The sequence below is a fragment of the Cryptomeria japonica genome, chromosome 8, assembly GCF_030272615.1.
Source record: "Cryptomeria japonica chromosome 8, Sugi_1.0, whole genome shotgun sequence".
In the NCBI taxonomy this organism is placed as follows: domain Eukaryota; kingdom Viridiplantae; phylum Streptophyta; class Pinopsida; order Cupressales; family Cupressaceae; genus Cryptomeria; species Cryptomeria japonica.
In genome coordinates, this window is record NC_081412.1 from 59930651 (window position 1) to 60074829 (window position 144179).

The window sequence follows — 144179 nt, forward strand, 5'->3', positions numbered from 1 at the left end:
CAATAAGGTAGAAAATGCCTTAAGTAGAATAATTCTTACCATCCATGAAGTGTAACTCCAAAGTGTGGGGTTAAGTGATCTCAAAGATCTATACCAAGGTGACAAGGATTTTGGTGGAGCATATGATGTTTGCACCAAGTTTACTAATGTTTGTCATATTGCATATTCAGATTTCATGTTGCAGGAAGGCCTTTTGTTTAAAGGAAACTTACTTTACATACCTTAGTGTTCTATGAGGGACAATATCATCAAGGAATAGCATCAATGCAACTTAGGAGGATATTTTGGTCTTGACAAGACCTTAGAGCAGGCTAGACAGTTTTACCATTGGCCTAAACTTCAGGCAGATGTTAGATTATTTGTGGAGAAATGTCCCATATGTCAGAGAGCTAACAGAACATCCACCAATGTAGCTTTATATCAGCCATTGGTCATACCAACCAGACCATGGGAATGTTTGAGCATGAACTTTGTTCTTGGCTTGCCTAGGACTCCAAGAGGGTATGATAGTGTATTTGCCATAGTGGATAGATACAACAAGATGGCATACTTTGTGCCTTTCAAATGCACTAATGATTCCTCTTATATAGTAGGGCTATTCTTCAAGGAATTTGTGAGGATTCGTGGCTTACTGGTTAGCATTGTGAGTGATAGAGACACTGAATTTGTAATTCACTTTTGGAGAACCTTATGAAAGAACCTAGGCATTAAAATTTCCTTTTCATCAGCATACCATCCACACTCAGATGGTCAAATGGAAGTGGTTAACAGATCCTTAGGTAACTTGTTGAGATGTCTCATCAAACATCATGGACAAGCTTGGGATCTAGTATTGGGTCAAGAAGAGTATGACTATAATTACCTAGTTAATAGAAGCACAGGCCAGAGTCCCTTTGAAATTGTTTACGGATGTCATCCTAGTGGCATCTTGGAACTTAGAGACCTCAGTCCTATGGACCATAGTCAAGGGGAAAATCTTGCAGAAAATATAAAAGAGATACATGCAGGTCAAGAAGACATTGCAGGAACACAATGAGAAGTACAAGGCACAAGCAGATAAAAAAAGAAGAGAAGTACACTTTCAGGTTGGTGATCTAGTGTTGTCCTACTTGAGGAAGGAGAGGCTACCCAAGGGACAACCTAGTAAGCTATGCATGAAGAAGATCAGACCTCTTTAGGTGTTGCATAAATTTGGCAAAAATGCCTATGAGTTTTAGTTACCACAAAACTTGGGCATATCCCAAATATTTAATGTATGTGATTTGTATCCATACAAGGGGTCTTAGACAACTACAAATCAAGAAGAACCTACTACTATAGAATATGTAAACTGGTTACAAGGTTTACCTCCAAGCCAACCGGTCACATTGGAATGCATTTTGGATTCTAAAGTTGTGAAAAAGAGTAGGAGAGGATTCTATAGAGACTATTTCATCAAATGGATAGGGTTACCTGAGTTAGAGGCTACATGGATGTCAGACAGAAATATCATACAACATAGTACCACTGTCCAAGCTTTATCCACTCAAGAGACTTGAGTTCTTCTTACCCTTAGAGCATTCTGCAGGAGCACAAGAGAAATTTTGTTGTGTAGGTTCCAGGAGTTAGGAATCATGAGATTTTGGTTTTTTATAAGGTCAATAGGTTAGTTAACAAGTACTTAGATGTATGTAAGAACCCTAGGAGTCACTAATTGGCCAACGTTGGCCTATGGGCTCTTAAGGGTGCCAGGTAGAGTACTTGGTAGAATAAGTTGGTTTTGTGTTAGAATAGGTTGTTTGATGTGGTTTAAGGGTTTTTAAGGTCATTTGGACCTTTATAAGTGATCTTAGGTTTGATTTGGGCCAAAGTTGCAAAAGTTGCTCATAGCAACTTTGCAACTTTTGCATTTTCAAAGCACCAACGGCTAGTTGGTTGTCTTTTTCAGCTAGAAGACACTTGTAACCAACCAAAGGCTGATATAAGGCTTGGGACAACTGATGAGAAGGTTGGTTGAAGATTTAGAATAAGGAGAGCAAGATTTAGCCTTCAATTTGTTGTATTTTTAGTGATTTGCATTGAGTTTTCTTGGTATTGTATAGTCTGTACAAACTTCCAAGACCTGACCAAGGCATGGATTATTATAACAAAGACATGCCTTTCATTTCATGGTGATTTGAGGTTTTCAAGTGTTATAGTTTGTAAGTTTTGTTATTTTTGTTACAGGTCATACTTAAAGACCTTAAAACAAGGGTTTTTAAGACCTCTTGGCTCAAACCTAGCATTCCATGGTGGAACCACATAATTAAACCTTGTGGAATTCTAAGAGGCCTTGTAAAGTACATTTTCATTTTTTTTTTAACACAAGGGAGGCGAAACTCAAGATTTGCCACCATACCCTAAGCTTGGCACATTGAGTTGGCAAGCAATGGGGAACATGGACAACAGGCCCTACATGGGTAAATCCGTTCGATGGATTTGGTTCCAAGTTGGATTGGACATCCTCATGGGTGTAAAGACCTAAAACAATCATCAAAATCCTTGAGCGATCAGATTGGTGAATGCATTTGAGCAAGACCCTATTTTGTAGGCTTAAAAGGAGGAATTAGGCCTAAAAAAGGGTTAGGATAGCTAGCAACCACACCTAGATATAATTCTAATATATTGTATGAAAATTCCAAAAGGGTATCCAAAAAGATAAAGAGTTCATACTGGTGTTTAGGAATTCAGGCAAAAAAGTGCAAAGTACCTCACCGATAGGGCTAATTGGACTAAGTCTCCTAGTAGGCCTAATAGTGCAAATTGGTCTTTAAGCTTGGAACCGGTAATCTCCAAGGTCTTAGTTGAAGAGATAGGATTAGGAAATAATAACAATTCAACCCTATGAGAGTTAGGAATGTGTGAGAGAAGATCCAAGGAGACGAGGTTGGTACTTGGTGGAAGTGTGAGAAGATGTGTAGTAGGAAAGTCTCAAATAGGGAGTGTTGGACATTCACTAAACAAGAGGAGGTCACATTAGTTTAAGGACCTTAGGAAGGTCATTAAGGGTGGGCCCTGCAACATTTGGAAGGTTGGAAAGAGTTTAACCATCAGATGGTTCAAGAGACTACCTAGAGAGACATCAAGAATTAGCTAAACCAATAGGATTTAGAAACCCCCCTACATCAGGAGATGAAGGACATGACTCCAGAGGAAGGAAGAAGGTTATGATAGAAAGTAGGAGTTATGGTCTTACCTTCATGGGACATCAACTAAATTGTAGTCTTTGAGAATTTAAGAGTCAATGAATACATGAAGGTCAACTTAAGTGTGGATGTTGTTGATAATATTTAGACTAGATTAGGATTCAATCCTAATAATAAATATTTATGTATTTGGGCATTGTATCCACTAGGAAAAAGACTACTTACCATTGAAAAAGAAACATTTATTGATAGCTCCCTAGGATTAAGGATATCAACTTGGCTAAAGTAGTAGATTTAGGAATTCAATAATGAGAATGAAAACATACAATTGAGAGATAGAGCAAGTTCTTCTTCAAGCTTAGCTTCTATATCAATTATGAAATCTACATCAAATATCAAGAAGAAGCTCATTGAAGTTTCCATTCAAGGGAAACAATGAGGAAGAGAAGCTAAAAATTTGAGAGAAACTAAAAAACAACTTATTATGGAATTGAAAGCTTCCAAAGCTATTATTGCCACTAGATTAGTGAATCACAGATTTGACAAGATGTTTTTACATGTTTATAGGCTTTGGACAGCATTCATTGGGATTAACAAAGACATAGAAGTGCACAAAAGGTTAAAAGTTAGGTTGAATTAAAAAAGATTTAAACTTGTGATTAATTCTATTCAATGAGAGTTGGAACAAGAAAAAGCATCTTCAAATGAAATTGTGAAGCTAGTTGATGACTGGATAAATGTGCATGATAAGTTCCATAAAACGTTGAGTAAGGAAAGGTATGCTGAAATGAAAGACAATCATCTCCCTTGATTTTTCAAGGATATTGGTGTTAGTTCAAAGAGTCAAGAGGAATAGAAAATGGAAGCCATATAGATGCTACCATAGGCCACCAATATTGTTATAAATGATGAGGAGAAAGTTATTGAAAATACCAGTTCTCAATTGAACATGATAATCTCAGTAGAATTTGGGATGAAGCACCTTAACAAAATCAATGATACATATGCCAACCAAGAATATATTTAACACTTGTCACAACCAAACTTGTTTATATCCTATATAGGATGAAGGAAAAGGCACTTAGAAATTATATCCCACTTAAATAGACCCTTGAAAGGCCTAATAGACATAGTTATCTATCAAGGTATAAATGAAATGGGGTGTCTTATATTTGAACTAATCATGTCAATAATTTCAATGTCCTATGCACAACCTATCATTTATTTATTTCATTATCATTTTAGTTGAAGGATATCCAAATCAACAAATCAATTGGAGAAGATCCGCGCCATCAAGCACTGAAGTTTCGTTTAAAAATTCCCTCAAATAGTAATCAAATATTTTTGTTCCATGCAACTAGAGATGCCTTTGGCATATTTTTGGTTGTAAATGTTTTTCTAAAATAAACAAATAGAATATTGCCAAGCATGAAAATTGATCTAAAGCTTATTGCTCTCTTATTTTTATATTTTTTTTCATTGGCAAAGGGTTTTGAAATAGTTTATTTGGTCAGCTAGTTATTTAGTTTAGTCTATTTTTTATGAAGCAATGTAATGAATTTTGTAGAGGAATTTGTACATCCATGAAATTGTATCAATCATTACAAACAATTAATGAAAAATTACTTCAAGATTGTCCCCAATTAATATCTTTTTGTTTATATGAATCAATGTGTTAAGTATATTAGTTTCTCTTCGTTATTTTTGTTTGAACATGTGATGTGTTTCATAGGTTTATTGGAAGGAGAGAATTAAATTCCACATGAGCATGTTGCAATGAATTTGAGGATATAAGTTGTGATCAATATGTAGAATCCTAGATGTATAATGAGTTAACATTGTGTAATAAATAAAAATTTGGATTTAATAGCTAGATGTAAACCAATTTTGAATATGAATATATCTATTGTTTGAATCAATTGCCTTGAGAATTAGGCTCTGATTTGTCCTAGTTCCAAATTTATTTCAAAAACATCTCATTCATATAAATCCTTTTTAATTTTTTTTGTAGGATAGGTTTAAATTAGAATCCTCATTATCAATTGCACAATAATGATAAATAACCATGAATAGAGATAACTCAAGGGAGGATTATCAATCATCTGGTTAAATCGTATTGAGAATCATCTTCTTTGATGCAATATTGGTTCACATTTATATATGATCATTGAAAATTACAAAGGTTCACCTTCCTAGGTCTAGCAGAGCTTGAAGTGTAGAGGATTAAAACTTTCATGGTTAAGTTTTATTCATTGGTGAGTGATCCAGAAATATGTTGATCAAACCTAGCTAATTATTAAGTATTTTTGGGAAACCAGTTAGAAACACTGACATTTTCCATTCTTCTACAAAATAAATATCATCCTCATACAAATGATTAATTTCTTCAAAACCAATTACTACCACTCTCATCTTTGTCGATAGGTTCCTCCTCTAGCTCAATGCATTTATAAATTTATTTGAATTTTCACTCTTAAGCTTCAACACAAATATGTAACTCAAAAAGAGTGAACCCATCTAACATGTTTCTGATTTAACTTGCTTTGACTATTCAAAAATTACAAACCTTGATGATCTATGTGGGTATGTGCAGGATCATGAGGGGCCAAAAAGCAGTGATATTCTGACTAAAGTCTTGATTGATATGTTGATTGAACAAAAAAAATAGAAGGAAGTTGGGGTCGAGAAAGGAAGGTCTTGTTGGAAGGAAGTTTTGAATATAAAACATGCATCACATTATATGCTTTGTATACTATAGGATTCAAAAAAGTGAATTTCTTAAAGTTTTGAGCAAGTTATGGTAGTTAGACATACAAGTTTTTATATTTTTAAGAAGTTGTAGTAAAAAAATCATAATTAATTGTCTATTTAAAAAAAATTTAAAAAAATTGTTTCACATTTGGACATGAGTTTTCTACTTATATCTAAAATCTTATAAAAAATATTATGATTTCATTATGGTTAGGGTGGTCAGACATACATCTGCTCCTTGTCTTTTTGCTGAAATTTTATTAAGTTACTGCATTGAAATTTCAAATTTTCATCAAATAGATTTTTTTTTTTTTCAGAAAACAACTAGTAGCTTAGAAACTACATTCAATTTGCTATAGAATATATCTTTACATATTTTTGAAATAATGTTGGTAACTTATTAAAACTTTTACATATTTCTCTGACTCTATTTTTCTTATTTTAATTGCCAATTAAGGGCCTGTTTTGGCCTACCATGATCCTCCACATACCCATGTACAACGCAAATTCCTTAGCAAAAAAGTAATTTCTCCACTTATTTAGGGCTTGTATTATGGCATAAAATTCTTGATCATATTATGAATATCTTTTCTTCGTAACATTTAATTTCTTATTGAGATAAGCTATAGGTCTCCCTTCTTGACTCAATGCTGCTCCTATTGCATTTCTACTAGTGTCACAATCAACTTGGAAATACTTTGTTGAAATATGGTAATGCTCACTACTTGTTATGTCACCTTTTCTTCAATAGTTCAAAACTCCTTTGTTCTTTGGATGTCCACTTCATGTCTTTCTTATAGCCCCTCATTGTCGTGGTCATCAGTGTACAAATGCTACTAAACTTTCTTATACAATTCCTATTGAAAGTGGCCAATTCATGGAAATATTTTACCTCCCCAATGTTTACAGGTGTAGGTCATTCATTAATTGACCTATCCTTCTTTGGATCCATCTTTAATCCTTCTATAAAAATGACAAATCCCAAATTTATCAATTATGTCTTCATTGAACTACACTTCTTGATGTTTATTGGTAAATTATCTTCCATCAACCTCTAAAAATCTTTCCTAATGTGTGCAAATGCTCCTCTCCTATCTTACTCGATATTAAAATATCATGAAAGCAGACAATAAACAACTTACAAAAGAATTTCTTAAATACCTTGTTCATCAACCTCATGAAAGTGCTCAGTGCATTAGCCAAAAAAGACATTACCATCCATTCATAAAATCCCTCATTTGTCTTAAATATAGTCTTCCATTCATTTCCTTCTTTGATTCCAATTTGATGGTATCCACTCTTCAGGTCAATTTTTGTGAAATACTTAATGACACTTAAGCAGTCCATTGTCATCTATCATTGGCAATGTAAATCTATACCTCATAGTTATATTATTGATTTATCTTGAGTTAGTACACATCCTCCACTCTTCATCATTCTTTGGTGTAAGTACAACATGTACAACACACCGTCTTAAGCTTTCTCTAAGAAATCCATTTCTCATCAACTCATATATTTGTCTATTTAGCTCTACATTTTTAGCTAGTGTCATTATATGTACCACTTTATTTGATAAATTTTTTCTAGGTATCAAAATTGATATGATGATGGATGCTTTGTATTGGTGGTAGTATATCCAACATATTCTCTAATATGATGTCTTGATACTCTACCAACAATTCTTCTACTTCTCTCTTTGTTGGTTCTTTCTTCTTTGCAATAGGATTATCTGCTTTCAGATTGCTGCACTTCTTTAAAATCAATTCAACACTTAGGTTTTCATTCCCCAAGCCCTTTAGCAACTTTTGACCATCTACCAAAAAGATTCTAGTGTTATTGCATACTTCACTCTTCTTCCCTCCTTCTTCCAAAGTTTGTAATGTATGCCTCTTTCCATTTGATGTCATAGTGTAGGTGTCCCTTATTCTATCATGAATTGTGTTCCTATCATATTTCCATAGTGTTCCCAACAATATATGCGTTGGTTCCAAAATCAATAGATTCTCAAACTTTAAGAATATGTCAGGTTCTATAATCAAGCCCAATATCTGACCAATGAATGGAATGAACCAGTATACTTGCAATTCCCTGCTCTTTAGACTCTATGGGACCTTGAGGAGTGAACCAAATTTACCATCATTTGATTATCTTTCATCAATAAACAATGATTATATGTAGATAAACTCCATGCATAATTTCAAATGATTATTATATTCAACATGCTTATTCAATTATCCTTCATTTCTATTCATCACTAGCATAAAGTAATAAAAAAAGACAAACAAATTATAACTTACTCCTACAACTAAAAATGAAAATATGTTTTGATGTATTTGGTTTGATCAGTGTTTTATCTTGGTCTATGAAGTCAAATTCATAACAAATCTCTACTCACCTAAGTGCTTGTAAATCTAGCTGTTTAGCACCCTTATTATTTATGCATTACATAAACATGCAAGAAAATTAATCATCAAACCCTTCTTAATCCAAACTGATTTCTCAATACCACATTAATTTATTTAACAAAATTGAACTTTTACTTGAAAAGACCCATTAAATGAACTACACAAGAGCATTAAAATGTAATGAAAAATCAAATGTACCTTTGGTATGCTAATTCATATGATCAGGAAAACACAAGTTTGAAGATAGTTAAATGATATTCTATCATTAAAATTGATAAACAATTAATACAAATGTTATAGTAAGGCTTTTCTGCACATTTCTTCTTTGGAAATTTCAAAAAATTACAATACAATTTCTTATCCGAGAGTCCCTAACCTTTTCTACATAGTCTTAATTTCCTTATAGAAAATTAAAAAACTGTTTGAACTCTTCCCATCCAAATATGAAAAGACAACTATTTATCTATTTATCATTACAACTTTTTATTTTTGATTCGCATTTTTGTAAATAAACATTTAATGATGAAAAAACACTTTGTATGTAACACCTTAATGATTAAAATTAAATCCGTTTTGTGAAAATATCTCACTTGAAAAATGCTACATACTATAACCATTATTTGCTCACTATTAATCAAATTTCCACATGCCCTTTACTGGATATTCACCCAGCATCTGATTACTTAACATTTCCTTTCCCACTGAAAATGTCTTGACTTTGTTTGCATTACACCCCTCCATGATAGAATTTTTCACTGAAATGAAAAGTTTAACCCTCTTATTTTGTTCGTGTGATATCTTTTACCATAATCTTTTGTGTTTTCGTCAAATGCTTTTACCTACTTGTAAAAACGAAACATCTACACTTGTATTTTGCTATTGAAATATTCACCCATCTTACCTCCATTTCACCTTGCATGAAAATATTTCACCGTGCAAAAATAAATTCCCCCTTAAATGAGCCAAATACTTTATTACTTCTCATCCCACTTTGTATCCTAAACAATATTCAATCTTTTGTATTAATGATCCCTGTTCATCATTCTTGACAATATGTCAAATTTTGTGACACACGTTTACCGTTGGTAATTATTTGATTTCCACCCTTCTTTATGCATCTATCGTGGAAGTCATTACAATGACACCCTTAAGGTGTTGTAAAATATTTTCAAAATCTCAAAAGGAAATTAGTATCAAGCGCATGATTTTAGTCATACAATTAGGGTTTACAACAAGATCACATTCATTACCCATAGCATGAACAAATTCCACATTCGGTGAACTTGGCAACCACAAATTGTTTCAAACTGTGTTTTCTACTTCACAGACCTCAAGAGTTTAACATATGATGTTTTAGAGTCAAATGGGCCACCCTCTGCTATGCTAGTAAATATGAGTTCACTGTATATTCTATAAACATTTAGCATGTCCAAGAAGATTAATGTTATCTGACTAAATAAAAATGTTTTAAGTGAGCTAGCCACTCTTGTATTTGTCTGGAGTATGTTCAACACTGTTTTAATAACTTCCCAATTTTTTAGGAACTCAACACTTTGCCTTGCTTTACTAATGATTTCTGCCCATTTCTGGTTTCGAATTTCCATTAGCCTCTTAAGATACTCATCTTGTTTTTGTGGATCTGATTCAACTTGAATCATCTAACCTACATATTCATAAAATGTATATATTTGGTGAGATTTAAGGTCAGCAATTATTGTTGTAGGACTGGTTAGAAGTTCATAAACAAATGGCTCGGCTTCTCCAACCCGGACAACTACAAACTTTCTCTTGCACTTTTGAACTATCTTTAGGAATGTATCACATGCCATGCCCTATACTCCATGATGAGTCTCGTGCATGAATTAAAAAGGTTTATTAACAATAGTTTTCAAATGTTTCCAATGGGCTCTTAAAAACCTCGGATATTGTCCCACCATATACATGATGTTACTTGCGATCACAACCTTATTATCTTTCCCTTCATGATTTCAAATTGGTTCAGTTAATCTTCTATAGCTATCATCAAAAACCAATTTTCTTGGTCCTTCATCATGTAACCTGAAATAGATCCAATTGCCCAGCATAACATGCTCAAGTTGTTCCACTTCCAGTCCTCACCATTAAGTTTTTTACTAAGCTTTTTCATTAGATCTACATGATCCATATGCTTCATCTGTGCTTGTACACTTTGCCTAATCCTATCATTCCATTGCATTTCCAATTATAATACCTGCAAGGGATCTTCAAATTTAATACATTTTATGCATAATAATGACTGCCCCAAGTCTCTCATCATGACCACATTTGTAAATCCTCTATAATTCTATATTGTACTCGATAGATAATCATCCTATGTCATGTCATAAACTCACAGAAGGAAAATAATAGGATTGGTTTTACAACTGCAAATTGCATTTGGTTGGAAGTTCACAAAGTAACTTAAACAAATCCATCTTCTGTAAATCTTATAGTTCACTGCATTCCATAAGAAATCCGATCTGTGACCATTTGATTTTCATTCCTTGAGATGACACTTTTCGGGGTAATGTTAAACAGTTTGCATGCCCTATTATGCTTCCACATTTCACATACATGTTAACTAGGGCACTTGCAAGTTTTGAGGCACCGCGTCAAACAATTCAAGTGTAATATCTATGCTTCCATAGCATCATGCGACCCCCTCTGGGAATCCACCGTTGTTGAGACTGTGATTGATTAGGGTGCCCGTAAAGCTAGTCATTGCATAAATTGTGTAATTTAGAAATAATAAGTATATAAAAAGTAGATTGTGGAAATATCATAACTCTAAACTACCACACAATGAATAGAATACTTCTCATGTCCACCCAATAAAGAAAATTGCGATAGTAATAAACATATCTAGTTTAGTTGAACATATTTAAAACCAGCAAGCCTCTTGTTACCAATGTGATTCAACTGCTGCTCACTAGGAGAGAAATGAGTCAGATTCTTTATGGTTTACAATAGCGGCCCATAATGGTTGCTCCAAAAGACTATATCACTATCAAAATAATGCCCTTAAGTTACAAATCTACATTCCATGCTCAAGTCTACGTTTACATCATCATAGAGCCTAGATCAATCAATGAAGTTATTCAATCTCATACTCATCAATGCAATCTGATGCAGCCATAACTGCTAAAAACCCTCAAAAGAGTCAACTAGCTTATGCAGCAAGAGAGACACAATGAAAGCAGCAAGAAAACATAATAAATTCATATAAAAATATCAAATTAAAGCCTTAGAACTTCTGACAATCATCCAGAAATCATTAGATTATCATCAAAGAACATCCAATAATTAACTAGTTAAATGCAAGCTTCAAGCCAGACGCAATCCAACCGAGACTCTAAGAACCAACCAAATCACAACATGTAAATCTCAATCCTTATTCTCGGTTCTACTTCCTCTACCCCCTACAAGTGAATACATGATAACATATTTATACCCGTCGGAACACTTTCGGGTTCGCCTCATAAGATTGCATCCACCAATGGAGGAAAATGAAACATGTAATTAGGTTGGCCCTAAGAATTAAGAAATCATTCCAGAAAATAACAACTAAGTGATGTAGTTCAAGGGGGAGGTCGGCCACATGCCAAAGAACATTAGACGAAGACCCAATATGGATCCACACACTAAGAATCACGCTAGTAAAGAAGGAAAACCAATCGGTAGGCATAAGAACTGTCCCAGAACCCAGAAATAGTCAACTGGAAGCGATGATTGATTGGTAAAGGACCCAAATGAATTGGAAATGTGGAATCAAGCACATAAAACCGTCTCGAAATAAAAAATAAGATCTACCACGAGGAACAAGAAATCTACCGGTACATACCAGTAAGAATACAGAAAATTGCACAAAGAACTAAATAAGAACAAAACTAAAAGAAAATATTTTTGGTTGATACAAGATTGCTCATCGACTGGGGATGCTCCTGCATCAAACAACCTAGGTAGATAAAGATGTTCCATGAGAGGATATTCATGAAAATCTAAAAGGATTCGGAATGAGGATTCCATGCTCATTTCCGATCCAAACATATTCTTTATCTACCAACTTTTGTTTTAACTCTTCTGAGGCCTCAACTGGTTTGTCTAACCTCTGACCCTCTTTGTTTCCCTTTCTTTGCTTAATATCTATGCATTGTCTCTATTTTTACAACTCTGATTTGGTTCTACCATAAAACTTCATCTGATTTGTCACCATCATCTCTCTGTCAACCAGTTCCATCTATCCGTCGGGCTCAACTATCAGATCATTCTGCAAGTTCCTGTCACCCTCTAGTATAACATCTGCAACTGGTTCTATCAGATCTTTCTTCAAACCCTCTGATATAACGTCTGCCATCTATTTCTCAGTATTGCAACTTCTCCCAAGACTCAGATTCTTCATCTCCTCTTTCTCCTTCAAAGAAATCAATGTGAACTTTTGTCCATCCTTTTCAATAGTAACTAGGTTTCTTCTATAGTCATAAATAGCTCCTCTATCATACTGTGAAGTTTTCCAAACAAGACATGACAAACACCCATAGACACAACATCACATAAAACTTCATCTCTGAAAGGCCCAATATTGAAACTCACCAAACACTGCTCCTTTATCTCTATCTTTTGATCATCTTGTAAGCAACATACCTCATAAGGAAAAGGATGCTTAAGCCTCTTCAACCCAAGCTTCACAACCATCTCTTCAGATACTAAATTATCAATACTTCCACTATCTACAATGACCTTGCAACACTTACCACCTAATTTACACACAATCCAAACAAGACTCTTCCTCTGAGTAGATCCGGTATCCTTTCTTCTGAACATATGGGATTCTCCTTGCTCCAATGCACAATCACATCTGGTACCATCAACTTTTGGTTCCTTACTTGCCACACAACTTCTTGCCATTCCTTGCTTACATTCATAGAATCTATGTCCGGTTTCTCCACACTTGAAACATTTGCCAGGAAATTCTCTACCGGTACTACTGCTACCTTTCCTCTGTGTCTTATGTTTTGGTTCTTTAAGCCACTTAGGTTTTGACTCCTCTTCTTCAAGCAGTTTCTTCATAATATCACTCATCTTGAATTTCTCCTTTCTCTTATTTGGTTGTCTTCTCCTCTGTTGGTATTTTGGTATGGTTTTGTCATTGATGTCAGCACCTACTAAAACACTAGCACTTTGGAGATCTAGCAGCATTCATCAGCAAGCAAGTAACTATTGCACAGTTACTGGTATATGGTTCACCGGCAGGACATAATGATCACTGGCACTTGGAATGATATGGAGGACACTTGGTAATGTCGAGGACATTGTGTGGACACTTTGTTTTGAAGAATTAACCATTGGTATATTCATATTTGCATATTTGCTTTTACCAGCAAATAGGTCCAGGGTTACATAGGGTTACAACGACAGGATTATCTTTTTCAGATCAGCATGGCACGCTATGGAGATGATTTATTATTGTTGTAAATGAATTAAGCTGACATGTTTAATCAGTTATTGCATCGGATATTATATTGCTTGTAAAATGTTTTTATTGTAATATCTTGTAGAGTCGACCTACTAAAATTGGTCTTAGGTTATGGTATAAATGTAAGATCTTATTTGTAAGATCGAATGTGGAATGCGAAAAAGAATTAAGAAACGATATATGCGAGATTAAGCAGAGATATACACGAAGACATCATTTGAAGGTGAAGCTAGGTTTTTGTAGAAGCATATCAACATTACGCTGGTACTGAATCCAGCATATGAAGATGCTATTGTGTGCTGTACATTCTTATTAGATTTAACCATCCAACTGTAGTCAGTGTGACTCCCTTTTTGTGTTTGAGTAGTGAGCTCTAGGTTGTTGGCCTTTCTGCATGTGCAGACCCCATTTATGTATACTTACTATCTGCAGCAGTATCATTTGATTGTGGGTAAGGTTTCCCACCATGGATTTTCCCCTTATAGGGTTTCCACGTACAAATATTAGTGTTATGTGTTGTGGATGACTTTATGTTTATGTTTCATGCATTAATCTTTACCGGTATAGCAATTAATTGTTAACACTGTGTACCGGCATACTTAACTGGTTTACCGATATTAAGAATTAAGTTGGTTAAGTTGTTTGTGGTTTGAATTTATTAGACAACTGATTCACCCCCCCCCCCTCTCAGTTGGCTCCGGGACCTAACAATTGGTATCAAAGCCTAGTCCTCTTTTGCAAAAGTTTAACAACTTGAGGAGATCCAATGACTACTAATTATTTTAGGAAGGACAATCCTAAACTTGATGGAACCAACTATGGAATATGGAAGATCAGAATGGAAACACATCTGAATTGCATTGGTAAAGACATGTGGGAAGTTACAAAGAATGGTTATACTACTGTTGTAGCTAGTTAGACTGCTCCAACTACCTTAGCTAAAGATGAGGAGAATGATTGCAAAGCAAGAGAAGCACTTTTGGAGTGCATTATCAGATCAACAAATCATGGGATTATCAGATAGGTCTACTGCTAAAGCTATTTGGGATGATTTGGAAACACTGAATGAAGGAGATTCCACAGTCAAGATTGCAAAACTTGAAAGCTTCTGAGTCAGGTATGAACATCTGAAAATGGAAGAAGATGAAAGGATTTCTGCTTTTATGGAAATAGTAAATGAAATTATTTTGGGTATTAAATGTTGTGGAGGAACCTTGGTGAGGATGAAATTGTTTCAAAAATCTTAAGAGGATTGCCACCGGCATATAAAATGAAGGTTACTACTATAAATGAGTTGAGAACAATGCCTAATACATCAATAACTAGGGATACATTGATTGGAAAACTTTCATCTTTTGAAATTGAGGAATTTGGTCTTGTTGCTACTATAAAGATAGATTTGGCCTTTAAAGCATCAACATCATCTACTCCATCATTTGACAAATCAGATTGGAAAGCCTTTTATGCAAAAGAACTTGAAGAAACTAGGAAGGCGAATGAAGAACTTGAAGAACTTAAAGCACTATTTGCAAGGAAAATGCCAAAAGGTTCCCGTTGGAAGTAAGTATGAAGGTAAAGCACCCTTTAAATGTTTTAACTGCAATAAGATTGGTCATATGGCTTCAAGATGCCCTGATAGACATGCTAGACTAAGAGAAGAAGCTAGAAGAACATACAAGCCTAATCTTGAATATCAGAGATATAGATTTAAGAAGAACAAAGACAAATCTTGTTACATTGCTGATGAAGGTGTGACTGATGATTTTGATGAGTGTCCAGCAAACAGTGGATGGGTTTTTGTTGCTATAATAGAAGATCAACCGACACCTATTGCTCAACTGGTAGAACAAGTCCTAGTAGCTAAAGTTGAAGTAAAGGATGAATGGATCATTGACTCGGGATGCTCACATCATATGATAGGAGATAAAAGTAAATTCTTGAACTTTCAAGAATACAATAGAGGTTTAGAAAGATTTGGAGATGACAAAGCCTGTTCAATCAAAGGTAAGGGTACAATATCTCTTGATGATAAGCATAACACTGACAATGTCTACTATGTTGAAGGATTAAAGCATAATCTTTTAAGTGTTGGTCAATTAGTTGAGAAAGGATTTCAGTTACAATTTAAAAATGGAAAATGCAAAATCATGAATAGAACTAGTTTAGAATTTGCAACTGGTAATCAGACTAGAGGTAATATATTTCATTTGAATAACAGTAAAAGGCATGCTTGATTGCACATATAGATGAAAGTTGGTTATGGCATAAGAGACTCTATCATGTAAACTTTGATTGCATGGTGAAAATCAGTACTTCTAAGTCAGATAGAGATCTACCTAAAATTGTGAAAACTTAGAATACAATATGTAAGGAATGTCAATTTGGAAAACAAGTTAGAGCTAGTTTCAAAAGTATTCCAGAAAAAACCAATAATGCTCTTGATTTGATTCACACTGATTTATGTGGTCTAGCTATAACTAAAAGCTTACAAGGTGATAGATATTTCATGCTAATTATTGATGATTATTCTAGAATGTGTTTAGTTACTTTTCTCAGAGAAAAATCAGAAGCACTGGAAAAGTTCAAACTATTCAAAGCAATGGTTGAAAATGAAACCGGTAAGAAAATCAAATGTTTAAGATCAGATCAAGGAGGAGAATTCACATCTAAGGAGTTTAATACATTATGTGAAGTGAATGGAATCAGAAGACAGATATCAGCACCTCGGACACCACAGAAGAATGGAGTTGTTGAAAGGAAAAACATAACTATCTTGGATGCAGCAAGAAGTATGTTATTTGAAGAAAATTTACCACATGTATATTGGAGAGAAGCAGTTAGCACAATCGTCTATACATTCAACAAAGTTCACATCAAAGGTGAAACTGGTAAGACCCCTCCTGAACTATGGTTTGGTAATACTCCCACTCTTAAGTATTTCAGAATTTTTGGAAATAGATGTTATATTAGAAGAGATGAGTATATTGGCAAATTTGATCCTAGAAGTGATGAAGGAATATTTCTTGGTTATTCATCTAAGAGCAAGGCATATAGATGTTTTAACAAGAGATTGCAAAAAATTGTTGAGAGCACAAATGTAAAGATTGATGAAAAATTCAAAGGAACTTCAATGTATATAGACTCTAAACCAACAACATAAATTGTGACAAATGAACCTACACTAAATCCACCGGTACAGAATGAAGATCTAGTTACCCCGGTACCATCAGAGGATTCCATAGTAATTGAAGAACAACAGCAAACTAAGACACCCCGGTATGTAAAATTGAATCATTCTGAAGATTAGATAATTGGAAACAAATTTAAAGGAGTTATGACAAGAGGAAGAATGGAAAATGAAGAGGTATGTCTTATTTCTCAAATTGAACCATCATCTATTAATGAGGCATGTGAACATAAATTTTGGATTAAAGATATGGAAGAAGAACTAGAACAAATTGAGAAAAATAATACTTGGACATTAGTTCCCCGACCTAAAGATAAAAATGTAATTGGAACCAAATGGGTATTTAGAAACAAACTTAATGAAGATGGTAAGGTTGTCAAAAATAAAACAAGACTAGTGTGTAAGGGATATTCTCAGAAAGAAGGAGTTGATTACAATGAAACCTTTGCACCAGTAGCTAGAATTGAGGCAGTCAGATTATTCTTGGCTTTTGCAGCTCACAAGAACTACAAAGTTTATCAAATGGATATTAAATGTGCATTCTTGAATGGAGATCTTGAAGAGGAAGTCTATATTGAACAACCTGATGGATTTTCTTTGACAGATGACAATAATATGGTTTCTAGGTTAAGAAAAGCTCTGTATGGATTGAAACAAGCCCCAAGAGCTTGGTATGCAAGGTTGGATAAGTATCTTTTAAAGATTAGTTTTACTAAAGGAAATGCATAGAACAATTTATATTACAAAATAACTAATGATGATATCTTGATTATAGAAGTATTTGTTGATGATATAACCTTTGGAGGAGAAGATGGATTATGTAAAGAATTTTCTATTAAAATGCAACAAGAATTTGAAATGTCTATGATTGGAGAAATAAAATACTTTTTAGGATTGCAGATTTCACAGACTGACAAAGGTATATTATTGAGTCAATCCAAGTACTTGAAAGAGTTACCAAAGAAATTTGGGATGGAGAACTCTAAACTGGTAAGCACACCTATGACTACAAATCACAAATTATCTCAAAGGGATGAATCTACACTTGTTAATCCAACTAGATACAAATCTATGATAGGAGGTTTACTATTTTTGACACAAACCAGACCTGATATTATGAATGCAGTATGTATTGTTTCTAGATTTCAAAGTAATCCTAGAGAAAATCATGAATCAGCAGTAAAAAGGATTTTCGAGTACTTACAAGGTGTGATGCTAAAAAAAGGTTGTTAGTAAGAGGCATACACATATAATGAAACAATAAGATGTAATTGAAAAGCTTAATTGAAAACTAAATCAAAGATGCAAACCATAAGCCTTCCTTGAAATGTCCCATTTTCCTCTATTCTTGAGGACCTTGAAAGTGTTGGATTGATGGGCTCTCAGCAAAGCAATGACCTCCAAAGTGACAACTCAAGAGTTGAGTAGCTATTTGATCATGATTGACTATGAAAATGATATGAAATGTATGATTCAAGAACCTAGATTAACATGCTATGATTAATCCAAATGCTAATTACTAGCTAATTGAAATGCAAATGTCTATAGTAACAATGCCTAAATTGATATGAGATGGGATCTTTATTGCTCCAAAATGAGGGGTATTTATAGGATTTCCAAGGCCAAAGCTGAGGTGGCAGGAATCGATGGTCCAGATTTGATCTGAAGATATCAAGGGCCAAGATTGAGGAAGTTGGAGAAGAGGTTGGAGGAAGGGACACTTGTCATCTCTATGGTGACAAGTGTCAAGGAGCCTTTCTCATGAGAGGGCTAGTGTCCAAGGGAGGAGACATGTGGCAAAAGTGCCATGTGTCTCAAGGAGAGAATATCTGCACCATGAGAGGTTAGGATAAGGAGGCTAGATTGTGCAAGATAGGATGGGGTTAGTTAAACGCAGGATTAAGTGGAATGGGTTAGGTTAGGGGATGGTTAGGCTGGGTGGTTAAAGTTAGGAGCCATGTGCTCATTTGAATTTATAAATTCAAATAATTGGAAAATGGTAATTAATCTCAACAAACTTGAGTTTGTTAATCTTAATTAGTAATTAGAAGAATTGATTAATATGGAGAGACATTAACTAATTTAGAATTAATTAATCAAAGGGGGATAAGAGATGAACTATATAAATAAATCATTTAGATTTATTTACTAGTAGATGAATAGAGAAATTAATTAAATTGCTTGTGGATTCAATTAATTGGGAAAGGAAATTAATCAAATAACTGTGTATTTAATTAACTATCTTCAGACCATTTTTAGGTGTATACATTTTGCCCCTTTTTGAAGCGATGTATGACGACGCATTGGTTCAAAGAAAGCTCGACTGAGGATGTTGTTGATATTGATTTTGGTAGGATGCAGATTCGATCTTGATTTGATGCGGATTTGGTTTCGATATTATACTGATTCGATTTGGAGATGATAAATCTCGTTATGATGTTTTTTCGATCTTGGAGATGATAAATCTCGATATGGTGCCCCAGATGCTAATTGATAGATATGCGGTACGATGATGCCCCAGACATTGATTGATAGATATGCGATATGAGGATGCCCCCTCAGGAGATCAATTGAGATAACTGACCTTTGGAGTTTTTTTGGATCTTTGCGAAATTGATTTCCCAATAGACTATTGGATGATTCCTGCAACTGTGGTTGATGAAAGTGCGAGTTCTTTGATCACTTTGATGTGGTCCTTGATGTGATGATTGATAGAGCTTGATTGAATTGATAAGATTGATTATATTGATGAGATCGAGATCAAGTCTGGTTTTAGAAATGGCACCTCCTGTATAGGACAAAGATGATCAAAGTGTCTGGTTTTAGGAACGATATATCCTGTATAAGACTTGATCAAAACGTCTGGTTCTAGGAAGGATTCATCTTGAATAAGACATGATAGAATGGATCGGATGAGATCGGTTGATAGATTTGATAAAATTGATTGGATAAAGAACTAATAGTTTGTTGATATCATATTGCAGGAAGATTCAAATAAGCTAATGTTAGCATATTTGGGGGAGTAGCATAAGATTCGCGTTGGGTTTTTCCAGATTTAGGAAAAAAAATTCCATACGCCTCCCCAAAAAAATTTTATGCAATGAAAAGTTTTTGTTTTTTAAAATTGTGTTATTTTTATTTTTAAAATTTAGAATTTTTTTTCAATTTTTTCAATTTTTGAAAATTTTCAAAAATGTAGGCGGGAGAGGGAAAAGGCAGGGCGATGGAGGCCCGGTGGCGGCCGCCACAAGTGCCACCACCGGTGCCTCCGGCACCACCGCGGGTGCCACTGGCGCCACCGTGGGCGCTGCGAGTGGCGCCGCCTACGCCACCGTAAGGGTTAAAAAAAAAATTATTTTTTATTTTTTATTTTTTCAGTTTTTCCGATTTTTTTTTTGGGGGGGTTTTTCAATTTTTGATTTTTGATTTTTGATGTTTTTGGTGATTTTTGATGATTTATCAATTTTTTATTTGATTTGATTATTTGATGATTTTTTTATTTTTTGGTTTTTCAATTTTGATGATTTTTTTATTTTTGCTGTGATTTTTCACGATTTTTTGGTTTTTCGATTTTGATGATTGCTAATGATTTGATTATTTTTGATTTTTGATGATTTTTCATTTTTGATGATTGCTGATGATTTGATTTTTATTTTTCTTTTGATGATTTTTCATTTTTGATTTGATTTGATTTTTTTTAATTTTTGATGATTTGATTATTCTGATTTTTTCGATGATTTGATTATTCTGATTTTTTGATGATTTGATTATTCTAATTTTTCGCTCCGCATCTTAGTGGTCACATTGATATGAGATAGTGATGTATTCATGTACACACCCTTTTGTGATGAGATATTGATGATTCCTGTGATGTATATTTGTGATGTATCTCATATATTTTGTGATATCATTGTACCCTGGATATTGATTTTGTTTTGATGATATGATATGTAGTCGATCCTATTCGCTCTACATGACCTATGAGATGATGGATGCATTCTATTTGGTATATGATTATGATGTGTAGTTACTTTCATGATGTATGCTTGATGTATGCAATAATTTCTATATGCTTATGAATTCTATATGATGAATATATGATGATGCAGTATTTACATGATGTATGCAAATGCAAATGTGTATGGTGATGCTTATAATTTCTATGTGATGTTTGTGCGATTGCAATGCTTTCTATGTTTATGATATTTTTTTATGATTTTCTTATGCATGTTAATATGAGATGGATGCAATGCAATGCAATGCAGTGGTGTTATTTTATATGATTTGAGATTTGATGAATGCCATGCAATAATCTTACTAAATGAATGAATGATTTGATGCTTTATATGAATGATGTCTTAGTATGCAATGGTTATTTGAGATGAACTAAGTTATCATGCAAGATGAATGAATTGATTATTTTTGTTATTGTCCAATGTACTCAATCACATAATAGGAGAGATAGCACCATGTTAGCTTTGGCCTTGGAAAACATGAGCATTGGGATCCCATGCAAAAATTAAATGCAAATATACTTTAAAATGCAAATGCAGATGCGAATGAAATGCAGTGATCGGATGGTCATGGAGTCATTGCTATGTTTCATCATTGAGCCTTTAATATGTGGGAAGTGAGTGCAAACATCAATGGTATAATTGAACCATGATGATCTAAGCACTACTTTCTTGAGTTTTGATATTGCAAGTTAGCACAAGCATCGAGGTATAATTGAACCAAGATGACCAGAGTGTTGCTTGCATAAAACAGGCAGTATTAACCATTTCTATATGCAAGTCCGAAATGTCTTCCATGATACTCTGATGATCATTTCCTTAGACAACTTTGCACATATTAATGACTAATTTACAGATAGTAGACAAGAAAAATATCATGTTACTTTATCATTCCTCTAGTCAAAGACATCCTGGAGTTACTCAGAAATCATGATAGTGAAAATCCAAATAAAATAGTTGAACCATTATTGCCAAAGTGTTAAGATCATGAGTCAAGATATATCATCCATTGATATGTGTTTTATCATGTTTAGATTGATATGTGATAGTTAATGGTTGAAAATGTGATCTTAGGTTCAATGTTGGATGTGTCTTAGTTTTTCGCTTGACAAGCGTTGTCTGACTGTTGTTCTACCTGCTTTGATTAAGCTCAAAATGATCAAACCATTTTTTTTGCCCCCAGCCAGGTTTAGGATTTTGCCCCCAGCCTAGAAACAAACCTTATTATGATATAGTCAATGATCCAAACCATGACGAGAAATCACCTGGGATGCCTACATATGTACAAAAGGCTTTATGATGAATATGAACAATGCTGATGGAAATGAATGCAAGCAGAAGAAAGCATGAACCAATAGATGGCAGAGATAGCTGACAGATAGCTCTTGTTTGCCAGGTTTTCACCATCTATTTTTATTGCACTTTTTCCCATTTTTGATTTTTTTTTTTGTTTTTACTTTTTCACTGTTTTTGGATTTTTTTTTCTTTTTCCAATGTTTTTTGGATTTTTATGCTTTTTCCAATGTTTTTGGGTTTTTTAGACATAAAACTTCTTTAGATGCATGCTATTGATGGGTTCCTTGAGATGATCTCCATCTTGTGTTGATAGCTGATATGCCCCTAACCCAAATACTATTGTGACCACAAATGGACCTAACCAGTTTGGTTCAAATTTTCCTTTCTTTTCTCAATCTGACTGATTTCGTGGATTTTCCTTTAGTACTAGGTCAAGTCCCCATTGGCAAAAAGGCCAAGATGTTGCTAAAGCATGAAGTTCTTATGTTGGTGCATGGACCAAGTTCCCATGGATCTGGCATTGTTTGCACGTTCTAGTTATCTGAAAAGAATCTCGTTCCATAGTCGACCAATAATAGCCCAAGCGTATGAGTTTTTTTGAAAGGGTAAGACCACTTGAATGAGTGCCACAAATACCATTATGGACTTCCTTTAAGGCCTTCTCAGATTCTTCTTGTTCGAGACATCTTAAGAGAGTACCATCTAGATCTTGTTTAAATAGGGTATCCATGACGAGAGTATAATGGGAGGATTGGCGAATAAAGTTTCTCTTTTGGTTCTTTGATAGGTCAAGAGGTAAGGTTTTATCTTTTAGGTATGTGTAAGTTTGGCCATAGCAGGAGGAATCCTATCCAATAAGTTGACCGATGGTTTGGGAATCGGGACAATTATGGGAAGGGTAAAACAACTCTTCAACCAGGAATTCATAACGCTCTTGATTTTCCTGTGTTTGTAATTAAAAAGAAAGTGTTTCCATGGCATCTACTGCTTTGTTATTATTTCTTGAAATTTTCTCAAAAGTGATTTCGACAAAATATTTCTTGATATCAGCCACCATCTTTTTGTAAGGCATCAACTTTTCATCTTTTGTTTGATAGTCATCATTGATTTGATTAATGACAAGCTGAGAGTCTCCAAAGACTTGAAGTTGTTTAATGTTCCATTCTGTAGCCATTTTGATAAATAGAATGCCTACTCCTGATTTATGTTGTGCTACTCTATTGATGTCTTCTCTTGATCCATGTTGTGTTCCATTATTGATGTTTGCTCCTGGACTGATATTTGGGTGATGTATTATAAGATTTGGATCAAACCCTGGAATATCTACATATGACCAGGTAAAATTGATTTTCCATCCTTTGAAGGACTTCAAATATCTTTTCCTTGTTGGTTCTGATAAAGAGATTGTTGCTGGATGTAGATCGATTGTGTAAATGATAACTGTTGGTTCTATTAGGATAGATGACTTCTCTTGATAGTACACATGTAAGGTGTCAAATCTCCCATCTTTCAGTGCCTCGAGGAGGTTTTCACTGATAGATGTGTCCTTTATTTTTACTTTTTCATGGTCTAATGTTGCCAATAAATGGTTTTCAACATTATACCTGATATTATTTTCTTTATTTTCATTTTTGTGACTAGGAGATTTGGCACCTATTTGACTTGAAGTTACGTTAGCAGAATCCCTAGTGAAAGTTGTTGTAGGTTTGATTTCATTAAGATATAAGGATATGGCATGATCATTAGGTAAGGTATCAATGTCAGTATGTCCTTCATTTTCCCAGTCCATAGGTTCAGGATAGCTTAAGGATAAAGGATCTTCAGGTTGATATGTTTTAGAGATATTGGAAGTCATGATAGAGATGTCAAAGCTTCCAGTAGATATTTCCATGTCTAGGATGATACTCTCATCAGAATGACCCCGTACAAGAAAATCCTGATCATCCTCAGTTAAGTCCATGTCAGTCGTATGTGATTCTGATTCAAGTAGGCTATTTCCTAATGTTGGTTCTGCATATGTGTGAACTATATCAACACCTCCATCTGCTTCTTCCCTTTCAATTTCAAGTTGCTCTTGTTTGTTGTTCCATGATAATGAATATTCTTTGTTCCCTTGATCTTTTAGCTACAGTTGTTCTTCCATGTTTGATAAAATTGATGAAAATGATTGTTCCTTGGATTGTGTGCTTGAATATGCTTCCTCTCTATTATGTGAAACAATGATCTCTTGAGCTGATTTCAGTTTATTACCACACTACAGTGGATTTAAGTCTGTTGATATTGTGATTTCCTATTCATTGTATGGAAATTTTAAGCACTGATGACATGTTGATGGAATAGCTTGTATGTCCTGAATCCATGGTCTCCCCAAGAGTATATTGTATGGTAGGTCCAAATCTAGGACTTGGCATGCTGTGTTTTTCTGCAAAGGTCCCACTCTGATGGGTAATACCACAACTCCTTTAAAGGAATTATCTTCTTCATTATGCGCTTTGATTTTGATCTTCTTTAGGGGATCAACTGCATCTTCTGAATAACCTAGAGCATAGACAAGACTCAATGACCAAATATTTAAGCTAGCTCCCCCATCTATTAGGACACGTTTAACGAGCATTTTATGAATGAGGACTTCAATTTGCAAGGAATCAATGCTTGGATATGAAGTAGATGGGTTTTGAATAGGATCCTCTGACATAGGTTTGATGGCCATTATGGACATCCCTTGGGGAACATCATCTTTGGGTATATTGTCTGGTGAGGATGTTATGGAAGGTTTTTGCACTTTTTTAAGAAGTGTAAGAATAGATGCCTTTGGAGAGTTAATTTGCTTATGGGGGGATGAACCATTGCTAGATATAGGTGCATGATTGTGATCTTTCTCATCCAAATCTTTTAGGGATCTATTTAAGAGGTGCATAAAAGAGCCACCTTTCTTTGGATATGCATTTGAATCTTTGTTGAGTTTTGACATGGTTGGATTTTTATTCTAGACTTGTTTGATTTCTCCATTATGTTGGCTTGTTATGTGTTCTTGTCTTTTTCTTTGGTATGCCATGTTTATATGATCTTTAGGTATTTCCAATGTTTCATTGATCTTATGTCTCTGTGCTTCAATTAAAATGGGCATTGTGTTTTGAATGTTATTGTGATTAAATCTTGCTTAATGTGCCGCAATAAGTGATCAATTGTTGAGGAAATTATTTTTTTAAGTATTTGCTTGTTTGCAAGTTTTTCGATCTTAGTTTTTGGAGTGCAAATTTTGTGATTTTTGATATGACCAAGTTCAAATAGGAACGATATATCCTATGATAAAGAACAAGGTTATTCTGATCAAACGTTATAGTTTCATGATTAAAGGATGATAGATCTTGATGAGAAACTATGTTTGAATGATCAATTTATCAAAGACAATGTGATGTTGCACTTTAAGGTGTTTGATCTTTAACTTGTTTGAGGTGAATACTTCATACCTTTGCGTGTCTTGTTATTGAATCTATTTTTGACATAAGATAACCTGATTGAATGACCCAACAAGATAACCTACTCTCTATGTTTGACTATTTGAGAAATGGGTTGCTTTTGTTTTCTGATTTTGATGTATTTTACCAAAAACGCTGATAAAATGACTAGAAACTCTGCTATTTAGACTAGAAACATTGTTGTTTAGATCAGGAGCTCTATTGTTTAGACCAGAAACACTGCTATTTAGACCAGAACCGCTGTTGTTTGGACCAAAAACTCTGACGGACTTACCAAAAATACTACTATACTGACCAAAAATGCTGACATATAGAACAGAAACATTGACTGACAAACCAGGAACTCTGTTTTGCTATGCAGTAACTCTAAAGTTTAAATAATGATATGTAGGTTTATCAAATTAAGTGTTTGAACTTAGGAGATTACAATTTTGACCCAACTCTGTAATATGCTCAACCTTTGAGAGTTAATGTTGAAATATGAGAAATTTGACATTAACACCAAGAGAGTTGACCTTTGGATTGAAAATGCGACTGTTTGGACCGAAGGTGCGACCATTTGGACTAAAAGAGCTAATGTTTGAATTGTAAACACTAATGTTTGGACTGAAAGAGCAACTATTTGGACTGAAAAAGATAATGTTTGGACTGTTAATGCAACTATTTGGGTTGTAGATTCGACTATTTGGACTATAGATGCGACTGTTTGGATTGTAGGTGTGACTGTTTGGATTGAAAGAGCTAATCTGCTGCAAAACTTGTGAATTTAACAGTTAGAAGTTTGAGTTTTCAATGTTTGTTGTATTTTAATGGATGATATCTTGACTTGACTTATAAACACAGAAATCAGATTATATTTTTGTTTCAAAGGTTTTTAATTGTTAAAAACACATCAATCAGTCTATCCTAAGGAGATTGGCTGAGAATGAAAATCTTTGCTTGATGACTTAGGTACACACCCAATAGCTAATCAGAATACGGGCGCTGAGTCTCATGCAATAGATTCTCAACGCCGTATTATCCGACTCCAAACGCTAATGGGGGCACGATATGACAATTGTCTTGGGAGAGTTACTATCTCTCTTGCACAAAGATTATCACCCTTTCAAAGGTGAATCGGGTAGCTTCTATTTTTATGGTTCTTAATCAGGAATTCCATTTGAAATTACCCCTTGAAGTCACGCAAGCATGATTGAGGCCTATAGCCCGACAAGGTACCGAAACAAGCTATACTCATGTAGACGTGATTGAGACTGTGATGCCCTACACAATGCCCGATATGAGAGATCTCAAAGAGAAAACTCAAATAATCCCATTCTCTGAGACTTTAATCATTAGAGACCTATTTATTATAGTGAGTTGGAATGCTTGGGTCCAGCTGTACTCACTTGGGTCATTCTCACAGGGTGATTACTTTTTCCCACTGTGACAAGCCCGCTAAAGATATGCACTATTGAAAGAAAAGGATGAGTCTAGCTTTCTGATCACCTAAGAAAGGTAGAGCATACATGCCTATCATCAAGACACATAAGACATGTTTGTTCATTTCCATTGTAATGAGTCTATGTGCCTAATTTAACAAATATAAGTGCAAAATCCCATGGCTGCAAACAAAGTTAGTAGTTTATATTGTATTCTTTGGCAGTGAAATAGTTTATAACTTTGGTCTTTCATAGCGAAATAAGTACCTGCAAAACCAACAATCTGCAAATTAGGTTTGGGAAAATGACAGTCCAGAAGCAGAAATGAGGAATGCAACATACAATATTTGTAAAATTAATCAAAAACTAAAAATTCCATCAAATTGACCAAGAACGCCATCATATGTGCCAAGAACGCTTCTCTGCACACCAGAAACGCTACTCTACACACCAGAAACATTGTTCTACACACCAAAAATGTTGTTCTGCAAACCAAAAACATTGTTAAATAGACTGAAAATGCTGATAAATTTGCCAAAAATGCCACCATACATACCAAAAATGCTAAAGTACAGACTGAAAGCACTAAACTACAGAAAAACTTAAAAACAGAGTTGAGGAATCTCCCATAAATGTCATTTGAGGTTCCAGAACACCACAAAAGATGCCAAAAACGCGATTCGGGAGCCCAAGAGAGTTAATCTGGACTCTGAAAGAGATAATCAATCTATCAATAAAATTTCCTGCAAGCAAACTTGTTAAAGATCAAAGGGGCTAGACCCCACAATGGGCGCCAATTAATGTGATGCTAAAAAAGGTTGTTAGTAAGAGGCATACACATATAATGAGACAATAAGATGTAATTGAAAAGCTTAATTGAAAACTAAATGAAAGATGCAAACCATAAGCCTTCCTTGAAATGTCCCATTTTCCTCTATTCTTGAGGACCTTGAAAGTGTTGGATTGATGGGCTCTCAGTGGAGCAATGACCTCCAAAGTGACAACTCATGAGTTGAGTAGCTATTTGATCATGATTGACTATGAAAATGATATGAAATGCATGATTCAAGAACCTAGATTAACATGCTATGATTAATCCAAATGCTAATTACTAGCTAATTGAAATGCAAATGTCTATAGTAACAATACCTAAATTGATATGAGATGGGATCCTTATTGCTCCAAAATGAGGGGTATTTATAGGATTTCCAAGGCCAAAGCTGAGGTGGCAGGAATCGACGGTCCAAATCTGATCTGAAGATATCAAGGGCCAAGATTGAGGAAGTTGGAGAAGAGGTTGGAGGAAAGGACACTTGTCATCTCTATGGTGACAAGTATCAAGGAGCCTTGCTCATGAGAGGGAAAGTGTCCAAGGGAGGAGACATGTGGCAAAAGTGCCATGTGTCTCAAGGAGAGAATATCCACACCATGAGAGGTTAGGATAAGGAGGTTAGAATGTGCAAGATAGGATGGGGTTAGTTAAACCCAAGATTAAGTGGAATGGGTTAGGTTAGGGGATGGTTAGGTTGGGTGGTTAAAGTTAGGAGCCATGTGCTCATTTGAATTTATAAATTCAAATAATTGGAAAATGGTAATTAATCTCAACAAACTTGAGTTTGTTAATCTTAATTAGGGATTAGAAGAATTGATTAATATGGAGAGACGTTAATTAGTTTAGAATTAATTGATCAAAGGGGGATATGAGATGAACTATATAAATAAATCATTTAGATTTATTTACTAGTAGATGAATAGAGAAATTAATTAAATTGCTTGTGAATTCAATTAATTGGGAAGGGAAATTAATCAAATAATTGCGTATTTAATTAACTATCTTTAGACCATTTTTAGGTGTATACACAAGGCACTGCAAATCTTGGATTATGGTATCCCAGAGATGAAAATTTTGATCTATGTGCATACACAGATGCAAATTGGGAAGGAGATGTGGATGATAGAAAAAGCAGCACTAGCGAAGCATTCTTTCTTGGAAAGAGATTAGTTTCTTGGTTGAGTAAGAAACCGAGTTGTACATCTTTATCAACAGTAGAATCAGAATATGTTGCAGCAGCAACTAACTGTACATAGGTACTATGGCTTAAGCAAATGATGAAAGACATAAAGGTAAAATGCAAGGAACCTATTACTATATATTGTGATAACACTGCAACAATTGATATATCTAAGAATCCGGTATTACATTCTAAAACAAAACATGTTTCTATCAAATTGAATTTTCTAAGGGGAAAAGTTGAAGAAAAAGAGATAAAACTGGTTTATGTGAATACTAAAGAATAGCTTGTAGATATTTTCACAAAACCTTTGCCTAAGGAGACTTTTGAATATCTAAGAGATCAGCTTGGAGTCATACCACCACTGGTAGAGACTTATATAGTTGATGATTGTCATCAACTGACAGAATTTATAGAGAAATCTTTTACTCTAGTCTTTGACGAGGAAGCTACTTCTTAGGGGGAGTAGTTGGTATATTGAATTGATTGGTATTTTGTATATGAACTTGGTTTTATTACTTTGGCATTTGATGTCAAAGGGGGAGAGATATCTATGGAAAAACACATTATTTGTTAAGAGAACTTTTGGATGACACATGTTGCTCCAAGGGGGAGAGATTGTTGTTTGAGAGAGACTATTACTCTCTGTATTCTGGTTATGATCTTTTTGGAGAGATTGTTGATTTTTGGTTTTTGGCATTTCTATTTTGGCACTTTGATGGTTTTTCTATCTTGTGTTGCCATCAATGCCAAAGGGGGAGATTGTTGGTATTTTAGTATGGTTTTTCCATTGATGTCAACACCTACTAAGACACGATCACTTTGGAGATCCAACAGCATTCACTGGCAAGCAAGTGACTATTGCACAGTTACTGGTATATGGTTCACTGGCAGGACATAATGATCACCAGCACTTGGAATGATATGGAAGACATTTGGTAATGTCAAAGACATCATGTGGACACTTTGTTTTGAATAATTAATCATTGGTATATTCATATTTACATATTTGCTTTTACTGGCAAATAGGTCCAGGGTTACACCGATAGGATTATCTTTTCCAGATCAACATCGCACGCTATGGAGATGATTTATTATTGTTGTAAATACATTAAGCTGACATGTTTAATTAGTTATTGCATCGAATATTATATTGCTTGTAAAATATTTTTATTGTAATATCTTATAGAGCCAACCTACTAAAATTGGTCTTAGGTTATGGTATAAATGTAAGATCTTATTTGTAAGATCGAATGTGGAATGCAAAAAAGAATTAAGAAAAGGTATATGCGAGATTAAGCAGAGCTATACATGAAGACATCATTTGAAGGTGAAGCTAGGTTTTTGTAGAAGCATATCAACATTACACCGGTACTGAATCCAGCATATGAAGATGCTATTTTGTGCAGTACATTCTTATTGGATGTAACCATCCAACTGTAGTCAGTGTGACTCCCTTTTTGTGTTTGAGCAGTGACCTCTAGGCTATTGGCCTTTCTGCATGTGCAGACCCCATTTATGTACACTTACTATCTGTAGTAGTATCATCTGATTGTGGGTAAGGTTTCCCACCATTGTTTTTCCCCTTATAGGTTTTCCATGTACAAATATTGGTGTTATGTGTTGTGGATGACTTTATGTCTATGTTTCATGCATTAATCTTTACCGGTATAGAAATTAACTATTAACACTATCTACCGACATACTTAACTAGTTTACCAGTATTAAGCATTAAGTTGGTTAAGTTGTTTTTGGTTTGAATTTATTAGACAACTGATTCACCCCCCCCCGTCTGAGTTGTCTCTGGGACCTAATATCCTCACCTTCTCCTCAGTCCTTAAAGCATATTGGTAAGCTTATTCAACTGTGGAAACCTTCAACATACTCATCTCATCTTGAATGTTAAAAGCAAGTCCATTGATGTACCTTTCCACCTTTTCTCTGTCCATCTCTCTATGTCACTAGTACATTTGGGCCTAATATCCGATGGCTAATTCTCATAATTTTGATGACACCATGTCGGAATTCCAACCAATTTTACCATCAAAAACTCATCGTCAATCTTCCCGATGATGCCATTTGCGTTGGTCATCTGGCAACGTTATGAACTCCTCTGACAGTGGCTATATTTGCTCCCCTGACCACAAATTTTGGCAGATTACCATCGGAATTCCGACGGATTCTATGTTTTCTCCTAGATGACTTTCCGACATGGAAGTGACATCGAATATACAACATCCTTGTCATATGTTTCTTTAGTTCTTGTCAGAATTCTAACGGTGAGAGATTATGTGGGTCAAACAGATTTTTTGTTGGTGCATGAAAGTATTGAACGAGTTCTACTTATAAAATTGCATAAAACATTTGTTATTTATTTGATTCAATTTTATTTGGAAAAAAGGATTATCAATGATGTTTCCATTCTCCAAGAAATCTCTAGGATCTTTCTGTCAGATAATATGTAACATCCAATGACTAAATTTTTTCTTTACAAATGCTTATTTTATTTAATTATCATTTGAGCGTGAATTAAAATTTATATATGTACGGAAGCAAAACATACAAGCTGAAGACTCATGTGCAAGTAAATTTTGTAAAAGAAAGCAAGTAGGCATTATCTTGAATGACATGGAAACAAGCTCATCAACTTCCTAGAAGAGAGCAATTGGGGAAAAACAGAGGAAAGTGTAAAAGGGGATAAATACATAGAGAGTATGCAATACAAACAAAAAATTTCTAGAGTGTGTGATGTGACATCTCTAATTTATGTCTAGAGGGACTAACTGGTTTTGGAGTTCCTGCAAAACCTATTGGGCCACGCTTGGAGGAAATAAATGTGTTCATGCAAGGAGCACCTTTTTCTATTATGAGAATGATTCTTTTCCACCAAAGGATATTTGGAAGGCAATATCCAAAAATTTCTATATTGTGGAACCAGAGTTGGCGGACTCAAAGTAATTTTCAGCTTTCAAAAGACCAAGAGGTTATGTACATAATCTCCCAATAGAAGGGTGATTTCAAGCATTACCTCTCCCCCCCATGACTATTCAGGAAGCACTTCCTCAGATAAAGGACTATTGGCCTCCATGGGATCAAAGAAAAAAATTGAAGCATAGACTTTATATGATTTGGTGGTGTCCTTTGTGAAGAACTGTGCACTATAATTGAAAATTCATGAGGGAAACTACAAGATATTGAACAAAAATACATTCTTGAAAAGTGCAAAGAATGGAACTTGGTTTGGGTGGGGCCAGGTCAGGTGGATCCTCTAGAGGTTGACGACATAGAAATAATATTAGGATTTGAAAAAAATCACACTCATGGAACTTCGTGTGTGACTGATTGATTGCGTTTTTTGGGTAATGTATTCCAAATAGATGCAGTTGCATACCATTTATTTGTCTCAATTAAAGCCTTTTATCCTAATGGCATTAAATTAAAGTACTTTCTCTTCTTTTCGTTATTGGTTGAGAAGAGGGTACATTGCATCAACCTGGGATACATTTACCTTGTGTTTTATCTATGGAAATATGTATTGGTGGAGAAGAGGTTGCATTGCATCGACCTAGTATATATATTTTTCTGCAAATACAACACAAGTTAAATTTATCCCAGGTCGATGCAAAGCAACCTCTTCTCCACCAATACTAGATAGAAGAGAAAGAACTTTAATTTAATGCCATTAGGATAAAAGGCTTTAATCAAGACAGATAAATGGTATGCAACTGTATCTATTTGGAATGCATTACCCAAAGAGCACAATCAATCAGTCACACACGAAGTTCCCTAAGTGTGATCCTTTTCAAATCCTAATATGATTTCTATCTCGTCAACCTCTAGAGGAGCCACCTGACCTGGCTCCACCCAAACCATGATCCATTCTTCCCACTTTTCAGGAATGTATTTCTCTTCACTATTTTCAGTTTCCCTCATGAATTTTCAATTATAGTGCAGAGATCTTTACGAAGGACACCACCACATCATCTAGAGTGTATGCTTCAATGTTTTTCTTTGATCCCATGGAGGCCAAATGTCCTTTGTCTGAGGAAGTGCTTCCTGAATAGTCATGGGGAGGAGAGGTAATGCTTGAAATTGCCCTTCTATTGGGAGATTGTGTACATAACCTCCTTTTCTTCTGAAAGCTGAAAACTACTTCGAGTCCGCCAACTCTAGTTCCACACTATAGAAATTTTTGGATATTGCCTTCCAAATATCCTTCGGTGCAAAACATCATTCTCATAATAGAAAAAAGGTGCTCCTTGCATGAACACATTGATTTCCTGCAAGTGTGGCCCAATAGGTCTTCCAGGAACTCCAAAACCAGTTAGTCTCTCCGAACATAAATTAGAGACATAACATCACACACTCCAGACATTGTTTGTTTGTATTGAATAATATCTATGTATTTATCACCATTTTTTCCTCTGCTTTTCTCCAATTGCTCTCTTCTAGGTAGCTGATGAGCTTGTTTCCATGTCATTCAAGGTAATGTCTGCTTGCTTTCTTTTATGAAATTTACTTGCACATGAGTCTTTAGCTTGTATGTTCTGCTTCCATACAGATATAAATTCTAATTCACACTCGGATGATAATTAAATAAAATAAGCATTTGTAAAGAAAATATTTAGTCATTGGATGTTACATATTATCTGCAAGAAAGATCCTAGACAATTCTTGGAGAAAGGAAACATCATTGATAAACTTTTTTTCAAATAACACCGAATCAAATAAATAAAAAATGTTTCATGTAATTTTTAAAAGTAGAACTCCTGCAATCCTTTCATGCACCAATGGCAAAGTCATTTGACTCACACCATTTTCCATAATAGAACAAATAAATATAATAGGCTATTATAAAGAATATATACAAAAATATGAAAGAACATTAAATTACCATTACAAACCCATAAACCATTAAATAGTGAAAATAGATATAATTTTGTAAATGTCTCCCTACAAACACCACAACCATAACCAAAACAAAAAAAATTCTTACTCGCAAAAACTAAGTAGTTGGTGAGTTGCAAGTCTACAACATCTCTAAGATGATTGAACCGTTTCTTAATTTTGTTCTTCTGATTAGTCAATGGATTCAATTGCATGTACAAGTTTTCTATTTCAAGCCTTCCGTTTCCCTATATTTGAGACTTAACAAAATTCTTGTGAGTAGAATGGTGAAGTTTATCACCCAAACAAAACATATGCAAGGGAGACAATTGCTTAAGCTCCATTTGATCTTGAAACATTGATGCCCACTTTAGCATTTCACATCCTAAATTGACAAGACTCATGATCTGGACCCAAAATATCACCCCTCATTTCTTGCCTCATGTGTGAGAAAAAATTTAAACACTTTATGTATGATTAGGTATAAAAGGAATCCTACCCTATCATTTGAAGGGGTCTACCTACAATTCAAGTGATCTATTAATTATAAAATCAATTAAATTCCAAGTGAACAAGCAATCAAGCACTCATCAAGCATTGAAGGAGAATTCAAGTTAAAGCACAACATTCATGATCAACAGTCTACATGACATCCTAAAACCTTGTGTGAAGATTCAAGAAAGATTCATCAAGGTATCATGTTCAATTTTAAGCATTTTTAGATTAGATCTAAAGGGATCATTTTAAAGAGGGAGGAAGAGATTTTTCCTAAAGATGTCTACCTCCAAAAATAGAGGAGATATTTAATAAAGATATCATATTTTAAATTAAGAAATGGGAAGGAGATTAAGAATACAAACCTTCCATATTTCACACTTCAAGGTATATTCAAACCTATTTGACCTAGGAAAGCCCCATCAACAAACCTATTTTCATCATTTTGTGTGTAGGAAATTCATTAAGGAGTTATGTGTAAAGAATTTGGCAAAGTAAATGATGACAATCAAACTCAAATTTTATCTATCTTGAAAGCCTTTTATCCTAATGGCATTAAATTAAAGTTATTTCTCTATTTTCTGGTGATCTCTGGAGTAGAGGTTTCTTTGCATCGACCTGGGATACATTTAACTTGTTTTGTATCTGTGAAAATATGTATCATAGGACAATGGAATGCAACCTCTGCTCCACCAATACCAGATAGAAGAGAAAGTACTTTAATTTAATTCCATCGGGATAAAATGCTTTCAAGACACTATTAGGTATAAAAGGAAGCCTACCATGTCATTTGAAGGGGTCTACCTACAAGTCAAGTGATCTCTTAATTATAAAATCAATTCAATTCTAAGTGAACAAGCAATCAAGCATTGAAGGAGAATTCAAGTTGGTGCAGGTGCATTTGGAAGACGAATGGACTCAATGAAGCCATTAAAGAATTTTGAAGGTCTTAGAAGTGAAGAGCCAATCAATTATGATGTCTTAAGGTCCATTATGGCCTTTAATGATGAAAATTGTATCAAGTTTGTAATTTGTTCTAAAGGGCCTTGTAAGGACCTTAGGACCAACAAAAAAGATGTAATAGGAATTTATGGCTTAGGGAGTCTAGAAGAGTTTAGGAAAGTTCAATAAATCATTTCATGAGCTTGTCTATTAGTAATTAATATTTTTTTATCAAATGATTTATGTAATGCTTTGTACGGCAAAGAATGTTGGTGTATGGACTGGGACAAGCAATAACAACAAATTTTTGTTTTCTTGAATTTTTTTTTGTGTTTTGGTTTATGGTAACTTTTTCCTGAGTGTGTATTCAAATTCCTAATGAATTGAAGAGACCTTCAACATCTTATTTGCAGGGAAGATGCATTGATAATCCATTTGTCTTAGACTTTAGACTAGTTGCATTGACTATTCTAACGGATTTGTGCAATTTGGCATTTGATTTGGTTGATTTACAATGAGAATGGTCATTCCATGAATTTAAAAGGCCTAATATTCATGGTATGCTACTCCTCTAACATGTACAATAAATTACTAATAGGCTGATATGTAGATTGGGTGGAGAATCGGGGTGATCACCAAAACAACAAATGTAAGAGTGGAGAAATTGCTTGCTTAGGAGAAGAAGTAGAAAATATACCTTAAGGAGGGGCACATTTTGTGATTAAATTTATTTATAAATTTAAAATGAAAGGTTAATCCATCATCATTTGGATGGTATAGTGTTTGGAAGAGGGTTATATGAGAAACCCTACTTTTAAGGGTTTGTGAGAGGCTAAATAAGGGATTTTGCATATAAGAAGGTCAAACCTTGTAAATAATTGCATTTTACTTAGTTTTGAATCATATTGGATGACTGTTGAGAGTTTGGGAGTCAGGGAGTTAAAACATAATATACTTCCTTTGTAAAACTGTCATACTTGGAGTCCAAAAAAAATGCATAGTTACAGGACAGCATATACTTTCCAAAGAAACCATATGCAATATTTTGGTATGTTGAAGAGAAGATAAATGGGTGTTTTAATACCCAAATTATTTGTTTAGTTGTTTGGGAAAGTTGAGATAAAACAATTCATTTTCCTCACTAGAGGGCTAATTGGGCAACTATGCCTAGAAGGCTAAAAAGAGGGCTTTGCACTTAAACAAGTTCTTGGAACCACAAAACCAATTAAAAAAACTTATTTGGAGGTTTTAAAAACATTCCATACCTTTGGAATCATTTGGAAAAGTGTTGGTTTGCATTTGACCTATTTGAGCCATTTGGGTGCTAGTAGGCCTAGGGGTTTGGACCTTGTATTTCCCTTATAAATATTAAAGGTTCATTCATCACACCCTTCCTCGGCATCACAAGTTAAAGAAAAAAATTCATGATCAACATTTTGCATGACATCCTAAAACCTTGTGTGAGGATTCAAGAAAGATTAATCAAGGTATCATGTTCAATTTTAAGCATTTTTAGATTAGATCTATGCTTTCCCTCAAAAGGAAAACATTATACTTCAAGGTTAATTCAGAACCCAAGGTTTGAACTAGGAAATCCCCCATCAAAAAACCTATTTTTCATCATTTTTTGTGTAGGAAATTGATTCAGGAGTCACATGTGAAGAATTTGGCAAAGTAAATGATGACAATCAAACTCAAATTTTAATGGCATGAAAAGCATAAGACTACGCCATTTCACAGCTCCTAGTCCCAAGAATTTTTGACCACCTTTTGATATTAGATTTTGTGTACCATCCTAATCCTAAAAGCATTCATTTTTTCTACATCCGATAGTCATTGCTAAATCAGTTTAAAGTGTATTCATTTAGGGACCTTTCATAAAATATTCTCAACTTCCACATCATAAAAGGATCTTAAAATATTCTTTGTTTATAATGATAAGATTTTGGTTGTTCCATACACCTTCCTTTACTATTTTAAAAATATCATCAACCAAAATATTGTGCAGTAGTAGTATGGAGTGCATTTCACCTATTTTATGCCCAAAGATTTCATCATACCACTTTCTTTTCAAAGGCGACTAATTGATTGCATTGTTTGGGTAATGCATTCCAAATAGATACAGTTACATACCATTTATCTGTCTTGAAATAATTTTATCTTGATGGCATTAAATTAAAATTCTTTCTCTATTTTCTGGTGATCTTTGGAGCAAAGGTTGCTTTGCATTGACTTGGGATACATTTAACTTGTGTTGTATCTGCGGAAATATGTATCCTAGGTTGATGCAATGCAACCTCTACTCCACCAATACCAGATAGAAGAGAAAGTACATTAATTTAATGCCATCAAGATAAAATTCTTTCAAGACATATACTAGGTATAAAAGGAAGCCTACCCTGTCATTTGAACGGGTCTACCTACAATTCAAGTGATCTCTTAATTGCAAAAGAAAGGAAGAGATAGTTTTAAAAGAGATATTATGGAAATATTACATAATTTAAATGAAGGAAACTAAAACAATGCAAAGAGATTAAAAAAATCTATACAGCAACTATTTTACATACCTCAAATACAAAATTATAGGGTGGAACAATAAAAAATGGCAAATCAAGGAAAGAATGAAATATCCACACCAAATTCTTATACAATGCAATCCAGTTGAAGGATTTTCATTCAACACAAGATAGTGAAGTGGTCGTTATGATGATTTATTTGAAGGTTCATAAGTTAAAGGTAGTCACTAACATATAAAGAGTGAATAAATTGAAGAGCCCGATGAATTGCCAACATAGAATGAGGATGTATGATGTTAACAGTAGCAATATGATATTATGATGGTGGTGAAACTACAAAAAGTTTTGATCATATTTTTATTGAGCATGAAAGAAACTGCCTTGAGCTCATGAATGATAGGCATCATGTTGTAGAGTATCAACCCTTGTTGAACAAGGGTGTCACATTTTTTAGGCTCGATCAGTGTAAGGAGACATTTTGTGTATATGAAGTGGTTTCAATTAGCCATTTTGTGTATAAGTAGAGAGGAGAGGTCGGTGTCTTTATTTATTTGCCTACAAAACAATGAAAGAGGTCCTAATCAAGGAACACACACGTCCAAGCAAGGAGAGAATTTGGATTCAGGACAATTCTATGCAAGAAAGGATATCAAGTTATAAAAGATAAAAATCAACAAAGGTAAATTGGATCCTTAAAAAAGAGGAATAATTGACAACTATTATTCTTGCTCCACAATGTAGAGACAAGAAGAACTAGGCTATTATGTTGCCTCCCAAGTATGATTGCACATGAAATCGTAGTAGCATGAATGACAATGAGCCCCTAATAGGTAATTAAGCTATCAATGTCATATAGCAAGATAAAAACATAATAGGTTATAAATGTCATTTAGAAGGGACATGATGAGTGTATAACTCATTGTCACCCATTATTTAAATGTTACTAGAACTACAATAAGTTGTTGAATTTTAATCTCCAAATCACAACATTCATTAGTGGAATAGTTGATGATGTTGAAAAAAGGATTGTCCTAATTTTTTTTATGGTTTTTTCTTTAATTTTTCAAGGAAAGAGTAATAAAGTTGGCTTTAAGAAACTCATACAAAATTATCTTTTGTTGTGATATTAAAAGTTGTTGGAAAAGTCATATATATATAGGACAATGGGGGAGGGGATGTCAAAAAAGGAGGAGGATAGAAACCTAAATCAGCATATATCAGTTAACAAACCACATGATACTTAATCGACGTGTCTATCATATGCAAGAAAACTGATACTAATCGGTATGTACTATTTAAGCTTGATAACAATAAATGTTCACAATTAATATATTGTTAGTGAACAGATTTGTCCTTTCTTAAAATGATCAATTTTAAACTCTTTCGCCTTCTTTTAAAGACAAGTGTTCAACTAAACAGTTGGGTAAGTGTTATATAAACCACTTCCCTCTAAATTTTCCATAGGTACAGCTCCCTATTTTAGTTATTCAAGGAATAATCTAATTAATTTTATTTTGAGTAGTAGCTTTTAACCTAAAAGCATGTAAGGCTACCTACTTCATTCTTAGATGAGAGGCCAATATTTCACACATATTTCTGAGAAAAACTATCTTTCCAATCTTTTCAATAAAAGAGATGGAAGTAACTGAAACAAAGTTCAGATCTCCCTTTCCACAATTCCAATAAGAAATGAATAGATAAGAGAAATTGAATCTATTCTCAAGCAGAAATACTTTCCTAAAAACAAACACTAATAGGAAGGAGTACTAGGCAAAAAATAGTTTACTGCAATAGAAAGGTCATTACTATTGTTTGATTAGATAAGCATATGCAAAGATATGTGTCTACATAGATTCAAAACCCACAGATTTTCCTTCTCCCAAAAATAGTATGATCGTTTATATATATATATATATATATATATTATGCGACAAAGGCATGATAATACATCTATAAATCCTTTCCAATTCCAGATTTAAAAAAAAAACAAATCTGATCCTTCCTTCCCACTAGATTCTTTTACAAAACAACAGAAAATTAAAAAAACAAAAAACTAACTAAAATTTTTCACAAAATCTATCCCCTATTCTCTCTATCCTCCTTTAATTTATAGTTTTTAGAATGGGGGAGGTCTCCCTGAAAACTCGACCTCTCCCCAAAATAGTTATAAAAATAACAAGATATATTTGGAACAGATGTTCCAAAGTCTTTGCATAAACATGAAGATTACATATAAAAAATTGGAGCCTGGGTCAACTCATTATGCCACTTTCCCATCATTATCTTCTTCTTCGCTTTCCTAGGCATCGTGAGCGGACATGATTTCCTGAATTATAGATTGGTTCAGAACTTTAATCACATTGAGCTTTTCCTTTGCCATTTCCTTGTTCCATCGGCGCTTCACCATCTTTTTGACATGTTTTGGTAACTGATCATTACCAATAAAGGTCATAGACTCAATCCAAGCAACCCATGTTATATCCTCTAGAGTCAAATTACCCTTGGCTTTGATTTTCTCCATGTATATTTGGAAAACTTTTATCGCATCTTGCGTGTTCAGCCCGCAAATTCCCAACTGCCAATCATGGTCAGGGTTAACCACCTTGTTGTCATTAACAATACTGCACTAGAGATCTTGGAGTTCATACACAAAAGTCTTCACCTTGGAGATCACAGATTTGAAAGTAAGCACCTGCCACATTATGGTCTTCTTCAACATGAAGAGTTGGTATTCATCTGTCACCAATTTGATTGAATGCTCTGTCTGGAATCGGGTAACTCCATACTCATCTATTTTTGTGAACAACGACAAGACACTCTTCCATTTGTGTTCCCCTTTCGCCCAAGGTGAAATCTAATTTTGAATTTATACAATGAGGCTCTGTATTTCATCACATAACTTCTGGGAGTCAGTGATATATTTCTCTCTATCCTTGACTATTTCTTCAACCCATTTCTCCATAGCCTCTACAATACTCTTGGCCCTTTGAACCTGGCTCATTAACTTCTTATTTTCTGGTGAAGTCGACTCAAAGTTCTCTGTGGCATGAGATATAGGGAGTCCCCCAAAACAACCAATGTTGTCGATGAACTAGGAAAGAATGTTTATGTGTCGCTTTAACTCTGTTGTTTCTCACCCGTCCTTCTCCAATCTGGTGAGCATTTTCTTTGCCGATACCTGGAAGAAATGATTGTCTGAGTCCCTACTCATATTTCTTAGCTCCACCTTAGTGATCTCAAAATCATCTGCACTAGCCTCCTTGTTTTCATCCTTGGGTTTGTATGAGGCAATTTCAGTGACCCATTTTCTAGTTCTTTCATCATTATATAAGTCAGCAACTGTTTTGAACTTTTTTGGCTTGGGCCCCTTCTCAGTATATTTCACGACCATCTCCTGAATTGGAATAGTCATAGGAAGAAAATTCCTCTATTTGTTTACCAAAGTGGTTAACCACTTGGGAGTTGCACTGGAACTAGTTGTTCCTTCGATGGCTTTGGAAGGTGGTGTCATAGCTATGATTACCGTATGGGAGTCCAGAGCATTTGCCACATCGCTATCCAGGTCTTCAACTTCAAATATTTGAGTATCAAGAATCATATCCTTCACCTCTGTGTCCTTAGCTTGATCCATTCTTCTCTGAGCAACACTTCGTGACCGGGTATGTCGAGGAGTACAAAAATCCAAAGCTGAATTAGACTTGTGTCTAACCTGAGGTGGTATTTTATCTTTACCTGCATGAATAGGCATAGAAGTATTATTAGAAAAATGCTTTGGTGAATGCAGAGGAACCTCATTACTTCTCGCAGAATTAGACTTGATGCCTAATTGCACTTCTTTCTTCCTAGCAACCCAGGCCGCAGTTCTCTCCAAAACTTCTTTGGTTCTTAGTTGTATATCATCTTCCTCTTCCTCATTCCATTTAATTGAAGGCATCTTAGTTTCTGCATGGGCTAAGTATCCAGGTTCAAATAGTTCTAGATAGTCCTCTTCAAGCCCTTTAATGTCCAGCTTTACCTGAAGTGAAATAACTTGTTCTAATACCATACTCATTTTTCCCCTTTTGAACACCTCAAGTTCATCGGTACAATCCTCCCAAAAGTCTTCTAACTACGGCATTGGGAGATATGGCATTAGACCAAGACTTTGAGAAAAACCCTTATTGTCGAAACCTTTTTTCTCGGGATACAGGGGAAAACTGAAGTTCTTAAGATCTGCTCCAATGCTCAAGGCATCCAACATTGAACTATAGGACAACACACCTAATTGGATGGGAAAATGACCTTCCCATTTATCCCTGGGTTGCACTTTTTTAACCACAGAGGTTAGCTGCCTACATATCTCCGCTAAAACAAAGCCATTTGAACAATAATGAGGAAGTTTGAAGGGTTCCTCTTCAAAACCACCTATTCTTATATAGTAGAAATGAGGAAACCGGATAAAGAAATTTCCAAACCTCTTTATCAACATCGACACATCCTCAGAGATCCTTTTGGTTTTCACATTTTTCAATTCATGACACAAATCACCAAGAAAAGCATTGTGTACTCTTCTAAAATCCTACAAGGCATTATCCTTTTACAGCATGGGGTAGAAATCATACACAGAACATCCTCCTTAGTGAGTTGTCTTGGTATTCCAACTAAATCCTTAACACACGCAAAATAGTATACAAGATATTAAGACATGAAGAAATTCTAGTTAAATTGTTTGGCCATACTCAGTTTCTCCCTCATTGAATCAGCAATCAGTTCCACCAAATCAAGTTACTACTTCCCCTCTAGCACTAGCTACACATAGCAATAAATCCAATTGTCGAAACTGTAGGCCTCTGCAGAGCCTCTGACTCGGTGCAACAAAAGCATGACATCGTGAATGTGAGGCAGCATGTGGTTCTTATTGGGATTCTTGGGCAACTTGGAACCACCCCTTTGAGGAACCTTCAGCCAGTATTTTGCTACATTATTTCAGTGTCCAGTTCTATCCGTATTGAACTCGGTGATTGACTGAGCAAGGGAAAATTTGGAGAACTGGTAATCAAGTATATTGAAGATAGAGGAAATCACTTCATGGTTTATAGCAAGAAGGGTTTCTCCATCATCTCTTTTCATGGTCTCAGAGACTGGATCACACCTAGCGATACATTCCCTAACCACTTCTGGGCACAAGATAGCTGGGGGAAAAGTTGCTGCCTCTATTAGACCACTACTCAAAATTTCCACACCAAAAGAACCATCAATCCCCTTGAATACCCTTTCTTTTAGAACTTCAAGATTTTCCCCTTTAAGGTTGGTATTGCTAACTATGGGGTCTATACATGCTAGGCTAAAAAGTTTCCCGAACAAGTGCAATGTGTACTTCATAATGCAAAGTGATAAGCCTTATTTTGTGATAGCAACCCTACTATGAGAGAAGAAATGTAGGCAAAAATTACTGGAGAGAACAAGAAAGGGACTCACCTTCACAGTTGAGCAACCAGACGACTATCGGCGATTAATACTTCTATCTAGGAAAAATAACACTGCAGTAGCAAGGAACAATTTTTTGGAGAATTAACCCTTCATACCTTATAGCGAGGGCAATCATATGGAACTATTAAGTGCAATAATTCCAATTGTCAGTTTGAGTGTGTTAAATTTGTGGATTGGACATCGCACGCATGCATTAATTGTATGGCGGAATTTTTAAAGTAACCACCAGTTCTCGAAATGATTACTTACTTCAAAAAGCCAAGGATTGATGTCACTTAAGATGTGGTTCACCTTCCTCATATTTGGCAATGAATGTACCATCAAATCATTTAACTTGCGAGACCCACCAACTTCGAACATATATGAACATCCTAAATAGACTTCATTGGAGTTCAAGTAGTTCAAGGTGTACACCGTGCTTAGGGAAAATCTTTGCTGAGAATATTAATTATGTCTTGCTGCTGACAATTTGTGCTATGTTGAACATGTTTGAACCTTTTGAACTTGATTCAATGAGTTCAACGCTAGGAGAGAGATGACATAAAACGTCACCGAACAAAAACCCTTCAAGAAAGCCGCTGCAAAACACTTAAGAAAATGTTAGTATGAAAAATCCCTTGGACAACGAGGAACTTGTGGAACCCAAATGTACCTATTGAATCCAATTCAAGATGGTTCAAAGTGTTCACAGGGTTCAACCTATTACTAAAACTTGGCATTTTTGATTGAAAGATGATTTACAATGGACTAAAGGCTTGAACCGGGGTATTACAAGAAAGACTAGGACTCCGAAAGGAGTTTTAAAAAGGAAATTGTCCCCATTACGAAGGAAAAATGACGTGGTAACATATATTAACCGATATTAATTGGAGTGCATTGGTTAAGCCCGATAACAATCGGTGTTCATAGTTAATATGTTAACTGATATTAATTGGAGTGCATTGGTTTTAATGTAAACCGATACCAATCAGTATTCTATGCTATGAGATTTACAACCGATGATTATTGGTAGTTAAGCATTCATTGAAATTTCCAAGTATGGTTGAATATATACAAATTTAAGAATGATCATCAATCAAATGAAGGAACAATAGCTTGAAGTTTTCACCATAGTTTATAGATAGGATAGATGATTGAATGAGAGACTTCATTTATCTCTCATTCAATCATTTATCTTACCGAGGCTATCATGCATTAACAATATAGAGGGACCTTATATCAAATTAAAGAAGGCATGAGAGTGATATATGTATTAGTATAATTATTATACTTTTTGAATATTTATCCTTAGTTACATTCAGACCAAATTACAAGTTACATTCAATTTAGGACCACAAGTTACATCACCCTAGCTACAAGTTACATTCAATATAGGACCATAAGTTACATCACCCAATTAGGGTCAGACCAAATTACAAGTTACATTTATAGGGCTTGTCCTATCCACAAGTTACATTATATATAGGTCTTTCCCAAGCAAGACATAATTACAAGTTACATGTATTTGGGCCTAGCCCTAAGTTTGATTTACATAATAGATAATACACGTGTATTTTAATTATCATTGACAACATTAAAATACAATAGATAGGTATTCGAGCTAGCTACTATTTCAACACATTCTAACACATGTATCTATTTCTATGCAATAATTAGTAGTAGCTACATAGACTAGCATGGTACATAAGTTCTTTTCTAATAGTGCCCTTCATATGTAATTCTTTCAAGATTATTTAGTTGTATCTACCTTCTTAGGTTATACAAATGGACATTAGATTAGCTTATGTATCTACTTTCTTTCTCTATAATTCTCATTGTGTTTAATAATTTTTATCCCTTTGGTGAAAAAAAAGGAGGTTGATGATAAATATCATGTTGTCTATTAGTTGATTCCCATGCCAAAACTTATCACACAAGCTGAAATATGATAATCTTGGTTAAAAAATCTCATTCAAAAGAATAATGAGTTATGTCTTAAGTTTCATTGCATGGTGTTATGTGACATTGCATAAGTTCACTATTGTTAATCATGAAAGATGATGGACTAATCATGGATGGTGTTGAAATTGTTACGACAAACCCAATGGAGCCGTGTTTACTCACAAGTTTGATCAATATGAAATTTCAAGAAGCTTCCCGGGTTCCATAACAATTGTAGCTATGGTCTACTTCACTCAAATGTCATGAAAACAAAAAGTGTTAAGATCAGAAAAAATTGTACCTCTCCCTATGGGTCCGCTTCAAGGATGGCCTGGATGATCGCTATTGGTAAATTCCAATGCACACCACTTGCAGGTGGGGGGCTCAAGAATTTTGGGTTCGGACTCAGCAATTACCCCCAACAATGCTTCGACAACCAACTTATTGATATATTATGTTGCTTCCTCTTCTTAGATATTCTAAGATAAATGCCTATGATCCCGCCATTGATAGTTTTGTAAAAGATCTTAACTTTGCGAAAGCATTGAAATTTTAAGAGGCAATCAGGAACTTGTGAGTGTGATCAAAGTCTACCAACTGTTTGTGAACACTCACTAATCAAGAGGACCCAATCCAATTCACTATAATGTATATTATATAGATAGTCTACCACACCACAACCACGAAGTGGGGGGGCTTCAATCCTTGTTTGAGTTCCTTCCATGACTGAGTGAAAGATTCTGCTTCAAAGATCTTGCACTTTGTTCTAGTTCCTACGGGAGAATTCCACCATAAGAACAAAAACCAGTTAACCACTTGACCAGTGGTTCCTGCCTAAACAACTATGACCATGAACAAGCAATGAGTAGTCGTGGAGGCAAGGCTAGGGGATTCTAGAAAATAGAGGTGGAACTGCAGGCGGGAATATGCTGTTGGGGCGACAACAAGAGAATGGGAAGAGGCTCTGAAAATGATTTGAAATGTCTTTGTTTTTTTCTTCTTTTTTTAAGTAATGCCTGCTATCGTTGGAATTTAGACGAACATGGGCACTTTTTGTAAAAAAAACACAAATGTCATTGTGAATTCCTTCTTTTTTGCAAACATATATTGAATTATCATCGGAATTCCGATGAATGCGGGCAATTTTTCAAAAAAAAATCAAATTTGTTCACAATATACCTTCTCTATCAGAAACCATGGTCTTAATTGTAGGGAAAATGTATTAGTGTGTCTAGATATAATCACCACCTTGTAGAATTCCTTAGTTTATTCCTTCATAGTCATGTTTCTCTATTTTAGGTTCTACAACTTCTTGAACAACTCCAGTTTATAGTCTCCTGGGTATGAACTTGGCCTTCAATCTTGCAACCATTTGTCTCCACTAGGTGATCTTCAATTCACCATTCTCCACTTTGTCATTTTGCAATTCTTTCCACCATAAGGCAGCATGCCCTTTCAACTTGGTTTATGTGAACCAAACTCTCTATGGGTTGTTGACATCCTCAAACTCAAAGTAGTCCTCTAACTCTCTGATTCAATCTATCAGATCCTCTAGGTTCAGCATTCCCAAAAATTTGAAACCCTTAACTTTATCAACTTTACTTGCTTGCACCATTGCTCTTAGGAATCTTTCCTCTCTTTCATCTTCCGGTCCTTTAGCTTCCTCAAGCTCTTCACCATCTTCCTCATATTCATCCTCAAAATTAGGGTTTCACCATAAACTAGGCAAAGCATTTCAGATATCATTCCTTACTTCATTATTGAATTCTTTCATCTTCTCTACCCTTCGGGGGTTTGTCCTCCTCGATGGCATCTCTTCTTCTACTCTGGTGAATTGCCTCAACTTGACGATCTGACTATCAATTTCAATTGCCTCCCCTTGGTGATCTATTGAACACATGTGCAACCTACCTCCAAATAGCGATCTGTCCACCCCAAGGAATGCCTCAATGTGTGCAAATTATTCTTCTACTAGCCAGTCCATAACCAGCTTGGATACCACTTGATGTAGCCATAACCAGTAAAAACCCTCAAAAGAGTCAACTAGCTTATGCAGCAAGAGAGACACAATGAAAGTAGCAAGAAAACATAACAAATTCACATAAATAGATCAAATTAAAGACTTAGAACTTTCAACAATCATGTGGAAATCATTAAATTATCATCAAAGAACATCTTGTAGTTAATTGGTTACATGCAGGCTTCAAGCCAGATGCAATCCAACTGGGACTCTAAGAACCAACCAGAGCACAACATGTGAATCTCAATCCTTATTCTTAGTTATACTTCCTCTACCCCCTACAAATGAATACATGATAACATATTTATACCCATTGAAACACTTCTGGGTTGACCTCATAAGATTACATCTACTAATGAAAGAAAATGAAATGTGTAATTAGGTCAGCCCTAAGAATTAAGAAATATTTCAGAATAACAACCAAGTGATGCGGTTTAGGAGGAAGGTCGGTCACATGCCAAAGAAAATTTGACAAGACCCAAGATGGATCCACATGCCAAGAATCACACGAATAAAGAATGAAACCAACTAGTAAGCATAAGAACTATCTCGAAAACTAGAAACAGTCAACCGAAAGCAATAACCGATTGGTAATGAACCCAAATAAACTGGAAAAATGGGATCAAGGACATAAAACCATCTGGAAACCAAAAATAAGATCTTCCATGAGGAACAAGCAATCTACCGGTACATACTGGTAAGAATACAAAAGACTGCACAAAGAACTAAACAAGAACAAAACTAAAAGGAAATATTTTTGGTTGATGCAAGATTGCTCATTGACCGGGATGCTCCTGCATCAAAATCTCACCGAACACAAATTAGCACAATATATGTGTGTATGAAAAGTGGTAATCCTGTAAGCTATAAGACACAAACACTTCAATAAGTCATTGCATGCATGGTTAGACAGATATAATTAATGAATGTAAAAACCATAACAAATCGACCAATATTTATCTAAGCAATACCAGTGACTAGAATACACCAAGATGAAGGATTTAATCTCTATGAATCTAAAATTAAGATAAATGGTTGAAAGATTAAGAAATTTAAGCTAGATGGATGCAAGCAATGATTATCAAGCTATATGATTCTAATCATGCTAACATGATTAAACTAATATGCAAAAAAATAAGATGCAATAATCTCAATGCACAATATTCTCAATGACTCTAGAGCAAAAACAACATAATAACAATAAATCTCCAAGATTTTTTTTATTGAGAGATGAGAGCCTAAATTTATAGAAAATATGGAGAGAAAACAAGGGTCGAGATTGATTGTGGATGAGTGGTCAAGACTCTCCAAGGGGAAGCACAATCCAGGCAATTTGATGTGATTGGCTTCTTTCTTCAGGTTGAAGGAAATAAGGTTGAGCTAAAATTAAGATAAAATCAGAAAAACTAATTTATTCCATTTTCCTTTCTTAAAGAAATCTTTCTTTGATTTATTTCCTTTTATTCAATTTTTCTCCTTTTTTGAAATTATCTCAAATTGATTTCCTTTTTCAAAATAATTCCTTTTTGATGATTAATTCCTTTTTGATGATTAATTCCTTTTTGATGATTTAATGATATTGATTTATTAATTAAATATGATAAGATATTTAATTAAATAAATAGGATAATTGATTAAAGAGATTTTGATGATATATTTAATTGAAGTGATTAATTTTCCATATAACATTGATGATTTAGGAATTCATTATTTAGGTCCTCAAGATTGATTTAATTGCCTTTGGTTAGGACCTTGGTGATATAGTCGAGATTAGGGGCTCATGGTTTAGATGACCATTTTTAGGGTATTGCAATATACACTGTCAGAACAAACAAGTCCAAATCTCACCCCACAAGCCTGCACAAAACCTTAGGGTCTCCCCTTTGCTCACGTGGAACATTTAATTTGGTGACATGATTCCCAGGACTACCACAACATTTCTCCCACTTTTCCCTAGTTCTTATGCGGGATGGTTGGGATTGATTTTTATTTACATTTTTATTTACAATATAATTTCTTTGCTTTCCCACAATGTTTCTCCATTCCTCCTCACGAGGTGGCAGTGCTATTAAAGACTTGAGAGAAACTTTAAGATATTTGATGTTCATACAAAATGTCCTATGGATCTGCTACAATGGTCCTCTAAAATTTTTAATGTTATCTGCTTTTTACTTTCACCACACTATGTGTCGACTAAAGCTAAATTGGCTCCAAAAAGTCATGATTTCTGCATAACACTCGGCAGAACTACCTGCATCTTTCATTTTTTAGAAAAGTGTATAACATGAAGGTTAGTGAGCCCTTTTGGAGCCACTTTAACCATGTTCATGTGCCCCCATGGATTATATTTTAATTTCCCTTTCATTTGCAATATTTTTATGTTCTCCTCAATGGCTCACACATATGATTATTTAAATCTTAAAGATATAAATAATTAAATATTTATTAAAATTTTAAATGTTACTACCATATTATGATGCATGTTGGGTCCCTGTGGGCCTGGCTATAAGTTCATTTAAAAAAAAAATCACAATGAGATGACTCTGAGAAACTTTTGTGTTCTTGTGAATGAAAAAGATTATGTGGGTCACCATTAAAACTTTCTTTCTACTATTTTTGGACTATGACCAAAATAGGCCATGTAGTCTTTGGAATTTCCTATGAAAACATATCAAACATCCACCTACTGCAACAAGAACACACATGTGTACTCATTGATGGTAGGATAATAAAATTTCCAAATGGTTTTGCATGACAGAATTTGATTCATGGAATATTAATGGACAAAGATGGTCACTTGAATGTTCCAAAAAATATACATGGCATATTCATCTAAACCATGTCATTTTAGTGTCTTGGAAAAGATACCAAACCTAACTTTGAAAAGGTTTCACTAGGCTAATGAATTCATTAAGGCACCATGAGCGCATGTTCCAAATAAGTTTGCATGACTCTACCTGCTCTGTAATATATTAATCATAAAAAATGAGCCCTCTGAAATAAATCTTAAAGTTCATACAACAAATCTTTGGAAACCTTGTTTTCTTTTAGCTCTCAAAAAATATCAAACTGAATCATGAAGGAGTGTAATCACGCAAAGGAGTAAATAAACATACAAAGAATTATGGGAATAAATTTTTTTTAGCTGACAATCACTCAAATTCAAAATATTGATTTTCAAAAGTAGGTCATCCAACAAATGTAACACAATGCAACTAGCAAATCGAAATAAATTTAGTTTGCTTTGGGCATAGCAAAAATACCAAATGAAGTCTTTAGTATGTACAAATGGACAAAAACATACATTATCATGAGAAAAATCATGAGTAAAAATAAAAAATTTCTTAAAAATATTCTAGATATAAAATAGTTGGTTTGACATGACAATAATTCGTTTCTTGAATATTGGTATCAAAGTTGACCATTCTGGTAGATTTACAATGTGCATTTTGCAAACCCTTTTTAGAATCCTTCAAGTTGCCACTTTGGAAGGTGAAAAAATTTAATCATAGGAATCTTCAAGTGGACATGGACACTAACACATAATAATTTAATACACCTGCCAAGCAATTTTGCATGAAAATAAACAAGCATCAAGTTGTAGTGTCAAAAATTGCATACCTCATTGTAATTTGACCTACATATTTTGTAACCACTTTGGTGTCCATTCCCCTAGCACCTGAGTAGGCTCATTTCTACTCTTTCATCATCCTTTTCCCTCTCAGGATGCTCAATAACCCCTTTTCAGCAACTCCCTCATGGTGTTAGTCTTGTTAGCCATGCGTCTCCCTTGTCTCCTATTATTTTTGAGCATGATTCATTTGGACACTAGCATTCTGCGTAGACATCCGCACACCGCACATTCATCCCGCGACATCTTAATGTTCCAATGATGGTTCTGAGCATGCCTTTCCACTTGTCACTTATGCAATCCCTCATTTCCCTCCTATTCTCTCTTTTAAACATATCCTCTCTTCATTTAATTTTTCTAAATTCTAGACACAATCTCTCTGATTCTTTGGGCTCTCATAGCTTTCTCTGGTTCTCTCACTCACTTGTTACATCAGTCTTTCTAGTTTTCTACAACACTCTCAAGCAATCATAATATCTCTTGCAACACCCTTGGCTTTCTCAAGCCTCTTTGGTAATATCTTTCTATCATCCTATCATTGAGTATCTTGGGATTTATCGCATCCCCTAGCTATTCAATCATTTTATCATTCTAGCAATTTATCTTTTATTCTATCAATCTATCTAGCTATCTATGAAGGTGGAAACACCAAATAAAGGATTTGGCTGAGGCAAGTCCCCAAGTAGCCCCAAACATTTTTCCTTTCAAGCTTGTGTGCAGGTTGCATTAGAAAAGATTTATTTGGCTAGAGGATTCATACCATGGACCATTTGTGAGATTAACTTCCTCCTTTCCCTTATGGTTTTCATTTCATTTATATAATAGTTTTACCTTCTTTTATATACATTTACCACATTTAAATAAATCTGAAACACATATCTATTATATTGTGCCCTTTTGTGCGAACTCTACATTTTATCCGTACGGGATGCTAGTGCATCGCATTGTTGTCCATAATTTGCATGTGCATCCTTGTGCAGAGAGCTATAAGAGGATGTACAAAGACACTACATCTTGAGTGGAGAAGTTGATTAGTGAATCTTAGAGAGGTTGTTATCCTCTTGTCAAAGAGGTTCATTTTTCTCCCTCTACATTTTGGTGAACCTGACGTGAACACTTCTTCTGTAATATTTTTAGATCATCCTTTATCATTACTTTCATCATTCAATGTCCCCCTAAGAAAAATAAAACAATAAGGACAATTCTAAATTTTTCCCCTTCTTCCAAAAAAATTTTTGGGGCACTGCACTTAACCCCATTTAATGGTTCATTGGCCGAATTTATGTATTCTCTTTTAATTTTAAGTTTATTAATTTTAAAATGCATATGTTATCTTCTTTTATTAACTTAGTTTCTAACTTTATTCAAAGTGATAATGATGTTCCTTTTCATGTTTGAGATGGTGACTTAGTTTTGCCTATGTCACTCTATACCTTTGATCCCTCTCATAATATATCTTGTATTTCAAAGGATATTTTGTTACAAGAGGATGAAATTATTGACAACTTTCTTAATGTTACTCTACCATCTCTTCAATCTAGTGCCCTCTCTTCTAGAGATGATGCATTAGTGAATGATGAGTCTCAACTCATATCTTATTTTCCAAAGGCCAATGTTGAGAGAATTCCTTCATCTAAATCCTCTACGTATCATGATGAGTCTGTGAATGTCATTTATGTCTTTTCTGCCCATAAAAGGCTTAAGAGACCAATCATTCATGTGACTATAGCTAGTTCTTCTCCAAAGAAGGTAAAATCTATTCATGGTGTTCCTTTTGAAAATGATTCACCAGATATTTTTACTAGATATGCACATTCTAAGGCTCCATCTCCTTCAAATTCATCTTCTCCTCAATCAAATGAATTTCTTAGTGATGATTGGGGCTCCTTCGACTTTACAAGTTCCCTCATTGGAGAATATAAATTCAACCATATCCACCTTGACTTTCCAAAGGTATCATTCACACCTGCTATCAAAGAGTAATATTCGTTTGTATTGCAAGATCATGAAAATGCCATTGGCTACACCATTAAAGGTGATCCTCCCCCTTTGGAGGAGTTGTAATCATAATATGGTCTAAGATTCAATATTGCTTCCAAGTATGAATACATAGGGAATGGTCTTGGGCGCATGGGTCAAGGAGTTAAAGTCCCTTTGGAATTAAAATTACACTCTTATATAGTGGGTTTAGGTTACAAAGCTTACCCTTTGTCTCCATCCCCTTCATTCTCTAATGTTCCTACCTCTTCTTCCTCTTATGAGTAGTCAAACTCTTCTTCCAAGAGAAAGGATTTCTTCCCACTCCTCATCCTTTATCTAAGAAAGAGCATATCTTATTGTGGGTTCTAAAAGATCGCTTGATTACTCTTCCTCCACCTACACATAAGGTCTCCTAATAATCATTCTTTTTGTGCATACCATCAAGTTCTTGGCCATTCCACTAGTGAATGTAAGGCCTTGAATGACAAGATTCAATAGCTTCATCAATCAGGAGTCATTGATCCTTCATGTATTGATATGGCTTCTTGTTCTTCTTTGCATAGAAAGTGACACTGAGGTGTATCTCTATCTTGTTCTTTATCATATTTTAACCTGCTTTGCATTCTTATCATGTATCTATCTCTCATCTATCATAGTGAATATCTATCTCTCACCTGCCATTGTGACTATCCTTTTATCACTTTTTCATGTTGGCCTAGATAGGGGCCAAACCATTTGATCTATCACTTTTTCTTTCCTTTGTAGGCATCAATCTACTACTTACCAAATCTATCTTTGATTGTCCAATCGCATGACTATCTAGTGTATCACTACCAGTGCTAGCAAAATATACTTATCTCATCGCCCTATCATATGGCTATCTCATATCAATGGTGACCACTTATCTTTTGACTTTTTGTAACAAGGGGATTTCTTTTAAAGAGAGGCTCATTTCTGTTATATTGTCTTGTCTATCTTTTATCTCTATCCTTTATCCTATCATCTAACATGATAGTCTACATCTAGCATGTTTGTGATGTATCAAGTAACAATATCTATTTCAAATCTTGGTTTCCTCCCACTCTGGGCAACTTCATCTAATCAACAAAAATCTGCCTCTGTATCGAGACTATCTTCTTTATCTTATCTTTAAGTAGTGGCCTTCCTTTAGAGCGAGGTTGGTGCTACTTATCTTTGGTCATCTGACATAACACAACTTGATAGATCTATATTTTTTATCATCATCATGACCACTAGTGATGCATCAAGCTAGTGTCCAGGTCATGTCTATCTCTTTGACATTGATTGTGGCTCTAGCTTCTAGGTGCATTCTTCGTTGAAGTGATCAATCTTTTCTTTCTTCTCTTCATCTTAGAATTCCTCTATTGGTTTTTTTATTTTTATTTTGGGGATGACACATGGTACTGAGAAACCTTTTACATCAAGGTCTCTTTTACTTAACTGACTCAAGATCGTAGTTTCTTTATTCTATTATTTTTTGTGTGTGCTATCTTTTTCTTTATCTTGTTCTAACCCTGTTGTCTTGGGATTCCATTTTTCTCTAACCCTGTTCTCTTGTGCAGGTTTTGATATCTAATACATCTATTTTGTAGGTCTTGAGCTTGGGGGCATTATTACTTGGCTCAGAGATATATCTACTTCCTCTATAGAATCCTTTTGGTATCATAATGTTATTTCTTGTTTAGTAGATTTTCTTTAGAATGCATATTCATGTTCATTCATAAGCCTGCTAAAGTTATGGAGAAATGTAGTGTGTTAAATTGCACACCTCTTTGTGATTTGACCTACATCTTTTGTAACCACTTTGGTGTCCATTCCCCTAGCACCTTATTAGGCTCATTTCAACCCTTGCATTAGCCTTTTCCCTCTTAGGATGCTCAAGAACCCCTTTTCAGTAGCTCCCTCATGGTGTTAGTCTTGTTAGCCATGTGTCTCCCTTGTCTCCTATTCTATTTGAGCATGATTCATTTGGACACTAGCACATCATGCTAGTGTCCAAATGAATCATGATCAAATAGAATATTCATGTTCATTCATAAGCCTGCTAAAGTTGAGGGAAAAATGTAGTGTGTTAAATTACACACCTCTTTGTGATTTGACCTACATCTTTTGTAACCACTTTGGTGTCCATTCCCCTAGCACCTTGGTAGGCTCATTTCAACCCTTCCATCGGCCTTTTCCCTCTTAGGATGCTAATATGGCCAATTTTATCATAGTTGAAACATTTAAATGGTGCTTTACCTTCATACTTACTTCCAACTGGACCTTTAGGCATTTTCCTTGCAAATAGTTCTTCAAGCTCTTCAATTTCTTCATTCTCTCTTCTTATTTCTTCAAGTTCTCTAGCATAGAGTTCTTTCCAATCAGATTTTTTAGATGATGATGATGATGATGCAAATGATGAAGCTTTAAAAGCTAAATCCATCTTAATTGTAGCAATAGGACCAAATTCCTCAAGTTCAAAAGCTGAAAGTTTTCCAACCAAAGTATCTCTAGATACTGATGCATTAGGCATTGTTCTCAATTCATTAATGTTGGCATTATGTGAACCAGCATGAAGACATAATGATATTGTATGTTGTCATTGATGTCAATATGATAAGTGAATTGGCACATGTGATAAGTGAAGAGAGAAAGGAACCGACATTTGTATGAACCGGTTTATATGGCAAAGTGAAGTGGCATATTTGTTCAAGGTGAACCAGCATATGGTTATGGGAACCAGCACATGGAAGCATTGTATGACTATCGGTTGGTAGGTAGCTTCCATTTCAGGATTTCTGGTTGGAGTACCTCAAGTCTATGTGACTCAATCGGTGATCTTTGTGTGATGAGTTAGCAATATGATGGAGGATAGATCATGTTGCCACGTAAGCTCTGTGTGCATGAAGGATCTTGCATGAAGATGACTATTCCTATCTACCTCGGGAATGTGCGAAGTCTTTCAAATGGTGATAATGCGTGATGGGTTATCAACCGCCATGAAATCGGTGGATAATGGATGATGGAGAATGTCTTGAGAACGATTCAAGATTGTTGCATTTAATGCAGTATGATTCAATGGTTAGGATTGAACCATTTGAATTTCTTAATTTAACAAGTTTAGGGTTTAGGGTTTTTGCTACCAACCTATATGTTTCCTATAAGGTCGATGTTGTGTTTCTTTTTGAGGTTGTTGGCAAAATTTGTGAGTGTGTATCCAAGGGAAGTGATACGTAATTCTTGCCAGACCAAAGGAGAGAAGTGATACCTGCAAAGTGAATATGCAGAAGGTAAAGAGGAGCCTAAACAGATCTACATTAGCATTGAGTGCTATTAATAGATCATTGTAATACCTGTTGATCTCTAACCACTTCAACAGTTGTAAAATCTCCTAACAAGGTAGCCTTAACTGGCTTGATTCAAAATCCCTTAAATCGAGTAGTCTTAACCGGCTTGATTGAAATCCCTTAACTGGGTAACTCAAGGCTAATGAGTTCTAAGAAGCTATAGAGCTTAGGAGATCCTTTCGGCTATTGAGTTCTTGAAATCCTCTAACAAGGTGACCCTACTAGGTTTAACCCTTAACTGGGGGTCCCTTAACCGGGTGATCCCTAACAGGATCGATTCCTACCAGAACCTATTGTAATGTCCTTAACCAGACAAGGGTCCTAACAGAGCGGACTTCTAAAGAGTTCAAAAAGAAGCTTGTGGGTATTCATCCCCATCGTGGTTTTTCCCAGTTGGGTTTCCACATGAAAAATATGTGTCATGTGAAATGCTTTTGTCTTTCAATGTTTTGTTTTACCTGTTAAGCATATGAAGGTTCTATGTTTTATGTCTATCTATAAAACATATTGAACTCACTGTTGTAAAGATCGGATCGTTAAGTTTACCTGTTTATGCATGAGAATATAATGATATTGTAGTATTAAGCTAAGAGGGTAGCTTATTGTGTGATCGGTTCATGGCTAATTGAGTTGTACTGGATGTTACCGGTTGCACTCTATTTTACCGGTATCCCTGTTTGTCAGTCATTTGTGGTATTTTATGTCAAACTAGTTTTGGACTGTATTTGTGTTTGTATTGATTCACCCCCCCCTCTCAGTACCGGTTTGGTACTCGTGGTTCATCATTGAGTTATCAATTAATAGTAGTTACATTCATTTGTATGCTAATGGAAATGCTCTTAAAACTGTAGAAACAATTTCATCTTCACTTAAGGATCCTACACAACATTGTATACCCAAAACAATTTCATTAACTCTTTCCATAAAAGAATAAATCCTTTCATCTTCTTCGATTTTCATATTTTCATACCTGACCCAGAAGCATTCTAGTTTTCAAATTTTGATAGTGGTATCACCTTCATTTAATGTCTCCAATTTATCCCAAATAGCTTTAGCAGTAGATCGGTCTGATAATCCCCTAATTTGCTAATCTGATAATGCGCTCAAAATTGTTTCCCTTGCTTTGCAATCATTCTCCTGATCTTTAGCCAAGGTTGGTGGATTAGGTTGACTCTATGTTGGACCAACATAGCCATTGTTTGTAACATCCCACATGTCTTTACCAATGCAATTCAAATGTATCTCCATTCCAATCTCCCATATATCATAGTTAGTTCCATCAAGTTTCAGACTATCCTTCCTGAAATAGTTGTTTGTAACTTCTACAAAAAGAGGACTTAGCTTTGATACCAATTGTTAGGACCCAGAGGCAGCTGAGAGGGGTGGGGGGGGGGGGGGGGGGGGGGGGTAAATCAGTTGTCTTATTAATTTCAACCCAAATATAACTTGACCAAACTCAGTGCATAATACCAGTAAACCAAATATTAATGTCGATAGACAGTTTAATAGTTAATAATAGTACCAATAAAGTTTAATGCATGAAACAAAAAGACAAATAACACATAACATATATATTTGTACGTGGAAACCCTGTAAGAGGAAAAACCACAATGGGAAAACTTACCCACAATCAGATGATACTACTGCAAATACTATGTGTGTACAAATGGGGTCTGTACATGCAGAAAGGCCAACTGTCTAGAGCTCACTGCTCAATCACAAAATCGGAGTCACACTGACTACAATTGGATGGTTAAATCTAATGACAATGTACTACTCAAAATAACATCTTCATATGCTAGATTCAGTACCAGTTAAGCTCTGATTGTCTTCTTCATACCTTCCTTGAATCTTCAAATGATTTCTGCATGTATAACTCTTCTTATATTTGCATATACCTTATTACAATCCTTTTCCACTTCCTATTTCTTACTTAATCTCGCAAATGGGATCTTACATATATACCACAACCTAAGACCAAATGTGTAGGTCGGCTCACTAAGAATATTACAATTAAATCAATTACAAATAAATCACTGAACATGCCAGTGAACATAACCAGAGATCTTCAGTTCACAAGTGTTGCAATCAATGGCAAAACCAATGCAACACAACTATAATACCAACATTCTATATGAACATGGTTAATTTTTATCTCTTCATATCTTATATGTCAACATAGTCATTAATAGAAATCTATTGATTTTTTCTTCTGAAAAAATATTTCCTAATGTTTTATGAAATGAAATTCCCATTAGTTTTTCAAATCTAAAAATAATATGACATCTTTGAATAATACATTTATTTGACTAACCGTTTGGAATTAAATTAGACATTATTCTCTTAACTTGAAATATAAACCCATGTTGAGGACCTAGGGAGATTATGTAACTACTGTATGTCTGAGACTTTCCTCATTATTTATTTATTTTTAAAGAGAATTGTCTTAAATGGGCATTACATAGTCTTAGGATTAAAAAAAATGTGTCTTGAATTTATTTATATGATAGTAAAATTTAATATGTTTTAAGGAAAGATGACTTCTTCAAATACAATAAAGGATATGAATAAAATAGTCTAGTTAGCGTAAGGTTAGGATGTATAACCTATTGGCAGTGGGACAACATCCCTTGTGGGGATTTGTGACATTGTTTAACAGCCTCCTATGGATTCTATAAGTCTAGTGGTTGTATCAAGCATTGATAGGTCGATATTTTTGTGCAATGACAACCCTGGCTTGTAACAAGTGGTATCAGAGCTTAGTCATAGGTTCGAATCACGCAGGCTATGGTGACTCACACTGGGAGGGGGTTGTTGGTAGTGGGCCAGGATCCCTTGCGGGGATTCATGACATGATTTAACAGGCTCCTATGGATTCTATAAGTCTAGTGGTTGTATCGGGCATTGACAGGTTGATCTTCTATTTAACCCTAGTTTGTAACATAACCCTTTTGACATAATTTTCTATGAAGACATGAGGGATTCAACTATAAAATAAGGAATACAAGTGTGTCCAATAGTATACACATAAAATAATGTGGAAGTGAGGACAATTAATGGGAGGCTATCAAAATAAGAAACTAAAAATTAGAGGCATGACTCACTGACTAGTTTCCTCAGACATATGTGGCTTTACAAATGTAATGATTACAACGGAATCATAATGGATACATTATGATAAAATTTAGTTTCCAGGTACTACTTGTGTTTTAAAGTGAATTTCCCTACCTTATGCTTATCCTTTTATCCAATATTTGGAAATCTAAGGTGGCTCGATGAACATGGACATTAAGGTCTATGAAGATCTAGAAAAAGTTCATCCTTGAGCCCTCTCTTGGAAAAATTGTTATTCCCTAGAAATCATAACCAATTAAATCAAAAATTGATTTCTCTTTCTCGTTCAAATATTGGGAAGTATCTTTATGTTCTACTAATATTCAATTATATTAATGGGAATTAATCTAATAGGAAGAAGCTCCTAGCATGTGAGATCTTCCAAGGCTAGCTTTTATATTCTCCACCAAATTATCTAAGAGTAGTATCACCTTCCTCAATTGATAGTTGAGATGGATAGTCAAGTTAGGTTCTATATAAAGAAGGTTGCTTATAAATAGGTTCACTTTTTGTCTAAAGTTTTTATTCCACAAAGGATGTCATTTCTCTATCTTCTCTTGTTAATCTAGTAGAATTTTTCTCCTTGAGACTAGATGAAAACAAAGAAAATATAAATGATATTGGTAATGAAGCCTTCCTAGAAGCAATGAATAATCTAGTTGAGATTAATGATGACATTCTCAACAAAAAATGCCCTTTTTAATTTAAATGATATATTATCAATCTTTCAAATAGTATTGGATATGAATAGTAAGCAATTTACCTTTACCTGCTTAAAGAAAGGTAGAAAGACAAGATAAGAAAAGAAAAATAAAGAGAAAATGGTAGTTGAAATTCAATTAACCCTTTATAAGGTAATGAGAACAAGTAGAGCCAATTGCTCTCCTCAAGAGAAATGTGGCTCTTTTCATGGAATATTAGGGGCTTAAATGCCCCTAACAAAATATTCCTAATAAAGGTTAGATTTATTCCAATATTTTGGACATCATTCTCCTTCAAGAAATGAAATTTGTATAGATGGAAGTATGAATTGGTTCGAATGTCTAAATCCATGAAATTGTATCAGTCATCACAAACAATTAATAAAAAATTACTTCAAGATTGTCTCCAATTTGTGTCTTCTTGTTTATATGAATCAATATGTCAAGGATATATTGGTTTGTCTTTGCTTTTTTTTTAACATGTGATGTGTTTCATAGCTTTATATTAGAGTATGTGAGCATGTTGTAATGAATTTGAGGATATAAGTTATCATCAATACTTAGAATCCTAGATGTATAATGAGTCAACATTGTGTAATGCAAAAATGTTAGGATTTAATAGTATATCTAAATAAATTTTGGGTATAAATATATCTATTGTTTGAATCCATTGCCTTGAAAATTAGGCACTAATCTGTCCTAGTTCCAAATTTATTTCAAAAACATCTCATTGATATAAACCCTGATTAATTTTTGTTGTAAGTATAGGTTTAAATTAGAATCCTCATTATCAATTGCACAATAATAATAAATAACCATGAATAGAGACAACTCAAAGGAGGATTATTTGTGATCTTGTTAAATCCTATTGAGAATCTTCTTCTTTGATGCAATATTGGTTCACATTTACATAAGATTATTAAATATTACAAAGGTTCACCTAGCTAGGTCTAGAAGAGCTTGAAGTGTAGAGGATTACAAATTTTGTGGTTGAGTTCTATTCATTGGTGAGTGATCAAGAAACATGTTGATAGAACTTGGATAGTTATTAGATTTTTTTTAGAAATCAGTTAGAAATGCAAACATTTTTTTATGCTTTTGTAAAATCAAGATCATCCTCATACAAATGGTTAAGTTCTTCAAAACCCAATACTTTCACTCTCATCTTTGTCAATAGGTTCCTCCTCTAGCTCAATGGATTTGTAGCTTTATTTGACTTATCATTCTTAAGATTCAACACAAATATGTATCTCAAGAAGAATCAACCCATCTCACATGTTTTCAATTTAATGTACTTTGATTGTTCAAATATTACAAACCTTGATGACCCGTGTCCAACACAAACTCCTTAGGCAACAAGTAATGTCTCCACTTCTTCAAGGCTTGGAATATGGCATAAAATTATTGATTATAGGTTGAATATCTTTTCTTGGTATCATTCAATTTCTTATTGAAATAAGCTATTGGTCTCCCTTCTTGAATAAATGCTACTCCTATTGCATTTCCATTAATGTCACAAGCTACTTTGAAATACTTTGTTAAATTATGATAATTCTAAATTGGTTGTTGTTAGTCCCAACTGGTGCTAAGAGGGGAGGAGTGAATCAAGACTATACGAGTTCTAGAAGATTTAACCTTAATCAAATTTTCTACTCAAACTTTACGCTTATCGGTATAAGTAGCATTATTATGAAACATGCACACATAAAATCAATCACACATCAACACCAAAGTTTATCACATGCAAACCCAAATGGGAGAAAACTACAGTGTGAGTAGAAACTCACAAAATTTGCACTCTTCTAAAGTACGTCCGGCAAGGATCCATCCTTGTTAGGAGATTACAAAGACACTGTCAGGTGCCACCCTATTAAGGGATTTTTTTCAAGGCCTTTTAGAACCTTTACCCTGTTAGAGGTAGCCTTGTTAAAGGACTTAGGATCATCAACTAAGATGTCACCCAGTTAAGGGATTTTACAAAGAGAACTGTTAAACTCCACCAAGTTAATGGATTTTACTGTTGTAGTTATTTTAAAATAATAAAGAGAATGATCTACTATAATAGCTACTCTTAGCTTAATCAAATCCAATTGAAGATCTTTATTTTGACCAACGGTCAGACTTGCTCTGCACTCTACTGGTGCTTTGCATTTCACTTGCTCTACACTCTATTGATGCCCTGCATTCTTTCTCTACTCTTCACACTATTTGAGCTCTTCACACTCTCTTCACCACTATGTTATTCACTTACCAATTTTGCACTTTTCTCACCTTGCTGGATCATCTCTCTTCAAAATTGCACTTAGGAATTTTATGATCGAAACTTTTGGGTTTCGCCAAAAACCTTTATTCCATATTTTGCCAACACATACCTATTGTTTTCTAAATGAGTTTACACCTAAAACTCAATATATTTTAAATTAAAATATTCCCACACTTTCTTTGTGCGATCTCCATCAATCTCACTAGCATGTCATCCTTATCTGCCACCGCAACTCATAATTCTACAAACTTTTGGGTGATGTTCTGCCTTTTTAATACAAACAAGAAAATCTACACAACTCTCACCTTAAGTGGTTGTTAACTATTGTAGACTTCACTAGAAGTTTGTTTTGATGATATCTTACCATGACAAATTCACCTTTGGTTATTGCATCTAGCTTACCGGTCACTTCTCCGAGATTCTTGGTGGATAGCATTCTTCAACCTATATCATTGATTCACCAGTGTAAATCTTCATCTTTTGCCACCGATCACTGATTATTAAGAAGAGGGCAAGTGCAAGGTAATGAGTCACAAATTCGTGGAAGTCCGCGCATTGGAAAATGTGCTCTTATAAACGAGGGCCCGTTTTCAAAAAATGGGGGCCCGTTTGTGCTTCGGGCTCCCGAGCCGAAAGGTAACGCCCGTTTCTAAAAACGGGCCCCCGTTTTGTTTAAAAGCGGGCCCCCGTTTCTAAATGGCATTTTTCCTTTTTTTTCCACAAGCCACCCTTCTTTGAAAACGGGGGCCCGTTTTGTGGAAGTAGATTCCACAACCCGCCACTTGGCTCAAGATTAGGCCCGGGATAGGCCTAGGATGGCCACACCTGAGACATGGACCTGCAAATTCAAATCTCCATGAATGAAAGCATAAATATGAACTTCAGAAATAGTTTACGCGCCTCTAATCAGAGAATTTTTATACGAAATTAAAACCCATTTCAGATTATACTGTCTAGATTCTAAACATGTAAATTTATTTAAAAATTGATTATTTTAACTATTTTTCATTTAATTTATACTAAATCGGGTCCATAAATTGGAAATATTAACTAATTTTGTTAATTTAATAACTTTTTTATTTTAAAGAATTTTGGAAAAAAAATTATATGTCATCAATCTACACAAAATTCTTTTGTATTTAAAAAATAAAAATAAAAAAATGTTAAGTTTACATCAAATTATGTGGGTTGTACACGTCAAATTTTTAAAAAGATAATTACGACCATTAAAAAATTAATTAAAAAAAAAATATTAGAAAAAAAAATACAGAAAAATATGCTCATCAATCTTTAGTGTGTTGCAAACCATTTCCCAAAACTGTTTGAGAAACTAATTTTAATTGTGTCAAAAAGTGTGGGTCGTACACATGCATGGTATGGTCTTGAAACAGGCATTTTTAAAACATAGTTTTCAGAAATCCATTTAAAAAGTTATTTTTTATTATGTGGGTATTAAAATAAATTATATATTTGGAAAGTACACTCAGAGGGTTATCTTTTATATTCCTGACTTTTTCCAAGATTCAATCTCTAAGTGTTTCAAAATTTAAGCTCAAATGAGACAAAATCTGAAAATCAGGTAAAACACTTCCACTTTTTGGCCAAAAAATGGACTCATCTTCTTGCACTGACCCAAGACTGATCACCTATCTGTCCAGAGTGTTTGGATCATACATAAGACTACTAAACTTCACTTTGAGTCACCACTTGTGACTGCATCATCATTTCAACTACCATTTTAAGAAACTCATCTCAACACCTATCAAATGGTTGACTGATCGGTCAACTACTTTGTTAATCCTTCAAACGATTAGTCGTTGACCAACACAGTGCTTAAGTGTGTTAATAATGCATATTAGGGAAGAATTGAATCCTCCATAGTGATTGCAGCCATGAGTAAACCATTGAGGTTTACCACACCTCCTTGCCTATGAGAATGACACTATCATTAGTAAGTGTTGGTCATCAATGACAATAGTAACTGATGAACCAATTGTGCCAACAACATCAATTATGCCAACAATCTACCCCTTTGGCATTGATGGCAATACTTCAAACTTCTCTTTTAGCAACCAGTCACTTCTACTTGTGTTGTACCAGTCAACTCCATTGTTTGATCTTGAGTAATAATCTTACTCTCCCTTTTTCTGTCTTCTTTTCATGTCACATCTGACTTCACTCCCCCTTTGACAACAATGCCAAAGGTGTAGTCTAGACATCATAATGCATATATTGCAATGACTTCTCCCCCTAATAGGACTAGTCCATAATCATCAATCCAAATACATAGATTTTTTTAGAAAATCATACCGGATTGATGTTGTTCCAATCTTCACTCACCTTAGAGCATGCAAGAGAATTACCCCTAGCTTACCTCTGAGATACTAAAAAATATCCTTAGGTAGTGGCTTGGTGAATATATTTTCCACCTGTTCCTTGGTTGGGATATATTCTAGTGTAACTTCTTTGTCGTGCACTTGTTCCCTAAGATAATAATATTTTATTGCAGTATGCTTGGTTATGGAGTGCATTATCAGGTTTTTTGATATGTTGATGGCACTTGTATTGTCACAATGTATCACCACAAGTTCAATCACCTTTCCTTGGATACCTTCCAAGAGATTCTTAATCCATACTACCTTTGTACAATTGATTATAGCAGTCACATTCTCCACCTCATCTTTGGATTGAGAGATACAATTTTGTTTCTTGCGTGTCCATGACACAATCCTATCTCCAAGAAAGAATGCACCTCCACTAGTACTCTTTCTGTCATCAATTTTCCCTATGCAATCTGCATCAATGAAGACACTTAAGTTGAAATTTCCCTTATGTGGATACCAGAGACCATACTCATTAGTCCCCTTAAGTTATCTGAATATCCTCTTAACCACCACCATATGAGTTTCTTTTGGATTTGTAGCAAATCTAGCAACCAAGCCAATTGCTTGTGCTATATCTAGTCTACTCTGCACTTCATACTGCAACTTACCAATTGTCTTTTGAAAGCTTACAACCTGTAACTATTGGAGTTCCAACAAGTTTGGAATCTTTCATTTGAAAGGTCTTCAATATTTCCCTTATATATTTGGTTTGGCTAATGAATATACCATTCTTCAACTAAGATACCTGCAAACCAATGAAGAATTTTATTTCACCGATCATGAACATTTCAAATTATTTCTTCATTTCTTCTGCAAAACCTTTTCTCATTTCATCATCTCCCCCAAAGATGATGTCATCTACAAAAATCTCTACAATTAGATGTTTTCCTTCTTTTCCAATCTTCAAATACAAGTTACTATTGTCACTAGTTCTCATGAACCCTATACTTATTAGGTATAAGTAAAGTCTCTCATACCAAGCTATTGGTGTTTGATTTAGCCCATACAAAGCCTTCTTCAACTTACATACCATATCTCTTCCATCTTCTAAAGAAAACCCTTCTGGTTTCTCAATGTACACTTCTTCCTCTAGAACACCATTCAAGAATGTCGATTTTATATCCAATTGGTAGACCTTAAAATTCCTGTAAGTAGCATAAGCAAGCAATATTCTAACCCCTTCCAGTTTGGACACTGGTGCAAAGGTCTCTCCATAATCCAAACCTTCTTCCTATGCATAACCCTTGCAGACAAACCTTGCTTTGTTTCTTACTACTTGACCAGTTTCATCGATTTTGTTTCTAAAAACCCACTTGGTGCCTATCACATTTTTTTTCTCTGGTCTGGGCACAAGGGTCCAAGTTTCATTCTTCTCAATTTGGTCAGTTCTTCATCCATAGCTTTGATCTACTCTTAATTTTTGAGAGCCTCCTTTTCTATGTTGGGCTCAATTTTAGAGAGGAGACAGGTACTCTCCCTTTCTTTTCTTCTAGTCAATACTCCGACATTGTTATCAACAATAATATTATCAGTAGAATGATTTTTTGTGATATACCTTAGTTGTTCTAGTTCATTTATTCGAGATTCTTCTACCAGTTGTGCAGGTTCTACTTCACATGTTTCCTCATTTGGATCTAAACTAGGATTCTCTACAGCAGGTTCAACCAATATAATATAATCGAATCCTTGATAGTTGTTTGGTTCTCTCTTGTTGTCTTGTTCTTTTTTCTCAAAGAAATCATCTACTCTGACATTTGCACTCTCCACAATCTTTTGGTCCATTTGTTCAAACACTGGTATGCTTTACTATTTGTGGAGTAGCCTAAGAAGATTCCTTCATCACTCTTTTGATCAAACTTTCCAATGTACTCATCCCTTTTGATGTAGCACCTGCTTCCAAATACCTTGAAGTAACTCACATTGGGTGAGTATCCACACCATAATTCATAGGGAGTCTTATTTATCCCCTTCTTCACCTATATCTAGTTCAATGTATACACAACAATACTACTGCTTCTCTCTAGAAGACATGTGGAATATCCTTTTGAATCATTAGGTTCCTCACACAATCAATTAAAGTTCTTTTTCTTCTCTTAACAACCCCATTCTGCTAAGGTGTTTTTGGTGCAAACATCTGCCTCATAATCCTCTGTTCTTCACAATAGTTAATGAACTATTGAGAGGTGAACTCTCCTCCTCTATCTGATGTTAAACATTTTAGACTCTTATTGGTTCCTCTCTCCACTCGAGCCTTGAAGACCTTAAACATGTGAAAGGCTTTAGATTTTTCTTTCAAGAAAACAACCCACATCATTCTTCAGAAATCATCTACAAACAACATGAAGTACCAGTACCCATAGAAACTCTTGGTCCTCATAGGATCACACAAATCTATATGCACTTAGTCCAACACATTCTCAAAGAATAATATTTGTTGCTGAAACTAGATTCGGTCAACTTTCCTAGTTGACATTATTTGTACATAGCATTCTCATGTTTCATAATGTTAGGAATACCTCTGACAAACTTCATTTTACTAACTTTTTCTATGCTATTAAAATTAACATGACATAATATTTTTTTCCATAGCCATTTATCTTCTACCTTTTCCATTAGGTAACCTCCTACAGTGGTATCTAGGTAGAATAGATTACCTCTAGAATGTTTACCGGTAGCAATCAGATCTCCTGATTCATCACTTTTTTGGCATATTCCTTTTTTAAACTCCAAGCACTAACCCTTATTGCTAAGTTTTGCAACACTTAGCAAACAATACTTGATCCCTTCTACCCAATAAACATGTTCACAATTAGTTTTATCATTTAGTGTAATAAATCTCTTCCCTTTTACCGCATAGGGAGCATCATTGCCAAATCTCATGAGTCCTCCATCACATTCCTCCATGCCAAGGAATTTGTTCCTATCACAAGTCATGTGGTGAGTACAACCATTGTCATTTGCCCAATCTCCACACCAGTTTGAATTGGAAATTAGTGCCATATCATTTTCCTCTGTGCTATCTTCCTTTACAACTACAAATGCAATCCCTTCTCCATCAAAATCTTCTGATTCTTCATCAGTAACTCTTTCTTCCGCAAGATAGCACCCGTTCTTTCTCTTCTCTTTGTATCTTCTAAAGTCATCCTTTCTATCATTTTGAGGACATCTGGATGAAATATGACCTATTTTATTGCAAGAGAAACACTTCAGGGGTAATTTACCTTTGTACTTTCCTTTTCCTCTTGGCAACCTTCTTGCTATTAGAGCTTCAAGCTCATCCTATTTATGTTCTTCAGATAACAAGTTGTCATGTTCATGAGAATGACTGGTTCTTGTAGTAGAAATACTTCCAGTTTCTTTTCTTATTATTATTGGTGCAATTGTCATGGAAGATTTGAAGGCAACATCAATATTTGGCATACTTCTATCATAGTTGCTCAGTTCAAAGGCAGTCAACTTACCAATCAGGTACTCAAGTGTAAAATTAACTATTCCCAAATATTTGAGTTCTGAATTGCAGAAACCCTTATGGCATATTGTGGTAGCAAGGTTCTCAAGATTTTGCTGACCATATCATCTCCCTCAAGTTTTTCTCCAATATATCTGATGTAATTTACCACATCCTTTATTATTTTGCTGTATTGTTCTATATTCTCTCCTTGCATCCTTGTCTCATCAAATTTGCCTCTCCAACTATCCACCTTAGCCTTTTGTACATGAGGATCTCCTCCATAAATAGTCTTCAACTTATTCCACATCTCATAGGTTGTTTTTCAGATCTTGAATGTCAGCATACTCATTATCAAGTAGAGTACTAGAGATCACCTCCATAGGTGTGATTTTATCTTGCTTCTCTTTGATCTGATCTACAGTGAGAACCCTTGTAGGTTCATTGTACTCTATTCTCACATGATTTCAATATTGATCTCCTAGGGTTCTTAGGTAGAGCTTCATTCTATCACACCATAATGTATAATTTTCCTTAGAGAACTTGGGGCCTTCCTTTCATATCATCTTGGATCTCTCCTTAAGTTGTTAAGCTCTTCTTAATCTAAGGACCTAGGCTTTGATACCAATTGTTAGTTCCAATCGGTGTTGAGAGGGGAGGGCTGAATCAACACTATTCTCGTTCTAGCAAATTTAACCTTAATCAAAGTTTCTACTCAAACTTTAAACTTACCAGTATAAGAGGCATTAATAACAAATATGAACACATAAAATAAATCACATATGAATACCAAAGTTTATCACTTGGAAACCCAAATGGGAGAAAACCATAGTGTGAGTAGAAACTCACAAAATCTACACTCTTGTAAAGTAAACCCAGTGAGAAGCCATCCATGTTAGGAGATTTCAAAGACACTATCAGGTGCCACCTAGTTAAGGGATTTTCTTCAAGGCCTATTAGAACCTTTACCCTATTAGAGGTAGCCTTGTTAAAGGACTTAGGAACATCAACTAAGATATCACCTGGTTAAGGGATTTTACAAAGGGACCTATTAAAATCCACCTTGTTAAGGGATTTTACTATTGTGGTTATTAGAAAAAAATAGAGAGAATGATCTGCTATAAAATAGCTACTCTTATCTTAACCAAATCCAATTGAACCTCTTTGTTTTGACCACAAGTTACACTTCCTCTGCACTCTACTGGTGATCTGCATTTCACTTGCTCTGCACTCTACTGGTGCTCTGCACTTCACTTGCTCTACACTCTACTGGTGCTCTACATTCTTTCTCTAATCTACACACCATCTAATCTCTGCACACTCTCTTCACCACTCTGCTATTCACTTATGAAATCTACACTCTTCTCACCTTGCTAGATCACCTCTTTTTAGAATTGCACATAGCAATTTTACGGTCCAAACTTTTGGTTTTCACCAAAAACTTTATACCATATTTTTCCAACACATACATGTTGTCTCCTAAATGAGTTTACACCTAAAACATGATAGATTTGAAATTCAAATTGTCCTGCACTTTCTTTGCATTCTCTCCATCACTTTGTTGGCATAACTGATGGTGTTGGTACAACCAGTTCATCAGTTAGTATTGTCATTGATGACCAACACTTACCGGTGAATAAGGCCAAGCTCACAAGCAAGAAGATATGGTAAACCTCAATGGTTTAATCATGATTTCAAATAGTATGGAGGATTCAGTGCTTCCCAATGCATCATTGACACACTTAAGCAATGTGTTGTTAGAAGGCTAATCGGTTGAAGGGAAAATAGAGTAGTCGATCAATCAGTCAAGCACCCAATAGGTATTGATATCAGTTTCTTCAAACTAACAGATGAAATGATGATGCGGTCACAAGAGGTGACTCATATTGTAGTTTAATAGTCTTATGCACGACTAGAACACTCTGGAAATATAGGTGATAAGTCTAATTGATGATCTGTGACCAGTTGCAAAAGGTGAAGAGTTACATTGGTGAACCGACGATACAGGTTGAAGGATGACATCCTCTAGAAATCTTAGAGTAGTGACCGGTTAGCTGGATGTGATGATCAAAGGTGAGTCAAGCATGGTGAGATATCATCAAACAAATGGATAGTGAAGTCTAATGCAGTTAACAATGAGTTAAGGTGAGATTTCTGCAGATTTTTGGGTTTGCATTAAAAAGATAGAACACAACCCAGAGGTTGGTGAAATTATGATTTGTAGAGGAAATTAAGGATGTCATTGGCGAGATTGATGGAGAGTGCACAGAGAAAGTTCAAGAAGACATGGAAATTTTTTAATTTGAAATCTACTAAGTTTTGTATAAAGGTTTCTGGCGAAAACCAAAAAGTTTGATAGTAAAAGATGTAAAAGTGCAATCCCAAGGAGAGGGGATCCAACAAGATGAGAACATGGTAGAAGTACTAAGTGAATAGTAGAGTGGTGAAGAGAGTGTGCAGAGATTGGATAGTGTGAATAGTAGAGAAAGAATGCAGAGCACTAGTAGAGTGCAGAGCAAGTGTAACTGGTGGTCAAATCAAAGAGCTTCATTTGGATCTGATTAAGCTAAGAGTCTATATTACAAAAAATCATTCTCTCTATTGTTTTCTAATAACTAAAATAGTAAAATCCCTTAATTGGGTGGACTTTAATAGGTCCCTTTGTAAAATCCCTTAACTGGGTGACATCTTAAATGATGATCCGAAGTCTTTTGACAAGGCTACCTCTAATAGGGGAAAGGTTCTAATAGGCCTTAAATAAAATCCCTTAACTGGGTGACACGTAACAATATCTTTGTAATCTACTAATATGAATGGCTCCTCACTAGGCGTACTCTAGAAGAGTTCATATTTTGTGATTTTCTACTCACACTATCATTTTCTCCCATATGCGTTTCCACATGTTAAATCTTGGTAGTCTTCTGTGTTACATTTTTGTGTGCATTTTTCTTATCAATTATGCTTATACTGATAAGTGTTAATTTTGAATAAGAAGTTTGGAATAAGGTTAAATCTGTAATAATTGGTATAGTGTTGATTCATCCCTCCCCTCTTAGCACTGATTGGGATTAATAATGGGTATAAAAGTCTTGGTCCTTATATTCAAAAGAGCTTAACAACTTAAGGAAATATCCAAGATGATGCAAAAGGAGGGTCCTAAGTTCTCTAAGGAGAATTACATAATATGATGTGGTAGAATGAAGCTCTACCTAAGAACCCTAGTAGATCAATACTAGAATCATGTAATCATAGAATAAAATGAACCTACAGGTGTTCTCACTATAGATTAGATCAAAGAGAAGCAAGATAAAATTGAAACTATGGATATGATTGCTATTACTCTATTTGATAACAAGTATGTTGAGGTTCAAGATCTGAAAAATAGTCTATGAGATGTGGAATAAGCTAAAGATTGTCTATGGAGGAGATCCTCATGTACAAAAGGCTAAGGTGGACAGTTTGAGACAAATTTGATGAGATGAGGATGCAAGAAGGAGAAAATATAAAATAGTACAACAAAATAATAAAGGATCTAGTAAATTCCATCAGAAGTGCTAGAGGAAAACTTGAAGAAGATGATGTGGTCAGCAAAATATTTAGAAACTTGCTATCACAATATGCCATAAGGGTTTCTGCAATTCAGGTACTCAAATCTTTGGGAATAGTTATTGTTACACTTGACTACCTGATCGGTAAGTTGGCTGCCTTTGAACTGAACAACTATGATAACACTATGCCTAAGATTTATGCTTCCTTCAAATCTTTCATGACACTTGCACCAACAATGAGAATAAAATAAACTGAAAGTAGTTCTACTACAAGAACCGTTCATTCTCATGAACATGACAAATTATTATTTGAAGAATAGGAACAAGATGAGCTTAAAGCTATAATAGATAGAAGGTTACCAAGAGGAAAAGGGAAGTACAAAAGTAAACTATTCCTAAAGTTTTTCTCATGCAATAAAATAGGTCATATTGCATCCAAATGTCTTGACAATGATAAGAAGGATAAATTTAGAGGATACAAAGAGAAGAGAAAGGAGTGCTATCTTGCAGAAGGATTTACTGATAAAGAATCAGAAGGATATAATGGAGAAGGGATTGCATTTGTAGTGGTAAAGGAAGATAGCATAGAGGAAAGTGATATGGCAGTGATTTCTAGTTCAAACTAGTGTGGAGACTAGGTAATTGATAGTGGTTGCACTCACCACATGAATGATGATAGGAAAAAATTCCTTAGCATGGAGGACTGTGATGGAGGACTGATGAGATTCAACAATGATGCTCCCTGTGTGGTAAAAGGTAAGGTATCTATTTCCCTAAATGAAAAAACCAATTGTGAAGATGTTTACTGGGTAGAAGGGATAAATTATTGTCCGTTAAGTATTGCACAACTTAACAATAAGGGTTACTGCTTGGAGTTTAAAAAAGAAATATGCAAAATAAGTGATAATCAGGAGATTTGATTGCTACCGGTAAACAAACTAGAGGTAATCTGTTCTACCTAGACACCATTGTAGGAAGTTGCCTAATGGCAAAGGTAGAAGATAGTTGGCTATGGCATAAAATATTGTGTCATGTTAATTTTGATAGCATAGAAATGGTTAGTAAAATGAATTTTGTCAGACATATGCCCGACATTATGAAGCATGCCGAATCTAGTTTCAGCAAAAAATCTTATTCATCTAAGAATATGTTGGACCTAGTACATACAAATTTTTGTGGTCCTATGAGGACTAAGAGTTTCTATAGGGACCGGTACTTCATGTTGTTTGTAGATGATTTCTCAAGAATGATGTGGGTTGTATTCTTAAAATAAAAATCTGAAGCCTTTCACATGTTCAAGTTCTTCAAACCTCGAGTCAAGAGAGGAACTGGTAAGAGTCTGGAATGCTTGAGATAGGATAGAGGAGGAGACTTCACCTCTCAAGAGATCATAAAATACTGTGAAGAATAGGGGATTATGAGGTAGATGTCTACACCTCGAACACCTCAATAGAATAGAGTTGTTGAAAGAAGAAACATAACTCTAATTGATTGTGGAAGGACTCTGATGATACAAAAGGATATTCCACATGTTTTCTAGAGATAAGCAATGAGTACTATTGTGTATAACTTGAAGTAGATTTAGGTGAAGAAGGGGACAAATAAGACTCCCTATGAATTATGGTATGGATATTCACCCAATGTGAGTTACTTAAAGGTATTTGGAAGCAGGTGTTACATAAAGAGGGATGAGTACTCTCGAAATTTAGATCCTAAGAGTGATGAAGGAACCTTCTTAGGTTACTCCACAAAGAGTAAGGCGTACTAGTGTTTGAACAAAAGGATTAGTAAGATTGTGGAAAGTGCAAATGTTAGAGTGGATGAGTTCTCTGAGAAAAATGAATAGAACAACAAGAATGAACCATAGGACTATCAAGAATTCATTTACACTGTGCCGGACAAACCTGCTATAGAGAATCCTAATGTAGCTCCAAATGAGGAAACATGTGAAGTAGAACCTACACAACCAGTAGAAGAAGCTCCAAGAAATGAACCAATACAACCAAGGTATGTAAGAAACAATCATCCCGCTGACAATATTATTATTGATAAAAATGCAGGAGTATTGAATAGAAGAAAAGCATGGGAGAGTACATGCCTACTCTCTAAACTTGAGCCCAAAATAGAAAAAGGAGGTTCTAAAAGATGAAGACTGGATCAAAGCTATGGATGAAGAACTAGAGTAGATTGAGAAAAATAAAACTTGGATCCTTATGCCCTGACTGGAGAACAAAAATTTAATAGTTGCGAAGTGGGTGTTTAGAAACAAAATGGATGAAACCGGTCAAGTAGTAAAAAACACAGCAAGATTAGTCTGTAAAGGGTATGCACACGAAGAAATTTTGGACTATGGAGATACCTTTGCACTGGTGGCTAGATTTGAAGGAGTCAAAATATTGTTTTCTTATGCTTCCTACAGGAAGTTCAAGGTGTACTAAATGGATGTCAAACCAACATTCTTGAATCGTGTTTTAGAGGAAGAAGTGTATATTGAGCAACCAAAAAGGTTTTCTTCAGAAGATGGAAGAGACATGGTATGCGAGCTAAAAAAGGCTCTATATGGGATAAAGCAAGCACCAAGAGCTTGGTATGAGAGGCTACACTCATACCTGATAAGTATAGGGTTCATGAGAATTAGTAACAATAGTAACTTGTATTTGAAGACTGGACAAGAAGTAAAACATCTGATTGCAAAGATTTTGTAGATGATATCAGCTTTGGAGGAGATGATGAAATGACAAGAGTTTTTGTACAAGAAATGAAGAAAGAGTTTGAAATGTCCATGATTAGTGAAATAAAATTCTTCATCAACCTACAAGTATCTCAGCTAAAGAATGGTATATTCATGAGCCAGACCAAATATATAAGGGACATATTGAAGACCTTTGGAATGGAAGATTCTGAACCTATTGGAACTCTGATGGTTATAGGTTGCAAGCTCTCCAAAAATGATGAGGCTAATGAAGTGAATGAGACACTATACTGATCCATGATTGATAAGTTGTAGTATGCAGTGCAAATCCAAAAGAGACTCATATGGTGGCAGTTAAGAGGATATTTAGATATCTTAAGGGAACTAATGAGTATGGTCTCTGTTATCCACACAAGGAAAATTTCAATTTCAGTGTCTTCACCATTGCAGATTGGGTAGGGAACATTGATGACATAAAGAGCACTAGTGGAGGTGCATTCTTCCTTGGAGATAGGATTGTGTCATGGAAAAGCAATAAATAGAACTGTATCTCTCAATCCACAGTTGAGGTGAAGTATGTGGCTGTTGCAATCAACTGTACACAGGTAGTATGGATTAAGCTGATCTAGGAAGGTATCCATGAAAAGGTGATTGAACCGGTAGTGATACACTATAACAATAGAAGTGTCATTAACATATTAAAAAATATGGTAATGCACTCTAAGACCAAACATATTGCAATAAAATATCATAATCTTAGGGAACATGTATAGGAAAAAGAAGTTAGAGTGGAATATGTGCCAACCAAGGAATAGGTTGCACACATATTAACCAAGACGATACCTAACAATACTTTTGAGTATCTCAGAGGTAAGCTAGGGGCAATTCCCCTACATACTCTTAGGTGAGTGAAAATTGGAACAACATCAATCCGGTATGATTTTCCTAAAAATTCTATGTATTTGGATTGATGATTATGGACTACTCTTCTTAGGTAGAGCAATCATTGTAGTATGTGCATTAGGTTGTCTAGACTATATCTTTGGCATTGTTGTCAAAGGGGTAGTGAAGTTAGATGTGACATGAATGGAAGCCAATGAAAGGGGGAGTAAGATGTTTACTCAAGTACAGTAAAAGAAGAAGTGACTAGTTGCTAAAAAAGGAGTTTTAAGTGTTGCCATCAATTCCAAAGGGGGAGATTATTGACATAACCGATGGTATTGGCACAACCAGTTCATTAGTTAGTAGTCATTGATGACCAACACTTACCAGTGAATAAGGCCAAGCTCATAGGAAAGAAGATGTGGTAAACCTCAATGGTTTACTCATGACTACACATATTATGGAGGATTCAGTGCTTTCCAAATATGCATCATTGACACACTTAGGCAGTGTGTTGTTAAAAGGCTAATCGGTTGAAGGGAAAATAGAGTAGTTGATAGATTAGTTAAGAACCCAAGAGGTATTGAGATAATTTTCTTCAAACTGGCAGATGAAATGATTATGGGGTCACAAGAGGTGAGTCAGATTATAGTTTCGTAGTCTTATGCATGACCAGGATACTCTAGACAGATAGGTGATCAGTCTAATTGACGATCAGTGACTGGTGGTGAAAGGTGAAGAGTTACACAGGTGAATTGGTGACAAAGGTTGAAAAATGATATCCTTCGAGAATCTCAGATCAATGACCGATAAGGTGGATTTGATGATCAAAGGTGATTCAATCATGGAGAGATATCAATGAAGGTGAAGAGAGTGTGAATAGTTCATATAGTGTGAAGAGCAGTGAAAGAATGCAGAGCAATAGTAGAGTGCAGAGCAAGTGTAATAGGTAGTCAAACTGAAAAGCTTCATTTGGATCTAATAAAGCTAAAAGTATCTATTACAACAGATCATTCTCTTTGTTTTTCTCTAATAACTAAAATAGTAATATCCCTTAACGAGGTGGACTTTAACAGGTCCCTTTAAAAAATCCCTTAATCGGGTGACATCCTAAATGATGATCCTAAGTCCTTTAACAAGGCTACCTCTAACAAGGTAAAGGTTCTAACAGGCCTTAAAGAAAATCCCTTAACTAGGTGGCACCTAATAGTGTCTTTGTAATCTCCTAATAGGGATGGCTCCTCACCAAGCGTATTCCAAAAGGGTGCAAATTTTGTGAGTTTCTACTCACACCATGGTTTTCTCCCATTTGGGTTTCCATGTGTTAAATCTTGGTTTTGCATGTTTCTTATCAATACTGCTTATATTGATAAGTGTTAAGTTTGAATAAGAAGTTTTAATTAAGGTTAAATCTGCAATAGTTGGTATAGTGTTGATTCACCCCTCCCCTCTCAACATTGGTTGGGATTAATACAATCTCGCCAACAACTCATCCTTATCTGCCACCGCAACTCATAATTCTACCAACTTTTGGGTCGTGTTCTTACTTTCTAATGCGAACCAAAAAATCTGCATAAATCTCATCTTAACTGGTTGTTAATTGTTGTAGACCTCACTAGTAGTTTGTTTCGATGATATCTCACCATGACCAACTCACCTTTGGTCATCACATCTAGCTTATCACTCACTGCTCTGAGATTCTTGGTGGATAGCATTCTTCAACCTATATCACTAATTTACCGGTGTAACTCTTCATCTTTTGCCACCGGTCATTGATCATCAAGAAGACTAATCACATGTTTGTCTAGAGTTTTCCGGTCATACATAAGACTACTAAACTGGACTCTAAGTCACCTCTTGTGACTACATAATCATTTCAACTACCAGTTTAAGAAATGGATCTCAACATCTATCAAATGCTTGACTGACCAGTCACCTACTCTATTTATCCTTCAACTGATTATTCTTCGACCAAAACACTACTTAAGTGTGTCAATAATGTATATTAGGGAAGCACTGAATCCTCCATATTATTTGTAGCCATGAGTAAACCATTGAGGTTTACCACACCTCCTTGCCTATGAGCTTGGCCTTATTCACCAGTAAGTGTTGGTCATCAATGACAATGGTAACTGATGAACCAATTGTTCCAACACCATCAATTATGCCAACAGTTGTTTTTGTTGGGACTGATTAAAATTGAGTCAAGTTTAGAGGCCCAATTCAAATTTTTGCTTTGCATTTCCAAAGTACCTAAATGAGTCAGTTTGAATGCCTAGTTAGCAAGGGGGTAAAATGGAGCCCGTTGATTTTCAGAGGGTAAGGCTTGGGATTCATGTCCCACACCTTTCATTTGGCCTATTTAGTGATGTACAACTTTCAGAATTCAATTTGGATAAGTTTATGAGGTACCCAATTTGAGGGATGAGCTGAAAGTGCATTCTAGGCACAAATGCAGATTCTATTGAGTAGCCTACTTTGAGCGATTACATCTTTTTCCCTGTTGATCGTCATGGAGAAATTCAAAAAGGATTCAATTCTATGCATTAATGTGAGTCAGCCTACAAAATTTCAGCTCTTGACGACTCTGTTTGCTTAGTTTTTGAAGCCAAATCCATTTGCAGTTTCTATGTTTTGGCAAGTCCCTGTTTCGACAGCTAGTCAGAGCCCTGTTTCGCACAAGTGTAAAAGTTGCCTCGGTAAGAGTCATACCAGAATGTTTGTTTTGGGCTAATGCTGGTATAAATGGTGAGCTACGTTTCAAATTTCAAGCCTTTATCAATCCGTTTGATCGGTTTACAAAAGAGCTCATTTTGCCATCATTTTCAGTTATCCGTACTCTCGTGTTATATCAGTTAATGTAGCCATTTTTGTGTGCGTTCCGTTTGCATCCTGTCAGTCTGATGATCGAATTGAGAATTCAAAGATTTAATATGTACTTAAAGGTACCTATGTTTCAAATTTGAGGGCCTATGGAGGTCGTTTGATATTTTTGAGAAAGGCATCATGTGTTGCCAGGACATTGACTTCATCAGGTCCGCAGTGTCGACAAAGCTAGTTGGACATTTTTGAAAAATAATATCTCTTTTCTCGGGACTCGTCTTGAGAAACCGCTTGGTAGAAGTCATCCTTGTATATCAGAGTACACACCTGTCAGATGGCGAGCTCCAGAAAGATGTTTTGACAAGTTTGAAAATTATGTCTTCGCAATTAAATGCGAAAATTGTGGCGTAATTGCCTGAAGGTTGTAAAATGCGGATTAATGATCCAAAAATGATGCCGATCATTTTCGGAGGTATGTTTAAGGTCCGTGAAGCATTCCAAGGGTCAGTTGCATGAAAACAAAAATTTTTTTAGTCGGACCCACTTTGGGGCCCGACCTAGCTCATCCCTGTGCCGTATTAGTTTATTGGCGACTTTGTTCACTTAGAGATTTTCAGAATATCTAAATATGGATTATAATCATGAGGCATGTCATAAGAGTTCAAGATGTTATTATGAACTTCAGGCAATTTAAAATTGGCGAGTTTGGAGCCAAATCCTCCTTTAGCGACAAAGAAGAGCATTAAAAAATGTGAATGCACTTGGCAGCCATGGTGTGAGAAGACCATTTAAACTTTCAAATTAAATGCATTGGCATGTGAAAAGCCATTAAACCTTTCAACCAAATGTAATTTGGGAGGTTGAAAGCCAAATTCCACAACCTTCCCAGCATTCTCCTTGTTGTGTGTAATGTCTGGGAGTGCATTTTAAAACTCCAGCCAATGCAAACAGCAGACCTCTTTCCCCATGTGAAGCTACCACAGCAAAAACTTGAAGCAAATGCACTTGGCTATTGTAAAGCCCACTCCCCACCATTCTTTTCTAGCTTCCTCTCTGTGGTGGTGAAAAGAGACATTGAAATTTTAAAGCAAATGCAATCAGGCGCCATTAAAAAATCAGGTAAAGCTTCAAAAAGGCATTCCCAAGCAAAATTTTTTGTCCCACATTGGCTGGGCAAGAGCATTTTTAAATGTTTAAATGTAAATCCTTATAGTAGTAATATGTCTAAGCCATAAAGGCTTTTGACGGATGGTGCCTATGGGTGCCCAAGGTGGGCCCACACGCAAGCACAGATCTCGAGGCGACGGAGGAGGTGATTGAGCGACAACCGGGTGGACCCCATGCAGGCACGCTTCCTAAGGTAGACAGGCAAAATTTTGTAGAGGAAGGTCGGCTTAACGAGTGAGCAAGTTGAAGATGGATCAACGGTGCGCGCTATTTCGCGAAAGGAAGATGCACGCGAGTTACACCCCGCGAAGTTGCGAAAGCCAGGTGGTGGGTACAGTCAGATGTCCAACAGGTGGGTCCCAGTGAGGTGGTAGTGATGTGGCACATGGTTGGCGCATAGGTGGCAGTCCCGCAGCGTTGAGGTGGCATACACGTGGTGGCCAACTGACGGATGAACAAGCGAACATGTGGCGATGATGAGGTGTCATCCCAGGTGGCACCCAGTGGACCCCATCAGCCAATCGGAGGCTGCCACGTGGCAAGGCGTCAGAGCACATCAAAGGCAAAAAATTAAAATTAAAATTGTTTATTATATAGTGTAAACTATATTAGTAAATGAAAAATTTAAATGATGATGCACATTTGGGAATTAATTCGCCCAGGGTCTAAATTTTGGCCAAAATATATAGTGTTATATATTTTCGGAAAGCTCTCGGAGTAAGGAATCCAATTATGGGGTTAATTTTGACAAATGAGGGATGTTTTGGAAGAAGTATCCATGGGAACAAAATTCAGTTAGAGGGGAGACACTTGGCAATTTTCAGTTGTAGATTTGACTCTCTTCCCTCTCCTTATTCCCAATTCTTCTCAGTTGTAGGGGTTCCAGTTTTTGAGAGATTTGCTCCAAGGGAGAAATCCAAAATTGCAAGTTCCAGTGATGGCATCCTTTTATCAATGCAAATGACAGTGTGTTCGTCTATGTTTTCAGTGTTGTCTTTACTGTAGGTTTAGTTTCAGTTTGCAGGTTCACACATATGCAAGGCATGTGTAAGTTTCCATGAAATTGTCTCCAAAATGTACTCAGATTCATATAATTTCATATTATCAAGGATAATTTGAGTTGTCTCTTTTAGATTCCTCTAAGAGTGTAATGTTATCTTTTGGGTATTCTTCAAGGAAGGATTTAAATCCTAAAACCCAGCATTAATGATTTTGAATGCATATTGGATATATACATAGAAGTATGGTTTTGTGACAGAGCAGAGGATTGTATTAATGTAAGGCATTGATACATGAAAATTTAATGTTGAAAAGAACTTGCATCTGAGATTTCTCATCTAGTTTTATGCATGACTTTGTGGCCTGGATAAGGCACTGGTCTCTTGTAATACTGAAAGGTTGTCAAAACACCATTTAAAAATAAAAAATCAGAATATCTTTTTATATTTTATGTTATGTGGAAGTATCCATCCATCTCATGATTCAAAATGTTGAGTTGCAAGTGTGGATCTAGCCCATCTGCAGTTATCTCTTAGTTTTTTGAACCTTTTGAGATCCATCTACTTTTGATTGATGCAGTCTTGTGTGTAATAGGTCTGATTAAATGCATCAAAGGTATACCCGCCTAGGTTTTGCAGAGTCTGAAGAGTAGAAGGATTCATATCCTTGTCATGTTGTCCAAGCCCTAAGGTGTTTCATTGATTGAGATTGGCTATCTCATAGATAGATTTGTAGGTATACTTGGGTTATCACTTTTGGTGAACAACTGTTTTGTCATATTTTTATTGAACAATTCAAAACTCCTTTGTTCTCTAGATGTCCACTTCATGTCTATCTTATAGCCCCTCATTTTTTTAGTCATAGGTATACAAAGGCTACTAAAATTTCTAATACAATTCCTATTGGAAGTGACCAATCCATACAATTATCTTACCTCCCCAATGTTTATAGATTTAGGTCATTCAACAACTGATCTATTGGTGCAAGAGCACCCATGGTGTAAGGAAACTACATGGTCAAAGTCATCATTTTAAATATAATTGATATTTTTAGGTCATTTATAATGTATTTGAATCCATTTGGAATGATTTGTAAGGCTTGGAAGCCTAAAAATGTAAGCAAGTCTTGATTATGTCCTAGTTGTCCATATAGGCCCTTATAGGTCAAGATGGTCAAAATGAGTCAAAAGATCCATGGAAGGGTATACAAGTTATAAAAGGTCATTTAAGGTCCATTGTAAGGTTTCAAGATTGTTTAAACAAAGTTTGAGTCCATTTTGACAAAAAATGTAAAATTTGTTAAAAGTTGTCAAAATGCAACATTTGGAAAAGTTGTAAATGGGAACTTGAAAGGTCTTGGAGGTAGTTATAAGGTCAAAATTGACCAATATGCTATAAAATATTGTATTTGGTTGAACCAAGGGGAATGAGAAGGAGGTTAACAATTTTGAACAATTTGTGTATTCATAAGCTTGCCATTTTGATAGTTTCCACTGTTACTTTGTTGTTTCTAGGCTTTGTACACACCTGGACAACCTGGAAACTATGTATAATTATCATGGTTAGATAGAATTTTGAATTATCTTCCTTCTTGCTTTGGTTTGGAGTGATTTAATTGAGAAACAAAGAAGTTATGGATGTTTTATGGATTGCAACTTCCAAATTTTCTGAAAAATAGTCATGTTGCAGCGTATGGTATAGATGCATATTAAATATTTATGACCTCTAAATGGATTAATTGGAAATATGTGTGATTATTATTTACTTCTCTTCTAGTTTGGGTTGATTTCATTCAGTTTTGAGAAAGTTATGTAAGTTTTGGTGAAAACAGATTGAAAACCATAAATAATGGAGGTGTGTACGAGGGTTTGTTCATATCTCAAATTATAACCATGGTAAAAATATGAATCTTAGTTATTTTGAGAGTATATTAAAAGGGATTTCAAATGGATTTTATTTCATATCAAATGGATTTGTATTTTGGGAGATATTTGATGCCCTAGGCGGACTGGGCATGCACATTTCTTGTTTTTTCTATGACAGTAAAAATAGGTCTCAGTATGGGGGGGATAACTCAAAAATTAACTGTTGGATTGTTCTCAATTTTTTCTATGGCTTTAGAAACCTCATTTTCTATAGCCTCACTGAAGCGATCTTCTGAATATGATCGGGTTTGAAAGTTATTAATGTCTGTGTGCAGGTATAGAAAACTGTCATGTGAATGACAATCACTTTGATGATAGTGAATTGGATTCTTTCAATGAACAATGAAGTTTTAAAAAGGTATAAATGATCGGATATGTTTGAGATAGTACTAATTAACCCCTATAGAATGCGTGAAAGTATGATGATAGATTGATATTGATGGAGAAGTTGTTCTTATGCCTTAAATGAATAGTTTGGAATGAACCTTGAAGGGTTCTTGAGTGAATGTGTTTGGAACTATGGTGCTCTGCATCATCTATCCTTCTCTGAATCCATCTTTAATCCTTATGTAGAAATGATGAATCCCAAATACACCAATTTTGTCTTCATGAAACTACACTTCTTGATATTTATCGACAACTTATCTTTCCTCAACCTCTAAAATACTTGTCTGATGTGTTGTAAATGCTCTTCTCTAGTCTTACTCAAAATTATAATATCATTCAAGTAGACAATAACAAACTTACAAAAGAATTGCTTCAATACCTTGTTCATCAATCTCATGAAATTGTTTGGTGCATTAGTCAGTATAAATGGCATTATTATCCATTCATAGAATCCCTCATTTGTCTTAAATGAAATCTTTCATTCATCTTTTTCTATGATTCCAATCTGATGGTATCCACTCTTAAGGTTAATCTTTCTACAATACTTAACTCCACTTAAGTAGTCCATTGTCATCCATCCTTGGCAATGGGAATCTATACTTCACAATGATCTTATTGATTTCTCTTTTGTTATTACACATCCTCCACTCTCCATCATTCTTTGGTGTAAGTACAGTAGGTACCACAAATGGGCTTAAACTTTCTCTAATCAATCCCTTTCTCATTGACTTGCATATTTTTCTATTCAGCTCTGGATTTTTAGATAGTGTCAATATATGTGCCACTTTATTTCATAAGTTTTCTCTAGGTATCATATCCATATCATGATTGATGCTCTAGAATAGTGGTAGTCCATCTAACATATTCTCTAATATGGCATCCTAATACTCTGCCAACAACTCTACTACTTCTCTCTTTGGTGGTTCTTTCTTCTTTGCAATAGGATTACCTACTTTCAAATTTCCACACTTCTTTGGAATCAATTCAAAATTCATGTTTTCATGCCCCAGGTCCTTGAGGAACTTTCCACCATCTACCAAATAGATTATGGTGTTATCGTACACTTTTCTCTTCTCCCCTCCTTCTTCCAAAGGTTCCAATGTATGCCTATTTCCATTTGATGTCATAGTGTAAGTTTCCCTTCTTCTATCACGAATCACCTTCCTATCATATTTCCATGCTCTTCCTAACAATATATGTGTTGGTTTCCAAATCAGCGAATTGTCAAAATTTAAGAATTTATGACAGGTTCTATAATCAAGTCTGATAATGGGTTTGACGAATGAATGGAATGAACCAAAATTGCTGAAATTCCCTACTCTTTAGACTCTGCAAGACCTTGATGAGTGAACCAAATTTGTCATCATTATATTATCTTTCATCAATAAACAATGATTCTATGTAGATAAACTCCATGCATAATTTCAAATGTCTATTATATTCAACATCCTCATTAAATTATCCTTCATTTCTATTCATCAGTGGCATGAAGTAGTAATAGAAGACTAAAAAAAGTTAATACTTCTACAACTAGAAATAAAAATATGTTTTGATTTATTTGGTTCTAGAAAATAATATTGATTAGTGCTTTATATTGGCTTGCAAAGTCATATTCATAACAAATATCTGCTCATCCAATGACTTGAAAAAATAAATGTTCAATGCCCTTATTGTTTAGGCATTACATAAACATGGAAGAAAATTAATCACCAAACCCTTCTTCTTAATCCAAATAGATTTCTCAATATCACATCAATTTATTTAACAAAATTTAACTTTTACTTGAAAAGTCCCATTAAATGAGCTACACAAGAGCATTAAAATGCAATGACAAATCAAATTTATCCTTCATATGTTGATTCATATGATCATGAAAACACAAGTTTGGAGATGATTAAATCAGATTCTATTATTAAAATTGATAAATAGTTGATACCAATGTTATAACAAGGCTATTATACACATTTATTCTTTGAAAATTTTAAAAGTTTACGATACAATGTCTTGTCCCAGAATCTCTAACCTTTTCTACATAGTCCTAATTGGCTTCTTATAAAAAATGTTGTTTGAACTCTTCCCACCCAAATATGAAAAGACACAACTATTTGTCTATTTTATAATTTCAACTTTTTATCTTTGATTTACATTCTTGTGAATAAGCATTTTTTGATGAAAATACACTTTGTATGTAACACCTTAACAATTAATATTAAATCCTCTTTTATCTTTATGTAAAAATATTTCACTTAAAAAGTACTACATACTGTAACCATTATTTTGCTCACTATTAATTAAATTTACAAATGCCCTTTACTGGATATTCATCCAATATCTCATTACTTAGCATTTCCTTTCCTAGTGAAAATATCTTGACGTTGTTTGCATTACACCCCTCCATGATACAAATTTTCGCTGAAATGAAAAGTTTAACCTTTTTATCTTGTTCGAGCTATACCTTTTACGTACTTGTAAAAATGTTACATCTGCATTTGTATTTTTCTATTGAAATATTCACCCATCTTACCTCCATTTCACCTTGTATGAAAATATTTCACTATGCAAAAATAAATTCCCCTTCAATGAGACAAATATTTTATTACTGCAATTCCCAATTTGTATCTGAAATAATATTCATTTTTTTGTATTAATGACCCCTATTCATCATTCTTGACAATATGTAAAATATAGTGACACACATTTAAATTTGTTAATAATTCTATTTCCATCCTTCTTTATGCATCTATCGTGAAAACATTACAATGACAACCTTAATGTCTTCTAAAATATTTTTAAAATCTCAAAAGATAAAACTGTTGGTATTTCAATAGAAAAGAGATTGTTGGCATTTCAATAAGGATATTGAGAAGGTTGTTGGAGATTATTGATATAAGTGAAGAAGGATGATTACTATCTCAATAATATTATTTTGTCATTGATGTCAATAAATTGATTTTCTGATTCAGTATGATGTTGCCATATCTTGAGAAGTGTGTTTTGATGAGTATTAAGAGGTCGGTAAGTGACACAGAAAGAATGTGATAATGAAGGGGAGAAATAAGTTATTCAATGGGAAACTATTACCGAGTTAGACAATGATGAGATCATGTTGTTTTGATTGTTTTGATATCCTACATATGTTGTTGATTATAAGTTTAATACTATACTATGTTACTAAGCAAAGAACCTAGTCGGTAAACCCTAAGGTACCTAGTCGGTAAACCCTAAGGTTATCGATATCGGTTAAAGAAGGTAGAATGTCTACCGAGTGAAGTTTAGTATTAACCGAGTAACAACCGAGTTATAATAGATCGCATTGGATGAATAAAAGCATTATTTAATGAAGGATGCTGATGAACTGGAGATGAATAAATGATTGGTATGTCATGCAAGAGGTTTGTTAAGAATCTACGGTAATGGAATATCAAGAGGAAGATCTACAACACAAATTCAACCACATTAACCTAGCACAAGTTCCAAGGAAGCAATGCAAGTTCCAAGGAAAGGTAAAACATTTTTCTGATCGAAGCATACATTGAACCTAGTCAAGTTTGATGATCTGATGGCTAAGATTGATCATGGGAAATGTGATCAAGGAGATTAAGCAGTTAGAAATTGTTGATAATTGTTGATGAACAATGCATGTAGGCAAATGTATGCACAATGATGCTACAATAATGTTTATCGAGCACAGAAGCTTGAAGATCTGATTGAGGAACAGATTGAGAAGCCCAACAAGCCCAACAAGGGACAAGATAAGTCTTATGACAAGATTGTTTTGAGCAAATATAATTTGCTTTAGCATTTCAAATGTGAAGTTGCAGATATATTTTATTACTATTATTCATCTTGTAAGTGATAGAAAATATCTTAACCAAGTGGACCTAACAGTCTTATTTGTAAATCCTCTAGCAAAGTAACATAATAGTTGAGTGTTTGAAATCCTTTGACAAGGTCACTTCTAACAAAGTGCAAGATTCTAAAAGATCTGAGGGAAATCCCTTAACCGGGTCACATCTAACAATGTGTTTGTAATCTTTAATAGGATTTTCTTTTAACCGAGCATACTTTAGAAGGGTATATTTCTTAGTGGGTTTGAAATCCCATAGTTGTTTTTCCCTATTTGGGTTTCCACGTTAAATTTGGTGTTATATGTGTTGTGATGTTATCTATTCATGAGTTTGAATGTTTAATAGTTTTGGATATATATTCTAAAGTATAAGCTACCGAGGTTGAATCTGTTGAATATATTGGAGATTAATTTTGTATGATTCACCCTCCCCCCTCTCTCATCTTATTAACTATTGGCATCAAAGCTTTACAATTGGTATCAGAGCTTTGGACTCTGGAAGAAAATTTTAAAGGTACTTGAGGCAAAGATCCGAAGATGTATAAAAGGGATGCACCAAAGTTGAACAAGTCAAGTTTCTCCACATGGTAGAAAATGATGAACCTGCACTTATCAGGAATTGGAGAAAATGCAACATATTATTTGGAGAATGATTACATTGCATAGAGAACCTACCCAATGATAATGGAAGAGATAAGGGAAAAGCAAGAACATATTCAAGCTATGATTGAAATAACATCAGCATTGACCGACTCAGAGTTTAATGATCTAGAAGGCTACAATGATGTAAAGGCGAAGTGGTCTAAGCTCATATCTATGTATGGTGGTGATGAACATGTTCAAAGAGAAAATGTAGATAGTCTAAGAGGACAACTTGAATCCATGAGAATGAATGAAGGTGAGAACATAACACAATACAGTACAAGGTTAAATGAAATTGTCAATCAAATTAAAGGAGCAGGAGGAACTATTGAAGGAAAGGATGAAACAAGTAAGTTTTTAAGAACCCTTCTACCTTCTTATGCCATTCGAGTCTCTGAAATCAATGAATTAAGGTCTGTACCAAACATGCCAGTCTCTTTGGATGCCACTATCGGTAAGCTACATGCCTTTGAGTTAAGTAATTTTGATAATAGTGGGTCTTCGATAAATAAAGTTGAATCTACATTCAGTTCTTTTCATCTTGGTGAATCTAATGACTATAATGATAGAATGAATAAGTATTTTGAAGGAAATCATAGTGGAGCAAGTGAGAGATTTCATAAAAACATGGAAGAAGTACACAACTATTTGAGGAAATCAAAAAGCAAGAAGAGTTTGAAGCACTATTGGCCAGAAGGTTACTGAGAGGCAAAGGTAAGTATAAAGGAATGCTACCTTTGAAATGTTTCAATTGTGATAAAATAGGACAAACAGACAAAAACACAATCACTATAGAGGACACCGAGACTTTAGAAGGAGAGATAGAAAGACATGCCTAGTAGCTGATGAGGAATCCAATGATGATAAATCTGATGAAACTGAAACAGAGGAATTTTTTATGTGGCTATTAAAGATGGATTAGACGAAGGAAGGTATGAAGAAAAAGCCCTAATATCTCACATAAATAATAATGATTCTTGGATCATAGATAGTGGATGCTCTCATCACATGAGAGGTGATAAACACAAGTTTGTTAAATTAGAAGATTATGTTGGAGGTTATGTAAGATTTGGTAATGATGCACCATGTCCGGTCAAAGGTAAAGGTTCTATCACACTTCTTGACAATGCTAAATGTAATGATGTATACTAGGTTGAAGGTTTGAAATACAATTTGTTGAGTGTAGCACAGCTAAACAATACAGGGTACCGAATAGAATTTCAGAAGGGAATTGTCAAAGTTCATGACAAGCATGGAAAGCTAGCTACTACCAGGACTCGAACAAGAGGTAATACATTTCATCTTGGCTCAACTCGGAACAAATGTCTAGATGCAAAAATAGAAGATACCTGGTTATGGCATAAAAGGTTTTGTCTTGTAAATTTTGATAATCTGATCAAAATAAGTAAGAAGCACCGAGTAAGAGGTCTACCGAGCTCGGAAAAACCTGAGAATGCTATGTGTTGAGGATGCCAGATGGGTAAGATGACAAGATCAAGCTTTACAAGTACATCCTACACTTCTAAAGGAATTTTAGATCTTGTACACATTGATCTTTGTGGTCCCATGAAAGTTCAAAGTTATTATGGTGATAAATATTTCATATTATTTGTGGATGATTACTCAACGAAGATGTCAGTTATGTTTTTAAAAGAAAAATTAGAAGCTTTTCAAATGTTTAAATGGTACAAGGCAAGAGTTTAAAATGAAACAAGAAGACAACTGAAATGCTTAGATCTGATAAAGGAGGAGAGTTCACTTCTAATGAATTTAACTTATTCTGCAGTGATCATGGTATAAAAAGGCAAGTATCTTCACCGAGAACTCCACAACAAAATGGGATAGCTGAGAGAAGAAATAGATCTATTGTAGATTGTGCTAGAACCTTGATGATTGAAAAGAGGGTACCTCAAACATTTTGGAGAGAAGCAATAAGCACTGCAATTTACACCCTGAACCAAGTACAACTGAAGAAAGGAACTATGAAGACACTATATGAAATCTGGTATGACAAGAAACCTAATGTAAGTTATTTTAAAATCTTTGGAAGTAGATGCTATGTTCACAAAGATGACAAAAATGGAAAGTTTGATCACAAAAGTGAGGAAGGAACATTTCTTGGTTATTCTTCTAGAAGTAAAGCATTTAAATGTCTGATCAAATCATCTAACAAAATAGTGGAAAGTGCAAATGTGAAAATTGATGAATTTGCAGAAATAAATGATGAAGGAAATTCCAAAGAACCAGAGAATTATGAAGAGTTTGTTTATGTTCAACCGAGAAGTCCTACCGAGAAAGTTGTTGAAGAAAATGAAGATGATATCCATTACTAAGTGATGAAGAAGATCATATAGAGCCTACCGAGCCTATATTAGCCAAATAGGTTAGAAGAAATACTGCATCAAGTTAGATTATAGGAGATAAGGATGATCCAGTGATGACAAGGAACAAAATAAGACAGAACACATGTCTGATATCTGAATTTGAACTGAGAATAGTAAAAGTGGCATTTAACAATGAAGATTGGGTAAATGCTATGATAGAAGAGATTGATCAAATCAAGAAGAATGAAACACGGACATTGGTCCCAAGACCGAAGGACAAAAATGTAATCTGTACAAAGTGGATTTTCAGAAACAAGTTAAATGAAAAAGGTGAGGTCATTTGGAACAAAGCAAGACTAGTTTGCAAAGGTTATGCTCAAGAAGAAGGAATAGATTATGGTGAGACTTTTGCATCTGTGGCTAGACTTGAGGGAGTAAGAACATTGTTGGCATATGCTTCTTTCAAAAATTTCAAGGTATATCAAATGGATGTTAAATCTACATTTTTGAATGGTATACTAGAAGAAGAAGTTTATATTGAACAACCTAAAGGATTTGTTAAAGACAAGAATAAAGATTAGGTATGTAAATTGAACAAAGCTTTATATGGTCTGAAACAAGCACCTAGAGAATGGTATGAGAGACTGCACTCTCACTTAATAAAGATTGGTTTTATAACAACAAGTGAAAACAACAATATGTACATGAAGAATGATGAGGACTATGGAATACTGATCTCAGCCATATTTGTTGATGATATTATTTTTTTGTGGAAATGATTCTCTATGCAAGAACTTTGGAAATGAAATGTGCAAAGAATTTGAGATGTCATTAATTGGTGAGATAAGGTATTTTATAGGTTTACAAATACTACAAATGAAAGATGATATTTCCATTACTCAATCCAGGTACATAAAGGAAATCTTGAAGAAATTTGGAATGGAGGTTTCTAAAACTGTAAGCACTCCTATGACTACTAACTATAAACTATCAAAGAATGATGAATCTGCATCTATTGATGAGACACTTTACTGATCCATGATTGGAAAGTTGCAATATGTTGTTCACAATAGGCCGGATATAGCACATGCAGTAGGAATAGTCGCAAGATTTTTTGCAGATCCCAAAGAAACCCATATGACAACAATCAAGAGAATTTTCAAATACCTGAGAGGCACTAAAGATTATGGCTTAGTATATGAAAAGAGGAATGATTTTGATTTAAAAGTTTATACTGATGCTGATTGGGAAGGAAACATTGATGATAGGAAAATCACAAGTGGTAGAGATTTCTTCTTGGGAGAAAGACTAGTAACTTAGCTTAGCAAGAAACAAGGATGCATTTCACAGTCAACAACTGAAGCTGAATATGTCGCTGCAGCATTGAATTGTACCAATATTGCATGGATCAAGAAACCATTAGAAGGTATAAATGAAAATGTTACCGAGCCAGTAACTATATTCTGTGATAATACTAGTGCCATTAACATTTCAAAGAATTTGGTAATGCACTCTAAGACAAAGCATATCTCTATAAAGTATCATTATTTCAGAGAAGAAGTTCAAGAGAAGAAAGTTGTGCTAGAATATATCAGCTCAAAGGAGCAAATAGCAGACATCTTCACCAAGCCATTGCCAAGGGACACTTTTGAGTATCTTAGAAGCAAGTTAGGGGTCCTACCCCTATCTTCTACTCACTGACAGAGTTTGGTCGAAGCATCAATTTGATGACTCTATAGAATATTATTTGTGGATTGATGCTAAATTACACACTTAAGGAGGTCCTGATCCGCCTATAGGAGATCAGCCTAGTGCCGAGGAGGAGGAGGACGAGGATGACGATGAGGAGGAGAGAGATGATGATGAGGAGAATGAGGATGCAGATGAGGATGAGGATGACGGGGAGGATGAGGATAGAGAGGAGGAGGAGGATATAGATGAGGATGAAGATGACGAGGAGGATGAGGATAGAGATGATGAGGAGGAGTCAGATGCAGCTCCTCACCATTCAGGGGATGATACCGTAGCCTTAGATCCTCCCGTTATTCCCCAAGAGGGGGAACACGAGGCGCTACGAAGACCTGCACCTATCGTGCACAGATCGTCCGAGCGTGGGGAGCCTAGTAGTTCCTAGTCACAGATGCTACCATATCACGATGCCTACTGGCGTGAGGGAGATCCAGGTATAGTAGGTTTATATTGATTGATTGATGTTTTGATGATATAAAATGGTACTAACACAAAATCTATTCTACTGCTATAGCTAATGTGCAGGAGTGGTGCTCCTTGATCCAGCAAGCAGTGACAGATATCTCTACGACAGCGCAGATCCCTAGTTCCTCACAGGTTGCTTATAGACCTCAAGGGAACGTGGGTCGGCATGATGATTTGTTTTCCCCATTTCTAGTACAGGTGGAGATATGGAGGGAGAGAGAGCGGGCTCTATCAGAGGACCTTCAGCGAGCATAGCGTGATCTAGCAGTAGCTCAGGCCGAGGCTACCTCGTATCGTGCTATCCTTATGGATAGGGATCGTAGGAGTTCCTCTCGGAGCCATTCACGATCTATATCACAGTATACCCCCATGGGTCCACCTACACGGCCGGATCAAGAGGGAGCATCTAGTCGTCACTCTCCAGCCACCAGCCCTAGGGATAGGAGATGATTTTATGATGTAGGGTAGGTCACATTTTGGATGTGTAGTGACCTACCTTTGTATAGTGATCCACATATATATATATATATATATATATATATATATATATATATATATATATATATATATATATATATATATATATATATATATATACATGCTTCTTTGTTTCAAACGTGTTATCTTTAATGCCTAAACAATGTGTATTGTGATTAAAGTTAATACATTTGGTAGATGTACATGTATGTTCTGAATTTAATTTCCATGTGATTGATTTCTCAATGCACCATGATTAAATTGATACATGTGTAACTTAATTAAAATTTTTAATCAAGTACTATATTGATGATAAGGAAGAAAGTATGTATTAATCCTACGAATCATATAACCAATGTGATTTAATTTGAATTTAAACACAACATGACATGATTCAACTTAACACATAAAAACATTGTATAATATGTCAACATAATGAAAATGTAAATCTTTTGTAATTTACATAAATGAATTCAAGACAAACCATAAAGTAAAGAAACATGCTTGTCAGGAACGAAGAAATATAGATTAAACAAAACATCATTTAATTCTACTTGCTCTAACAAAGATATGTTAGCATATTATCCAATTTTGAAGAAATGAGAAAGGAAATAGATAAATGATAAGGAATGAGGAATTAAGCATAGTATCTACGCAAGTGCATAGCGTTTATAGGGTCTTTAAGAGGCATACCATCTACATCCGCTATTTTGTAAGCACCTGATCCATAATCTTCAATAACGATATACGGTCCAAGCCAATTAGGACTGAATTTTCCCTTTTCTTCAGGTAAGGCATTCACATTGCGCTGATTCTCATAGAGCACTAACTCACCCACTGAGAAGGAATGTTGAATAACCTTATCATTATAGTTTCATTGTAGAGTTTTGTGATACGCTTGAATATGCTCGAGAGCATTTATACGTTGTTCATCAAGCATCTCAAGCTGTTGAAGTCTTTGTTCTCTATAGGAGTCATCATCTATTATACCTTTGAGAGAAACTCTAAGTGATGGAATCTCTAATTCTAAAGGCATAATAACATCAGCACCATAAACAAGATTATAAGGAGTAGTTCCCGTGGCAATTCGTACACTCATTCGGTAGGCCCAAAGAGCATAGATTAGCTGAGTACTCCAATCCTTACCATGCTTAATCACGGTTTTGCGAAGAATTTGTTCGATTATTTTATTGGATGATTCGGCTTGACCATTTGATTGAGGATAGTATGGTGTAGAAAATCGATGTTTGATATGATATTTCTTGAGGAATTGCTTCATGTCTTTATTCTTAAATGATGTCCCATTATAAGAGATTATAGTGGAAGGTATCCCAAATCGAGAAATAATGTTTTCTAGAAGAAATCGACAAATCACTTCAGCTGTAGTGGAGCGAAGAGGAACTGCTTCTACCCACTTTGTAAAGTAATCTGTTGCGGTTATAATGAAAATGTGTCCTTGAGATGAAGGAGGAGAGATTTTACCAATGAGATCCAACCCCCATGCAGAGAAAGGCCAAGAAGCTACCTGAGAATGGAGTTCTTGGGCAGGAGCATGAATCAAATTATTGTGTTGTTGACATTGATGACATTTCTTAACAAATGAAAAAGAATCCTGATGCATAGTTTGCCAATAATATCCCATTCGAAGTAATCTTTGAACCAAGGATTTACCTCCAAAATGCCCCCCACAGGCACTTGAATGCGCCTCTTCAAGAGCAATAGGGATTTCTGATTTGTTAAGACAGTGAAGGAGAAGACCGTTATAACCCCTTCGGTAAAGAACATTAGAAAGAATGATATACCTAGCAGACAACTTGCGAACTCTAGCCCTGGTGTTCCTATTAGCGGAATCAGGAAAGGTACCATCAGTCAAGTATCTTACGATATGCGAGTACCATTCATCTGAGTCTATGAAGTCGCAACATGTCACCAGGCTGGAATCATCTACAATAGCTGGAGAAGTAAGGTTGTGAATAACAAATTTAAGATCAACCATGGGGTCCTCTAAAGATATAAGAGAAGCCACAAATGCCATTGCATCTGCATGTCGATTATCTTTTCGAGGAACAGGTTCTATGGTGTAAGAATCAAATTTTTGTAACAAAGAGATAGCAAGGTCTTTATATTGTGATAACTTGTCTTGTTTCGCTTGATACAGTCCTGTTACTTGTCTTATAATCAGTTGAGAATCTCCAAAAATATGTATGTGTTTTATATTTAAAGCTAAGGCTGCCTTTATTCCTGGTATAAGAGCCTCATACTCAGCAATGTTATTGGTACATAGGAAATTGAGACGGTAAGATAAGGGAATGGACTTCTTTGTAGGAGAAATTAGAACAACACCTGCCCCCGATCCCATACGACACTTAGAGCCATCAAAGTATAACTCCCAAGTTTCATCTTTTTCTGTACAAAGGATGAAATCGTCAGGAAAAGACTCAGGGTTAGGGAAGGAGAAAGGTGAAGGGGCCTCAACTAAGTGATCGGTTAACATCATAACCCACTTAGCTAGGCGTCCTGATAAATCAGTTTTAGAGAAAAGATGCTTCAACAGATCAAACTTTACCATGACATGGACTTCTGAATTTAAGAGATAATGTCTCAATTTCTGAGTCGCAAACACCAAGGCCAAGCATTGTCTTTCTATTGCAGAATATCGGGTCTCATAATCCAGTAAGGTACGACTTATATAATAAACCGGACACTCCTTACCATCTTTATCATGTTGTCCCAATAATGTTGCATGAGCATGAGAGGACGTAGCCATATAAAGAAGGAAAGGTTTAGAAGGTTCAACCGGTCGAAGGATAGGAGGATTAGCCAAATACATTTTTAAATCTTCAAATGCTTGCTGACAATCCTCATTCCATTGAAAAGTGATATTCTTTTTGAGAAGTTGAGTGAAAGGAAAAGTACGATCCGCAAGTTGAGATACAAACCTACGAATAGCTTGAATTTTTCCTTGTAAGCTTTTGAGTTGAGACACATTTCTAGGAGGTGGCATGTTGACAATAGCATCTATTTTCTTAGTATCCACCTCAATCCCATGATGCGAAACTATGAATCCTAATAGTTTTCCACTATCCACACCAAAAACACATTTTCGGGGATTCAAGCGCATGTGATATTTACGAATCCTTTCAAAGATTTGACGAAGGATCTTAATATGATCTATGCGAACAATGGATTTGGCTAAAACATCATCAACATAGTCTTCTAGAGTCTTATGCATGTAATCATTAAAGATAAGGGTCATCGCTCGTTGATAAGTTGCACCGGCGTTTTTAAGTCCAAAACGCATCATTATCCAACAAAACGTACCCCAAGGAGTGGTGAAAGCAGTTTTGAATTGATCTTGAGGGTTAATGAAAATTTGATTGTATCCTGAAAAACCATCCATGAAGGATAATAAGGCATGTCCTACCGTAGCATCAACTATCATGTCAATGTTCGGAAGAGGGAAATCATATTTTAAAGAAGCCTTATTTAAATCCCAGAAATCGGTACACATTCTTATTTTATTATCTGGTTTAGCCACAGCAACAATATTTGAAATCCATGGGGAATAATCAATAGGGCAGATAAATCCAGCCTCCAATAACTTTTCAATCTCAGCCTTAACAAGCAAAGCCACCTTAGGATTCATTTTTTGAATCTTTTGTTTCACGGGCTTAGCATCAAGGACTAAAACAATATTATGAGTAACAATCTTAGGATCTATACCAGGCATGTCAGAGTATGTCCAAGCAAAAATCTCAGGGAATTCATGCAATAAATTTTCATATTGTTTTTGTTCCTCTTCATCCAAACATTTCCCAATTTTAATAACTTTAGTGGTGTCACTTATGAGAAGATTACTTTGTTGAGGAGTATCCTTTAGCTGAGGGAATTCTTTCACAATCTCATCGTTATCCATCTCTTTTTCAAAATAGGCTTCAGTGTTCAAACAATAAGGGAGTCCCCTATTGTGATGATAACGAGGAAGAGTATCATATTCTCCTAAAAATTCAGCTAAAGCATCATCGGTAGGGAAAACATCAAAAGCACAAGCACATGAAGGATCCTCATCAATGTACTCGGGGTGTTGCATTGATAGAGAGGTAGAAATAGCATTAACACTAATACAGGGTCTTCTAGAAGCTTTAGTGCACTTACAGGGATTATAGCCAAGTCCAAAGGCATGGTTGTGAAGATTATTCTCTAGAGGAACCTTTATTCCTTGTTCGTGCGTGCCAAAACCATTTCCATGATACCCATGCTTAGCAAAAATGCGAAAACCACGACCATAACGATCAGCCATTTCAGACAGAGAAGGCAGTTTTTCATAAGACAAAGAATCAAACTCTTCAGAATTGGAGGTGCGGGGAGAAGAAGTTTGAGAAGCGGCCACAAAGTTATTACTCATAGGTTCAGGTAATGTTGATTGCTTTTTAGCTTCTTCCTTCTTTTCAACTTTAAGCTCTCTAGAAGGAACCTTATATTCACCTACAAAGGTAGGATTAAAATCAAGGGATCCCCAATCATCGTCTATGAGAACCTTCTCAGGATCAAAATCCTTCTTATGTGTAGTTTCAAGTCGAGAAGAGTCTTCTTCAGGAGCTCCAGACTCATCCAAAGAATTTTGATCATCAGAGAGTGAGGATTCACCGATAGGTATCTTGTTTAAAGAGTCACCACTAGACGAGGGCGGCCTAGAGGCACCCCCTTTGGAAGTAGATGTTTGCAAACAAGCTTGAAAATTGGTATCACCTATCAAGATATATGTCTTATTGTTGTAGATAAACTTAACTTGTCTGTGCAATGTAGAGGGGACAGCTTGCATACTGTGAATCCAAGGTCTCCCTAATAACAAGTTGTATGTTAGATTTCCCGACATAACATGGATAGGAGTAGGCAAAGTAACAGGCCCCATTGTGATGGGTAAGGTGATAGTACCTAATGAAGTTTTAGCCACATTATCAAAGCCTCGAATAGGATGAGAGTCCAGCTCAATTAGAGATGTATCCACATTCATCTTATGCAAAAGATTAATGCTACACACAATAAGACTAGAGCCATTATCTACTAGTGTTCGTCTTATAGCAGTGTCTTTCATGATAACCACAATCATCAAGGGATCATATTGATGTTGGATTTCACTAGTAGGCAACTCATCTTGGGTAAACACAATTTGAGCTTTAGGATTCATCACAGCGTTAACCAAAGATGCTATATTACTAGACGTATTCGGTGGAGGAACATTCAAATCTTTCAAGGCATCTTGTAACATTCCATGATGAGCGGAAGAAGTTTGAATCAAATCCCAAAGGGATATCTTAGCAGGGGTAGCTTTAAGTTGTTCTATGAGATCATATTCCTTGCCAAGAACTTGTGAAATATGCAGAGCTTGCAGAAGAATTGGTTGAGGATTCGGAAGAGAAACTAGAATAACAGGAGGAGGACTAGGCTACCTATTATTTCTGGTATGATAAGTATGGGCAACCGCATGATAACTCTCTCTAGTTATTTGCTTGGCATAACTATAAGGACTTATAGGTTTTCTTCCTTGCACAGTGATGATTGGTTTATTCAGAGTACGAAAAGAATCATGATCATACCCTCCTTGGACAGTAAGGAGAGGTGATTTAGGACCTTGAAAGGTGGGAGAAGGATAAGCACCTTGGACTTCAAAGAGAGGCTTTTTATGCTCATTCAAGTTTATCATGTTAACCAATTTAGAAGTTTTGTTTTTGTTTAGAGATTTTGATAAAGCCACAAAGTCATCAAGAGCATCATCCAACAAAGCATGATCATATCTATTAAAAGGTTTATCTTTTGATTCAAAACGAGACATCTCCTCATAGAAGGGATTGTTGAAAACAACCATGTTACTAGATTTAGTGGAAGAGTTGATAGGTTTGGCATCTCTAGGGTTCAAAAACTCATCTAAAGCTTCATCTAATTCATCTTGACTATACTCATAATAATCATCATAAGCATGAACATTTTGGAAATAAAAGTCTGACATTTTGAAATAAAAATTGCATGAAATTTAAACACACAATGCAAAGAAACACACTCTTTTTTTTTTTTTTTTTTTCTTTAATAAAAATGAAATGAAAACACACTAGATCTAGATCTAGATCTAACAAATGCAATGCAAGAAGAAACAATGATAGATTCACGTCGGGTTCACCAAAATGTTTGGGGGAAAAAGCGAGACTAGGTTATCATGCCCTAATCCTACCTTTTGTCACACATTACGGAATACGAAAGAGCCTAGAGGTATCACACAATTGGCTACTTCTTTTTGTGAAAGAGAGAGCCACGGGCTACCTATTAGGGTTTCTATTCCTTTGTTGTAATTGAAAGGTAAGATTAAGCAAGTTCAATTCCTAACCCTAGAATGCAAGTATGAACTAATAACAAGATTGCAGAATTGAACTCAAACAAGGGAAAGCTGTAAGTACAAGGATAAGACAAGAATACAAATGTGTACCTAGAGTCAAAATCTGAGTGGAAATGTTTGGGACAGGGGCGCGGGTGCCACTGTCCTGATTCTGCACCTGAAACTGCACCTAAAACCACTATTTTTGCACTTTGGAAACTGTCCAAAATGTTGTCTGTCAGGAGGACCAGGGCACCCAGTGCCTCTGTCCTAGGGACCAGGGCACCCAGTGCCCCTATCCTAGCAAGACCAGGGCGCCCCACGCCCCTATCCTGGTATCTTGCTCTGCAATTTGATGTGGGGTGCTGTCTCGACCTGCTTTTTCTGGATCTACAACTTGTGGCATCGTCAGGGTCTCGAAACCTGCACTTATATCTGAAAAAGGTGTTTGGGCGGCTATATAGGGTTTTGCCTTAGTCAAACCCCCGCTTCGGTGATTTCCACCTCCACGAATAGCCAAGTTGTATTGTAAAAGTAATGTGTGTGCAGACCTTGTGTGTGTGCAAGATCTAAAATGCAAGTAAGCAAACTAGAGCAACCTAGAAAGTAAACCCTAATTGCTTGTTAATGATAATGTGAATGCTCTAAATCAAGATGCCAAGTGATCTAAAGCATGTATAAATGAGATATTGAAGCTTATGCAAAGACATGAAAACAACATGAAATCATACCTAACCCTCAAGGGAGGAGTACAAGCCAATCTTCAGTCGGTGATCTCCTATTGTTCTTCAATGTCTTCCAAGCCCTAAATGGATGAATGGATTGGATAAATGCTTGATAGAGGGATGTTGAATGTTGTTGAAGTCTTCCAAGATCTGCTCTTTTGCTGCATATGAGGTTCCTGAAAACAAAATTTCGATCTCTTCAAATGAAGAAAGAGAGCTCTTATGTATGAAACCCTAGGTCTTAATTCCAACTTTTGGCCGACCTAGAGATTGAATATCCCGCCAATTTCTTGGGGTTAAGCTTTATTTTATGATTGGATCATGCCCCTAAAATTTCGAGAAAAATGTCCGGGACCGTGTGCACTCCGGGCGCCATGGTCCCGACAACTTTTCACCAAATTTTCAGGGCCGTCAGATATGATGATTTTAGAGAGAATCCCGAAGTTATAGGTGATTTCGAGATGTTTTGACCACCGAAACCAAGCCCCCAAGCTCAGAATAGGGCCTAATTAGGGTTTTTGATTAAGTAGTGTATTGGAAGAATAAAATGAAAGGGGCATGCTTTAATGAAAGGGCCCAACTTTATGATGTGGAAAATGATGAAATAGAACCTTTAGACCTAATTAATTTGATTAATTAAGTGCTAAAGGGGAAATGCAATGCAAAATGCAACTACGCCAAGGCGGGTGCTAAACTAGGTGTTAAATTGTACTGCTTTAGCAAGTGCGTACAATTTATGACATTACATTTAGCCCCCACTTTAGCGGTCATATGAGTACTACATGCATATGCAAGCTAAAGTATAGAAAGTAAACATCATTTGAAAAAGGATATATCCATAAGTTGTCGGACGAAGCCCCCAGCGGTATCTGCAGTACACAGTTAGGAACCGCACCCTACAAAACACACGTTAGATCACAAAATCACCTAATGCTTACTAAGGAAGGTTGCAGGTACACGGCTATAATTGAAGATCTGGAATCCTTGTGCAGAGACGAACAGATCCACCTTCGTTTCACGGATTTTTCGGAGGACCGTGTGCACGCCGGGCGCCATCGTCCTGTCAACTTTCGCTCAAATTTGCAGAACAACACGGTCTCGACATTTTACTGCTAATTCCAGGTCCGCAGCTTCATATCATAACCCTATCTCTGTTTATAAGCGAATATTTCCCACTTTACATGAATTCCTAGTTCAATCATTCTTTCCACATTTCTTTACAAAAGAGGGTATCCTTGATGTCTTAACCCTTGAAACTCATTTAGAATCCAATCTTGCATTGTGTGGGATTGGATCTTGTGGGTTTCAACCCCTCTTTTGAATGTAAAGTCTCTCCTAAGTGAAAACCATCAACCCTAGTGACTCTCCCTTCTCTCTCCTTGGAGTTGGGGAGGGGAGAACGGCTAGGGTTCAATTTTTCCGCTTTACATTTTGGTGAACCCGACGTGAATAGGTGATTTCGAGATGTTCTGACCCCCGAAATCAAGCCCCCAAGCTCAGAATAGGGCCTAATTAGGGTTTTTGATTAAGTAGTGTATTGGAAGAATAAAATGAAAGGGGCACGCTTTAATGAAAGGGCCTGACTTTATGATGTGGAAAATGATGAAATAGAACCTTTAGACCTAATTAATTTGATTAATTAAGTGCTAAAGGGGAAATGCAATGCAAAATGCAACTGCGCCAAGGCGGGTGCTAAACTAGGTGTTAAATTGTACTGCTTTAGCAAGTGCGTACAATTTATGACGTTACATCCCATTCATATCTCTTCAAGATACTTGAAAATTTCTTGACAAATTTAGCTTTGCCTTGAAAATTTTTGATATCTTTCTTGCATGACTCATAGTGAGGGAACCTTACTACTGACAGTCATGGTTCTCTCTCGTGATCTTCCCTTTTACTTTGTCAATCGAAGTCGTAAGATCCTTAGTCCACTGGGGGCTTGGTGTATCTTGCCTCCTTGACGTGGTGAAAGTTTTTCAATGTTGTTTCCTTGTACTTTACCGGAAGTATGATCGTACGCTTATACTCCCGCTAAAGTGGGCACTAAATGTAGCGTCCCAAAATTGTGACACTTGCAATTTCGACTGCATTTGGGTCTTCACGATGGCGATGCAACACGGAACCTGAATGGAGACCCCGAAACTTGTTCATGACATCAAAAACTGCATTTTTCAGCACCTTGGCCTGATCCTCCTTGCACCCTGCTGTCCCTGGATGTGGGACAATGGCACCCAGTGCCCTAGTCCCCCAGGACCATGGCACCTAGCGCCCTGGTCCCTGGCCCTATTTTTGGGCCCGGTCTCTTTTGGGTCTCGAGTCTTTATGTTTTCAATTTGGAAAATAGTACTTCCTGGTTGGCCCAACGTCGGAAAAATCAGTCTTTTAACCCTAATTGGCAAGTATATACACTACTTTTCCTCTCCTATAAAGGAGGAAGGAAAACATATGTGAGCAACGCGCGAAAGCAATATTCAAGCATTCAAACATTCAAGCATTCAAGCATTCCTTCAAGCAATTGATCATTCTAAGTCTCCATTCAAGGCTAAGTGTTGCATTCAAGACAAGGATTCAACCATTGAAGAGGAGATCACATACAACACATTACATACAACAACATTACACCTTCGCATGTAAGAATACAAACATTCTTACAACAAGGTACCAGTACTTGTTTACATTACAAACATTTACATTTACAGCATTCTCATTTCTTGGTTGGCAAACCCCTCATCCCTAAACCCCCCAATCGTCCTCTCTTTTTTGTGTGTAGGTTGCAGGTACGCAGCTGTAATTGAAGATCTGGAATCCTTGTGCAGAGATGAACAGATCCACCTTCATTTTGCGGATTTTTTGGAGGACCGTGTGCACGTCGGGCGCCATCGTCCCGTTAACTTTTGTTCAAATTTGCAAAACAGCACCATCTTGACATTTTACTGCTAATTCTAGGTCCGCAGCTTCATCCCATATCCCTATCTCTATTTATAAACGAATCTTTCCGACTTTACATGCATTCCTAGTTCAATCATTCTATCTACATTCTTTACAAAAGAGGGTATCCTTGATGTCCTAACCCTTGAAACTCATTTAGAATCCAATCTTGCATTGCGTGGGATTGGATCTTGTGGGTTTCAACCCCTCTTTTGAATGTAAAGTCTCTCCTAAGTGAAAACCATCAACCCTAGTGACTCTCCCTTCTCTCTCCTTGGAGTTGGGGAGGGAAGAACGACTAGGGTTCAATTTTTCTGCTTTACATTTTGGTGAACCCGACGTGAACATCCTCATTCTGATTATTCATGGTTAGATCTGAAAATTTTGCTTCCTTAATTACATTTCCATGTTTGATCTTTTGCAAATTTTAGAGGCTAATTGCGTAAAAACCCTAAAATTTTCTTTTTAGTAATTAAACTTGTGAAATGTTTAATTGTTAATGCTTGTTTCAGATCTACCCTTCTATTTCAAATTACCAATTCATATTTGTGCTTTAATTTTGAAAATTAAGTGGTTAAGTGTCAAAACCCTAATTTTTAAAACCTTCTTGATTCAACCTTTGACTGATAATTTCACTAATCAAAACACTTCCAAATCGGCTGTAACTTTGGATTCCGCAATAAAATCACAATATCTTTCATCCCTGAAAATTTGGAAAAAAGTTGCAAGGACCGTGTGCACCCCGAGCGCCATCATCCCCGACATTTTTTTCAAAATTTCGGGAGCTAGATCTTACTGTATTTTTCTGCTAAAATCTACAATTTTGGCTGATTTTATCAATTTTAACACCTTCAAAATTACAGTCAAAATTGGTATAGCAATTGCTTGGATTGAGGCTTATAATCATTCAAAAATTGTTGAAATTGAAATTCATATCAAAATTGTGTTCCTTACTGTCCTAAATCTGAAAAGTGTGTTAGCATTCATTTGAAATTTCAGTGTTTTATTCAAATCTTTACAATTCATGACTTTTGAAATTAAGTGTTTAATTGCAACATCTTTGATTTCCACTTTCAAATTCGAATTTTGCATGAAATCGAGTCAACTTTTAAATTTCAAAACTTGCATTGCTTTTGGCATTCCCTCTAAAATCATAAAATTCAAAATTTCAGTTTCCCTCTCTTTTTCAAAATTCAAATTTTACATTTTTCAACAATCTTGGTAGGGTTCAATTTTGAGATTGCAACTTTAATTTGGCCTATCTACAAATCGTAAAATCACTCAATTTTTTCAGATTAGCTTTAAAATCATCATTACTTTCATCCTTGAAAATTTCAAAAAAAGTTGCGAGGACCGTGTGCACTCCGAGCGCCATGGTCTCGGACATTTTTTCCGAAATTTCGGGAGATTGTCTTGATTGCATTTAACAGCTTAAATCTAGGAGATTGGCTGATTTTATTGAAATTTGCTACCTCTAAAATTCAAAATCTTCTCTCTCTCTTTAGTGCATGAGTTTTACAACAATAAGCCCTACATACACTATTCCCGTTAGACGAAGCCTTAGAATTAAGTCTTTCCAAGGTGTAATTACCGAGGAGATGGAACCTAATTTGAATGGCCTTTTTAACGAGGACATGGGTAATTCCTCTAATCCTCTTAATGATGAAGAAGCTCTCCATGAGGTTTCTGTAGAACAACTTTCGAAATTGAATAACCAATTTGATGATTTTCGACAATGGATGTCTCAAGAATACCCTGATAGCGAAGCTCTTTCATTAATTGAGGGTCTAAAATGTATGCTTCAAAGTGATAAGAATGGAATTGATATTTTACATGGTATTGCACACATTGTGGATTCGAATGTGATGCCTATGAAGAGTTGTGCCGAAACTTTGGGTTATACACAACCTCCTACTCAAGTCAATCATTCTATTCCTTTGACAACTCCTATTGCTAGTATACCTACTTTTACATCAAACATAATGACTACTTCAACATAAGACATTCCTCCTATGATCACCAGTCATGGGGGCAATCCCTCTTCTTCAATCAACCCTCTTCCTTCATTTAATCCGACTTCTTCATTCATTCCTTCAATAAGTGTCCCTATTATATCTCCACAAATGAACATGACGCAAGGGGGCAATTTGTTTAATCATTCCATTCCTCCTTGTAGTGTTCCTCCTGTCCAATCATCTCCTATGACTAACTATCATAGTGTCCCACCACCTTACTCTCTACCTTCTTTCAATAACATAACACCTCCATCACAATCTAACATGTCCTCTTCGACTGAAGCGACCATTAACAATCTTGAACAAACTGTCTCTTCTTTACAGCAACAAATTGCCTCTATGAATCAATCTAAGTTTAGTGTGCCCACATTTGATGTTGCAAGCCCACTTTCTCTTGACATTGTTCGAGCTATTCCCCCTAAAAATGTTGAAATCCCACATTTGGAGCTTTATAATGGTAAGGGTGATCCTCTAACACATGTTAAGACCTTTCAAACAATATGTACCGATTTTGCTTATGACCAAAGGTTGCTTGCAAAATTGTTCACTAGAACATTAAGAGATAAAGCCCTACAATGGTATTGCTCGTTGCCTTCCTATTCTATTTCTTCTTTCGAACAACTTGCAAATTCTTTCATTCAACAATTTCAAAACAATATAAGTCCTAAAGTTACTTTGATTGATTTAATGCATTGTAAACAAGGTGTTAAAGAAAAAGTGACTGATTTCATTGGTAGATATAAGCATTTGTATGCTCAAATTTCCTTTCCAATGCCTGACAATGATATTCAAAGAATCTTTATTTCTAATTTAGAAAAAGACATTAGAGAGAAACTCCTATTTTCTGAGTTTACTTCTTTCCAACAGTTGTGCGCAACTCTTCACAATTATCAACTGACTGTGAGTCAAATGGAACAAGCAAATCCTATGGCTCTGAGTGATAAGGGTGATAGTAGTCAACAACCATTTGGGAAGTTTAAACCGAACAGAGAGTCAATTAAATTCAATGAAAACATCATCAACAACAATGTGAATGCAGCATCAGGTGTGCCTCCTATTTCTAAGTTTTTCAGGAAAGAAAGAAAGTTTACTCCTTTGAATGAATCATTGCATAGTATTATGAATAAGTTATTGGAACAAAATGTGCTTACTCTTCCTCCTATAAGGCAAATGGATCCTGCAAAGATTAATTCACCCTATTTTGATAACAAATCCTTTTGTCAATTTCATCGTCATCCTGGGCATGATACTGAAAAATGTTTTGCTTTAAAGGGTAAAATTCAAGATTTGATTGATAATAATACTATCTCTGTTGACGGTATGAATGATAAAGGAAACACATCTGTAGCTCCTCCTAACCAAAATCTTAAGATTTTTACTGATCCATTGCCTTCTCATACCTCTAATGCGATTGATACTACTGATTCCTCTGTCTCACCTGATGATCTTGTGTCTATGACTCCGAATGTGATTAACTTTGTGGAACAGCAGAAAATCCCTAAAGAACCTTCCATCACATTTGATTCTAGTGAAAATATCAGGGCACCTGATGGTCCTTTATATATAGTTGCAAAAGTCAAAAATACACCTTGCCGTGGAGTTCTTATTGATCCTTCTTGCATGGTTAATGTCATTATTGAAGAGTTTCTTTTTACTTTGCAATTGAGTCAAGTGATCTATGATGAAACAAATGTGGTTGTGAAATTATTTGATGCATTTTCTTCTCCTGCAATTGGTTCTATTACATTACCTATTGAGGTCCATAACAAATCCCTTGATGTGGACTTTTCTATTATTCCATCATCCGAACAATTTCGTGTGAAGCTAGGCTATCCTTGGCTATCTTCCATGAAGGCTATTGCTTCTCCTATTCACAAGTGTTTGAAATTTCCCCATAATGGTGAAGTTGTTACTATCAATCATAGTCTCTTTAAACCAGCTGAAAGAACTTCTAGTGTTCCTATTGATTACTTTTGGCCTAAACAATTCCAATCTCTTCCTCCGCGAAGTGATCATCTTTTGAAATCTTATTGAAAGTGGAAAAAAGATATGATCCTTTCTCTAAGTGAACCTAGAACACCCAAACTTGACATTCCTATCATTCTTGAGAAGGAAGTTCTTCCTTTGAAAGATAAAACCAATGTCTTTCCTCAAGAAGATTCCTCACCCATTCCTATGGATGTGACTATGCCTATATCTAATAAACTTCCTAAAAGTAGACCTATACCTCCTCGTCATGATGGACTTGGTCTCCTTCCTAAACTAAATATTCCTCCTTTGTATGGAGCAGTTCCTCCAACTTCCTCATATGGAGAGAAGAGAGCTTCCTCTTCTCCTATTATTCAACCTAAGAGACCACAACCTAAACACCCAAGTGATAAGGATGAGAGCATTCCTCCTCCTCAATCTCCTAATCTTCCTACTAAGACTAGACGAAATCGTTCTGCACGTGAACGCCGACGAAAGCGTCGTCTTAGAGCTCAGGTAGCTGCTTCTCAAACTTTGCAATCCCCAAAAACACCTTCAGCCAATATTATTCCATTTTCTCCTCAGCCGATGATTGAGCCGAAATCTCCTAAACATAAGATGCATGATGGTCTTGATCCTGTGCGAGTTAAAGATCCTATTTTTATAAATCTTGATGATGATATAGATGAAAATGTTATTCATGATGCAAATGTTACTCCTGTTCATTCTGATAGTGAATATGAATATGTTGATGTTGATAACCATTTATCTAATGCATTTTCTAAAGCACTTATCCTAGCTCCTAGACAAGAACAACGTGGCTCGGAACATGAACATAGCCCTTGTTTGGATCTTGTGATAGCTCCATCTGCTGTGTTGGATGTTCCTCCTCTAGCATGTTTCCTACCTTCTCGAAATACTGATCAGCAAGATCGGGGGGTAGATGACGTGCTAGAATAGTTTCATTAGCATAGCAGATTCTCTCCTCCTCTCTTTTGTTACCTCTTCTATGTGTTATTCTCATTCTTCTCTTTGTTGTCCTTAGCGTTGTCTACTTGAGGATGATGCAAAGCATTGAGATCTCTTGGTCTCTCTCATGTTGACTCAAACGACACATGTGTTCCCTTCTTCTAGGTGACCTTCCTTGATTGGGGAATGAAGAACAATTATGCATACATACATATGATATACATGAATTATCATACAGCATACTGACCCCTAGGAAAGCGAAGTCACCTTGTGCTTTGTGTTTTGTGTCTATTATCCTTGGGCTTATCTCAAACTTGGGGGCTAAATCCTTGTGATAACGTGCTCCTTTCCCTTTTTTCATTTCTTATATGTATCACTACCTTAAAGCAATCACCCCCGGTGAGGCGTGTGCAATCGCTTTAACGTGGGGGGGCATACATCCCGTTCATATCTCTTCAAGATACTTGAAAATTTCTTGACAAATTTAGCTTTGCCTTGAAAATTTTTGATATCTTTCTTGCATGACTCATAGTGAGGGAACCTTACTACTGACAGTCATGGTTCTCCCTCGTGATCTTCCCTTTTACTTTGTCAATCGAAGTCGTAAGATCCTTAGTCCACTGGGGGCTTGGTGTATCTTGCCTCCTTGACGTGGTGAAAGTTTTTCAATGTTGTTTCCTTGTACTTTACCGAAAGTATGAGCATACGCTTATACTCCCGCTAAAGTGGGGGCTAAATGTAGTGTCCTAAAATTGTGACACTTGCAATTTCAACTGCATTTGGCTCTTCACGATGGCGATGCAAAATGGAACTTGAATGGAGGCCCCGAAACTTGTTCATGACATCAAAAACTGCATTTTTCAGCACCCTGGCCTGATCCTCCTTGCACCCCGCTGTCTCTGGAGGTGGGACCATGGCGCCCAACACCCTAGTCCTTCTGGACGAGGGCGCCCAGCGCCCTGGTCCCCTAGGACGATGGCCCCTGGCCCTATTTTTGGGCCTGGTCTCTTTTGGGTCTCAGGCCTTTATGTTTGCAATTTGGAAAATAGTACTTCCTGGTCGGCCCAAGGTCAGAAAAATCAGTCTTTTAACCCTAATTGGCAAGTATATAAACTACTTTTCCTCTCCTAGAAAGGAGGAAGGAAAACATATGTGAGCAAGGTGCGAAAGCAATATTCAAGCATTCAAACATTCAAGCATGACTCCTCCTCATCATCTCTATCCTCCTCCTCCTCTCTATCCTCATCCTCCCCGTCATCCTCATCCTCATCTGCATCCTTTTTCTCCTCATCATCATCTCTCTCCTCCTCATCGTCATCCTCGTCCTCCTCCTCCTCAGCACTAGGCTAATCTCCTATAGGCAGATCAGGACCTCCTGCCTCCTCATGACCCTCTCCCTCCTCTGGCTCCTCTGACCTGGATCCCTAATCCTCATCTCGGTCTCCATGCCTCCATGGACCTGGATGGCCTATCGAGTGATCTGGTGGAAAGATAGGCCCTGGGTATGATCTCATAAACTAGGAATGGTACCTACGCTGTGCCCCGGGGTCTGCAGCATAATCGGTGACCACATCCTGATCGGACCCCTCTATATCTGTGATCTCGATATCATCTATCATCCGTCTCGCTACTGCTCTGGGTCTAGGAAGGACTCGCGAGTGTTGAGTGTAGATGGGCACATCGGCTGGGACACACTGCTCTAGCCTGAACTGCCTCCGTACTCGGTCAAAGTAGAATGGGACTATGATGTGTGGATATCGTGCTCTCAGTAGGCGGTTCCTCTGTAAGCATGCTAACTATCTCTCCATCCCATCCCATCTGTGCATCCATAGATATGGCCTCCACACGGTCACCTCGGCTGTCAATCTGTCAACTATCACTCTCCAATACAATAGATCTCCAAATGTCCACTCGCTGGTAAGTGGATAAGCAAATACCCTAGGTCGCTCGCTAGCTGTGCTCATCAGATAGCCGACAGGCCTGGTGCATGTAAAGCGCTCAAATATCCACACCTGCAGAAGTGTACATGTCATCAAGCTGCAACCCTATCCGAAAACATACTCCTCGAGGTCGTGATAGAGATGTGCAAGCATACTCCGACCCCAGGTATATACTCTCCTATGTCTCTCCATAGCCCTGATGCACCACGTGAGACCCCCATGCATGTGTGTACCTCGCCCATTAGGGCAGACAGCTAGTGCAATGATGGCTATCATAAGACATCTCATGAGGGGCACCTCTCCTGTAGGATGTAAGAGCCAGCTGACCATGATATGACCTCTCGTCTTGCTCAGCATGACTCTCCCTATACAATATACTTGCTCCCTCTGATGATCCTCTAATGACCAATCGGTCGCATATGTCACGGTAGCTCCTCTGATTGGTAGGTGAAGAATGCGGTACACATCCTCAAGTGTCACCATCATCTCCCCTACTGGAAGCTGGAACGTGCATGTGTCAGGATCCCACCGTTCCATGAATGCCATCAGCATCGTGGGATGAAATCGGATGGCCGGCATAAGAATCATAGACCACAAACCTACTATCGATAATGTGTCTCTCTCTGCCTGAGTGAGTCGGGGAATCTGATATCGCAAACTGCGTAGAATCTGTCCTGCCGTGTGCTCTCTCATATACAAGAGACCTTGCATCACAAAAACATAACTATAATCAGTACTCATATGACTGCTAAAGTGGGGGCTAAATGTAACATCATAAATTGTACGCACTTGCTAAAGTAGTACAATTTAACACCTAGTTTAGCACCCACCTTGGCGCAGTTGCATTTTGCATTGCATTTCCCCTTTAGCACTTAATTAATCAAATTAATTAGGTCTAAAGGTTCTATTTCATCATTTTCCACATCATAAAGTCGGGCCCTTTCATTAAAGTGTGCCCCTTTCATTTTATTCTTCCAATACACTACTTCATCAAAAACCCTAATTAGGCCCTATTCTGAGCTTGCGGGCTTGATTTCGGGGGTCAAAACATCTCGAAATCACCTGTAACTTCGGGATTCTCTCTAAAATCATCATATCTGATGGCCTTGAAAATTTGGTGAAAAGTTGTCGAGACCGTGGCACCCGGAGTGCACACGGTCCTGGACATTTTTCCCAAAATTTTAGGAGCGCGATCCAATCATAAAATAAGGCTTAACCCCAAGAAATTGGCAGGATATTCAATCTCTAGGTCAGCCAAAAGACGAAATTATGACCTAGGATTTCATACATAAGAGCTCTCTTTCTTCATTTGAAGGGATCGGAATTTTGTTTTCAGGAATCTCATATGCAACAAAAGAGCAGATCTTGGAAGACTTCAACAACATTCAACATCCCTCTATCAAGCATTTATCCAATCCATTCATCCATTTAGGGCTTGGAAGACATTGAAGAACAATAGGAGATCACCGACTGAAGATTGGCTTGTACTCCTCCCTTGAGGGTTGGGTATGATTTCATCGTAACTTGAGTTTGGGAGATGCGATTTTCAAACCGTCTATTGCGTAGGAATCATATTTTTGTTCCCCTACTCTCAGGATGTTCTAAAAAGTGCTCTGATGAAGCCTTTTCAGTGAACATCCATCATCAACACTCTCTTACACAATTTGTCGTAAGTAAACATGCTACCCTATTTTACCTCCCTAATAAGCAAGTCAAAACAGGGGGGGGCATATAGCTACTCGCAAATTTCATCACCTTCCTTAGTAAGCATTAGGTGATTTTGTGATCTAACGTGTGTTTTGTAGGGTGCGGTTCCTAACTGTGTACTGCAGATACTGCTGGGGGCTTCGTCCGACAACTTATGGATATATCCTTTTTCAAATGATGTTTACTTTTTGTACTCTAGCTTGCATATGCACGTAGTACTCATATGACCGCTAAAGTGGGGGCTAAATGTAACGTCATAAATTGTACGCACTTGCTAAAGCAGTACAATTTAACACCTAGTTTAGCACCTGCCTTGGAGCAGTTGCATTTTGCATTTCATTTCCCCTTTAGCACCTAATTAATCAAATTAATTAGGTCTAAAGATTCTATTTCATCATCTTCCACATCATAAAGTCGGGCCGTTTCATTAAAGTGTGCCCCTTTCATTTTATTCTTCCAATACACTACTTAATCAAAAACCCTAATTAGGCCCTATTCTGAGCTTGGGGGCTTGGTTTCGGGGGTCAAAACATCTCGAAATCACCTGTAACTTCGAGATTCTCTCTAAAATCATCATATCAGACGGCCCTGAAAATTTGGTGAAACATTCTCAGGACTGTGGCGCCCGAAGTGCACAGAGTCCCGAACATTTTTCCCAAAATTTTAGGGGTGCGATCCAATCATAAAATAAAGCTTAACCCCAAGAAATTGGCGGGATATTCAATCTCTAGGTCGGCCAAAAGTTGGAATTAAGACCTAAGGTTTCATACATAACAGCTCTCTTTCTTCATTTGAAAGGATCAGAATTTTGTTTTTAGGAACCTCATATGCAGCAAAAGAGCAGATCTTGGAAGACTTCAACAACATTCAACATCCCTCTATCAAGCATTTATCCAATCCATTCATCCATTTAGGGCTTGGAAGACATTGAAGAACAATAGGAGATCACCGACTGAAGATTGGCTTGTACTCCTCCCTTGAGGGTTGGGTATGATTTCATGTTGTTTTCATGTCTTTGCATAAGCTTCAATATCTCATTTATACATGCTTTAGATCACTTGGCATCTTGATTTAGAGCATTCACATTATCATTAACAAGCAATTAGGGTTTACTTTCTAGGTTGCTCTAGTTTGCTTACTTGCATTTTAGATCTTGCACACACACAAGGTCTGCACACACATTACTTTTACAATACAACTTGGCTATTCGTGGAGGTGGAAATCACTGAAGCAGGGGTATGACTAAGGAAAAAACCTATATAGCCGCCCAAACACCTTTTTCAGATATAAGTGCAGGTTTCGAGACTCAGACGATGCTGCAAGTTGCATATCCGGAAAAAGCAGGTCGAGACAGCACCCCACATCAAATTGCAGAGCAAGATACCAGGACAGGGGCATGGGGCACCCTGGTCCTACCAGGACAGGGGTGCTAGGTACCCTGGTCCCTAGGATAGAGGTGCTGGGTGCCCTGGTCCTCCTGACAGACAGCATTTCAGACAGTTTCCAGAGTGCAAAAACAGTGGTTTCAGGTGCAGTTTTAGGTGCAGAATCAGGACAGTGGTGCCCGTGCCCCCGTCCTGAACATTTCCACTCAGATTTTGACTCCAGGTACACATTTGCATTCTTGTCTTATCCTTGTACTTACAGCTTTCCCTTGTTTGAGTTCAATTCTGCAATCTTGTTATTAGTTCATACTTGCATTCTAGGGTTAGGAATTGAACTTGCATAATCTTACTGTTCAATTACAACAAAGGAATAGAAACCCTAATAGATAGCCCATGGCTCTCTCTTTCACAAAAAGAAGTAGCCAATTGTGTGATACCTCTAGGCTCTTTCATATTCTGTAATGTGTGCTCCTTCGTATTCTGTAATGTAAAGCGGCAAAATCGAACCCTAGTCGTTCTCCCCTCCCCAACTCCAAGGAGAGAGAAGGGAGAGTCAATAGGGTTGATGGTTTTCAATTAAGAGAGAATTTACATTCAAAAGAGGGGTTGAAACCCACAAGATCCAATCCCACGCAATGCAAGATTGGATTCTAAATGAGTTTCAAGGGTTAGGACATCAAGGATACCGTCTTTTGTAAAGAATGTAGATAGAATGATTGAACTAGGAATGCATGTAAAGTAGGAAAGATTCATTTATAAATAGAGATAGGGATATGGGATGAAGCTACGGACTTGGAATTAGTAGTAAAATGTTGAGACAGTGCTGTTCTACAAATTTGAACGAAAGTTGATGGGACGATGGCGCCTAGCGTGCACACGGTCCTCCGAAAAATCCGCGAAACGAAGGTGGATCTGTTCGTCTCTACACAGAAAAGAGAGGATGATTGGGAGGTTAGGGATGAGGGGTTTGCCTTTAGGTCAAACCCTGGTTTTGGAATTAACCAAGAAATGAGAATGCTGTAAATGTAAATGTTTGTAATGTAAACAAGTACTGAAACCTTGTTGTAAGAATGTTTGTATCCTTACATGCGAAGGTGTAATGTATGTAGCATGTAATGTGTTGTATGTGATCTCCTCTTCAATGGTTGAATCCTTGTCTTGAATGCAACACTTAGCCTTGAATGGAGACTTATAATGCTCAATTGCTTGAAGGAATGCTTGAATGCTTGAATGCTTGAATGTTTGAATATCGTTTCCGCGTCTCACTCACATATGTTCTCCTCCTTTTCATCTCCCAAAATGGGAGAGGAAATGTAGTTTATATACTTGCCAATTAGGGTTAAAAGACTGATTTTCCCGACCTTAGGCTAACCAAGAAATGTTATTTTCCAATTTGCAAACACAAAGACCCGAAGCCCCATAAGAGACTGGGCCCAAAATAAGACCAGGGACCAGGGCATTGGGCGCCATGGTCCTAGGGGACTAGGGCGCTAGGCGCCCTAGTCCTGAAGGACCAGGGCGCTGGGTGCCATGGTCCCACCTCCAGCGGCAGCAGGGTGCAAGGAGGATTAGGCCAGGGTGCTGAGAAATGCAGTTTTTGATGTCATGAACAAGTTTCGGGGTCTCCATTCAGGTTCCGTGTTGCATCGCCATCGTGAAGACCCAAATGCAGTCGAAATTGCAAGTGTCACAATTTTAGGATGCTACATTTAGCCTCCACTTTAGCGGGAGTATAAGCGTATGCCAATACTTCCGGTAAAGTACAAGGAAACAACATTGAAAAACTTTCACCACATCAAGGAGGCAAGATACACCAAGCCCCCAGTGGACTAAGGATCTTATGACTTCGATTGACAAAGTAAAAGGGAAGATCACGAGGGAGAACCATGACTGTCAGTAGTAAGGTTCCCTCACTATGAGTCATGCAAGAAAGATATCAAAAATTTTCAAGGCAAAGCTAAATTTGTCAAGAAATTTTCAAGTATCTTGAAAAGATACGAACGGGATGTATGCCCCCCTACATTAAAGCGATCACACATGCCTCACCCGGGGTGATTTCTTTAAGGTAGTGATACATATAAGAAATGAAAAAAGGGAAAGGAGCACGTTATCACAAGGATTTAGCCCCCAAGTGTGAGATAAGCCCAAGGATAATAGACACAAAACACAAAGCACAAGGGGACTTCGCTTTCCTCGGGGTCAGTATGTTGTATGATAATTCATGTATATCATATGTATGTATGCATAATTGTTCTTCATTCCCCAATCAAGGAAGGTCACCTAGAAGAAGGGAACACATGTGTCTTTTGAGTCAACATGAGAGAGACCAAGAGATCTCAATGCGTTGCATCATCCTCAAGTAGACAACACTAAGGACAACAAATAGAAGAATGAGAATAACACATAGAAGAGGTAACAAAAGAGAGGAGGAGAGAATCTGCTATGCTAATGAAACTAGTCTAGCATGTCATCTACCCCCCGATCTTGCTGATCAGTATTTCGAGAAGGTAGGAAAAACACTAGAGGAGGAACATCCAACACAGCAGATGGAGCTATCACAAGATCCAAACAAGGGCTATGTTCATGTTCTGAGCCACGTTGTTCTTGTCTAGGAGCTACGATAAGTGCTTTAGAAAATGTGTTAGATAAATGGTTATCAACATCATATTCATATTCACTATCAGAATGAACAGGAGTAACATTTGCATCATGAATAACATTTTCACCTATATCATCATCAAGATTTATAAAAATAGGATCTTTAACTCGCACAGGATCAAGACCATCATGCATCTTATGTTTAGGAGATTTCAGCTCAATCGTCGGCTGAGGAGAAAATGGAATAATACTAGCTGAAGGTGTTTTTGGGGATTGCAAAGTTTGAGAAGCAGCTGCCTGAGCTCTAAGATGACGCTTTCATCAGCATTCAGGTGCAGAATGATTTCGTCTAGTCTTAGTAGGAAGTTGAAGAGAGTGAGGAGGAGGAATGTTCTCATCCTTATCACTTGGGTGTTTAGGTTGTGGTCTCTTAGGTTGAACAATAGGAGAAGAGGAAGGTCTCTTCTCTCCATAAGAGGAAGGAGGAGGAACTGCTCCATATAAGGGAGGAATATTTGGTTTAGGAAGGAGACCGAGCCCATCATGATGAGGAGGTATAGGTCTACCTTTAGAAAGTTTATTAGACATAGGCATAGTTACATCCATAGGGATGGGTTGGAATCTTCTTGAGGAAAGACATTAGTTTTATCTTTCAAAGGAAGAACTTCCCTCTCAAGAATGATAGGAATGTCAAGTTTGGGTGTTCTAGGTTCACTTAGAGATAGGATCATATCTTTTTTCCACTTTTGATAAGATTTAAAAAGATGATCACTCTGCAGAGGAAGAGATTGGAATTGTTTAGGCCAAAAGTAATCAATAGGAACGCTAGAAATTATTTCAGCTGGTTTAAAGAGACTATGATTGACAGTAACAACTTCACCATTATGGGGAAATTTTAGGCACTTGTGAATAGGAGAAGCAATAGCTTTCATGGAAGATAGCCAAGGATAGCCTAGCTTCACACGAAATTGTTTGGACGATGGAATAATAGCAAAGTCCACATCAAGGGATTTGTTATGGACCTCAATAGGTAATGTAATAGAACCAATTGTAGGAGAAGAAAATGCATCAAATAATTTCACAACCACATTTGTTTCATCATAAATCACTTGATTCAATTGCAAAGTAAAAATAAATTCTTCAGTAATGACATTAACCATGCAAGAAGGATCAATAAGCACTCCACAGCAAGGTGTATTCTTGACTTTTGCAACTATATATAAAGGACCATCAGGTGCCCTGATAGTTTCACTGGAATCAAGTGTGATGGAAGGTTCTTTAGGGATTTTCTGCTGCTCTACAAAGTTAATCACATTCGGAGTCATGGACACAAGATCATCAAGTGAGACAGAGGAATCAGAAGTATCAATCACATTAGAGGTATGAGAAGGCAATGGATCAGTAAAAATCTGAAGATTTTTGTTATGAGGAGCTACAGATGTGTTGCCTTTATCATTCACTCCAGAAACAGAGATAGTATTATTATCAATCAAATCTTGAATTTTACCCTTCAAAGCAAAACATTTTTTAGTATCATGCCCAGGATGACGATGAAATTGACAAAAAGATTTGTTATCAAAATAGGGTGAATTAATCTTTGCAGGATCTATTTGCCTTATAGGAGGAAGGGTAAGCACATTTTGTTCCAATAACTTATTCATAATACTATGCAATGATTCATTCAAAGGAGTAAACTTTCTTTCTTTCTTAAAAAACTTAGAAATAGGAGGCACACCTGATGCTGCATTCACATTGTTGTTGATAATGTTTTCATTGAATTTAATTGACTCTCTGTTCGGTTTAAACTTCCCAAATGGTTGTTGACTACTATCACCCTTATCACTCAGAGCCATAGGATTTGCTTGTTCCATTTGACTCATAGTCAGTTGATAATTGTGAAGAGTTGTGCACAACTGTTGGAAAGAAGTAAACTCAGAAAACAAGAGTTTCTCTCTATGTCTTTTTGTAAATTAGAAATAAAGATTCTTTGAATATCATTGTCAGGCACTGGAAAGGAAATTTGAGCATACAAATGCTTATATCTACCAATGAAATCAGTCACTTTTTCTTTAACACCTTGTTTACAATGCATTAAATCAATCAAAGTAACTTTAGGACTTATATTGTTTTGAAATTGTTGAATAAAAGCATTTGCAAGTTGTTCGAAAGAAGTAATAGAACAGGAAGGCAACGAGCAATACCATTGTAGGGCTTTATCTCTTAATGTTCTAGTAAACAGTTTTGCAAGCAACCTTTGGTCATAAGCAAAATTGGTACATATTGTTTGAAATGTCTTAACATGTGTTAGAGGATCACCCTTACCATTATAAAGCTCCAAATGTGGAATTTCAACATGTTTAGGGGGGATAGCTCGAACAATGTCAAGAGAAAGTGGGCTCGCAACATCAAATGTGGGCACACTAAACTTGCATTGATTCATAGAGGCAATTTGTTGCTGTAAAGAAGAGACAGTTTGTGCAAGATTGTTAATGGTCACTTCAGTCGAAGAGTTCATATTAGATGTGTTAGATTGTCCTGATTGTATTTAACAGCTTAAATCTAGGAGATTGGCTGATTTTATTGAAATTTGCTACCTCTAAAAATTCAAAATCTCTCTCTCTCTCTAGTGCATGAGTTTTACAACAATAAGCCCTACTTACACTATTCCTGTTAGACGAAGCCTTAGAATTAATTCTTTCCAAGGTGTAATTACCGAGGAGATGGAACCTAATTTGAATGGCCTTTTTAATGAGGACATGGGTAATTCCTCTAATCCTCTTAATGATGAAGAAGCTCTCCATGAGGTTTATGTAGAACAACTTTCAAAATTGGATAACCAATTTGATGATTTTCGACAATGGATGTCTCAAGAATACCCTACCTTTTGTCACACATTACGGAATACGAAAGAGCCTAGAGGTATCACACAATTGGCTACTTCTTTTTGTGAAAGAGAGAGCCACGGGCTACCTATTAGGGTTTCTATTCCTTTGTTGTAATTGAAAGGTAAGATTATGCAAGTTCAATTCCTAACCCTAGAATGCAAGTATGAACTAATAACAAGATTGCAGAATTGAACTCAAACAAGGGAAAGCTGTAAGTACAAGGATAAGACAAGAATGAAAATGTGTACCTAGAGTCAAAATCTAAGTGCAAATGTTCGGGACGGGGGCGCGGGCACCACTGTCCTGATTCTGCACCTAAAACTGCACCTAAAACCATTGTTTTTGCACTCTGGAAACTGTCCGAAATGCTGTCTGTCAGGAGGACCAGGGCGCCCAGCGCCTTTGTCCTAGGGACTAGGGTGCCTAGTGCCCCTGTCCTGGCAGGACCAGGGCGCCCCACGCCCCTGTCCTGGTATCTTGCTCTACAATTTGATGTGGGGTGCTGTCTCGACCTGCTTTTTTCGGATCTGCAACTTGTGGCGTCGTCCAAGTCTCGAAACCTGCACTTATATCTGAAAAAGGTGTTTGGGCGGCTATATAGGGTTTTGCCTTAGTCAAACCCCCGCTTCGGTGATTTCCACCTCCATGAATAGCCAAGTTGTATTGTAAAAGTAATGTGTGTGCAGACTTTGTGTTTGTGCAAGATCTAAAATGCAAGTAAGCAAACTAGAGCAACCTAGAAAGTAAACCCTAATTGCTTGTTAATGATAATGTGAATGCTCTAAATCAAGATGCAAAGTGATCTAAAGCATGAATAAATGAGATATTGAAGCTCATGCAAAGACATGAAAACAACATGAAATCATACCCAACCCTCAAGGGAGGAGTACAAGCCAATCTTCAGTCGGTGATCTCCTATTGTTCTTCAATGTCTTCCAAGCCCTAAATGGATGAATGGATTGCATAAATGCTTGATAGAGGGATGTTGAAAGTTGTTGAAGTCTTCAAAGATCTTCTCTTTCGCTGCATATGAGGTTCCTGAAAACAAAATTCAGATCCCTTCAAATGAAGAAAGAGAGCTCTTATGTATGAAACCCTAGGTCGTAATTTCATCTTTTGGCCGACCTAGAGATTGAATATCCCGCCAATTTCTTGGGGTTAAGCTTTATTTTATGATTAGATCGTGCTCCTAAAATTTCGGGAAAAATGTCCGGGACTATGTGCACTCCGGGCGCCACGGTCCTGACAACTTTTCACCAAATTTTTAGGGCCGTCAGATATGATGATTTTAGAGAGAATCTCGAAGTTATAGGGGATTTCGAGATGTTTTGACCCCCGAAATCAAGCCCCGAAGCTCAGGATAGGGCCTAATTAGGGTTTTTGATTGAGTAGTGTATTGGAAGAATAAAATGAAAGCGGCATGCTTTAATGAAAGGGCCTGACCTTATGATGTGGAAGATGATGAAATAGAACCTTTAGACCTAATTAATTTGATTAATTAAGTTCTAAAGGGGAAATGAAATGCAAAATGCAACTGCGCCAAGGCGGGTGCTAAACTAGGTGTTAAATTGTATTGCTTTAGCAAGTGCGTACAATTTATGACGTTACATTTACCACACATGCCATTGCGTCCGCATGTCGATTATCTTTTCGAGGAATAAATTCTATGGTGTACGAATCAAATTTTTGTAATAAAGAGATAGCAAGGTCTTTATATTGTGATAACTTGTCTTGTTTTGCTTGATACAGTCCTTTTACTTGTCTTATAATCAGTTGAGAATCTCCAAAAATATGTATGTGTTTTATATTCAAAGCCAAGGCTGCCTTTATTCCTGCTATAAGAGCCTCATACTCAGCAATGTTATTGGTACATAAGAAATTTAGACGATAAGATAAGGGAATGGACTTCTTTGTAGGAGAAATCAAAACAACACCTGCCCCCGATCCTGTACGACACTTAGAGCCATCAAAGTATAACTCCCAAGTTTCATCTTTTTCTGTACAAAGGATGAAATCGTCAGGAAAAGACTCAGGGTTAGGGAAGGAGAAAGGTGAAGGGGCCTCAACTAAGTGATCGGTCAACGCTTGCCCTTTAATTGCTCTTTGTGAAACAAATTTAAGGTCAAATTCAGTTAACATCATAACCCACTTAGCTAGGCATCCTGATAAATCAGTTTTAGAGAAAAGATGCTTCAATGGATCAAACTTTACCATGACGTGGACTTCTGAATTTAAGAGATAATGTCTCAATTTTTGAGTCGCAAACACCAAGGCCAAGCATTGTCTTTCTATCGCAGAATATCGGGTCTCATAATCGATTAAGGTATGACTTATATAATAAACCGGACACTCCTTACCATCTTTATCATGTTGTGCCAATAATGCTGCAAGAGCATGAGAGGAAGCCGTTGTATAAAGAAAGAAGGGTTTAGAAGGTTCAGCCGGTCGAAGGATAGGAGGATTAATCAAATACATTTTTAAATCTTCAAATGCTTGCTGACAATCCTCATTCCATTGAAAAGTGATATTCTTTTTGAGAAGTTGAGTGAAAGGAAAAGTACGATCCGCAAGTTGAGATACAAACCTACGAATAGCTTGAATTTTTCCTTGTAAGCTTTTGAGTTGAGACACATTTCTAGGAGGTGGCATGTTGACAATAGCATCTATTTTCTTAGTATCCACCTCAATCCCACGATGCGAAACTATGAATCCTAATAGTTTTCCACTATCCACACCAAAAACACATTTTCAGGGATTCAAGCACATGTGATATTTACGAATCCTTTCAAAGATTTGATGAAGGATCTTAATATGATCTATGCAAAGAATGGATCTGGCTAAAACATCATCAACATAGTCTTCTAGAGTCTTATGCATGTAATCATGAAAGATAAGGGTCATCGCTCATTGATAAGTTGCACCGGCATTTTTAAGTCCAAAAGGCATCATTATCCATCAAAACGTACCCCAAGGAGTGGTGAAAGCAGTTTTGAATTGATCCTGAGGGTTAATGAAAATTTGATTGTATCCTGAAAAACCATCCATGAAGGGTAATAAGGCATGTCCTGCCGTAGAATCAACTATCATGCCAATGTTCGGAAGAGGGAAATCATCTTTTAAAGAAGCCTTATTTAAATCCCGGAAATCGGTACACATTCTTATTTTATTATCTGGTTTAGCCACGGTGACAATATTTAAAATCCATGGGGAATAATCAATAGGGTGGATAAATCCAGCCTCCAATAACTTTTCAATCTCAGCCTTAACAAGCAAAGCCACCTTAGGATTCATTTTTTGAATCTTTTGTTTCACGGGCTTAGCATCAGGGACTAAGACAATATTATGAGTAACAATCTTAGGATCTATACCAGGCATGTCTGAGTATGTCCAAGCAAAGATCTCAGGGAATTCATGCAATAAATCTTCATATTGTTTTTGTTCCTCTTCATCCAAACATTTCCCAATTTTAATAACTTTTTCTTCATTACAAGGATCCATCTTAACATTAGTGGTATCACTTATGAGAAGATTACTTTATTGAGGAGTATCCTTTAGCTGAGGGAATTCTTTCACAATCTCATCGTTATCCGTCTCTTTTCCAAAATAGGCTTCAGTGTTCAAACAATAAGGGAGTCCCCTATTGTGATGATAACGAGGAAGAGTATCATATGCTCCTAAAAATTCAGCTAAAGCATCATCGGGAGGGAAAACATCAAATGCACAAGCACACGAAGGATCCTCATCAATGTACTCGAGGTGTTGCATTGATAGAGAGGTAGAAATAGCATTAACACTAATACAGGGTCTTCTAGAAGCTTTAGTGCGCTTACAGGGATTATAGCCAAGTCCAAAGGCATGGTTGTGAAGATTATTCTCTAGAGGAACCTTTATTCCTTGTTCGTGCGCACCACAACCATTTCCATGATACCCATGCTTAGCAAAAATGTGAAAACCATGACCATAACGATCAGCCATTTCAGACAGAGAAGGCAGTTTTTCATAAGACAAAGAATCAAACTCTTCAGAATTGGAGGTGCGGGGAGAAGAAGTTTGAGAAGCGGCCAAAAAGTTATTACTCATAGGTTCAGGTAATGTTGATTGATTTTTAGTTTCTTCCTTCTTTTCAACTTTAAGCTCTCTAGAAGGAACCTTATATTCACCTACAAAGGTAGGATTAAAATCAAGGGATCCCCAATCGTCGTCTGCGAGGACCTTCTCAGGATCAAAATCCTTCTTATGTGTAGTTTCAAGTCGAGAAGAGTCTTCTTCAGGAGCTCCAGACTCATCCAAAGAATTTTGATCATCAGAGAGTGAGGATTCACCGATAGGTATCTTGTTTAAGGAGTCACCACTAGACGAGGGCGGCTTAGAGGCACCCCCTTTGGAAGTAGATGTTTGCAAACAAGCTTGAAAATTGGTATCACCTATCAAGGTATATGTCTTATCGTTGTAGATAAACTTAACTTGTCTGTGCAATGTAGAGGGGACAGCTTGCATACTGTGAATCCAAGGTATTCCTAATAACAAGTTGTATGTTAGATTTCCCGACATAACATGGATAGGAGTAGGCAAAGTAACAGGCCCCACTATGATGGGTAAGGTGATAGTACCTAATGAAGTTTTAGCCACATTATCAAAGCCTCGAATAGGATGAGAGTCCGGCTCAATTAGAGATGTATCCACATTCACCTTATGCAAAAGATTAATGCTACACACATTAAGACCAGAGCCATTATCTACTAGTGTTCATCTTATAGCAATGTCTTTCATGATAACCACAATCATCAAGGGATCATATTGATGTTGGATTTCACTAGTAGGCAACTCATCTTGGGTAAACACAATTTGAGCTTTAGGATTCATCACAGAGTTAACCAAAGATGCTATATTACTAGACGTCTTCGGTGGAGGAACATTCAAATCTTTCAAGGCATCTTGTAACATTCCATGATGAGCGGAAGAAGTTTGAATCAAATCCCAAAGGGATATCTTAGTAGCGGTAGCCTTAAGTTGTTCTATGAGATCATATTCCTTACTAAGAATTTGTGAAATACATGGAGCTTGTGGAAGAATTGGTTGAGGATTCGGAAGAGAAACTGGAATAACAGGAGGAGGACTAGGCTGCCTATTATTTCTGGTATGATAAGTATGGGCAACCGCATGATAACTCTCTCTAGTTATTTGCTTGGCATAACTATAAGGACTTATAGGTTTTCTTCCTTGCACAGTGATGATTGGTTTATTCAGAGTACAAAAGGAATCATGATCATACCCTCCTTGGACAGTAGGAGAGGTGATTTAGGACCTTGAAAGGTGGGAGAAGGATAAGCACCTTGGACTTCAAAGAGAGGCTTTTTATGCTCATTCAAGTTTATCATGTTAACCAATTTAGAAGTCTTGTTCTTGTTTAAAGATTTCGATAAAGCCACAAAGTCATCAAGAGCATCATCCAACAAAGCATGATCACATCTATTAAAAGGTTTATCTTTTGATTCAAAAGGAGACATCTCCTCATAGAGGGGATTGTTGAAAACAACCATGTTACTAGATTTAGTGAAGAGTTGATAGGAATGTACCCTTGAGAGGACTCATTCAACTTATCTTTCTCATCACAATGAAATGGCATAGTAACAAGGTTTATGAGTTTTTGGTAAAATGAAGATTTGACATCTTTAGGGTTCAAAAACTCATCTAAAGCTTCATCTAATTCATCTTGGCTATACTCATAATAATCATCATAAGCATGAACATTTTGCAAATAAAAGTCAGACATTTTGAAATAAAAATTGCATGAAATTTAAACACACAATGCAAAGAAACACACTTTTTTTTTTGAAATGAAAACACACTAGATCTAGATCTAGATCTAACAAATGCAATGCAAGAAGAAACAATGATAGATTCACATCAGGTTCACCAAAATGTGTGGGGGAAAAAGCGAGACTAGGTTATCATGCCCTAATCCTACCTTTTGTCACACATTATGGAATACGAAAGAGCCTAGAGGTATCACACAATTGGCTACTTCTTTTTGTGAAAGAGAGAGCCATGGGCTACCTATTAGGGTTTCTATTCCTTTGTTGTAATTGAAAAGTAAGATTATGCAAGTTCAATTCCTAACCCTAAAATGCAAGTATGAGCTAACAACAAGATTGTAGAATTGAACTTAAACAATGGAAAGCTGTAAACACAAGGATAAAACAGGAATGCAGATGCGTACCCGGAGTCAAAGTTTGACTGAAAATGTTTAGGATGGGGGCGCAGGTGCCACTGTCCTGATTCTGTCCCGGAACTGCACCTGAAACTGCTATTTTGCACTCTGGAAAACTGTCTGAAATGCTGTCTGTCAGGAGGACCAGGGTGCCCAGTGCCTCTGTCCCAGGGACCAGGGCGCCCAGCACCCCTGTCTTGATAGGACCAGGGCGCCCCATGCCCCTATCCTGGTATTCTGCTCTGTAGGTGTGGGGTGTTGTCTCGACCTGCTTTTTCTAGATCTACAACCTGCGGCATCGTCTGAGTCTCGAAACCTGCACTTATATCTGAAAAAGGTGTTTGGGCAGCTATATAGGGTTTTGCCTTAGTCAAACCCACGCTTCGGTGATTTCCACCTCCACGAATAGCCAAGTTGTATTGTAAAAGTAATGTGTGTGCAGACCTTGTGTGTGTGCAAGATCTAAAATGCAAGTAAGCAAGCTAGAGCAACCTAGAAAGTAAACCCTAATTGCTTGTAAATGATAATGTAAATGCTCTAAATGAAGATGCAAAGTGATCTAAAGCATGAATAAATGAGATATTGAAGCTTATGCAAAGACATGAAAACAACATGAAATCATACCCAACCCTCAAGGGAGGAGTACAAGCCAATCTTCAGTCGGTAATCTCCTATTGTTCTTCAATGTCTTCCAAGACCTAAATGGATGAATGGATTTGATAAATGCTTGATAGAGGGATGTTGAAAGTTGTTGAAGTCTTCAAAGATCTTCTCTTTCGCTGCATATGAGGTTCCTGAAAACAAAATTCCGATCCTTTCAAATGAAGAAAGAGAGCTCTTATGTATGAAACCCTAGGTCTTAAACCCAATTTTTGGCTGACTTAGAGATTGAATATCCCACCAAATTCTTGGGGTTAAGCTTTGTTTTATGATTGGATCGCGCCCCTAAAATTTTAAGAAAAATGTCCGGGACCGTGTGCACTCCGGGCGCCACGGTCCTGACAAATTTTCACCAAATTTTCAGGGCCATCAGATATGATGATTTTAGAGAGAATCCCGAAGTTACAGGTGATTTCGAGATGTTTTGACCCCCGAAACCAAGCTCCCAAGCTCAAAATAGGCCCTAATTAGGGTTTTTGATTAAGTACTGTATTGGAAGAATAAAATGAAAGGGGCACGCTTTAATGAAGGGGCCCGACTTTATGATGTGGAAGATGATGAAATAGAATCTTTAGACCTAATTAATTTGATTAATTAAGTGCTAAAGGGGAAATGAAATGCAAAATGCAACTGCGCCAAGGCGGGTGCTAAACTAGGTGTTAAATTGTACTACTTTAGCAAGTGCGTACAATTTACGACATTACATTTAGCCCCCACTTTAGCGGTCATATGACTACTACGTGCATATGCAAGCTAAAGTATAGAAAAGTAAACATTATTTAGCAACTTGCAGGTGTTAAATTGTACTGCTTTAGCAAGTGCGTACAATTTATGACGTTACAGGTGGAAATCACCGAAGTGGGGGTTTGACTAAGGCAAAACCCTATATAGCCACCCAAACACCTTTTTCAGATCTAAGTGCAGGTTTCGAGACTCGGACGACGCTGCAGGTTGCAGATCCGAACAAAGCAGGTCGAGATAGCACTGCACACCGAATTGCAGAGCAGAATACCAAGACAGGGGCATGGGGCACCCTGGTCCTGTCAGGATAGGGGCGCTAGGTGCCCTGGTCCCTGGGACAGAGGTGCTGGGCGCCCTGGTCCTCCTGATAGACAGCATTTCAGACAGTTTTCTAGAGTACAAAACAACAGTTTCAGGTGCAGTTCCGGGACAGAATTAGGACAGTGGCGCCCGCGCCCCCGTCCTAAACATTTTCAGTCAAACTTTGACTCTGGGTACGCATCTGCATTCCTATTTTATCCTTGTGTTTACAACTTTCCATTGTTTAAGTTCAATTCTGCAATCTTGTTGTTAGCTCATACTTGCATTTTAGGGTTAGCAATTGAACTTGCATAATCTTACCTTTCAATTACAACAAAGGAATAGAAACCCTAATAGGTAGCCCGTGGCTCTCTCTTTCACAAAAAGAAGTAGCCAATTGTGCTCTAGGCTCTTTCGTATTCCGTAATGTGTGACAAAAGGTAGGATTAGGGCATGATAACCTAGTCTCGCTTTTTCCCCCACACACCACCTCCACGAATAGCCAAGTTGTATTGTAAAAGTAATGTGTGTGCAGACCTTGTGTGTGTGCAAGATCTAAAATGCAAGTAAGCAAGCTAGAGCAACCTAGAAGGTAAACCCTAATTGCTTGTAAATGATAATGTAAATGCTCTAAATGAAGATGCAAAGTGATCTAAAGCATGAATAAATGAGATATTGAAGCTTATGCAAAGACATGAAAACAACATGAAATCATACCCAACCCTCAAAGGAGGAGTACAAGCCAATCTTCAGTCGGTAATCTCCTATTGTTCTTCAATGTCTTCCAAGCCCTAAATGGATGAATGGATTTGATAAATGCTTGATAGAGGGATGTTGAAAGTTGTTGAAGTCTTCAAAGATCTGCTCTTTCGCTACATATGAGGTTGCTGAAAACAAAATTCTGATCCTTTCAAATGAAGAAAGAGAGCTCTTATGTATGAAACCCTAGGTCTTAAATCCAATTTTTGGATGACCTAGAGATTGAATATCCCACCAATTTCTTTGGGTTAAGCTTTATTTTATGATTGGATCACGCCCCTAAAATTTTGAGAAAAATGTCCGGGACCGTGTGCACTCCGGGCGCCACGGTCCTGACAACTTTTCACCAAATTTTTAGGGCCGTCAGATATGATGATTTTAGAGAGAATCCCGAAGTTACAGGTGATTTTGAGATGTTTTGACCCCCGAAACCAAGCCCCCAAGCTCAGAATAGGGCCTAATTAGGGTTTTTGATTAAGTAGTGTATTGGAAGAATAAAATGAAAGGGGCACGCTTTAATGAAAGGGCCCGACTTTATGATGTCAAAGATGATGAAATAGAATCTTTAGGCCTAATTAATTTGATTAATTAAGTGCTAAAGGGGAAATGAAATGCAAAATGCAACTGCGCCAAGGCGGGTGCTAAACTAGGTGTTAAATTGTACTACTTTAGCAAGTGCGTACAATTTACGACATTACATTTAGCCCCCACTTTAGCGGTCATATGACTACTACGTGCATATGCAAGCTAAAGTATAGAAAAGTAAACATTATTTGAAAAAGGATATATCCATAAGTTGTCAGACGAAGCCCCTAGCAGTATTTGCAGTACACAGTTAGGAACCGCACCCTATAAATTGTGTAAGAGAGTGTTGATGAGGGATGTTCACTGAAAAGGCTTCATCAGAGCACTTTTTGGAACATCCCGAGAGTAGGGGAATGAAAATATGATTCCTATGCAACAAACGGTTCGAAAATCACATCTCCCAAACTCAAGTTACGATGAAATGAGTGAAAGAGGAAAATTAGGGTTTTGAAAGTAAATGTAAAGGAATGAATGTATATACCTTTGAAAGTGACATTTGCAGTTGTCACTTTGTTGATTCTGAGTATTGTTCATTGCAGTAGAGCCCACATAGCCACCATCATGCCTTCATGACAACCGGAGCATCCCACGAGGATTGAGATCATGCGACAGGCCGTGATCGACGATGAGCCACTGGACGAGGTGAGTTGACTGAATGTTGCCTTTTGATTTTCTGCGTTTGACTTTCTGTGATCATTTGCGGGCCCTGGAACCCGACCGTGGGTCCCACACAGGGCACCATGGTCCCTCTGGGGTGCCATGGTCCCTTCAGGGCGCCATGGTCCCCTCAGGGCGCCATGGTCCCTGACAAGGCACCATGGCCCCAATCAGGACTTGACAAGAGATACCAGGGTTAGCATACGATGTTCGACAGTTTTGCATGAATGATTTTTGATGTTTGAGTACTGATTATAGTTATGTTTTTGTGATGCAGGGTCTCCCGTATATGAGAGAGCAAATGGCGGGATAGATTCTATGCAGTTTGCGAGATCAGATTCCCCGACTCACTCAGGTAGAGAGAGACACATTGTCGATAGTAGGTTTGTGGTCTATGATTCTTATGCTGGCCATCCGATTTCATCCCGCGATGCTGATGGCATTCATGGAACGGTGGGATCCTGACACATGCACGTTCCAGCTTCCAGTAGGGGAGATGACGGTGACACTTGAGGATGTGTACCGCATTCTTCGCCTACCGATCAGAGGAGCTACCGTGACATATGCGACCGATCGGTCATTAGAGGATCATCAGAGGGAGCAGGTATATTGTATAGGGAGAGTCATGTCGAGCAAGACGAGAGGTCGTATCATGGTCAGCTGGCTCTTACATCCTATAGGAGAGGTACCCCTCATGAGATGTCTTATGATAGCAATCATTGCACTAGCTGTTTGCCCTAATGGGTGAGGTACACACATGCATGGGGGTCTCACGTGGTGCATCAGGGCTATGGAGAGACACAGGAGAGTATATGCCTGGGGTCGGAGTATGCTTGCACATCTCTATCATGACCTCAAGCAGTATGTTTTCGGACAGGGTTGCAGCTTGATGACATGCACACTTCTGCAGGTGTGGATATTTGAGCACTTTACATGCACCAGGCTTGTCAGGTATCCGATGAGTATGGCTAGCGAGCAACCTAGGGTATTTGCTTATCCACTTACCAGCGAGTGGAGATTTGGAGATCTATTGTATTGGAGAGTGATAGATGATAGATTGACAGCTGAGGTGACTGTGTGGAGACCATATCTGCGGATGCACAGATGGGATGGGATGGAGAGACAGTTAGCATGCCTACAGAGGAACCACCTACTGAGAGGATGATATCCACACATCATAGTCCCATTCTAATTTGACCGAGTACGGAGGCAGTTCGGGCTAGGGCAGTGTGTCCCAGCCAATGTGCCCATCTACACTCGACACTCATGAGTCCTTCCTAGACCCAGAGCAGTAGCAAGACCAATGATAGATGATATCAAGATCACAGATATAGAGGGGTCCGATCAGGATGTGGTCACTGATTATGCTGCAGACCCCGGGGCACAGCGCAGGTATCATTCCTGGTTTGTGAGATCATACCTAGGGCCTATCTTTCCACCAGATCACCCGACAGGCCATCCAGGTCCATGGAGGCATGGAGAATGAGATGAGGATTAGGGATCCAGATCGGAAGAGCCAGAGGAGGGAGAGGGTCATGAGGAGGCAGGAGGTCCTGATCCACCTATAGGAGATTAGCCTAGTGCCGAGGAGGAGGAGGATGAGGATGATGACATGGAGGAGAGAGATGATGATGAGGAGAATGAGGATGCAGATGAGGATGAGGATGACGGGGAGGATGAGGATAGAGAGGAGGAGGAGGATAGAGATGATGAGGAGGAGTCAGATGCAGCTCCTCACCATTCAGGGGATGATATCGTAGCCTTAGATCCTCCCATTATTCCCCAAGAGGGGGAACACGAGGCACTACGAAGACTTGCACCTATCGCGCACAGATCATTCGAGTGTGGGGAGCCTAGTAGTTCCCAGTCAAAGATGCTACCATATCACGATCCCTATTGGCGTGAGGGAGATCCAGGTATAGTAGGTTTATATTGATTGATTGATGTTTTGATGATATAAAATGGTACTAACACAAAATCTATTCTACTGCTATAGCTAATGTGCAGGAGTGGCACTCCTTGATCCAGCAAGCAGTGACAGATATCTCCATGATAGCGCAGATCCCTAGTTCCTCACAGGTTGCCTATAGACCTTAAGGGAACGTGGGTCAGCATGATGATTTGTTTTCCCCATTTCGAGTATAGGTAGAGATATGGAGGGAGAGAGAGTGGGCTTCACTGCAATGAATAGTACTCAGAATCAACAAAGTGACGAATGCAAATGTCTCTTTCAAGGTATATACATTCATTCCTTTACATTTACTTTCAAAACCCTAATTTTCCACTTTCACTCAATTCATCATAACTTGAGTTTGGGAGATGTGATTTTCGAACCGTTTGTTGCGTAGGAATTGTATTTTCGTTTCCCTACTCTCGGGATGTTCCAAAAAGTGCTCTGATGAAGCCTTTTCAGTGAACATCCCTCATCAACACTCTCTTACACAATTTGTCGTAAGTAAACATGCTACCCTGTTTCACCTCCCTAATAAGCAAGTCGAAACAGGGGGCCATATAGCTACTCGCAAATTTCATCACCTTCCTTAGTAAGCATTAGGTGATTTTGTGATCTAACGTGTGTTTTGTAGGATGCGGTTCCTAACTGTGTACTGCAGATACCGCTGGGGGCTTCGTCCGACAACTTATGGATATATCCTTTTTCAAAAGATGTTTACTTTCTGTACTTTAGCTTGCATATGCACATAGTACTCATATGACTGCTAAAGTGGGGGCTAAATGTAAAGTCATAAATTGTACGCACTTGCTAAAGTAGTACAATTTAACACCTAGTTTAGCAACCAACTTGGCGCAGTTGCATTTTGCATTGCATTTCCCCTTTAGCACTTAATTAATCAAATTAATTAGGTCTAAAGGTTCTATTTCATCATTTTCCACATCATAAAGTCAGGCCCTTTCATTAAAGTGTGCCCCTTTCATTTTACTCTTCCAATACACTACTTAATCAAAAACCCTAATTAGGCCCTATTCTAAAATTGGGGGCTTGATTTCGGGGGTCAAAACATCTCGAAATCACCTGTAACTTCGGGATTCTCTCTAAAATCATCATATCTAATGGCCCTGAAAATTTGGTGAAAAGTTGTCGGGACTGTGGCGCCCGGAGTGCACATGGTCCCGGACATTTTTCCCAAAATTTTAGGAGTGCGATCCAATCATAAAATAAAGCTTAACCCCAAGAAATTGGCAGGATATTCAATCTCTAGGTCAGCCAAAAGATGAAATTACGACCTAGGGTTTCATACATAAGAGCTCTCTTTCTTCATTTGAAGGGATCGGAATTTTGTTTTTAGGAACCTCATATGCAGAAAAAGAGCAAATCTTGGAAGACTTCAACAACATTCAACATCCCTCTATCAAGCATTTATCCAATCCATTCATCCATTTAGGGCTTGGAAGACATTGAAGAACAATAGGAGATCACCGACTGAAGATTGGCTTGTACTCCTCCCTTGAGGGTTGGGTATGATTTCATGTTGTTTTCATGTCTTTGCATAAGCTTCAATATCTCATTTATAGATGCTTTAGATCACTTGGCATCTTGATTTAGAGCATTCACATTATCATTAACAAGCAATTAGGGTTTACTTTCTAGGTTGCTCTAGTTTGCTTACTTGCATTTTAGATCTTGCACACACACAAGGTCTGCACACACATTACTTTTACAATACAACTTGTCTATTCGTGGAGGTGGAAATCACCGAAGGGGGGGTTTGACTAAGGCAAAACCCTATATAGCCGCGCAAACACCTTTTTTAGATATAAGTTCAGGTTTCGAGACTCGGATGATGCCGCAAGTTGCAGATCCAGAAAAAGCAAGTCGAGACAGCACCCCACATCAAATTGCAGAGCAAGATACTAGGACAGGGGCGTGGGGCACCCTGGTCCTGCTAGGACACGGGCGCTAGGCACCCTGGTCCCTAGGACAGAGGCATTGTGCACCCTAGTCCTCCCGACAAACAGCATTTCAGACAGTTTCCAGAGTGCAAAAACAGGGGTTTCAGGTGCAGTTTCAGGTGCAGAATCAGGACAGTGGCGCCCACGCCCCCATCCCAAACATTTCCACTTAGATTTTGACTCCAGGTACACATTTGCATTCTTGTCTTATCCTTGTACTTATAGCTTTCCCTTGTTTGAGTTCAATTTTGCAATCTTGTTATTAGTTCATACTTGCATTCTAGGGTTAGGAATTGAACTTGCATAATCTTACCTTTCAATTACAACAAAGGAATAGAAACCCTAATAGGTAGCCCGTGGCTCTCTCTTTCACAAAAAGAAGTAGCCAATTGTGTGATACCTCTAGGCTCTTTCGTATTCCATAATGTGTGACAAAAGGTAGGATTAGGGCAAATACCCTAGGTCGCTCGCTAGTCGTGCTCATCAGATAGCCGACAGGCCTGGTGCATGTAAAGTGCTCAAATATCCACACCTACAGAAGTGTGCATGTCATCAAGCTGCAACCCTGTCCAAAAACATATTCCTCAAGGTCGTGATAGAGATGTGCAAGCATACTTTGACCCCAGGCATATACTCTCCTGTGTCTCTCCATAGCCCTGATGCACCGCGTGAGACCCCCATGCATGTGTGTACCTCACCTATTAGGGCAGACAGCTAGTGCAATGATGGCTATCATAAGACATCTCATGAGGGGCACCTCTCCTGTAGGATGTAAGAGCCAGTTGACCATGATACGACCTCTCGTCTCGCTGGGCATGACTCTCCCTATGCAATATACCTGCTCCCTCTGATGATCCTCTACTGACTGATTGGTCGCATATGTCACGGTAGCTCCTCTGATCGGTAGGTAAAGAATGCGGTACACATCCTCAAGTGTCACCATCATCTCCCCTACTAGAAGATGGAACGTGCATGTGTCAGGATCCCACCGTTCCATGAATGCCATCAGCATCGCGGGATGAAATGGGATGGCCGGCATAAGAATCATAGACCACAAACCTACTATCGACAATGTGTCTCTCTCTGCCTGAGTGAGTCGGGGAATCTGATCTCGCAAACTGCGTAGAATCTGTCCCGCCGTGTGCTCTCTCATATACAGGAGACCCTGCATCACAAAAACATAACTATAATCAGTACTCAAACATCAAAAATAATTCATGCAAAATTGTCGAACATCATATGCTAACCCTTGCATCTCTCGCCAACTCCTGATTGGGGCCATGGTGCCTTGTCAGGGACCATGGCCCCCTGAAGGGACCATGGTACCCTGTCAGGGACCATGGCGCCCTGTCAGGGACCATGGCGCCCTCAAGGGACCATGGCACCCTGAAGGGACCATGGCGCCCCATAGGGACCATGGTGCCCTGTGTGGGACCCACGGTCGGGTTCCAGGGCCCACAAACGATCACAGAAAGTCAAATGCAGAAAATCAAAAGTCAACATTCAGTCAACTCACCTCGTCCAGTGGCTCGTCGTCGATCACGGCCTGTTGCATGATCTCAATACTCATGGGATGCTCTGGTCATCATGAAGGCATGATGATGGCTATGTGGGCTCCACTGCAATGAACAATACTCAGAATCAACAAAGTGACAAATGCAAATGTCACTTTCAAAGGTATATACTTTCATTCTTTTACATTTACTTTCAAAACCCTAATTTTCCTCTTTCACTCATTTCATTGTAACTTGAGTTTGGGAGATGTGATTTTCAAACCGTCTGTTGCGTAGGAATCATATTTTCATTCCCCTACTCTCACGATGTTCCAAAAAGTGCTCTGATGAAGCCTTTTCAGTGAACATCCCTCATCAACACTCTCTTACACAATTTGTCGTAAGTAAACATGCTACCCTATTTCACCTCCCTAATAAGCATGTCAAAACAAGGGGGGGCATATAGCTACTCGCAAATTTCATCAACTTCCTTAGTAAGCATTAGGTGATTTTGTGATCTAATGTGTGTTTTGTAGGGTGCGATTCCTAACTGTGTACTGTAGATACCACTGGGGGCTTCGTCCGACAACTTATGGATATATCCTTTTTCAAATACTGTTTACTTTTCTGTACTTTAGCTTGCATATGCACGTAGTACTCATATGACCACTAAAGTGGGGGCTAAATGTAACGTCATAAATTGTACGCACTTGCTAAAGCAGTACAATTTAACACCTAGTTTAGCACCCGCCTTGGCGCAGTTGCATTTTGCATTTCATTTCCCCTTTAGCACTTAATTAATCAAATTAATTAGGTCTAAAGATTCTATTTCATCATCTTCCACATCATAAAGTTGGGCCCTTTCATTAAAGCATGCCCCTTTCATTTTATTCTTCCAATACACTACTTAATCAAAAACCCTAATTAGGCCCTATTCTGAGCTTGGGGGCTTGATTTCGGGGGTCAAAACATCTTGAAATCACCTGTAACTTTGAGATTCTCTCTAAAATCATCATATCTGACGGCCCTGAAAATTTGGTGAAAAGTTGTCGGGACTGTGGTGCCCGGAGTGCACACGGTCCCGGACATTTTTCCCAAAATTTTAGGGGCACGATCCAATCATAAAATAAAGCTTAACCCCAAGAAATTGGTAGGATATTCAATCTCTAGGTCAGCCAAAAGTTGGAATTAAGACCTAGGGTTTCATACATAAGAGCTCTCTTTCTTCATTTGAAAGGACCGGAATTTTGTTTTCAGGAACCTCATATGCAGCAAAAGAGTAGATCTTGGAAGACTTCAACAACATTCAACATCCCTCTATCAAGAATTTATCCAATCCATTCATCCATTTAGGGCTTGGAAGACATTGAAGAACAATAGGAGATCACCGACTGAAGATTGGCTTGTACTCCTCCCTTGAGGGTTGGGTATGATTTCATGTTGTTTTCATGTCTTTGCATAAGCTTCAATATCTCATTTATACATGCTTTAGATCACTTGGCAGCTTGATTTAGAGCATTCACATTATCATTAACAAGCAATTAGGGTTTACTTTCTAGGTTGCTCTAGTTTGCTTACTTGCATTTTAGATCTTGCACACACACAAGGTCTGCACACACATTACTTTTACAATACAACTTGGCTATTCATGGAGGTGGAAATCACCGAAACGGGGGTTTGACTAAGGCAAACCCCTAAATAGCCGCCCAAACACCTTTTTCAGATATAAGTGCAGGTTTCGAGACTCGGACGACACCGCAATTTGCAGATCCGAAAAAAGCAGGTCGAGACAGCACCCCACATCAAATTGTAGAGAAAGATACCAGGACAGGGGCATGGGGTGCCTTGGTCTTGCTAGGACAGGGGCGCTAGGTGCCCTGGTCCCTGGGATAGAGGCGCTGGGCACCCTGGTCCTCCTGACAGACAGCATTTCGGACAGTTTCCAGAGTGCAAAAACAGTGGTTTCAGGTGCAGTTTCAGGTGCAGAATCAGGATAGTGGCACCCGCGCCCCCGTCCCGAACATTTCCACTTAGATTTTGACTCTAGGTACACATTTGCATTCTTGTCTTATCCTTGTACTTACAGCTTTCCCTTGTTTGAGTTCAATTCTGCAATCTTGTTATTACTTCATACTTGCATTCTAGGGTTAGGAATTGAACTTGCATAATCTTACCTTTCAATTACAACAAAGGAATAGAAACCCTAATAGGTAGCCTATGGCACTCTCTTTCACAAAAAGAAGTAGCCAATTGTGTGATACCTCTAGGCTCTTTCGTATTCCGTAATGTGTGACAAAAGGTAGGATTAGGGCATGATAACCTAGTCTTGGTTTTTCCCCCACACTAGGTTATCATGCCCTAATCCTACCTTTTGTCACACATTACAAAATACGAAAGAGCCTAGAGGTATCAAAAAATTGGCTACTTCTTTTTGTGGAAGAGAGAGCCACGGGCTACCTATTAGGGTTTTTATTCCTTTGTTGTAATTGAAAGGTAAGATTATGCAAGTTCAATTCCTAACCCTAAAATGCAAGTATGAGCTAACAACAAGATTGCAGAATTGAACTTAAACAATGGAAAGCTGTAAACACAAGGATAAAATAGGAATGCAGATGGGTACCCAGAGTCAAAGTTTGACTGAAAATGTTCGGGATGGTGGCATGGGCGCCACTGTCCTGATTCTGTCCCGGAACTGCACCTGAAACTGCTGTTTTGCACTCTGGAAAACTGTCTGAAATGCTGTCTGTCAGGAGGACCAGTGTGCCCAACGCCTCTGTCCTAGGGACTAGGGCGCCCAGCACCCCTGTCCTGACAGGACCAGGGTGCCCCACGTCCCTATCCTATTATTCTGCTCTGCAATTCAGTGTGGGGTGCTGTCTCGACTTGCTTTTTCTGGATATGCAACCTGCGGAGTCGTTCGAGTCTCAAAACCTACACTTATATCTGAAAAAGGTGTTTGGGTGGCTATATAGGGTTTTGCCTTAGTCAAACCCCCACTTCAGTGATTTCCACCTCCACGAATAGCCAAGTTGTATTATAAAAGTAATGTGTGTGCAGACCTTGTGTGTGTGCAAGATCTAAAATGCAAGTAAGCAAGCTAGAGCAACCTAGAAAGTAAACCCTAATTGCTTGTAAATGATAATGTAAATGCTCTAAATGAAGATGCAAAGTGATCTAAAGCATGAATAAATGAGATATTGAAGCTTATGCAAAGACATGAAAACAACATGAAATCATACCCAACCCTCAAGGGAGGAGTACAAGCCAATCTTCAGTCGGTAATCTCCTATTGTTCTTCAATGTCTTCCAAGCCCTAAATGGATGAATGGATTTGATAAATGCTTGATAGAGGGATGTTGAAAGTTGTTGAAGTCTTCAAAGATCTGCTCTTTCGCTACATATGAGGTTGCTGAAAACAAAATTCTGATCCTTTCAAATGAAGAAAGAGAGCTCTTATGTATGAAACCCTAGGTCTCAATTCCAATTTTTGGCCGACCTAGAGATTGAATATCCCGCCAATTTCTTGGGGTTAAGCTTTATTTTATGATTGGATCGCGTCCCTAAAATTTTGGGAAAAATGTCCGGGACCGTGTGCACTCTGGGCGCCACGGTCCCGACAACTTTTCACCAAATTTTCAGGGCCGTCAGATATGATGATTTTAGAGAGAATCCCGAAGTTACAGGTGATTTCGAGATGTTTTGACCCCCGAAATCAAGCCCCCAAGCTCAGAATAGGGCCCAATTAGGGTTTTTGATTAAGTAGTGTATTGGAAGAATAAAATGAAAGGGGCACGCTTTAATGAAAGGGCCCGTCTTTATGATGTGGAAGATGATGAAATAGAACCTTTAGACCTAATTAATTTGATTAATTAAGTGCTAAAGGGGAAATGAAATGCAAAATGCAACTGCGCCAAGGCAGGTGCTAAACTAGGTGTTAAATTGTACTGCTTTAGCAAGTGTGTACAATTTATGACGTTACATTTAGCCCCCACTTTAGCGGTTATATGAGTACTACGTGCATATGCAAGCTAAAGTACAGAAAAGTAAGCATTATTTGAAAAAGGATATATCCATAAGTTGTCGAACGAAGCCCCTAGCGGTATCTGCAGTACACAGTTAGGAACCGCACCCTACAAAACACATGTTAGATCACAAAATCACCTAATGCTTACTAAGGAAGGTGATGAAATTTGCGAGTAGCTATATGCCCCCCCTTGTTTCGACTTGCTTATTAGGGAGGTGAAACAGGGTAGCATGTTTACTTATGACAAATTGTGTAAGAGAGTGTTGATGAGGGATGTTCACTGAAAAGGCTTCATCAGAGCACTTTTTGGAACATCCCAAGAGTAGGGGAACAAAAATATGATTCCTACGCAACAAATGGTTCGAAAATCGCATCTCCCAAACTCAAGTTACGATGAAATGAGTGAAAGAGGAAAATTAGGGTTTTGAAAGTAAATGTAAAGGAATGAACGTATATACCTTTGAAAGTGACGTTTGCATTTGTCACTTTGTTGATTCTGAGTATTGTTCATTATAGCGGAGCCCACATAGCCATCATCATGCCTTCACGACGACCGGAGCGTCCTACAAGGATTGAGATGATACATGATGATTTTAAAGCTAATCTGAAAAAATTGAATGATTTTACGATCTGTAGATAGGCTAAATTAAAGTTGCAATCTCAAAATTGAACCCTACCAAGATTGTTGAAAAATGCAAATTTTGAATTTTGAAAAAGAGAGGGAAACTGAAATTTTGAATTTTATGATTTTAGAGGGAATACTAAAAGCAATGCAAGCTTTGAAATTTAAAAGTTGACTCGATTTCATGCAAAATTCGAATTTGAAAGTGGAAATCAAGGTTGTTACAATTAAACACTTAATTTCAAAAGTCACAAACTGCAAAAATTTGAATAAAGCACTGAAATTTTGAATGAATGCTAACACACTTTTCAGATTTAGGACTGTAAGAAACACAATTTTGATAGGAATTTTAATTTCAACGATTTTGAATGATTAGAAGCCTCAATCCAAGCAATCACTAGACCAACTTTGACTTTAATTTTGAAAGTGTTCAAATAGATGAAATCAGCCAAAATTCTGGATTTTAGCAGAAAAATATAGTAAGATCTAGCTCCCAAAATTTCGAAAAAAATGTCGGGGACGATGGTGCTCGGGGTGCACACGGTCCTCGCAACTTTTTTCCAAATTTTCAGGGATAAAAGATATTGTGATTTTATTGCGGAATCCAAAGTTACAGCCGATTTGGAAGTGTTTTGATTAGTGAAATTATCAGTCCAAGGTTGAATCAAGAAGGTTTTAAAAATTAGGGTTTTGACACTTAACCACTTAATTTTCAAAATTAAAGCACAAATATGAATTGGTAATTTGCAATAGAAGGGTAGATCTGAAACAAGCATTAACAATTAAACATTTCACAAGTTTAATTACTAAAAAGAAAATTTTAGGGTTTTTACGCAATTAGCCTCTAAAATTTGCAAAAGATCAAACATGGAAATGTAATTAAGGAAGAAAAATTTTCAGATCTAACCATGAATAATCATAATGAGGATGTTCATGTCGGGTTCACCAAAATGTAAAGCGAAAAAATCAAACCCTAGTCATTCTCCCCTCCCCCAACTCCGAGGAGAGAGAAGGGAGAGTCACTAGGGTTGATGGTTTTCACTTGGGAGAGACTTTACATTCAAAAGAGGGGTTGAAACCCACAAGATCCAATCCCACGCAATGCAAGATTGGATTCTATATGAGTTTCAAGGGTTGTGATAGCAAGGATACCCTCTTTTGTAGAGAAATGTAGATAGAAAGATTGAACTAGAAATGCATGTAAAGTAGGAAAGATTCGCTTAAAAATAGAGATAGGGATATGATATGAAGCTGCGGACCTGGAATTAGCAGTAAAATGTCGAGACGGTGGTATTCTATAAATTTGAGCGAAAGTTGATGGGACGATGGCACTCGACGTGTACACGGTCCTCCAAAAAATCCGCGAAACGAAGGGGGATCTGTTCGTCTCTGCACAAGGATTCTAGATCTTCAATTACAGCCGCGTACCTACAACCTACACATAGAAAAGAGAGGATGATTGGGGGGTTAGGGATGAGGGGTTTTCCCTTAGGTCAAACCCTGGTTTTGGAATTAACCAAGAAATGAGAATGCTGTAAATGTAAATGTTTATAATGTAAACAAGTACTGGTACCTTGTTGTAAGAATGTTAGTATTCTTACATGCGAAGGTGTAATGTTGTTGTATGTAATGTGTTGTATGTGATCTCCTCTTCAATGGTTGAATCCTTGTCTTGAATGCAACACTTAGCCTTGAATGGAGACTTAGAATGATCAATTGCTTGAAGGAATGCTTGAATGCTTGAATGTTTGAATGCTTGAATATTGCTTTCGCGTCTTGCTCACATATGTCCTCTTTCTTTTCATCTCCCAAAATGGGAGAGGAAATGTAGTTTATATACTTGCCAATTAGGGTTAAAAGACTGATTTTCCTGACCTTAGGCCGACCAAGAAATGTTATTTTCCAATTTGCAAACACAAAGACCCGAAGCCCCATAAGAGACCGGGCGCCCTAGTCCTGAAGGACCAGGGTGCTGGGCGCCATGGTCCCACCTCCAGGGGCAGCAGGGTGCAAGGAGGATCAGGCCAGGGTGCTGAGAAATGCAGTTTTTGATGTCATGAACAAGTTTTGGGGTCTCCATTTAGGTTCCGTGTTGCATCGCCATCGCGAAGACCCAAATGCAGTCAAAATTGCAAGTGTCACAATTTTAGGATACTACATTTAGCCCCCACTTTAGCGGGAGTATAAGCGTACGCTCATACTTTTGGTAAAGTACAAGGAAACAACATTGAAAAACTTTCACCATGTCAAGGAGGCAAGATACACCAAGCCCCCAGTGGACTAAGGATCTTACGACTTCGATTGACAAAGTAAAAGGGAAGATCACGAGGGAGAACCATGACTGTCAGTAGTAAGGTTCCCTCACTATGAGTCATGCAAGAAAGATATCAAAAATTTTCAAGTATCTTGAAAAGATATGAACAGGATGTATGCCCCCCTACATTAAAGCGATCACACACGCCTCGCCGGGGGTGATTGCTTTAAGGTAGTGATACATATAAAAAATGAAAAAAGGGATAGGAGCATGTTATCACAAGGATTTAGCCCCCAAGTGTGAGATAAGCCCAAGGATAATAGACACAAAACACAAAGCACAAGGTGACTTCACTTTCCTCGGGTTCAGTATGCTGTATGATAATTCATGTATATCATATGTATGTATGCATAATATTTCTTCATTCCCCAATCAAGGAAGGTCACCTAGAAGAAGGGAACACATGTGTCTTTTGAGTCAACATGAGAGAGACCAAGAGATCTCAATGCTTTGCATCGTCCTCAAGTAGACAACACTAAGGACAACAAATAGAAGAATGAGAATAACACATAGAAGAGGTAACAAAAGAGAGGAGGAGAGAATCTGCTATGCTAATGAAACTAGTCTAGCACGTCATCTACCCCCTGATCTTGCTGATTAGTATTTCGAGAAGGTAGGAAACATGCTAGAGAAGGAACATCCAACACAGCAGATGGAGCTATCACAAGATCCAAACAAGGGCTATGTTCATGTTCCGAGTCACGTTGTTCTTGTCTAGGAGCTAGGATAAGTGCTTTAGAAAATGCGTTAGATAAATGGTTATCAACATCAACATATTCATATTCACTATCAGAATGAACAGGAGTAACATTTGCATCATGACTAACATTTTCATCTATATCATCATCAAGATTTATAAAAATAGGATCTTTAACTCGCATAGGATCAAGACCATCATGCATCCTATGTTTAGGAGATTTCGGCTCAATCATCGGCTGAGGAGAAAATGGAATAATACTGGCTGAAGGTGTTTTTGGGGATTGCAAAGTTTGAGAAGCAACTGCCTGAGCTCTAAGACGACGCTTTTGTTGGCATTCACGTGGAGAACGATTTCGTCTAGTCTTAGTAGGAAGTTGAGGAGAGTGAGTTGTGGTCTCTTAGGTTGAACAATAGGAGAAGAGGAAGGTCTCTTCTCTCCATAAGAGGAAGGAGGAGGAACTGCTCCATATAAGGGAGGAATATTTGGTTTAGGAAGGAGACCGAGCCCATCATGACAAGGAGGTATAGGTCTAGCTTTAGAAAGTTTATTAGACATAGGCATAGTTACATCCATAGGGATGGGTTGGGAATCTTCTTGAGGAAAGACATTAGTTTTATCTTTCAAAGGAAGAACTTCCTTCTCAAGAATGATAGGAATGTCAAGTTTGGGTGTTCTAGGTTCACTTAGAGATAGCATCATATCTTTTTTCCACTTTTGATAAGATTTAAAAAGATGATCACTCCGCGGAGGAAGAGATTGGAATTGTTTAGGCCAAAAGTAATCAATAGGAACGCTAGAAATTCTTTCAGTTGGTTTAAAGAGACTATGATTGACAGTAACAACTTCACCATTATGGGGAAATTTCAAGGACTTGTTAAAGCATTACAATTTAACACCTAGTTTAGCACCCACCTTGGCGCAGTTGCATTGTGCATTTCATTTCCCCTTTAGCACTTAATTAATCAAATTAATTAGGTCTAAAGATTCTATTTCATCATCTTCCAGATCATAAAGTCGGGCCCTTTCATTAAAGCATGCCCCTTTCATTTTATTCTTCCAATACACTACTTAATCAAAAACCCTAATTAGGCCCTATTCTGAGCTTGGGGGCTTGGTTTCGGGGGTCAAAACATCTCGAAATCACCTGTAACTTTGGGATTCTCTCTAAAATCATCATATCTGATGGCCCTGAAAATTTGGTGAAAAGTTGTCGGGACCGTGGCACCCAGAGTGCACAGGGTCCCAGACATTTTTCTTGAAATTTTAGGGGCTCGATCCAATCATAAAATAAAGCTTAACCCCAAGAAATTGGTGGGATATTCAATCTCTAGGTCGGCCAAAAGTTGGAATTAAGACCTAGGGTTTCATACATAAGAGCTCTCTTTCTTCATTTGAAAGGATCGGAATTTTGTTTTTAGGAAACTCATATGCAGCAAAAAAGCAGATCTTGGAAGACTTCAACAACATTCAACATCCCTCTATCAAGCATTTATCCAATCCATTCATCCATTTAGGGCTTGGAAGACATTGAAGAACAATAGGAGACCACCGACTGAAGATTGGCTTGTACTCCTCCCTTGAGGGTTGGGTATGATTTCATGTTGTTTTCATGTCTTTGTATAAGCTTCAATATCTCATTTATACATGCTTTAGATCACTTGGCATCTTGATTTAGAGCATTCACATTATCATTAACAAGCAATTAGGGTTTACTTTCTAGGTTGCTCTAGTTTTCTTACTTGCATTTTAGATCTTGCACACACACAAGGTCTGCACAGACATTACTTTTACAATACAACTTGGCTATTCGTGGAGGTGGAAATCACCAAAGTGGGGGTTTGACTAAGGCAAAACCCTATATAGCAGCCCAAACACCTTTTTCAGATATAAGTGCAGGTTTCGAGACTCGGACAATGCCGCAAGTTGTAGATCCAGAAAAAGCAGGTCGAGACAGCACCCCACATCAAATTGCAGAGCAAGATACCAGGACAGGGGCGTGGGGTGCCCTAGTCCTGCCAGGATAGGGGCACTGGGCGCCCTGGTCCCTGGGACAAAGGCGCTAGGCACCCTAGTCCTCCTGACAGACAGCATTTCGAACAGTTTCCAAAGTGCAAAAATAGTGGTTTCAGGTGCAGTTTCAGGTGCAGAATCAGGACAGTGGCGCCCGCGCCCCCGTCCTGAACATTTCCACTCAGATTTTGACTCCAGGTACACATTTGCATTCTTGTCTTATCCTTGTACTTACAGCTTTCCCTTGTTTGAGTTCAATTCTGCAATCTTGGTATTATTTCATACTTGCATTTTAGGGTTAGGAATTGAACTTGCATAATCTTACCTTTCAATTACAACAAAGGAATAGAAACCCTAATAGGTAGCCCGTGGCTCTCTCTTTCACAAAAAGAAGTAGCCAATTGTATGATACCTCTAGGCTCTTTCGTATTCCGTAATGTGTGACAAAAGGTAGGATTAGGGCATGATAACCTAGTCTCACTTTTTCCCCCACACATTTTGGTGAACCCTAATTGCATATACATCCCATTCATATCTCTTCAAGATACTTGAAAATTTCTTGACAAATTTAGCTTTGCCTCAAAAAATTTTGATATTTTTCTTGCATGACTCATAGTGAGGGAACCTTACTACTGACAGTCATGGTTCTCCCTCATGATCTTCCCTTTTACTTTGTCAATCGAAGTCGTAAGATCCTTAGTCCACTGGGGGCTTGGTGTATCTTACCTCCTTGATGAGGTGAAAGTTTTTCAATTTTGTTTCCTTGTACTTTACCGGAAGTATGAGCGTATGCTTATACTCCCGCTAAAGTGGGCGCTAAATGTAGTGTCCTAAAATTGCGACACTTGCAATTTCGACTGCATTTGGGTCTTCACGATGGCGATGCAACACGGAACCTGAATGGAGACCCCGAAACTTGTTCATGACACCAAAAATTGCATTTTTCTCAGCACCCTAGCCTGATCCTCCTTGCACCCTACTATCCTGGGAGGTGGGACCATGGCGCCCAATGCCCTGGTCCTTCAAGACTAGGGCGTCCAGCACCCTGGTCCCCCAGGACCATGGCGCCCAGCGCCCTGGTCCTTGGCCCTATTTTGGGCCCGGTCTCTTATGGGGCTTCGGGTCTTTAAGTTTGCAAATTGGAAAATAACATTTCCTGGTCGGCCTAAGGTCAGGAAAATCAGTCTTTTAACCCTAATTGACAAGTATATAAACTACATTTCCCCTCTCAAAAGGAGGAGGACATATGTGAGCAAGACGCGGAAACGATTTTCAAACATTCAAGCATTCAAGCATTCAAGCATTCCTTCAAGCAATTGAGCATTCTAGGTCTCCATTCAAGGCTAAGTGTTGCATTCAAGACAAGGATTCAACCATTGAAGAGGAGATCACATACAACACATTACATGCTACATACATTACACCTTCGCATGTAAGGATAC